The sequence below is a fragment of the Halichoeres trimaculatus genome, unplaced genomic scaffold, assembly GCF_033239565.1.
Source record: "Halichoeres trimaculatus isolate MK-OKI-2021-1 unplaced genomic scaffold, fHalTri1.1 fHalTri1_scaffold_10, whole genome shotgun sequence".
NCBI lineage: Eukaryota > Metazoa > Chordata > Actinopteri > Labriformes > Labridae > Halichoeres > Halichoeres trimaculatus.
The window spans coordinates 7,924,701-8,037,344 of NW_027437187.1; the positions used below are offsets into that span (position 1 = coordinate 7,924,701).

Consider the following 112,644-nt stretch of genomic DNA (forward strand, 5'->3'; position numbering starts at 1 on the left):
CACACAGTTGCTGCAGATTTGTCGGCTGAACATCCATGATGAGAATCTCCTGTTCCACCACATCCCAAAGGTGCTCTATTGGATTGAGATCTGGGGACTGTGGAGGACACTTGAGTACAGGGAACTCATTGTCATGTTGAAGAAACCAGTCTGAGATGATCCCAGCTTTATGACATGGAGCGTTATCCTGCTGGAAGTAGCCATCAGAAGATGGGTACACTGTGCTCATAAAGGGATGAACAAATCAACAATTCTTGATTATTTTTCCCACATTACACTTCTTTGCTGTTCTCTTGGAGATCAGGAAGGAAGCGAAAACCACAGGAGCTCAGTAGAGGGTGGCGAGTTGGTGTAACACACTCGTTAATTGGTATCTGGATGGTGCTACTGGCTCTGAGAGTCCAATACAGACAATAAGGATAATAAGGTAATCCAGTTTTGAGTCCACTTTTGAGAACAGTAAAATTTACCTCTAGCAAAAGCTGCAGCCGACCTCTGAGCCAACTATTAATTGTCTTTACAGCCTACCATCTGTTATTCATTCGTAACCCTAATGTTTTATGGTTTCAGGGTTGTTGTTTTTTTTAATTTTTATTATTTTTTTAAAATCATTTTCAATAACATGATACATCTTAAACGGCGCTGAAAGTGGGTGATCTCCCACAAACCAAAACATGTCCATCAGGTAGTTATCCTTCTAATTTGACCATAGGTGTGAGTGTGGACATGAAAGACTGTCCGTCTCTATGTGTCGCCCTGGGATTGACTGTCCACCAGTCTAGGGTGTACCCCGCCTCTTGCCCTGAAACAGATGAAATAGTCTCCAGCTACCTGTGACCCTGAACAGGATGAGCAGTATGGAAAATGAATGAATAAACTCTTGATGTGATAAGATTTAAAGTAGGCCTGGGAGGTCAAGACACTGAAATTTTTGAAAATGCGAAAGAAGACCATAATACAAATTTGACAGTAGAATTTGTGTGCCTCATATCATCTTTTTTAATGTTATACGGCCGATTTGATAAATGAAAAGTTTCAGATTTTGGTGCCTTGAACTGGGATTTAATCTCTATCTTCCTTTCGGTAATAACAGATGATTAAATCACTAGGAGCTGAGCTGAAGATGTGAATCATTTGCAAAGAGCACATGATCAAAAAAAATAAAAAATAAGTGTCCCCAAACCCACCATTTGCACATACATATTACTTGGTGGTCAAAGGAGCAGAAACCTTGAAAGTAAGCAGTTAAAGCACCAGTCTGTTCGGTCCCACTCTCCTTCATCCTGTCCGCTCACCATAGGTAAAATCTTTCCTGTGTGGTGTTCATGTCTGGTCTCAGCTCAGTTAGCCATGTCTGTGAATAGCTGATGCAGCTAGCATGATGCTACTCTGCCCTCTGGTATCCCAGCAGACAAGGTTAGCTCAGCTAGCTTGTCCATCTTATTGGAAATAGATCTTGGGATAGAAGGACAGGGCAACGTCATCTCCTCTTAGCTCACACCATAGCACCAGTGTGTCGACCTCGCCTCCTTCACTCAGTATATTGGAAAGTGTTGTCAAGGGAACTATGGTGGCAGATTATTAGTGAGGCTGTCTGCTGCTGGCCTTCTCTGACTGTAACCACTTACTTTCATGACCCCTGCATCACTTTGTATCTCAACCACTCATCTTCCTCGCCTCAAAGATCAGACAAAGAAAACCCCTGTGGTACACTTTTCCTGCAGCCTCACTGGTCATAAAGAAATGTCAGGAAACAAATCTCTTTGACCGTAAACTACTGTTTATATGACTGTGATCCAGAGCTCATTTACAGCTGCATATACTGGTCAAAGGATCCAGTTATGATCTACAGCATCTGGGTGCCTCTCAAGACACATTTTCACACTCAGACTTACAGGTAACACGTACTGACCAGCAAATAAAGCTAATTTACTTTCACATGGACTAATTTTAAGTAAACATGTGACTTTAAAACATAGAAAGACTGAAGCCTTCTAAGCCACCCAATCCAAGCTGTTTCCGTATAATGATGTGAGTCAGCAGCACAGAAGATAAGGTTTCTACATACACACAGCCATGTCAACATGTGGTTAAGGGGCCTTAGTTCATCTAAGTTTACCGTAAATGTTGTGAACGCGGTCCAAGCAGGAAATAACAGAGCATGATTGTACTCCATGTACTCCATGGTTAAGAGAGCTCTGGTGTGGAATGATTTAAAGCTCGTCTACCAGCCAAGTTCAGTTTTATATGCTTTAATGACGCTAAGAAACATTCCGGCTCGTTCTCACGTTTCCTCTGGTGTGTTATTCTTACTTTAATGGCATATAGAGATTTTTATGGACCACTGACAGATGTGTTGCTCATTGAATAACAAAATGACCTCTCTTTGATTCAACACCTCAGGTTAACGCAGTCATACAGTCTAGTTTTTCTGGAACAAAAGGAACACCAACTTAAAGGTTATTGGCCATTTAACTTCTCAGGGGCAATGGATCTTGAATGTTTCTTTTCATGACCACCCTTTGACAAAAAAAAAAAAAAAAAAATCAAAACAAAACATTTCAGATACATCAACATGTTTCCACAAATAAAAAGATGAGCAGGGTTTATTTCTGGGAAAGTTAATCGACTAACATGTCCCCACATGCTTGGAGGGGTTACTTCATCATCTTAGACTTCTATGCAAATATTAGGAAGGACAGCTGCAAATGTTATTTCACAACATCTAAATTAAATGGATTCAGGCAGGTAAAGAAATACTGATGTCTCAGTCATATCAGTCAAATTTTATTAAGGGTACTTACTGATGTTTCATCAAGTTTTCATTTGAGGCTGCTTCATAAAGCTTCATAAACAACCCTGTTAATACTTGGAAGTCACAGCCACCAGGGGCAGTTTGGGTCAGGTATGACGCCAAAAGACTCATAGGGACATGGACAGAGGGACCTGACATTGAACCCCTAGTGGACTGAATTGGTTGTAAAGTGTAAATCAGGGGACAAAGAATCAAATTTTGTAAAAGTTAAAGGAGCTGTGAGGAGTTTGAAAGTGATCTTGAAAAAGTCTCGCTTCTGGCCTGATCGTAATCAACACTGTAAAATAAGATTGTCTGTGCCAATGTTACAGGTTATATTCCAGTCATATTTCTTACCATCCCAAGCAGAAGTGGCCTGATTTACAGCACATCTCGATCTCTATGACAACACCATAATAGCTGACCGAGTTTAACAGTAAGAAGAGATAAAACATTGAGATCCGTGTTTTTCTCTGCTGAAAACGATTTCTGTGATTAATTTTGTAGTGATGGTGGACACTGGAGCCTAACTGTCAGACAGAAAAAGGACAAAAGAGCAGAAGAAAGATAAACAGGAGGGAGATACAGCCCGAGCTAAAAGCTAACACAGGGGCTAAACTGTTTGTGCTAATGTCCATTCCAACCCACAGTCAGCAGTTATTCTGCAGTGGTCTGTTCAAACTTGAGAGTCTATCAATAAAATGAAGAGTGAGGTTACGTTAGCTCTGATTGGTAGATGACTGGCAGGACATAACCAGGATTCACTAATGTTACACATTACAGCCACCTCTCAGAGTACTGAGTTGACAGTAGAGCCACATATGGATGGCTACTAAACTGCTGTATGAACTGATATTTTCCTTTTTTGTCACGCTAGCCTACAGATACATCGCAGCACCAGACTGCTGTTAGCGCTACATGTAGCTGGCTACTGACGTAAGGTACAATATTTGCTCGTTGTCATGTTTCAAACAACGTTGCTACATGACTGTAATAATACCTTACCTTGTCGGATTATATCCACTGACTGTAAAAAAAAAAAGAAAAGAAAAGAAAAGAAACAGACGTCATCTTGCTCGGCTCGAAGTGAGGTCGCCACAAAAACTGGTGGCTGGCTGCACTACAGGTCAAAAAACCTATCACCCCAGAAATTCCAGATGGGCTGTGGTCAAACTTAAAAAAACTTAATACACCTCATAGAAATGTTTCTCACATCCATTTTTTGTGGTGATTTGAAGATATCATTTGGCTGCCTTTACTCAAGTCCTTTTTTTCTGAAAAGTTTCGTTTTCATTTGTTATAAGAGGTTAAAAACAAGGTTTTATGTGAAGTTTAACGATGATTGACAGCTGCCGTTCTTGTGTATTTTTTTTAGGGGTTGTAAAATATGTCTGTAGGCAGAACCTTGAAGAAAAAACATTATTTTTGTCACCTGGTTCTGCTCAGACTCTCTCAGAGTCTCCCATAGCCTCTACCACGCAGACTCTGGCCCCACAATGGTGCCTCCAAAGTGGGTATTTTGGCATCAAAACCATACAACAGTAAAGGCTGGAGTCATGCTGGCCACTTTATATACAGTCAGTGATTGTATCAGGTAAAAAGTTGTCTTGATCAAAGAAAATTTATTCCAAAACAAACAAGCCTAGTTAAAAATCACATCTTTTCTTAAGTGTGAATGACACTCCTGGCCAAAAGGTGAAGAGGCAATGCCAATTAGAACAGATCCCCCTCACATCATTTTTAATTTGATATCCAATCCAGGTTTACAGTGCTATGGCTGTAACATGCTCTGGTGAGGTACAAAGTCATCAGCCCCACTCAACACCCACTGCATGGTGCTTGCTTCTGTCATCAGTCAACTTTACTTTTAATTAATATTTATACTTTTTTATATATAAAAAGTGATTATGTTTACCCATAGACTGTTAATTAATCCTAATTATTATGTTTACCATTATTCATGAACCACCATTCTTTGTGCAATGAAAAGGCATGCCCTAGGTCACGTGGTTACGTCAGTGAGGCGGAAATGAAAGTTCAGCAGCGCTAGCAGAAGAGCCCAGCTGAGGAAGGTACGGTAAAGATTACATTAAAACATACTGAGTGGGTTTTACAATGAATATGTTGTGTTTTGACATGTGCCATGTTTTCATCATTGGTACTGTACTTGTTGTCAGGTTATGAGAGTCGTTTCTATCGACATGTCCTTTTGTTAAATCTCCTTACGAAGCTTGCTGGCTAACGGTTAGCCTGTTTGGATCAAGCTAGTCAGAGTCACCGGATATCACACGACTGTCACTTAAAAATAAAATCACATAAACAGAAAGATGGCGACAATACACTCGATCTAGTGTGTGGCTTAAGTTCCTTTGTCAACGTTTGCTTTCAATTTGGCATTTTGGCCTTTGTGTCGTACGTTTCAGCCGTCGTTAAATCGCAGTAACTGCTTGAAGCAGTTGACGTATGAAAGTACAGATGACCGGAAGTTATGGTTTTGCTGTTCCCACTTAACAGCAATACAAAGAAATGTCTTGATCATCTTCCGTGTTTGTGTTTTGTGCGCAGTAGCCAAGGGTATTTAAACAAGAGGACAATTATAAATGGACAGCTGGGACGTATAAACCTTTATTAGTCTCTAAAAGTTTAGAGGGTTTACTGAGTAACTGATACAGACGTGGCTGCGTAGTCGGTCAAGGTTGATGACAGATGCTGTGAGCTATTGTTTTGATCCCTATGAGGTGCTTGTCTGCAGTCACGATGACAAGTCTTTTGTCAGGATTTCAACAGTAAAGAATTTTCTTTTGGTTTTGGTAAATTAACTCTAGCTGTTCATCACTGGGTTTGATCTGGTCTCAGGCTGAGAATCGAGCAGCAGTCACCTTGGTGCTACTTTTCGCTTCTCCTGACATCCTACTCATGTCAGTATGAGGCTGCTCTCCTGAAACCTCTGTAAGGTTAGGATATTTTCTGACATAATGTGAAGAACAGATGTTAAAATGCCCTTAGCAAGCATTATATTGCATTTATTATAGTGTACTGCATCTCTGACTTTGCTGAAGGTGATGTTAGTTTGAATAAATGAGAATCTTGGCACTCAGTCTGCTAGTAGGTTTTTAAAGATTCATTTGTTGCTCTATAAACCAGGGATGGGAGTTGCAAAGTTTCTCTTGTTATGATACAACACCCAATCCATTGGCCTTGATGAACAACATCCGACAAACAGCAATTCTGTTATCACTGATTAATCACAAGATAACCAGGTAAGCATACATATTGCATGTTAAAGGTAAAGTGGGGGGTGAATTGAACCACCTCCTGGAGTCATGACTGTGCGGGGAGTTAAAGAAGAAGACACATCTGCTCAGAGTGCTCTCAATTGACATATCCATCTTTTGTGTTAGTTATATCACAACCGCACCACACAAGGCAGTAGGAAGAGATATTTCCACATTGTTTTTTTTTTCCATTCCCTTGTCATGGTTGAACAGGCATCCTTACATATGCAGATAAAAGCTTGGTTTTACAGTGCACCGCTCTTTAAATGCCTTTTCCTGTGCTACCGCAGCTTCTTTTTTCACTGACTTTGCTCAAGGTGATGTTGTTTTGGTCAGATAGAAGTCCTGGTGACATCCCTCGGCCATCTTTTGCCTTGACTTTAATTGAGAATAATGTATCACTCTTATTTGAGGCCCCCTTTTTGGGACTTATTGCATTTATAGATGGAAAAGCTAGAGTGAGGACAAGAGTAAATGTGGGTGACTGGGGATGATCTGCTCTAAGTCAAGTCAGGACAGGGAATTAATTCCGCAACCCAAGCCTTTCTACACCCGCTCTACCTGCTGAGCTCAGCCAGCACCTGGCATTGTTTATCATCATGTGAATGTCTTGCAATTGATCAGTTCCTGCAAAACTGCTGTACAGGATATTACCATTATGTTGGGTGATGTATCAGGTGTAGCACTGAGTCATGGGTTACCCAGGGACTCTCACCTCTGGCTCTAAAGTTATGATGCAGCCGTATGCTGTAATTTGTTTGTGTGTCTGTGTGTTTGTGTTTTCAGAGCTGTGAGGTCATGGCAGCTGCCAGTGTGAACAGACCTGGCAGTGCCCAGACCACCGAGAAGTCTCAGCTGATCTTGAAAGGTAATTTGTCATCTCAACTTATTTACTGGCACATTTTGTTACAAAAAAATAAAAATGTGACATGTACTTTTTTTTTTAACTCTGTCATTCCAAAACTGTTTGAAATCTTTTCAGTCTTCTCTTAACTTCACTTTCTTCCTGTCAGAAAGTGATGGTTTAATAAGTTACCTAAAAGAATATATTCAGAAATGTGAAATCTGCATTTGTTATTGATGGTGATCACTACACAATGTTTAAAAAGTTGTTGTTCTGTATCTTAGTTTCATAGCTTTTTTGGCAGAGGAAGAGAAACTAAGATAGTATATAGTGATACTCCGGGATGGAACATGTCCTATCACAAGGTTTAGGGCAGAAATTACCCCTACAGCAGTGATTTTGTGCAGCAGAAGCCCAGAGCGCTCGCATCAAACACCCCCTCCCTGCTCGTCAGCCGGTTTCCTCTGCACTCAGACGGGGCCATATTTTACTTTACCCAAAATACAAATAAATGGACTTCCACCGAGAAAAATCTGATGTCAGTCTGCATTCACGCTTTATTCAGAGAATTTTCAGCGCGTTACTTTCACACAAAAACACCGCTAAATAAGGCTCTAGTTCTCATCGTGTAGTATTAGGCACTACTTCCGCAGCAGAGCCACAGCTGGCTACGAGGCACTCGCCGCTTAGTGTATCAGTCCGCGTGCACAGCGTGCTAGATATAAACAAACGCAGGTAGTCTGCCAGGACGAAGATACCACGCAGGGTGTGATGTGTTCTCTACGTCGTGTGCTGGTTAAAAGACAAGCAGCAGAATTTTGGACTAACTGTAAGCGTGCCAGGTTCGCTCGGCTAATACCCGTGTACAATGCATTACAGTAGTCAAGACGTGAAGAGATAAAAGCATGAGTCACTCGCTCCAAATCGTTAAAAGACTAAACTGGTTTTAAACGAGAAAAAAGCCAAAGATGATAAAAACTGGATTTCACCACGGCATTTATCTGCTTATCAAGTTTAAAATCTCCATCGACTATGACGCCAAGGCTGGTGGCTGTAGATTTATGAAACTCTTGAAGAGAACACAAATCAGGATTGAAAACAAAAGAAGAGATGGGTTTAAAAATGACAATTTCTGTCTTGGATTCATTTAATTTTTAAAAATTCATAGCCAACCAAACCTCGACGTCGTGCAAGCAGTTTAGTAGGGGTGCCAGGGAGCTGTTTTTCTTCAGCGGGGCATATTTTTGTGAGTCGTCTGCATAAAAATGGTACGACACACCAGGTTTTTAAAAATTTATCATACATGTTGTATCATGAAATATAACAGCTGTCAGTGTGTTTGTTAGCTTTGGATCACATGAGGACTTGGATGTGAAAGGGGTTGAATGTGGTGCTAAAAACACAAATGGATTTAGTGTTGTGTTCCCCATGCAGAACCTGTGCATGTATGACCATCATAAATATAGAGTGACCCAGCAAAATTCAGGATGAAATATTCCACCAAATTTTCTTCGTTCAAGGATAAATTTCATATGAGTACATTTCATTCATTTCCATACTTCGGTATTTCCTGATTGTAAGAAGTATCTAGGTAAGCTAAACTTGTAAAGGAGCTGCACATTTCAACCAGTAATCTCTGTTAGTTCCTGCTGGGTGGCAGACAGGAGTCTGACCTCTCTCAAATCAATGTCAAGACTCTGTGGATCTTCACTGACTTCAACAGAAAGAAGTTTGTAAACAAGAGGAGTTTGGGTCGCAAGAAGGGCTCAGGAGGGAAAAACAATATCTCAGGACAGAAAACCCTAGGGATAAAGAGATTGAGAAGTGTCTGTAGCCAGAGCTGGAGTTGGAAAAGAGACTGTCAGGAGAGTCATACACAAGGCCAGAGTCGAAGCTTGCCGTAGGAGGGAGGTGCAGTGGATGAAGGATCAGCACACGGTCAGGAGGGTGAGGTTTGACAGGTGGGCACTGCAGCAGTATGGCAAGGTTGTGAAGGAGAGGACACCCTGGGGAATCAACACTGATTTCTGTGCCATGTTTAAACAGTGTGGGACTCTCAACACACAGAATGATGTTGTCTGGACTGGGTCTCCAGAGGAGGCAGGGGAGCTGCTTGAGTTTAAGCAGGAGAAGTTTGATGAATCCTCATGATCCGGAGCGGGATGAGCTCATTCCAACAGATGCTCCAATCTTTCTATATCTGGTCTATTTTCAATTCATTTTCTTGTTTCTATGTAAATTTATCATGTAACAACCTGAATTTTGCTGGGTCACCTTTAGAAATGAGGGAACGATTGTCCTCCGAATTTATGATTTAACTTTTCAGTTTCAAAGCTATGATTTAATTTCTTGAATGTTTTCTTCAGCAAAAGTAGGCTTAGCCCCTGTAAGAAGTTTGGTTTGTAAATATCAGATCATCGTTTTGCTACCATCATGTATGTTAGCAAAACTTCTCTCAAAAACATCAGTAATTTGATCGTTGTGATGAAGCCACGGTATTTTATTTCACATAGCTCTGAATAGAGCTGGACAATTAATCGGATTTTAATCGTGATTTTAATTTTGCCATCTGACAATCATAAAAACAATATAATAAAAAAAACAATTAATATGCCGCACATAGAGCCTTGGGGAACTCCAGAAAATGTTATTTATGCCTAAACATCAAATACACTGCTAAAACTGATATCTAAACAAGTGTTTATGTCTTATTTTAAGGAAGAATTGTCTTATTAGACTTTTTTGAGCCACATAGACCAGAAAATGAAGCATTTCAAGATATTAAAAGACAAAATGCCACCCAAAAAGGCTTGTTAAGGCTTAAAAAAATGCTGCTTATTGGGTGAAAAACATAAAAACTTCAGAACTAGTAGTAGTAGAAGCTTTTTTTTAAAAGCACTTTATCAACTGTTGATTTATATAGCAGAAAAAATAGTGGACCCAACATAGAGCCTTGGGGGACCCCAGAAAATGCTTTTTTGTGCCCTAACATCATATACTCTGCAAAACATGAAATTTGACAAATAGATTTTAACATATTTGGGGTAAAAAATGTTTATTACACTTCATATGAGCCACATTCACCATAAAAAATGACGCCTGACTTTCTTTAGTTTTTTGTATTCAGACAATTTTTTATTTCATGAAACTTGACAAGCTTGAAGTTTTCCTCCATCATGTGAGGGTTAAAACTCACTCTAAAAACCTCTCTGCGTTTTTGTTTTCAGACCACAGGAGTCAGTATGCAAGTTCCTGTGCTTCATAGCTCTTCTGTGTTCCATGTGCAGCCACAGCGAGTGTGTGTGACTTATGTGTATCAATAATACTGTATGTGCCACTTGCTGGTTCTTTAAAGTTGTGTTTAAATCAGTACTGAAGTTTTTGAAAAAATGTTTATTAATCGTGATTTCAATATCACTTAAAATAATCAGGATTCTTATTTTTACCATAATCCCCCAGCCCTAGCTCTGAACCAGGGCCACATGGTTACAAAGAAAGGAAAATGACTCGGCTTAATGGCAGAGTTGTTTTTTCAACAACAGCTTGAGTTTCCCAGCCTGCAAAAAGACACTTCATTAAGAAACCAGTTTCTCAAAAAACCACACTTGTGTTGTTTGCATAACTCAGGAAGACTAAATATTACCTCAGCGTGATGTCTCTGTTTGTGTCTCTGTTTGTGTCTCTGTTGTGACCGACCATGAACACAGCTCATGGTTTGTCTTACACTACAACAGGTACACTGCCACATGCCCCAAGGCACTGCTGGGCCGTCTACCTGCTAGATTTTGTCTTCTTGAATGAAACATTAAGTTTATTTTGGTCAAAGATTCAGATAGAAGTGGAATTCATAGAAATTGACTTGGCTGACTCTAATCCAACCGTTCTTATTACACTCTGATTTCTGACCTTCAGCTTTATTCACTTACACCAGATTGAGACACACTCTCTGATCTGCCTCACCACTGATCTGCTCTCGACCTCTGTCTGCCCCCCCCCCCCCCCCCCCACACACACACACACACACACACACACACACACACACACACACACAACGCAGACTCATTTTATTTCTGCTGATCCTGACACTTCTCATCTCTCTGTGTCACTTCTCCTCTTCAGAGAGAGGCAGATGACTCACATTTTGAGCCAGATGTTCATGAGTTCAGAGATGGTCATCCTGACTCAGACGGCCCAGATCTGCGAATGTCTCGTCTGTGATAGCGAAGGCACTGACAGAGGCTTTTTCTTCTCTGTCATTATTCATTTATCCAGCTTCAAATTTGGATGAGATTCATGAGAAACACTGCTAGACTCAGTGCTGCTGTGGCCCGAGAGCTCAAGATACTGCAAACTAAGAAAACACTTTTAAGGAGCAGTGTTCGAAACAGTACTCAGTCTTATGTCTTGTCTCTTTGTCTCGATGTAGCCAATTTTACTGCTGTAACGACACTTAATATCCTTTGTTTGTTAATTTTTCTGCACCTTTGTTCCCTTTACAAAGACACACAAACCACTTATGTCTTCTTGTTTTCTGTACACTCTGTTCACTTTCTTTGTGACACACATCTTCTCACTTCAAAACTGAAATCTAATCAGGTGCTAATGTCTTATTTTATATTCAACATGTTAATTGTTTTTTTTTCTAACATGGAATCACAAAACAAATCCAGTTTCCCATATCTTACATAAAATCATCTTTTGAACATACATAGGGAGGGACCCAGACTTAAACAAAACATGGAAATAAAACAACACCACCAAGAAAAAATAAATAAAATAAAAGTATGCACACTGTTTCCCTTTGAAATGAGTAGATCTGTCCAGTATTAGGATAGATCAAATTACTAAATTGACCCCTGAAGTTACAGACCCTGAAGCCAAGTATCATTAAGCATAAAGGCTAATGATGTTGATGAATTGCACCATTTCTATTAGACTTTTAACAGGAATTGGTTATCCATACCCATCTCTACTAGAGGTCGACCGATATGGGTTTTTTGGGGGCCGATGCCGATGCTTTCCAAATTTGGGCAGCCGATGCCGATATGCGTCATTTTATACAACGGATCAAAAATCAGCTTTTTAAAAGAAAATACGGCTGATGGCCGATAGAGACAAATGTCCAAATATCGGCCAGATATATCGGCCGGCCGATATATCGGTCTAACTCTAATCTCTACTCACATGAAGTCAAACTGGACTATTTCAGAAGTTGAAATGAGAAATAAACACTTGATCAGAGTTTAGTTGTTGCAATGTAGCTTGGGTCCCTGTTAAACTGTGTAGAAGTTTTTGTTGGCTCATAACAACAAGTGAAACTAAAGGAGCTCATCCTTTCCTTCTCTTTCTCCTTGTCTCCCTCATTTTTTAGATCATATTTTTAAACTTTTCAACCGCAGCTCAACCAAGATTATAAAAGACTTAATTGAGCAGGGCTTTTTGTGCCTTCTTAATGCGCCCTAATAGACATTGCTCCTTATGGTTGTTTCTTTACAGAGAGTTTTACAGTCTCTGAAGAGTTTCAAACAGTCAAACTCTGTTATACCTTCTTAGTAAAATGAGATAATTCTCTTTGCACAAAATGTTGCACTGAATCAGGATAAGTAAACAGACATGTTTTCTATTTGAGTTTCTAGATGGGGCAACTCTACCATCAGGGCTTTGCTTGCTAAAAGAGCTGTGACTTAAAATCTCTGCTGGTGTTTGAATGCTTCATCATTCATAAGGGCTAAAGGGTTAATCCGTGTCATTGTTTTTTTTTTTTTTTCACTTTTTGGCTAATTGATGGTTAGAAATCAAACGTCTCCCTCAAACTTTGGCAAAAGTCACATCTTTATTTATATAGCACCAAATCACAACAAACCTCACCTGAAGACATTTTACAAAAACATTAACAGGTCTACACAACGGAGGGGTGTGTTAACACAAGTTAGTGATGGGAAATGCAGAACTCAATTCCTTCGAAGAGCACTACTGGTTTGGTCTCAAGGTAGAAACGTACAGCATGAAAGTCCCTCACAGAGCCTCAACAGACTCTGCATCTATCAAAACTCACCACTAATAAAACGAGTCCTCTGAAGTTTTCTTCGTCCTCAATCTAAAGGGATTCAGGACGAACGGATCGGCTCTCATATGACGGACTCATGCTGAAACAAGATTCTCAGCAGGCCTGCAAGAATTGAAAGCCACTAAGCTGTCTGAGCCAGCTGTAGACTTCAACCACAGGCAGGATTCAAAAGATTTTGGAAAATATTGTGAAATGTAAAGTCCTGATTCAAAGAGTTTCATAAAATCTCTGCAATGTAAAGAGTTTTATAAAGTCTGTGCAACAATTCAAGGAGGAAAGATTGACTAAACCCAGATTTAACCCAGAGTCTTAATGATTCTGAAGCTGAAAGACGTAACCATTATATCTGAGGCTGCAGATTGTATCTGGTTTACATATTGAAAGATCTGGAAAAGTCTTAGCAAGAAACAAAAAGTTCTGAAGTGTAAATGCTTCCCTCCAGCATGCCCGCACTCTTATTTTTCACACTGAGGCCTGGTTGGCCAGTTTCATGAGAATGAATGAAGATGAGGGTGCAGGCCTTTGGTATTTGTCTTCCACTAGAGGGCAATGTTTATGTTTGTTTGTTTGCTTGAACCATCAGCCAACACAGCTTGTGCCCAGCAAAGCAACATGCTGATCACATGCTGGTTTTAGGGAAATCATGCACTGGAAAGCATAAATGAAAACTTGTGACATTCAGCTCATATTGGTGCTGCTGACAAAAATATATACATAAATACAAAACATATTTTAGATGAAAATTCTCCATCCTGGTATTATTAAATGACTGTGGGATATTAAAGTTGTTTTCTATGTAGCTTAAAAAAATACTACTAACAACATGACACATTTCAAAACTGAATGAAAACCTTTGCCCTGTGATTGACCCGACACTCACGCAGCTCTAGCTCAAACAGTTTTGTCCGTACAAGAAGAGTATCTTCAAATTTCTGAGGTGCCCTGTAAAAAAAGTCTTTCTTTTTTGTGTGTCTTCATGTGTAGTGGTTTCAGCAAAGCCCCAGTCTCCCAAGCTGCCCAGCCGTCACTCCCGGCTCAGCTCCTTTGTGGAGGTGACGGCAGACGGCCTGACCAGTGAAACAAAAAAAACGGGCAAACGCAGCGGACACCTCGAGCTGCAGTGGAATGAAGATCTCACACTGTAAGAACACAAACAAACACATGCTGCAAGGAAAGTTTGTTCAACAAATCTGGTATTTTATTTATGCTTTGTTTTTGTTTTTATCTTTATTTTGATGCAACGAACACATTTAACGACCAGTTTGTGAAGAAATTAGTCATTTACAGGATAATACTTCAATAAACAAAGTATTTAGTGATGAAACTCAGAATTAATGTCCAAATGGAAAGTCAATTTTGCGTCTTCTTTTCCAGTAACGTTACGCCTCAGAGCCGCCTGGATCTAAAGCTGTGGAGCTGTCACACTCTGAGGAAGGAGCTTCTAGGCAGTGCCACCATAGACCTGCTGGACACACTGCGCAGCCATGATGGAAAGAGTAAGGGCGTGCTCTCACAGATAAATAAATTATAGAATTTCGTTTTAGTTTAAAGGTTAAACCTTTATGTTTAAGCACAGAGGTAATATCACATAATCCAAGTGCTTCCTCAAACTCAAACAGACTTCTTTTCCAAGTAAATCACCAGAAATGTGTTGGCAACACTTAACTTTACAGATTAATGCAGGGAACATGCACCCGATGACAGGGTCAGATGATAATTTCTGGCTTTGGTTAGAGAGGATCTTCCCTGAAACTGGATTAAATGGATTACAGGTTGCTGATTTCAGAGGGTACCAGGAAATTCTCGAAGTTAAGACAATAGAGAGCTGCTTTTCTCAACCACTTTTAACCTTTACGTCTGATGAGGCTGTTTGAAAAAGACCTTGTGAAGGGGGTGTTTCTTTTTAATATGTGTAAAGTCAAGCGGACAAACTCTGAAAGTGCCGTGTCATTAACTTTCACTTCCCTGGTCACACCCAGTGTTGCTTTTAAAAAGGTGAAAACGACTGAAGGAAGCAGTGTAAGTGACTTACTGGTAGCTTGTCTCATCCTGTGTGGAGATTGAGCCATATGTATTTCTCCTAGGGGGCTTTTGCCTAAACCTGCAGAGTTCTGATTTCAGGGTTCAGAGATTTTGATGTGCTTAATGCCTAAACACTGAAACTTTAGGGTTTTTTAAATAAATTACAATTACAGTATCCAACTTGCAGTTTAATCATAAGGTCAGTTAAATCTATCCAAACATTGAGTCTCCCTGTTATGGTTATAACAGTTTAGTCAGTAATGAATGGGATACTGGTCACATCTTTTTCTGTTAAAAGGTCATCATTTAGGAAAATAATTTTTGACTATTTAACATATTTTCAACTTACCCTGTTTATGCCCAAAATTTTTTCAGAAGCTTATAGTTTTATCAGCTGAGTCCCTCTCTAAACCATGTTTTGTAATTATTTGTTTTCCATTTTGAACTTGGTTTTGAGAAAAATAGGATTTCTATGGCTGGCAACAATTGTTGCTCTTCCTCTTTGCAGAATGATTTGCATGTCTTCCACCGTACACTGAAAAAAGAAAAGAGTTGGACTAACTTAAATTATTGCTTCAATTGGTCACACCTAAATAACTTAAGTTATTTGAAAGAAGTTAAGTTCAATCAACACAATTGAAGTAGTCAAATTAACTTTAAATTTGATTGTTCTCAAATCAAAATTTTGCATCAGTCCAACTTAAGGTTTTCAGTTGTTTCAACTCAATAATTTGCAAAATCTCATAGTAAAAGCTGACGAGGTTCTTTTAGACTTTACTGCACTGTAAAAAATGTGACAAGTTGAGCTTACGTAAAAGAATCTCGGAAAACAATTGCACTAAAAAGGTAAGTAAATATAACTAATAGTCTTAAGTTGAGTTTACTTCTAGAGTTTACTTTACAGCCTATTGAATTGACTCATTTCAAACCATGAGTGAGGAGGGAATGCAGTGGATATTAGACCCCGCTGTTCATTAAGTTGTTAACCTGCTAAGGACACAGGCTTTCTGTGCTCTACATGGCATGGACCTGCTGTCTGTGCCCTGTGGCATGGACCGTGTACCTTTAAGCGTGTTTAATGTTTTATATGTGAATAAATGAGATGTGTTGATGGGCTAAAATTATAATTTGAAATGACAGACTGGGTTTTGTCTTCAGTTACATTTAAATTACCATTACTGAGAGAGTATTTTAACTGAAGCCTATGCCATGGGGCACAGCCAGGCAGCCTTTGCCGTGGAGTACAGACAGCCAGTTAGCGCAGTGGACCACAGACAGTCAGCTGGTCTATGCCATGGAGCACAGACACACTGTCCCTGCGTGGTATCTTAATGTGCATCAGGGTCTCATATCCACAGCGTTCCCTCCTCACCCACTGTTTTTCCTTTTGGGTTTTGCAGATTATTGAGTTGAAACAACTGAAAACTTTAAAATGGATTGATGCAAAATGTTGATTTGAGAAGAATTAAAATATTTAGTTCATTTGACCTATTAAGTTGTGTTCATTGAACTTGTTAATTTCATTTCAAAGAACTTAATTTATTTAGGTGTGACCAATTGAAGCAATAATTTAAGTCGGTCCAGCTTCTTCTCCTTTCTTTTAGTTGTAGCAACACAGAATTTCAAGTTGATATGATCCACAAAAATACATTGGAAACCTTAACTTAAAAATATTGAGTCGGATTGATTAAAAAAATTACATCACTTCAACTGATTGAAGATTCCCTTTTTACAGTGGAAGCAGATAATGTCATGTGACAGGAACCACTCGGAAACTGTTTTTTATAAACCATTATCTTTGTCTAAGTTGTCTACTAGCGTATAGCGTAAAAAGTTGCATTAGTAACGCTGAGGGGTTTTTTTTATGAGTAGGAAATGACAGGGATACACCTTGGTAACAGTTGTTGCCAGAGGGGCAAAGTGGGTTGACTGTAACTATAAAGAATAAAGGAGAGGAAATAAGGATGAGGAAAAAACAGCCATGAATGGGGGTGAAAGATAAGTTCACATTGATTACTCAATAGTTAATTTCATAAAGATAAAGTTTTATATTTAGCATAATCAGTATATCCACTAACATTTTTGGTGAGCAGCTCTGGTATGAGCCACCCTTGTGACAAAAACTCATTTTTTAACACTGAAGTGCCCCCCCCCCCATCCTGCTGTCCTGTTTTAACCCATCCATCCACTTCTTCCTCTTTTCTGCTGACAAAGAGCAGGTGGCAGGCTGGTTTACTGCTCATGATCACTCTGTAAGATATAACACCGTGGGCTCACACGGTTTTCTTATTTTGGAGCATCAACAGAGGATGTCTGATTTCCTCACTGTGACTCAACCTTTCTCCCTCCTCCCCACCACCTTTCATCGTCTCCACTCTTCACCACTCATCCTCTCTGTCGTCCCTCCTCCCCCCTCTAGTGGAGAACGTCCAGATGAGTCTGGTGCTGCAGACGGAGAACAAAGGCTCGGTTGTAGCGGGAGGAGAGCTCAACGTCTGTCTGGACGGCATGGCTGTTGATTTGGGCTCACTGCCCAATGGCAGCACAGCAGCAGACAGTGAGTCCTACCTTAACACACACACATACACACACACACATGCACACACACACGCTTGAAGGTGGAGGTAGTTGCAGAGACTTTTACAACAAAGCAGCCACAGAGGCCGTTTGCACACCAGTGTACGTAAGTTTAATGCTTTACGTCTTGAACCAAGGAATAAAAGCTGAAGATCGTTCTTCTCAGAGAAAACAAAGATACAACCCAGAAAATAACATAAAGTAAAAAATACATGGAATAAGTTTAATAAGGAGTTATCAAACATTAAATAGCCACAAATCCAAAATGCTATACGACACCCTGACTTTTAGTAGCAGCTGCATTAAAAATGGGAGACACTGTCAAAGCTTCCAGTTCAGAATAAGAAGAAAATAAATTATCTTTTTTTTTTTTTTTTTTTTTTTTTGCAATTTTTGAAGAGCCTTGTATCAGAGTAAAAATCTACAGAAAACACAAAAAAACTCTTTGACCTCGGGTGTCATTGAAATTACTGCAACACCAAACTGGAAAACAAAGTGAAGAGTGATTTCTCAGTTTAGTCAAAGTCTGGGTACAACAAGGTTTTCACTCATCAGCATGGAAACATGAAAGTGGACATGCACGCACGGTTTTCCCACAGACATTCAGACAGCTTATTAGCACTGAACACACCACAATATTAAACCATCTCTCCTTCTTTCATTCTTTCCTTTCCTGTCCTAAATGTTCGCTAACATCGCCAACAACCACATAAACACACACACACACACACATACACACTCATATGCTTGCATCTGTTTATACAAATGGATGCTTGTGCACTGCAGTACTCTTGTTAGTGTGTTTTCCTCCTTTGGAAAAATCCAGAGTGTTGTGTTTTGCACATGGAAACTTTCAAAGCCACTTTTTACTCACATGGTTTACATTAAATAGCTCTTACATGTAGAATTATTGGTTGATTGTGAAGTGAAATGAGTAGTTTGTAGCTTTGTAGAAAAGTATAACGGAATATGGATTACACTGGAGTTTTGTTAAGTTGGATTTTTCAACAGTTTCTTTTGGTCACTGATTTTAATCTCACTTTAAAACATGTCTTATAAACAGGCATAAAGAAGTGAAACTTTTTCAAGAGAAGAATTCCTCACAGGGACTTTAAAAGGTGGATTGAAAGAATAAAACTTGCTCTTTTTACTCTCCCTCAGAGTTAATCTCCGTCCACTCTGCTATGCTTTAACATGAACGTCCCATGACTGTTCACGATGCCTTCCAATCAGCTTCCTTCTTTCTTGGGTTTATAAAGATTATGATATGGAAGTGACTCAGAACAATAGCTTTAAATAGTGAAAGCATGATCAAACTCAAAATGTATTTGAACAACAACGAGAAGCATAATCCCCTTCCACACATGACCTCCTGACATTTACTGGATGATTTCAGGACATCAGGCCCTGGTATTTTCAGGAACTTTCCATTCCCACAGGAAGTGGATTATACGAACCATCAATATTGCACCACATTATACCATTCAATTTAACAGAGTTTGTACTGAACATTAGGCAGAAACTGTTCTAGGTTTGTCATTAATGATAGAAAACCCTGAATGATAGTTGTAAAGAGTATCTGTTGGTGATTGTAATGATTCATACACACATTTATAGCAGGTATAGGAAAAGCACAGCACTCAGTGAAGTACATTTTAGTATGTTTATTGCCAGACTGTTCCGCTTTAAAGATTATCCTTTTATTTAAACAACCTGCTCATATCTACTGTTCAACAATTGATTGGAGAAAAGAAAAATATAATCAAATATAGTTTGTGACTGACAAATCCACCACTGTCTCATATTTATGACACTATGTTTAACACTATGCCAAGTTGGCTCAGTGTACAAACACACACACACAGCCGCAGTACACCAATTAACGTCAGCTAGCGCCCCGCAGGCTGAATCCTCTCTGTCATAGCTTGCCATCCCGCCCCCAGAATATTACTGAAAATGCCCTAGCAGTGAGAACAAATTTTGTTCCTTAATTCATTTATTTTTTAAATCAGCCTCTGAAGAGCAGCTTCTAGCCTGCCTCCTAGCCAAACTAACCACAAACTGGTTGCATGCAGACACATTTGTTGCCCTCTCTTGTTCAGCTGAAGTTGGGTTAATAACTCCTCTTTCATGGGAGTTTTGAGGTTTCAAAGTAAAAATGTTTCCCTGACTGAAGGGCCTCTTAATGGTCAGGATACGACTCCTTGAAGTTTGCATGCTCTGTGTTGTGGTGACGCCTCAGATTATATTTTTTGGCATTAGAGACAGTTTGGTTTTAAATGAGGCACACAGGTACAGCATTTCTGAAAGTCAGCATTATGAACACATACTTGTCAGTCCATTCCTCTGCTCATTAGAGCTTTTCTGCATCAGCTTCCTGCTTAAGGCTCTTCGAGAGTGACATTTTCTATGCTATGCTTTAATTATGCTTTATTTTCACAACCTATAACACTATGATAGTGATGAACCTCACAAATAATGGGCTAAAATTTAGCTACCCCCCCAGGTGGCTCACTGCAGGAGGAGGTAATATGAGACTGAGAATATGACACTGGACTAACAACACTATCAAATACTAAACAACATAAATCTAGAATGAAAATAAATATATTGAAATGATTTAATACCTATGATAAAATGTTGATTCTATTTCACAAGGCTCCTCACAGGGTCTAGTCTGGCAGGCTGTTATACTCAATGTTAGTTTCAAAGTACTGTTAACTCATCAACTGTTGGTTGAATTGGTCAAAGTTAATTGTTAGGCCTGGGACGATAGTCAATAAATCAATTAATCATGCAATAAATATAATGAACTCAACAATTTTGCTGGCCTCAGTATATCACCATGTGCATGCGTGTTTTTTCTCTTTGTCTCTCGCCTCCAAACAGGCTGGATAACATTCTTAATAATACATTTTGTTTCAAGGCGCTTTTCAAGACGCCCAAGGACGCCCTACAAAACATAGTTTAGAAACACTTTAACAAAAGTTAAAAAGAAAAAAACATATATATAAAGGCTGTCAAAATTAAAGCATTAATCAGAATAATTCCATCGGCATGATTTATCTGATTAAAAATTTTCACTCAATTTGCTCATCTGCTGAGCAGAATGACTCTCAGCACATGGGTGCGTTTGTTCTACTAATACTCATGAGAAATCAAATTTTATTGCATTCTAAAGGGTGTACTGCATTATTATGACATATTATTTTATATTAGTGGTTAATTTGGTCTCAAAATAATATTGAAAATAATATCATTTATCCTCAATAATTGTGGGACATTATATTGTCCAGCAAAATTTGTTATTGGCCCGGCGTTTCACGGTCCTGGCTTTGTCTGAACTGAGAAAGTGGAGGGCAGGAAGCTAACTCAGTTAGCTGGTTTGAAGCTGTCTGTGCTACAAGTCTGGAATCAGTCAGACAGGGATCATGTTTTTAAGAGCAGCTCAGTTTACATAGCTTAGACTTTGAAAGTTGTAGGCAAGATATTTAGTCTTTCTGCTTTTGCAAAGATAACATCCCCAGAATCAGGGGCTGGCACAGATCTCACACCACCTGAGTTAGAGCGTGGAGCGCTGAAATGGACGTGGGGAGTGCTCACATTGCTAAACAGCAGCCTGCAGTTTCTCAATATGTTATTTGTTAATCGGCCTCATGGTGCAGGCGTCTGCCGATCATTTCTCTTGTTCAAACTGGGTCTTAACTTTTCTGTTTTGCCAGAAATAACTCCTAAAGAATAGTGTTACTCTGAAACAAGAGCAAAAGAAACAGCAGCAGTCTTTTAACCACACCAGCCTCCAGCGTCTGGAGTTCACTGAACTTAAACACTGACAGAAAAGAACACTTGATCTCCGTGTGCATGTGTTACTGTTCCAAACCAGCATAAAATCATTTCAGAGGCCTTAGAGGAAGGATTTCAAACCCTCCACAGGTCTGTTGACTCTTGGTCAATAGTGTTCCCTGCTTCCAGGCACTGCACTAACATTTTACCTTCCTTTATGGTTTGGAATACTTGGTGTCTTCTAACGAACACACAGTCATTAAGTTTCTCTTTAAACCATAGCCACGCCTGTGCATCCATCTCATCTCTGTGTCACACACGTACACACATACACACATACACACAGACTGAAAACACATAGAAACACACATGCACACTTACAAAAAAAGCTTTTCATGGTGTGCCACACAGAGTCCACAGTGTCTTCTGCTGAATGGACACAGAGCCAGTAGTTAAGGCCAAGGCCTGCCTGCATGAGCTTTATAAATGTGTCTCTTTGTGACTCCATAACTGTGAAGAGAGGTTAAGAGGAGGTGTGTTATGGCTGTTTTTGTTTACGTGCCTTCTGTTGTACCACACATTTTAACAAGAGCAGCCAGATTAGGAGATCTTATTAAAAGGGGAGGGTCATGTCCACGCTCATAAAAGTCACTTGTTGTGAGGGATGCCGAGCGTTTAAAGCACTGGACTGACGGGCCATTGAGCCTCTTCATGTATGGGCCAAAGAATATTTCTAATGTCCCTTCACCTAATTTTAACTGTTTCACTTCCATAAAGTACACAGTTAAAGGATGAAAATATATGTTTTACAAAAAAAAATCCTTTTAAATCAAACACACAAGTTCTCTGTAGGCTCATGGCACAGTCTGTTTTATCTTGTTGATGCTTTGTGCCATTAATAAAGGATACCTTTGGATATAAAGGCATCAAAGAAGTTCAAACTGAGCATCAGAATGGAGACAAAAGGTGATTTAAGAGACTCTGAACGTGGCATGGTTGTTGGTCTGAGTGTTTTACAAAGTGCTGATCTACTGGGATTTTAACCCACAACCATCTCTAGGGTTTACAGAGAATGGTCCCAAAAAGAGAAAATATCCAGTGAGCAGCAGTTCTGTGGGACAAAATGCCAGAGGAGAATGGACAGACTGGATGGAGCTGATAAAAAGACAACAGTAACTCAAATAACCACTGGTTACAACCGAGGTCTGCACACTGCAAAAACTGAAATCTTATCAAGTGTTTTTGTCTTATTTTCAGTAGAAAATTCCTTTTTAGACTCAATATGAGCCAAATTCACATGACCAATCCAGAAAAATGTCTTGTTTAAAGTTATTTAAAGACAAAAATAAGGTCTGAATTGCTTGTACCCAGTAAAAAAATCTGCCAATGGAACACGAGAAAAGTTACTTGTATTAAGACATTATTGTAGTCTCAAGGAAATGTTCAAGCAATTTTTTCTTGTTCCATTGGCAGATTTTTTTACTGGTTACAAGCGATTCAAACCGCATTTTTGTACTCTGATAACTTGAAACAAGACATTTTTCTGGATTGATAAGTTGAAAGTGGCTCATATTGAGTATCATAAGACGATTTTTACTAAAAGACAAAAACACTTGATAAGATTTCAGTTTTTTGCAGTGCAGAAGAACATCTCTGAACACACAACACGTCCAACCTTGAGGCAGATGGGCTACAGCAGCAGAAGACCACACCGGGTGACCCTCCTGTCAGCTAAGAACAGGAAACTGAGGCTAAAATTCACACAGCAACACCAAAACTGGACAATAGAAGATTGGAAAAACGTTGCCTGGTCTGATGAGTCTGGATTTCTGCTGCTACATTCAGAGAGCAGGGATCCATCCTGCCCTGGATCAATGCTTTGGGATTATTTCTCTTCCAATTTCTTGGAAAAACATTTTTTATACTTTTATACACTCAGAGTACAAAACCCTTTAAAAGCCTTTACTGTGTCGCAGTTTTTCCTGCTTTGAGTGTTTTTAATAAACTTAAACAAAGTCCCACTGGTTCCAGCCTAAGGTGACAGTCACTTTGGACATAAAGGGGTCATTGTAGTGAACGACATGTCCATACAATGCACTTAAACAAAGCACGGTCTGTAATGCAGGCGTGTGTGTATGTCACAGGTGTCCATAAATGAATTAAGTGTACCTCATGTTTTCTTTGTATAGCCTTCTTGCAGTTTTCTTTAAACTCTGGGCACACACACACGCACACAAACACACACACACATAATCACTGACATCAGGAGTGCTTTCGTCTAATTTGTTTCGGAGAATTGCGTAATTGAGCCTCATTGCTTGCAGCTCAGCAGTACAATCGCCTCCTGTGATCCTGCAGCCATATGCATGGTAGTGGGGGGGTTTCCTCTCCTGGTTTACAAGGGCAGGAAAGACAGGTCATATGTGTGTGTGTGTGTGTTTGTGTGGGGAAGTAGGGGTTGATGAACAGAGGGCTGAAGTTTGCTCCAGAAACCAGGGTTTATGCAGGACTACCTCAGCTCTGTGTTTTTATGGTTGTGTGTGAATGGAGGCGTGTGTATTTAGTGCTGTGTGTATGAATGGTTGAACATGTACATGTGTTTTACAATCCGCTGTGTGTGTGTGTGTGTGTGTGTGTGTGTGTGTGTGTGTGTGTGTGTGTGTGTGTGTGTGTGTGTGTGTGTGTGTGTGTGTGTGTGTGTGTGTGTGTGTGTGTGTGTGTGTGTGTAAGCACAAGCATATGTGGGCTGCCTGAATATATAAAGTGTATAAAGGTGGAAGTGTGCTGCTTTCTGCTGGTGTCAAGGCGCTCGTGTTCTCGCTCTGAAGGCACCTCTGTTAGTTTTGGAGGTTTTACTCATTTCCCCTGGCGGCCTTCCTGACACATGCACACACGCACACACACACACACACACACTGGCATAAACACACCATAGACAAACGCTTGTATTGAAAGATGTAGAGGAACCCAGAGCAGAGAGATTTAAACTCAGGGAGTAATGATGCACTTTGTTTAGGATAGATGCTAAATACATGTTTCTCCATCCAGCAATGAAGAAACCTCATGTCTGCTGCATTAACCCTCAGACCACCAACATTCATCCTCCAGGACACATCATGCTAGAGTCTGATGTTAACTCACCACCTGTCCATGCATACAGATCCCTGGAATATTTAAAATGATATTTTTCTGAACATGTTGAGACTCTGAAGTGCCAATCAGCAGCTGGGCGCATGGGTGAAAATCCAAAGGCCTGAATTACAGTACTAATTTAAGACACTCTGCTGAGGACAGAAGTGTTTTTTTTAGTGCTGGGCAAGTTAACGCGTTATTTTCGCGTTAACCCGTCAATCTATTAACGCTGTTGAATATTTTATCGCACATTAGTGCATGTTGCTCACATGCTTTTATTTTGTAAATGTCTGTTGCTGACCGTGGTGGAACTGGAAGTGAAATTGGCGGAAAAACACGATGAGTAACCAAAACAAGCATGGAGAAGAGGGGCAACGCCACGGAACTTAAAGGCGCTCGCCGCTTAGTAAATGGTAAATGGACTTGAGCTTATATAGCGCTTTTCTAGTCATGAACTACTCAAAGCTGCTTTACACCACAGGTCACACTTACCCATCCACACCCATTCGCTCTCACATTCACTCACTGATGGATCCAATTTATACTACGTTAGCTATCCATCAGTATGTCTAACACAGTCACGCCCTTTCATGCCCATTCACACACCACTGACGCAGCAGTGGGAGCAACTTGGGGTTAAGTGTCTTGCCCAAGGACACATCGCCATGTGTATCAGTCCGCACGCACGGCGTGCCAGGTATAAACAAACGCAGGTAGTCTGCCAGGACGAAGAGACACGATGAGAACTAGAGCCTTATTTATCTGTGTTTTTGTGTGAAAGTAACGCGCTGAAAATTCTCTAAATAAAGCATGAATGCAGACTGATATCAGATTTTTTTGGTGGGAGTCCGTTTATTTGTGATTTTGGTCAAGTAAAATGCGGTCCCGTCTGAGTGCAGAGGAAACCGGCAGAGGAGCAGGGAGGGGGTGTTTGGTGCGAGCGCCCTGGGCTTCTGCTGCACAAAATCACTGCTGTAGGGGTCATTTCTGCCCTAAACCTTGTGATAGGACCCAACTTGTTCCATCACGGAGTATCACTTTAATGCCCTGACAGTGGCAATAAGCTTTAATTTTGTATTTACATTTTGTAAATTTGATTTGCACTAAATATGTGATTTAACTATTACTGTATAACAAGTACTGATTTAGTGTTTGCATGAAAGATGTTATGGCACTTTCACAATGCGGTTAATTATGATTAATCAGGGAAATCATGCGATAAGTTACAATTAAAAGTTTTAATCGTTGCCCAGCCCTAGTTTTTTTCATCAGACAAGAGTTGGAAGCTAGTTATCCTCCAACCTCAGTCAGTCACGTGACCTGAACTGTGCCTCTGATTGGACAATCAAACAAAGCTAATAACCTCTAAACTGCCAAATTAGAAAAAAAAATCACTCACCGTAAAGTGTGTGCTGATAGTGAAATCAGAGTTTTAGAACCAATCAGTTTTTTGAACCAGGCTGTAAATAATCTTTTTAATGCCGAAAAGTCAGTTTTATGGCAGGTGTGTCAGTGACTTTCGGTCTTTCTGCAGCCTCAAGAGGATTCTCAGTGAACAGCAACTTTAAGCACTTCCACATCAGCTTCATTTTTACTGACCTGATGTTGCCCCCTGGGTTCAACGTACCATGTTACTCTGCACTTCTCATTCAATCATCTGAAGATCTTTTCAACAGCAGCAGGACAACCAAGAAGTTAGGGTAGAAATTACTATGCACTTTCTAATCAAAGAAAGCATCTGATCCGCAAACAGATAGTGAGAGACAACGATGTTAAAGAGGAAATAGGAAATAGACTAAGACATTTAACTGAGTCTCAGCTTGGTTTTATCTTGAGTATAAACTCAAGATGGCTTGGTAAAAAGCAGAAAAATACAAGGTGAGCTGGACTAAAGACAGACGACCCCAGGGTGAGGCAGAGGGGTCTTCTTGTCAGGTACTTTCCTGGCTTGAAGCTAGAGATGTGAAAAATCATTTGGATATCCTCTTCAAACTTCCTGGTTATTTTAAAGGCTCTACTCTTTGGCTGCACATATCTGGGACTTCTGATAGCTTCACCAAGAATAGCAGGGTGTGAAGAAGAAGAAGAAACATTAAGTTTGCTTGTTCACATAGAGTTTTAAATATGACTTTAAATCAACAAACAGTCAAAGGTTGTTTTTCCTGCATTTTAATTTTGTTCTCTGACATTTTTATCAGCCTCTGCGACAGTGTGATATCTTATTTTAGATCATAATGGGACAGCTAAACACACACTCACACGCACACCGATGCACTGGAGCACTCAGACATACACACCAGACCTGTAATGAGACCTTTGGCATTAAGAGGGAGGGGTGGTGAACTCAGGGAGCAGGCTATGACACAATGGTTTCTCCTCAAGATCACTGTTTATTTTTCTGCACGTCGACTCACAAGAGGCTCTTTCATAGCTACAAAACAGCAGTGTGTGTGTGTGTGTGTGTGTGTGTGTGTGTGTGTGTGTGTGTGTGTGTGTGTGTGTGTGTGTGTGTGTGTGTGTGTGTGTGTGTGTGTGTGTGTGTGTGTGTGTGTGTGTGTGTGTGTGAGCTTGCAAGACAGAGAGGGAGAAAAAGAGAGGGGTAGAGAGATCACCTGTTTGCTTTCCTTTAGAAAGCAGGATGCAAACGTCTGCAAATATAGATACTGTTTGTGTTGAACATGCCTCCAGTGTGAGTGTTACACAGAGAAGAAGGTGCTGCTGTGTTTGAGTGTTTGAAGGAGAAAGTGAGTGTTAATGAAAAGCATGTTACAGGCCTGTGGTTTTCAGTCACAGTTGGGAACAAGCATAAAGTCACACATTCCCTCACACCACCACAACCACACACACACATGCTACACAGCACATACAGTATAGGAATAGATGGTCTCTGTTAAACCATCAGCTGGACTTTCTTGGTTTAATGTTTTAGGCCAGATGCAGCAGCATGTCTGGTCTATAACCAGCTCAAAACAGCACGTCTACTGCTGTTAATCTCTCTTCACTGGTTTCCAGTAGCAGCTCCAATCAAATTCAAAGCTCTCCTTGCCCACTACACTCTGCTTGAAGAGCATAGTGGACCAGAAGTCTAAAAGACGCCTGGTGCTCCCAGCCCAGCGTGGCTCTAAATCTCTAGCCAGACTCCTCAGTTGTTCCCACATGGTGGAATGAATTACCTGACTCCATATGATCAACAGAGTCCTTTTCTACTTTAAGAGATGTCTGAAGACTCATCTATTCAGGGAACACTTAAGCACTAAATCTGACCCTTCTCCTCTTCGTCCTCAGGGGTAGAATGAGTCAAAGGTCTCAGACCAGCTTTCAGTGAATTTTCAGCTTTAGTTACTGAATATCGATAAAGATTGAAGTATATTGTTGCAGCAGTTAATTGTGGTTAGTGATGGCTACATTATTCTACATGAAGGAAAAAAAAACTTCTTCCACTTAATGACAGCACCTGTAGCCAAATGACTTGTCGCACCAAGGTTTGTCCTTCTGTCTAAATTCTTGCTTGTGTTGTACGTTGCTTTGGACAAAAGCATCTACTAAATGAAACTATAGAATTGTAGTTATGTATGCCTAACTGGATTTGACTTTTCAGACATTTTTTTTTTTATTAACATCCATTTTCTTTCTCATTGAACATCACTTTTTCTCCAACTCTGAATGTAGTGGCAAATCCTGCCTTGTGTTTTAAGAGCCACCTGAATGATAGGAGCCAGCTGTTGTCCTGACGCGTGTCCACTGTTTAACTTTTCAAAAATAAGTCCAGGACTCACGAATCTGGTCCATGGTCCATTTATTTTACAGATGTAAGCTCAGTTTGTGTCATTCAGTTCTTAGGAAGCTCATCTCACCAAAATCCAACATAAAAGACTTTTTTCTATTTCCACACAGTCACAAAAACGTTCAGCATAAACTCCCCTCACTATGTGTGAAAACAAAAGACTGACCCCCACACCTGCACCAACTGCCCTAATAAACAAAACTCCACCCACAACCAAGCACTTCAAACTGCCGAAATAGATCTATAAATCAACGTAAACTACCCACTTAATGGTTTTAAAGTTAATAGATTGAAATGAATTTGATCCCTAGAACTTAAAACTAAAAACCCATATGATCTTAAAACTGTGATAAATATCTCTGCAAGAAAAAAATTAAAATGGCCTCTACACTGAGAACTTTTTAGAGTTGCTTTGCGTTGAATTTTCTGCCTTGAGCTGCAGAGCAAGCAGGAGAGGAAACAAGGTCTTAAAGTTGTCTCTCAGCGTTTCTGAGAGTAAATGAAGAGAGGGAAAAAATAACTTCTTCTGGGGGTTTAAACACACAGACAGCTCTGCACGCTGCAGGAACGTGCCAAGGAGTGCATACATTATCTCGTTTCATGTGACCTCACTTCTTTGTCTCACTCAACCCTGCGCTCGACAAAACAGGCATCAGCAGCTCTAACACAAAGCAGAGGGAAACATGTTGCTCACCCGTTTTATTCAAACTGGATACTGGGGTGAATTAATACACTCTGTTTCTGAAAATTAACATGCTCCTAGTCTGTTTTTTCCACTATTAGCTGCTGGCTACACACCTAATGTTTACACACAGAGACATCCAGCACTCAGCTAAAAGTTCAAACATCTGTCTGAGTGGGACTACTTTTGCATAAACCTCTGCATTGTTTTTACTCAATGTAAATGTCTAGTTGTGTTTTTTTGTTACTTTAACTTTTATCATAAATGTCTTTGTACATGTTCAGTGACTTGACGTGGTCATGGGTTGCTAGCTATTATTAGCAGAGTCTAAACAACCATCATGTAATGTGTCTTTTCAGAGATTCTGCAGTCAGACAGACCCAACCTGAGGAGGACACAGAGTGAGGAGACTCCCAGTACAGCTGGATCTCAAAGCAGGTCAGTACACACACACACACACACACACACACACACACACACACACACACACACACACACACACACACACACACACACACACACACACACACACACACACACACACACACACACACACACACACACACAGAAACACACACACACACACACATACTGTTTCCTTCATCCTGCAAAGATATAAAAGACATTGACAACAAATCAAAACTGGGTTTAACACTTTACAACAGCGCACACACCACGATAAACAAACTGACAGAGAAGTATATGTACATCAAAATATTCTGTGCAATTGTTTAAGAATTGAATGATCTCATATAACTAATATCAGGCATAAAGTTATGAACACCTGCCTAATGTTGAGTGGGACAGTGTTCCTCAACTGGTGGGCCTTGTCTTTTGGCTGAGAAAAAATAAGTTAAATTCTGTTAAATTCCTGTGCTTTTATTTTGAAAGCGATTCCTTTAGTGAGGAGCTGTGTATTCAGACTCCAGAGCAGTAGGTGTTAATAATGCCCTGTAAGGCTAAGTGAAGAAGACCGGAACAAAAAGTGTGTTTATTTTTGTAAAAAGCATTGTGAAACACAAGTATAACATTGACTACATTAAATGTGGATTTTGTAATATTGATAACAAAGGAGGACACAAGCCTCTGGGTGTCTTGTGCAGAGAGGTGTTGGCAAGTGAAATGAAGCCAACAAAAATAAAGCAGCATTTGGAAACAAACACTCCTCTCTCAGAGGTAAACCTGGAGATGACCTCAAGACCCGAGGACATCACAAAGTGTCGTGCTTGACGCAAGAACAAGCACTCTGTGCATCTCTGTGGCACATCGTTCTGACTGTCCTTTTTGTTAGATAAATTTAATAAGTTGAAAATTTCTCTAGATATGGGTCACAGCTTGTCATTGGTATATCCTAAAGCCTGGTTGAGAACCCCTGGTGTCAGGACCATGAGTCATTTGTCTCTCAGTCTGAAGGTCTGGGGTTCAATGCCAGCTTCTGGAGTCACATGCTGAAATGTCCTCAGACACGACACTGGCTGAATGAGACAGTGTCATGCGTTTGGGTGGTCAGAAAGACTAGAGAGGTGCTTTGCAAGTGCAAGTCCATCCATTTACCAAAACAGCTTTTCCAGGTGTGCTGTGGTGTCTGGTCCCCCAAGAAGGTAGCTGCAAATGCTTTAAGTTCTGGAGGCTGGGAGGTAGGGCCTCCATGGCTTGGAGTTGGGTGTTTACCACATCTCACAGATGCTGGATTGAGACCTTGGCCATTCTGAGTCCATCAACTGTCATAGCATTCCTTCAGACCACCTTCTATCATTTCTCTGATGCTCGAGTTCTCTTTTAGAGGGGCTGTCAGTCAGAGACAGGGATCAACATGGGAACCCTGTGGGCAAGTCTTCAGCTTTGCAGCCCCATACACAACAAACTGGGAGCGCTGTGTGTTCAGACACATTTTCTCTCAGAACCTGCATTAACTTCTTCAGCAGTTTGAGCTCTAGTACTTCCTCTCTTGATAACACAGGCTTCCACTCAACACTTGTATTATTGAGCCTTTCACATTTTTTCTTGTCAGAGTTACTTAAATCCCTATATCTGCCCATTTTTTCACACATACTATCAAAAACTGTGTTTCCATTACACCTAGAATTGCGCAAAACGTAAAAATTGCAATAAAAAATGGAAACGCCACATTTTTGAAAAACGTCTCAAATTTTGATAAAAAAAATTTACGCTCTCATGAGGTGGTTTTTCAGAAGTTTGGATGTTGAAGTTTCTCACAAAAGTGCAATGGAAACACCTTTTTCGCACAAATGTCACGTGATAACAACGCACCTCCCTTACCTCCTTGTACGTGTCCACTGCCACACAAATGGACTCTGGCAGGACGGCTGTGAGTGGGCCAGAGAGCAGCAGGAGAGAGGGGCGGAGGTCTGTGTGCGTGAGTGAGAGTATTTGAGCTGGAGATGATGATTTTCATTCAGTGTTTTATTCCTGCCTGTTTTGAGTTTTGATCACAGCCAACAGTTTGAGCAGAGAATACAAACACTAATGTTCAAGAATCAGCATCATCACAAGTGCAGCGTCAGGACAGACATTATGTTTTACTTTACTCAAGTTGTGCGCATTTCTGGTCGTAATGGAAACACCGGCAAGGCGAAATTGTTCTTCATCGAAACTTCAGAAATATCGCTTTTATTTTGAGAAAAGTGCAATGGAAACGCAGCTAATTATAAGTAAGAAGTGATGTTTTTTCAATGATGTTTTCTTTACCCGTCAGAAGTAATAATCATAAAAGATCAACTTAAAAGAGGAAGAGATGTTATTATTCAGTGCTGTGGCTAGTTTCTGTTTCAAATTTACGGTGGCCGGTGGGTGTCAGATGATTTGCAAAATCCACAACACAAATGCAAGAGCAAAAACATTATTGCAGAAGCTATAACACGAATGCAAATGCCACAACACAATGGAAGTACAGCAACAACAAAAGTTAAAAAGTTTAGTTCTTGCAACGGACACAGAAAAGCTTTGTGATATCCTTCATAGTACTTATATTTTTTTATTTAACGAAAAGATGTCATCTTATATTTAACTTTATGAATCATGACGTTAGGATCAAAGCTATATTCATCGTAGCTTTTATGTACAGCGCTATTATCTGCTCACACCACATCCAGAGGTCAGTGTTATTAGTTTGTTTTTGAGTTGTTTACTCTGATATAGAGGCTCGAGAAGCTTGGAGTCCTAATAATGCTACAAAATATACCCACACACGCTGAAGCCCTCATCTGAATCACACTTCAATCCACTGGTTTCATCTTTCTGCAGACTTTGTAGCACATAACGAAAAGAAGATCACAATATCAAAGTTGTGTAACTTCTTTTTAAAGCGCCGTCTGCCAAGCACTTTATGAGAATCCCAAAGAGAAAGCATAATCGTAATCAAAATAAATGGAAGAAAGAAAAGAAAAGGCCTGAATGATGGGAGCCTGTGCCAGTGTGGTCGACTGAAGCACTTCTGCAGAGTGCCAGCATGTTATTCCCCCTCCTCAGTGCGGTTTCAGACGCCGCTCCCCCAGCTAGAATGGCAGTGTGATAATAAATAGTGGAGCAGACTGCACTTATTTCAAAGCTCTGCGGAGGGGCTGTATGGGGTCAGATGGTATTTCCCTCTAAACATTGCAGGGGGGCATTTAACACAGTTCAGCCAAGAGTCCAGACCGCCTCTGTCATGGAACAGCAGTCAACATCTCCATCAGACGCCGCAGAGAGCGAGAGGAAGAGACGGTATTCTGCCGGTCTCCCATGACCAGGAGCTCAGCGCCCACACAAACACACAGAGAGCCATCCTGGACAATACACAGCCCCATGATGGATTCACCCAATAAAGATGATTAAAGTAGCATTTAATTCTACTGGATATGAAACAACTCAGCGGAAATAAGTCTGACAAAACCTCTGAGAAATGCAGCTTAAAGTTTGTACACTGAAAACTTATAGACTTTTTATACTTAGCGTTGTTTTTCACTTTATATTTTTTAATGGACGAAAGTTTTCAGTTATTTCTGAACAGAGAAGTCCTTTGTAGATGATCTAGCTCCTTAGCTCAAACTGAACCAACATCAATTACAACTCTTAGCCTCAACACCCCTCTTCTTTTTATCACTGTTTTACTGTTGGATCTGTGTTTTTTTAGCTGGCAATGAGGTTGCTAAAACACAAACACCAAATCCTCTACCGATGAAAACCATAGCAGTCATGACTTAAAGTTATCTGCTTTTTTAAGCTCACAAACTTGAAGTTATCTATTTGCTGCATGCTTTCTTTGCAGCTTCATGGCCTTAGATCTGCATATTAAAAAACAGCCACAGCCACGGATCATGTTTTGCTGTTTCAGCTCGGACACAGCAGTCCTTGATCCTGGCGAGAGCAGGCAAACGTTTTTTTATATCAGAGCTGTTGTCTAAAAAGTAAAGTCCTACTTTGTTTTGGAACTATCCAGGAAGCAGACACAGAGACCTTTGTATGTGTTTGTGTGTTGTTTACGCTGGTTTTACCCATGTACACTCTCATACGTGGTCCAGGTCTGATCCCCTGTGTCGGGTCCAACAATGGGTCTAATTATACATTGTCAAAACAAAGGAAGCAGGCATGAAAGACATTCAGAAACTGAGTGAGAGACAACAGTGGGACACGTCATTTCCCATACAGTGGGTGTTAATGTTGATGTTTCAGTGTCATCACTGCCTCATCTCTCTCCTCCCTCCCTCCTTCCTCCCTCCCTTTGCTTGGCTCTTCCCCTCATCTCCTTTTCTTTCATTTTCCCCCCTCATCTGCTCCGCGTCCCATTCTCCATCTCTCTGTACTTCTGTCTGCAGGAGTAACCGGCACTCCGTGGGGGGTTCACAGAGCGGTTCTCCAGGGTGCCCCAGAGGAGTTTCTTTGACTAATGGGGAGCTGAATGAGGAGCAGATCAGTGGACCGGGTTCATCCAGCCGCCTTCGGTCTTCCAAGAGTCACAGCAGCCCTGGGAGCACTGCAGGTAAAAGACGAGTCAGGCTTTTTCAGGACTGTGATGAGCTCACTCTGAGAAGACTTTGTTAATTTAATGCCTTTTATTTCATGTGAAAATATCAGAGGGGCTGGTGGGAACATAAACATATGCACATATTTTTCACTGAGAATGCTGAACTCTTTTAAGACTAATTCTGTCTGATTCGGGCCAAAACCTTGTCGATCAAAATTAGTAGCTGTTCTGTTTTTTTAACAACTTCAAGAAAATTGACCATTATTAGATGTTGCCTTCCTCTTTACCTTGTCTGCTCATTTCCTTTATCCTTTTTCATGTCAACATGGACAAAAACACACAACAAGACTTGTCAGACATCATCAAAGCCTGTTTGTGAAATGTTTTCCAGTCAAATCTAAATTTAAACTGTGTTTTTTTTATTGTTTTGTTTATTTTTTCCCTTTAAAATTTTTTCAAATTTTATAAAGAAAAAACACCCTCTTCCTTATCTCATGATAGCATGTTTGACTTTGGACATTTGCAAAGATATATTAATAAACTAAATAAAAAACATTTTATTAAATATTCAACAAATATTTTTTGATTAACCGTTTGATCAAAAAGTGACAGTTGGATGTTGAACTTAGAAGATAAAAAAAAATGTTTTTATTTTTGTCACTATACAGATAAATGTTTAACAGATCAGTCACACTCTAGTTCAAGTGATGGCTTTTCAGCTGATTCATGCTCTTCTTTCCCTCCGTGTCTTTTTTCAGACAAAGTTGAGTTGACTTCTAACGGGTTAGAGAATAGTCGTGGGGGCGTGGCCCGACAGACACCTCCTCCACCCTCACCATCAGGCCGATCCCCAGCAGCCAGCAGCAGCAGCAGCCCTTCTCCAGGTCAGGATGCCCTGGGTCTGGCTGGGCCTCCAGAATCTGGCTCGAATGCCACCTCGAACAGCGAACAGGCCAGCAACAGCACCACAGAGCCCACCACAGAATCACTCCCGGCGGGGTAAGATGACAGCCCAGATAAATACACATCCAATCATATTGAGACAGCACGCCAGTATCTTTGAAATCCTGCTGACTCTGGGTGCTCATGTCATGATGAGTTCAGCTGTTTTTACGAGCAGTTTGATAATCTCTGTTTGATTTTAAAGACAGGTCACACTGAATACAGCTAACTGGTCAATGACCTCGAGGTTAAGCTGGCCTTATGGATAATTCTGTTTGATTCAAAACAGACTAAGAAATACATTTTTGATAAACATAATGTAGAGAAAGGAACAATGACGGGATGTCATCATCTAATTTCTTATGGACATTTTTGCACTTTCTATACTCTTTCTTACTTTTGTTTTCTTAAATGCTGCGGTGACTCCTGAATTTCCCCTCGGGGATAAATAAAGTATTTTCTATTCTATTCTATTCTATTCTATATCCTAACACAGCCGAGCATTAGACCAGATATTTGGGGTGAACACAGGCAAAGGTAAAATTGGCAGGCAGTGATCGTAGCTGATAAACTGTTTTAAGGCCAGTGTTTCTCTGGGATCTTTTTACTGAGAGAATATTTTACTGTGTACCTACTTTTATATGTGATGTGTATAAAACAGTGAATTCATTACTTCCCTCTATCTTTCCTGTGTAGCTGGGAGCAGAGGGTGTTGCCTCACGGCAGAGTGTACTACGTTGACCACAACACCAAAACCACAACCTGGGAGAGACCACTGCCCCCGGGGTAAACTGTTTTTAATATTTTTCATGTAATTTTATAAGGGGACATGTTTATTATTTTGCTTTTAAAGAAGATATCAACCAGTCATGTCATCCACCTCTTATATAAAAGAAGTCACTGTTTGAGTGCAGATACAGAAAACAAAAAAAACTCTGGTCTACGTAATGACATAAGATCAGTGAATCACTAACACTACTATTGCAGGGCTTCTCAAAAGCTCTGATAAATTATATTCCTTCAAGTTTTGGGGCTAAGGTTTGTTTCATTCCTGGTATAGCAGAATAAAACTTACTATGTCTATTTGTTCACAGCTTCAATACACAGCAACAACTCCTCACTGCTTCCCTTTCCATTGGGGGGAATTTCCAGGTTGATACAAACAAAAATATAAACACAACACTTTGGTTTTTGCCCCCATTTTTCATGAGCTGAACTCAGAGATCTCAGACTTTTTCTTTGCACACTAAAGGACTATTTCTATGAAACATTGCTCACTAATTTGTCTAAGTCTGTGTTAGTGAGCAATTCCTCCTTTGCCGACATAATCCATCCTCCTCACAGGTGTAGCTTATCAAGATGCTGAATAGACAGCAGGATTATCGCACAGGTGTGCCTCAGGCTGGCCACAATAAAAAGGAGGGTAACGCTTTATTTTGATAGTCCGTCTGTTGACACTCAACAAGCTATCGGTAGATATTCATCATAAAGTTTTCAGCAGACAAGAAACATACATTCATCTAACTATTAGTAGACTATAAGATGTATTTCAAGGTTTTACAAAATTTTACAAAAACTGTCCCGCGACTTACTAATTTATTTTTTAACAGGCAATCAACTGACATTCAGCTATCTGTAGATTGTCAACTTCCTCTTGTAAGCTGACACTCTACTAGTCTGAATCATTTATTTGAATTACAAAGCATACTCAGTAGTCACACAAAATTACGGTAATATTTCAGTAAACTTATACTTATTTTTTCCCCAAAACAACTGTGCAATTGTTTTCTGAAAAGATTCCATGCGGGCAACCAGAGGCAGCTTGACTTTGTCTTATCTGTTGTAACAAGTTCATCTGACAGATCGATGAGTCTTGCTAAATAAAAACTGTTATCTGTTTATATGAAACTACATATCTATTAAAAATGTGCCTTATAATCTACCTATAGTTAGTTGAATGCATTTTACTTGTCTGTTGCCTAGTCTTGTTATATATCAACTGACACGTTTGATATGCAATTACTTATAGCTTGTTGATTGCCAACAGACGGACTATCAAAATAAAGTGTTACCAAAAGGAGATTTTAAAATGTGAATTATTATCACACAGCACCATGCAACAGATGTCACAAGGTTTGAGGGAGTCAGCAAATGGCATGATGACTGCAGGGATGTCCACCAGAGCTACAAAGGCATGTTGGAGACTTGTGCTGTACATCCAACTAGGGATGAATTATACCCAGTACCAATTCACATAAAATCAAACGGCACCATGTTTAGGTACTTAAACGCATCGTTATGACTGAGGGAGTGAAAGAGTAGGCGATTTTCCATGATGTACATGAATGCAGCATTGCAAGTGTACATAATGAGAATAAATATGTTAAATGGAAAAACTTTCAGATTTTATTTTAACATGAATTAATATTTTTTACCACATTAACACATAATAATACCAAAAATTGGTACTGTTGAGTACGGATACCGATTGCCAGGTACCAGGGATCGGTACCATATCGGCTCAAATGTGAAAGGTACCCATCCCTACATCCAACCAGCTTCACAACCGCAGACCACATGTGACCACAGCAGCTCAGGACCTCCACATCCAGCATGTTCACCTTCAAGATGGTCCGAGACCAGCCACCTAGACAACTGCTGCAGCAATCGGTTTGCATAACCAAAGAGTTTCTACACAAACTGTCAGAAACTTTCAGGGAAGCCCATCTGCATGCTCGGCGTCCTCATTGCCTCTGACCTCACTGCAGTCCATCATCAAAACTCACTAACACAGATTTAAACAATAAGTAAACAATGTTTGAGAGACATAGTCCTTTAGTGCACATGGAAAAAGTCGGAGGTCTTTGAGTTCAGCTCATAAAAATTGAAGCAAAAACAAAAGTGTTGTGTCAGTATATATTTTTTAGTGTGTTTTCTTGACCACCCTGGTTCAGAAGATGGAGAAGACTTTAGTTAAAAACATTACAATACACTGATGACCTGTGGATTTGATCTAAATATCTAAATGAGTTTTAAGAGGTAACAAAAGCATCGCTCTGATACAGGATGTGCCCTGTTTTCTGATATTGCAAAAGTGGAAAAAAGGCTGTTCTTGGATGTAGTTAAAGGACAAATCCTGATAAAATCGAACTCCCAGATTCCCAACAGCGATTCTGGATTCAAGGCTCATACTGCCTAAGGCACTTGTCTCATTATGTAGTGAACAACACAGATCAGTACCTGTACCAGGTATCAGTTTTTGTTTTTTTGTATTTTTAACAAATGCAAAGCAGTACTTTCAAACATTAAAAAGAAAACCAGTCACGGGAGAACTCATATGTTGATGTTCTCTAAAGCTGCTTGGTGCACAAATGTGTATATTTCCATCCATGGGTCTCTTCCTAAATGATTGCAAATTTAGAAGTAATGGCTGAAAATAACCTCAAAATACGCCACATTCCAAGTTTTTGTGACTGCACCCTGAGGTGATCTGAGTGGCAAGAAAATTATTCCTGTTCAGCTCCAGTTGTTTGAGCTAACAGACCAAACCTTGTTTTCCACCTTAGAGTTGAGCTTTTACAGTTTCATTCGATGTAATCTAGTCTGATTTGTGTTCATGTGCTCTGACGACCCACTGCAAACAGTTTCACTCTCTCTTTGTAAACAGCATCATAAGAGCAGAGAACCCTCGCCAAGGCCCAGCACTTTTTATGGCTTTCTTTTTTCACTCATACCTATTATTTATTGTTATTTAGAGTGTGTGTGACTAGAGTGACTGGGAGGGGGAAAAAAAGGCTGTTTTAGGAAAAGGTCACTGCCCCCCTTCCTCCGAGCCTCCACCCCCCATCTCAGTTTTTCCACATGAGGAACAAGAGCGTGGGGCCCGGAGAACAAAAGTCCTTTCTTAGCCCCACATGTACTTCCATCCACCAGTGTGTCGACCGCTGGCTGCCGTGGCCCTTCAGAGGATCAATTAGCAAACTAATGCCAGGCTAGTGCTCCAGATGTACACACCAGGAACTGTTTAGACGTTTGGGGGCAGGGTGGAGGGACAGGCCAAAGAAACTTAAAAGCTGAAGTAATGAAAGCTAAACGGGGGGTAGCTTCTTCGACATGGCTCTTTATCAGAAACATCGCAGACTTTATAATGAGTTAGTTGTCAGAAAATCCTTTTAAATAAGCAGTGGTAATCAGGCCTCTCAGGTTACTGATGTTTAGTGCTTTATAAGACCCCACTTCCTCTCCAGACAGTGTGTGTTCACATGGCTCCACTTCAGATAAACGCTCTTTCTGTGTTCGAAAAGTTTGTCAGTGTTAACATCATGATGCTCATTGGTTGATAGACTGTTTTGTTGAAGTCTCAACTTTCTTTGTTTTAATTCAGTCAGCACAGGTCAGACTGGGTCTAAATGGAGTATGTCAGAGAGAGAAGAGGATTTCACAGTGATAGGAATAAAAAATCTATCTGATGCCCCTCAGGATTTTTCTACTGCATGGCAGGCAGACAGAAAAACACATGGATAGTCATCAGGACAACTGTGAGGAAGAGTCAAAGTCAGATAAGAGGACCAAGAGGCTCTGATGCACGCCATTGTGGGCTTCGGTCTTTTCCCCAGCTCCAGTAAATAACAAGCTCAAGCTACTATCAGAGCGTAACTGTTTTTTCCTGTCGTTTGAAGGAAGCTAAGAGGCATAGTGGTCACAGGGACGATCCCTCAGTCTAATAACTCCCTGTGTTTTCTATCCTCCACGCTCCTTAAAGTCCCACAGCAACGCACTGAGACCTACCAGCTCCTGGGCTTCTGTTGTGGATCAGAGCTGGACTTCTGACCACAAGAGAGCAGAGTTTTTCCATTCAGGAAGCAACAAAGTATCATGAGCTAATCTAGTTTACTGTTTTTCTGAACTCAAACCTTCAGGGTGCTGGTGTTTACCATTGTGGGCACAGGTCTCCATGGAGACAGCAGTGCTAAATAAGTCTGCACATTGCAAAAAAGTAAAACAAAACCCTCAAATGAATAGAGAAATTATTTCATTAAGAATATAATTAGCTGCATATTTATAGAATTTTGCTCAAATTTCCAGGGCATCTGACACAAGTTTGGCCCCTGTAGGAAGCTGATTGGAGAACAAGAAAAGGATTTCTCAGATGAATTTTGTGGTAACAGAGGACACTCGAAGTCCAAAAGGAGTTCAGGGCAGAAGAAATCTAAACGAGAGAGTGATAGAGCACGGGCTAAAACACGGGTTAATCTGTTAGTGATGATTTTCATTCCAACCCACAGTTATTCTGCAGTGGTCTGTTCAAACTTGAGAGTCTGTCAATAAAATGAAGAGTGAGGTTACGTTAGCTCTGCTTGGTGAGGTTGAAGTTGGTAGATGAACTCTGGTTGGGCATAACCAGGTTTCACTAACGTTACACATTACGGACTCAGAGCACCGGGCTGTGAGGAACACTGGATACTGAACTACAAACTGATTTTACAAAGTTTGAGTCATGTTTCAAACAATAGCTCCACAAACAAATGTGTCACCTTCTAGCTTTCATCCTAGGAAATTTGTCTGGAACACATAAGAATAGAGCTAAAGATCGACTGTAACTCTGTGCCTCAATGCGTGTCTTGGCAAGAGTCACATCTTTACAACAGTAGGAGGTGGTGCTCATGGGAAACAGAGTCTTTTACCTGGTAAAAACACTAATGGGACCAGCCACAGCTCTTAAACCATACAATGGATTGAAAATGGTGCAAAAACAACTTCAGATATCAAAATTGAAAAGTGTTATTTGAAAAAAAAATTCTACATTCATTTCAAGTTTGATGATAGCAAAGTACTAAGAAAAGAGTTCAAAGGTTTCCATATATTGCTGCTAATGATACATTCATAAAGAAATGGGGGTGAGTTGGCTGGATGCTCCTGTTAAATGCTAGATACCTGTGATTTTTTATTCCTACCGTTGGTGCAACAAATGATGACCTGGACCACTGAGTAGGCTTAAGTGTAGGGTTTCTGTCAAATATTTGAAAGAAGTTCAGTGTAACTTCTCTCCAGCCATAACAGCAGATGGTGTTTTTCATCATGATAACAACAGAAACCAGACTGTCCGACCACATTAAAAACACTGAGCAGAACAGTCAGAAACCAGTGAGAAGGGTTAAAAACTGTCTTGAGGTTTAACAATCCTGGCTTCACTGCTCTCTGCTCAAACCTGCAGGCCTGTGGGGATCTGCACCGTGTGTTTTTGTTAGCAGACAGAAGTGGATGCTGTTCTCCTCTCTAAATTCTGCCGTGCTTAAGTCACAGATATGAGAATAGCAGCAGAGCTGCTGTGACTCCTGCTGAGCTCCAGGGACTGGTCTTTGTGCGAGGACCATCTATCTCAGTCCATGTCCAGACCCCGCGTCTCATGGGAGCGACAGGATATACATAGACCTCTGAGTAATGCCAGTGGCAGGCGCTGACACACAGCACAGCACACGGTCATTCATAGTTAGAGGCCGGCTGCTTTCTGAAGTATGAGGGTTTGTCAGAGTTCAGGGGTCAGGAAACCTTTTGCTTCATGTTGATGAGAACGTTTAACTTCCTGATGCAGCTCCTGAAAAGTTGACTTTCTGGAGATTTCAGAGTCTTCTCACTGTGGCACGCTGGTCGTGTTTTGTGCGTGTATGGGAAAAGTTGTTCTTCATGCACAGGTTTTTCCCCTCTTTCCTCTTTTCCTCTCCCTCCCGCCCACTCTCTGTCTGCCTCTCTTTTCTGTTTTCTTTCCTTTTCTTGTCTTTGTTTCGTTTTCCTTGCCACTATAAATTTACTATTTGCACCGCTCTTTTTTTAATGCCACCACCCACATGCCTAATGAAGATGTTGTTGAAAGCCAGAGCTCCTCTCACTCCCCCTTTCTACCCTCTGCCTTCCTCTAGCTGGGAAAAACGAGTGGACCAGCGGGGCAGGTTTTACTATGTGGATCACAACACCAGGACCACCACATGGCAGAGGCCCACAGCCGAGTCTGTGCGAAACTACCAACAGTGGCAGAGCCAGCGCAGCCAGCTGCAAGGCGCCATGCACCAGTTCAGCCAGCGCTTCCTCTACCAGGTACTTCATGTCCAGGCTGTTACACATAGAGGATGAGACTCCCTGCTGGCAAAGGTTTTACAAAAGTAGTTCTCTTCTCCAGCCACATACACTGTGGAAATGCCACCAAAGAAAGGTCACACATTCTATTATTTGGTTGGACCGCCTTTAGCTTTGATTACAGCATGTATTCACTGTGGCATTGTTTCGATTAGCTTCTGCAATGTCACATGATTTATTCCATCCAGTGTTGCATTAATTTTTCACCAAGATCTTCACTGATGATGGTGGAGTCTGATCGCTGTCAGTCAGCAATCAGTGAGGCTAACCAGAAAAAAGGCTTCAGTTTGTTAGGGAGCATAAAGATTGGACTCTGGAGCAATGAAAGAAGGTCATGTGGTCTGATGAGTCCAGACTGACCCTGTTCCAGAGTGATGGGCCATCAGGGTAAGAAGAGAGGCAGATGAAGTGATCTCCCACCATGCCTAGCGCCTACTGTCCAAGCCTGTGGGGCAGTGCTATGATCTGGGGTTGCTGCAGTTGGTCAGGTCTAGGTCCAGCAACAGTCTGTGCTCAAAGGATGAGGTCAGCTGACTACCTGAATATACTGAATGACCAGGTTAGTCCATCAGTGGACTTTTTCTTCCCTGATGGCACGGCCATATTCCAAGATGACAATGATCAGGATTCATCAGGCTCAGATTGTTAAAGAGTGGTTCAGGAAGCATGAGACATCATTTCACACATGGATTGGCCTGAGAGTCTGAGATTGGCCTCCACAGAGTCCAGACCTTAACCTAATTGAGGATCTTTGGGACGTGCTGGAGAAGGCTTTGCTCAGTGGTCAGACTCTACCATCATCAATGAAGACCTTGGTGAAAAATTAATGCAACACTGGATGGAAATAAATCTTGTGGCATTGTAGAAGCTTATCCAAGCAATGCCACAGTGAATCAAAGCTAAAGGTGGTCCAACAAAATATTAGAGTGTGTGACCTTTTTTTTTTGCTGGCGACTTTTATTTTGGACAGCTAGTAAATAATCCAAAAACAAAAGGGAACAGACTTTTGTGTTTTCCAGTTGTAGCTGTGATATTTTATACATGAAGGACAGAACTTTCTACAAGTAGCTCTGTGTCAGCACAACAAACGAAACTCCAACAATCAGAGCATCACCTGACAGTAAAGCCTCATCTGGTCGATAGAGATTTGAGCTTCAGGAAACTTTCCTGAAATTTTCTTAAAACCTTCCACCCTTTTTCAACTCTACTTCAGGCTGAATAAAGTCAAACATATTGTTCTTTACAAAGAAAGACAAAACACTTAAGGAAAATGTTAATCTGTATGTCAAATTGCACGCCATCCTCTTAAATTCACCAAGCTGTGAGGAGACAGCATCTACTGAAGACATTAAAGAAGGTATTTAAGACTTGAATTTTACAGTTAGTGAAGGTTTTGCTGTGTGTGTGTGTGTGTGTGTGTGTGTGTGTGTGTGTGTGTGTGTGTGTGTGTGTGTGTGTGTGTGTGTGTGTGTGTGTGTGTGTGTGTGTGTGTGTGTGTGTGTGTGTGACAGCCGCTGTCCTCTCAGCGGAGCAGCCAAGGTCAGACTGCTGCCAGGCAGTAAAGAGTAACAGGGCTGAAACAACAAAGCTTTTTCAGTGGACCATGGGTAAAACCAGCCTCAAAACCCGTATAGGTCTCTATTAAAACACCCAGCCATGCTCTTTTCACTGTGTGTGATTATGTGTGTTTGTGCCTCCACCAGTGTTTCTGCTCTTTTGGGGATTTCAGTTTAGAGTTTTTCTCCTTCCACAGTCCTGTTTGTCATCTCTTTCACTGAATCTCACAGTTTTCTTGTCACGTCGGTTTCATTCTTGAGATAAACCACACCTGTTTCTGTTTTTATTCAAGCACAAGTATCCCAGACTAACAAAGGAAAAACTGCAGCTCCTCAAACTGCTTCTTTAATTCTTCTCCCAAAGTGAGCTGGCCCTCATTCGGCCCTCAGTTGTACTCCTCAGAGCTGAGGATGTTTACAGTGTGGTACTACTGAGGTTTCAGCTTTTTCTGGTTTCATGGCGTCTTTATGGGGTTGTATTTTTATCTTACTCACCTGTTTAAATAACATGAAGACACAAGAATGTTTGGTATTCATTATAGCTTCTTTGTTCCCTTGACCAAAATGTAATTATGCTGCTAGCTGTCAACTAATAAAAACATTAGGTTAGTTAGTCACACTGCTTAACCTTAAAGTGATACTCCAGGATGGAACACACCACACACCCCCTCCCTGCTCCTCTGCTGGTTTCCTCTGCACTCGGACGGGGCCATAGTTTACTTGACCAAAATCACAAACGGACTCCCACCGAAAAAGTCTGATATCAGTCTGCATTCACACTTTATTTAGAGAATTTTCAGTGCGTTACTTTCACACAAAAACACCGCTAAATAAGGCTCTAGTTCTCATCGTGTCTCTTCGTCCTGGCAGACTACCTGCGTTTGTTTATATCTGGCACGCCACGCGCACGGACTGATACACTAAGCGGTGAGCGCCTCGTAGCCAGCTGTGGCTCTGCAGCGGAGGTAGCGCCGTTTTACGACACGATTCTCTGAATGAAGCGTGAATGCAGACCGATATCAGATTTTTTTGGTGGGAGTCCGTTTATTTGTGTTTTTGGTCAAGTAAAATATTGCCCCGTCTGAGTGCAGAGGAAACCCGCAGAGGAGCAGGGAGGGGGTGTTTGGTGCGAGTGCCCTGGGCTTCTGCTGCACAAAAACACTGCTGTAGGGGTAATTTCTGCCCTAAACCTTGTGATAGGACCCAACTTGTTCCACCCCAGAAAATCACTTAAATTTATCATTATGTATGGGCCGGTTCTGGCTTATCTCATTTAGCGTTTGGTGTACAGTACATTTTGTCACGCCGCCTAACACGAGAGGTCACAGTTTGCTGTGGAAACGTAAACAGGATCAGGCTTAACTGTACCAAACCGTACCAAACAGTGCTAAACCATACTAAACTGCTTGGTGGAAGTGTGGCTAATGTTTTGGTTGTTTGATAGCTCAAAAAAAAAATCACGTTAATTGTAATATTTCAAAAGATATATTCTATCTACAGACTTTATCAAGCCCAAGGGAAATGTGGGATTAATCATGATTAATCGAAGAATAAACATGTGATTAGTTTAATTAATTTTTTTAATTACTTGACAGCACTAATTAAAACATAAACATCTAACGCTGCATCCATCCCCGCCATTGCTATTGCTTCCTCTTGAACCATGACTAGCTGTAAATGCACACAGCTTAGCGCCGCCTATTGATATGAACTGAGATGTTCTCAGCCTCTTTTTTTCTGTGTGTATACGCGGACTCAGACTAGATCCACAATCGAGCTATGACCTTCGTCAGACTGCTGCATGCATTTTAACGTACTAACATCTCTAGTCATGAAATTTGTGCTCTCAAGAAGATTTGATGCAATAAATTCGTCCTCTGTGCCACTGTGGTTGACAAAGATAAAAACAGAGCCCTTCTTGGTTTTGATTGGTGAGTGATTAAAACTTGTCATTCAGGAGCCTCAGATCTCTGAACTCAGAGCACACCAACAAACAACAGCTGAACTTTTTGCTCTAAGGATGCTGAGCTTCCTGAAAAACACCCAGTTGTATTGTCTCTGTATGATCATTGCTTCCAGCCCAGAAAATGCTGTTGGTGGTTACAGGTAGAGATCGACCGATATGGGTTTTTTGGGGGCCGATGCCGATGCTTTCCAAATTTGGGCAGCCGATGCCGATATGCAAAGACAATTTTTCCAATTTGATATTCAGGCTGATTGTTAAATAAATATATATTTATCACATTTTTGTGAAACGCAGCAATTTCTGAGCAACTAAAAGAAATCTATTACAACAAGTCGTGTCCAGTCCTCTGAACAGTTATTCAGCTTTCAAAACAATGAAATATTTTGTCTCAGTAAACACACAATGTAACAAGCAGTAGTAAACATTCACACTCTTCTTAAAATGTCAAAAAAGAAATTTAAACTTATTAATATAATTTGTTAAAAAGTATGTAATGTATCCAAGTGGTTCCACAAGTTTGAGGTGCTCATCTTTTTTGTGCCTGATCAAAAATTGCGTCATTTTATACAACGGATCAAAAATTGGCTTTTTAAAAGAAAATACGGCTGATGGCCGATAGAGACAAATGTCCAAATATCGGCCCGATATATCGGCCGGCCGATATATCGGTCTACCTCTAGTTACAGGCCCTTATCTGTTGATGCTCAATAGAACAGCATGTGACTGCAAAAACAACCCCACACAGAAGCTAAAAACGTCTTAAAAATCAGCAATAAGACAATCAGGATGATGATTTTGTGTTTGCATATCATCAGGGATAAAATCTCACACTCGTTCAGTCACATTCTGTTTTGACGAAGGGAGAAATCTCTCCTCTCCCATGGTTCCTTCTTCCCTCCTCCCTCTATCCATTGCTTTCGATCAGTGTGTGTGAGAAAAGCCAATAGGCAGGTCTGCCCTCCATGTTGATAGTACGCTGGTCCGTCTTGGAATGCCCCTACGGTCAGATAGCAGCGACTATTTATGGCTCCAGTGTGTGTGAACAAGGAAACACACACAAAAGAGTTCATACTTTAACCAGGAGCACAGCCACATGCTCTGCATCCTAACTTGACACACTCACCATGTGTGTGGAAAAGCCACCAAAAACTTTGTGCTTAAGTCGGGCAGTTTCCTCCACACTGACTGTTTCAGAGCTGCCACGGTCAGAGTCTCTTACATCACCTTTCTCCTCCATTCTGATGCTCAGTTCGAACTTCAGCGGCTCCTCTTCATCATGTCTACATGAATGAGTGTACTGAGTTGCTCTCATTTGATTGGCTGATTAGATATTTAATTTAACAAGCAGCTCAACAGGTAAATCTAGAGGTTTGCCTCATCCAACAAACCTGATTTAGTCACAGAGATAGGTTACCCAGAATGCAATATTTTCAAAGTGTAAGGCTCTGTCTTTATGCAAAGCAGACTGATAAACAACAGAGAAAGTGCAGCTTCTGGATGGAGTTTATTTGTTTATATCCTCAGTGTACAACCAAATCAAAACAAACCTCAACAGACTGAGACCTCGCCATTTATGGTAGACTATTATGAGGCCTGCTTAGACCGGCTGTGCATATGTTTAACTGTGAAAGCTGATTGGCTTCTACTGTATATCATACGCCCCTACCCCACCATGCCTGTATATGTTTGTTTGGTGTGCTGTGTGTTTGGGTAAACGTGTTCACAAGGCTGTAATGTTGAGTCCAGGTGCCACATTTCTTCACTGTGGCACATGACGACCATGAGGGACAGGAAGCTGGTCATGGTATTTAAACACTGAGAAGTTTGTGTTTATGCAAACTCAAATATAAGCCTGAAAGCGTGCAGCATTGAGAGTTTTACACTCTGTGTGTGTGCGTGTGTGTGTGTTTGCAGAGTAATTGCAGCTTGTTAGGAACCCCGGAGAGAGCAGCCTCACAGTCATTAACTGCAGTTTCCGGCATCCCCCTTTCCCCCCATGGCTTCACCTCTACCAGTCTTCTTCTCTTTAACCTCAGTGCTTTATTTTAACCACACCTCCACATCTTTCCAACACCTCTCTTTAATCCCCCTGAGCCTACGCTCTCTCTCAGAATCTGTAGCATTGCAGTAAAACATCTTCTTTACCTTTTCCCCGTTTCTACTTCTCTTCGTCCTCTGCCCTCAGATCAGACCCGCTCTCAATTGCCTCCTTCTTTCTCCCTCCTCTCTCCATCTCTGTCCATTTAGCTGCAACAAGGACCCTTAACAGCAGCACCTGAATCAGCCCTGTGTTTTATCACTCGCGCTTGCTGAACAGAAAACACACACACGTCCACACGGCTGAATGTCACGTTCAGCCGTGTTTACACACAGTCTGTCGGTGATCAGATTTCCTAAAAGCACTTTTTGTTAGGGTTGTGTGCCATGAAAGGACAATGAACATAAGGTTTTTCTGTGTAAACCCAGAGGAGCTGTTTGTTATTTTGGTCAGAATAAATTCAGTTTATCAGTTGGAAGAGAGCGTTAACACGAACAAAGTGGGAAATTAAAGGTTATTCTGTAATTATTTCACAGCTGTTACGTTATAAAACACAAATTAACACAAACCTACAAGAAGACAGCAGATGCTCTCTGTGTTATCAGTGACAGGTTGAGATGTTACCTGGTAGCATTGTGTTATGATTCCGTACATTGTGCCGATATTGGCGTAGAGTTTTTGCAACACTGCCCAAAGGTTGATGCCCAGGAACTAAAAACCAGCAGGCAAGGGGAAAGAGGGACGATATGTGTTTATTCAGTATACCTTTAGCCATTACTGGACGTCATTTTAAACATCCTTTCCAAAATCTTCTGCTGCCTCAGTTTTCTTCCTTGTCCTTGATACTTGAACTGGGTGGATGAGCTCCTTGTTGTTTTAACTTTGATCAACAGCTTAAATCTTTCTGTGACTGAGCTCATAACTCAAATCACTCATATGTCAAACCAATTTTCCCCAATGAAATGAATTGAAATACCAATAATTCATTCAGGAACCCCAAAAACGCCACATTTATTTTTGTTACGTTTTGATAAAAAAAATACTTAAAAAATAATTACTGTATAAACACTTAACTTGTTGGATAAATCAAAATGTTCAGCATTTACCTTTGAGATCAGACGACTTGAAGATGTTGACAGAGGTGGTGGAGGAGAAAGGCTGAACTAAATTTATCTTACTGGCAGGTTTTTGTCCTTTTCACCAATCTTCCTCGCTTTTAGTAAAAACCTGTCCTGTCTTTTGTTTAAAATCTGAATGTTTTTTAAAAATAAGTCGAAGAATAAATGTGAAGAAAACACTGATGCTTTCACTGTGAGCTAAGAGCTTAAAGTAAACAAGTGAGACACGGGATGCTGGCCCAGTGGTGTGTTCACTGTGGTGTTTGCTGTGCCAGTGTTGGGGTATCTAAAGCTGGCTCGTAATCCCAATTTTAGCGAAAACTGTCCGAGAGACAGCTTGTATGTCAAAAAACTCTTAGTTGTACCACTCGTAAGTCAAGGTAGCACTGTATTTTGTTGCCTTATCTGCATCCTGTATCCTGAACAAAAATGAGAAAATGTTCAGTGACTGTTTTTTGAAGTACATCTGTAAAAACTGAGGGTAACAGGGAGTCTTTTTTTTCTGTTGGTTTGATTTATACGTTAGTCTTCATGTGCATTTTGCTTTGATTTGTGAGTTTGGCTGCAGGTTTTGTACACAGGGCGAATATCTGGATGAATGGACAGGGGAGAGTGTCGGGACCTCTGAAAGCCTTATGAAAGGAGCAGTATCAGCCAAAATCTGAAAAAAAAGATCATGATTCAGGTTAAGGAGGTTGAGTCATCTAACCAATTCAGTTTAGTTTAAGTTTGAAGTGCCGATTTTTGCCGAAGTTTTTTTCCTCCTCTTGTCTAAACTATTTGCCTCTGAAGTCAAGTTGAAACAGAAAGAAAAAGAGAATACATCTTGTCTTCCTCTTTAGATGGACTTTATAGGTTTTAATATCTCAACAGTTAGAAAAGGGCATTTGGAAATGATAATAAACTTTGTTTATATAGCATTTTTCAAAAGAAGTGTCATAAAGTGCTGTACAAAATGAAACGAACAATGAACAAATAAAGAAATAGAGAAGAAGAAATGAAAGATGAGTCAAAGAGAAATGTGAGGGACTAAAGAAATATCGTTTTATATATACATATCCTCCTGACTACCAGTAGTTCAAATTTGTCCTCTGTGGAGAACATTTGTAAACCTAAATATCTTCCACTTACTTTACACTACTGAATAAACTCCTCATGCCATCTACAGAGGACATTTAGGGCTTTTTAATGATACCAAATGTGAAGGGGTGGGGCTTTGGTACTTTTCTCTTTTTCATTAAGGAAAATGGCATCCATCAGTGGATGTGCAATGTATGGGAAGAGGAAAAGTAAGTGTATAAAACTTTTTAATAAGCAAATTTTCGCTTGAAATTTTGGTGGCATATTTTATATGAGACTCATAACAACACATTTGAACATTGTCTCAATAATTTTTTACTGTATTTAACACGGTAATATACTAGTAATATACATAATATCTGAAATATAAAAACCTTTTTTTTCCCAAAAAAATGTGTTCAGTATTCTAATAACCTCACAAAGATTGGGGAATCTTAAAATCTTTGTGACTGGACAACATTTTTTTTCCTGGTAGTCAGGAGGATATATATATATATATGTTTATATATATGTATGTTTATATATGTGTGTGTGTGTGTGTGTGTGTGTGTGTGTGTGTGTGTGTGTGTGTGTGTGTGTGTGTGTGTGTGTGTGTGTGTGTGTGTGTGTGTGTTTGTGTGTTTGTGTGTGTGTGTGTGTGTGTGTGTGTGTGTGTGTGTGTGGCTAAAAACCACCACCAAATAAAGGAAAGGCAGACTTCTGAAAAATTAATAACTAAAAAAAAAAAAAGCCATAAAAACACTAAAACAGATTAAAACTACAAAAGATAAGAATTTAAGATCCTGCCCATGTACTGTGAAAGAAAAAAGTTAAAGGTAAAATGAGATAAAATAAAAGAAGCATTTTAATGGTTGAAACATGTTTAGCTAGAATTTCCAGTAAAAGCACATTGATAAAAATCTTTCTAAAAGTCTTTAAAAGAGATATAAAAGAGGACAAAGACTCAGCCATTCTGACATAGTAGTAATCTTTTAAGTTTCTAGAAGATAATATATATATATATTTTTTGGATGCTGCTTGGCTAAATCTAACTTAACACACATGAGCTGGCATGTTTCAACGTGCTCGAATGAACTCCCTGAACTCAAACACTCACAGATTAATCTCTCTGCAGATGTGGAGAACAAGCAGCCCTTACAACAGAAAAGCACTGACGCTGTGTAACTGGTGTATACGAACAGTTTTGCTGGATTAAAAACAGGTTTGAAGCAGTGATGAAGTCTTTTTACATTTTGAAAAGCAGCCACCTGAGAAGCCAGCTGTTACCTGTGGAGCCTGGCTCTATCATTTGTTTAGTTTCATCATAATCCATCCAGATCCATAACTCCACAGCATTATTTCACTCACTCCTGCCAACACGCTGCTTCCCCCTCTCTTCCTCTCCCTGCCTTGTTTTCTCAGCCTGTCTTTCTTTCTCTCTTTCTTCGCCTGTGCTCTTTCTGTCTGGAAGCTGCTGAGGAGCTGAATGGTCAGAGCCAGGATGAAGTCATCATGTCTTTATATCATTATATTCTCCTTTTACCTTTTTTAGTCACAGAAAACCCATAAGGGTGGGGCAGCGGGGCATAGATTGGCTGTCGATGGGAGCGACACACACACAGAAACACACACACACACACACACAGACACACACCCTTTAACCCCGTTTTGTGCCCACTCTCACTCCACCAGCAGGCCCAATCCTTTCCATCTACACTCCCTCACAGTTTCCATGACAGAGCTCTTTTAAACGGGCACAGTCACATTTCTTTTTGGGAAAACGCTGTGTAAAGTGACAGTGACGTCCAGTGGATAATGCTCCGCTTTATTACTTCTCAGAAAGTAATCACTGCTTTGTGGCGTGTCTTAAAAAAACACCTCTAAACATCAGTCAGATTGGAAACTTTTTGTTCTTGTTTTCAACCTATCACCTTGCTTTAAGTGATGAAGGACAAAAAGGGGAAACCTGATCTGCCAAGCTTGTGTTGCGCTCATCTCTAGTAGTGTATTCTCTGAATCAGAGCTCTTATTTTCCTCATATTCTGGACGACGTAACGTTTAACTGTCCAAACGGTGTGCTCAGGCTGCGAACAGAAGCCCAGCCCGTTTTATGGGAGCTCAGCGTGTTTCTAAATCAGGATTCCTTCAGTGTTTATTGTTCACAAGGTTTTTATCAGGAGCCGGATTAACCGCAGAGGTCTCCTCCTCTCCAACACAAACAGACCCAGCAGCGTAACCAGTCAAACACCAAATACAGCAGTTTCTGATAAGGATCTGAGGTTTTTTTAGGCTCTTCACGGGACATAGAGTGGACAGTCTCTGGTCCGCTTGCTGAGCTGAATTTCCGTCCGTGTAAATGATTTAATGTCACTGACCTTTTCATCCATCCTCTGATCTGACTGATCGGGGCGGCTGACGTTACGACTGCTTCGTTTCTCAGGAAGTTTCCACTCCACACTCACAGCAGAGTGAGTGTCCTGAGTTTACGATCAAACCAGGATAAAACTTTCCTGCTCATCTTGTTCAAGTATTGGTGGCTCAGATGTCTGTAACAGCTCAGGTGTTGTAGTGAGATGGGTTTGGTGGCAGGGTTAATGATTTAGAAGTTGTTTTCGACACACACACACACACACACACACACACACACTATCCTGTTTGATGAACATCCATCACCAGCCACTAATCCCTAACAAGCGTCTTTTCATCTACTTTTCCACTCAGGCTAATGTGTGTGTGAGTGAGTGTGTGTGTGTGTGTTTTCCAGCATAAGAACGTACACATAGACTATTTGCCGTAGACAAACTTTCCACACAGCAGCACGCACGTGCACACACACACACACACACAGAGGAGAGAGCATGTGTGTGTAGAGGCTGAGTAAACCTCACAGTGGTTTCCAGGCCCAGGGTGAATAAAGGTGCCTTTTGTCAGGCCTTGGGTGGGTTGGGGCGGCAGGAGTGGGTGGGGCGGGGGTGTCCAGTCTGGAACAAGCATGAATGTTCCCTCAGTTCCCTCAGACATCGCACTTCCCTGCCTACTTTCACAGCAGAGCTAGAAGAGAGCAAGAGAAAGGAGGAGGAGGAGGAGGACCTCAGGGTGGGGTAGGGAGGGGTGCCAGGGTGGAGGTGGTTGAGGAGGAGGGGTGTATCCGAGGAGGTGAGCGGGAAGCGGGGGGGTGGGGCTTGTGTCCAGCCAGTGAGCTCATTGGAACAGCGTTGTTGTTTTATCCTCCTACTGAGCGTGTAGTTTTTGGAAGGCATACGAGCCACCAGCCGACCAGCTCCCTCAGTCGCCCCTCACCACCGCTGCCGTGAGGAGCCAGCCCCCCCAGCCCACTCCTGCCCTACACACACACACACACACACCAACACACACGCTGCAGCCAGCCTGCATCTCACACAGGTTGTTTCAGCGAGATAACCAGCTAAGACCTGCTCGTCCCAGGTCGCGACACCTTGAGCTAGCTCAGTCTTTTCACCTCTTGTTGAGTTTGGGGATTTTTGTGCCCAGTGTTTTTTTCTTCTCCTCATCTTCTTCATCTGACGGTGAGAAAAAGGAGCGGACAGGGTCCAGTGTCCTGCACTTCAACAAGGACAAAACACTCAGAGCTGTGCAGAGGAGACAGACCAAAAGGTGTCCTAACTGGATCTCTTTTTTTATTTTGTCTTTCTCTGTTCGCCCGCAGCCATCCGGTGCTCCTGTGGAAAATGATCCTTTGGGCCCGCTGCCTCCTGGATGGGGTAAGTTTGCCGAACACACTCCTCAACACACACCTTGGACAAAGACACAGTGCAAAAAACTGAAAGTGTTTTTGTCTTATTTTCAATTGATAATGACTTTTTAGACTTAATATGAGCCACATTCACCTGATCACTCCAGAAAATGTTTGGTTTCAGGTTATTTGCAGACAAAAATGAGGCATGAATTGCTTGTAACTAGTAAAAGAAATCTGCCAATGGAACAAGAGAAAAGTTACTTGTGTTAAAAATTATTCCAGTTTTAAACAAATTTTCAAGTAACTTTTCTCTTGTTCCATTGGCTGATTTTTTTTTACCAGTTACAAGCAATTCAGACCTCATTTTTTGTCTAGAAACAAGACATTTTTCTGGACTTATCCATTGAATGTGGCTCAAATCAAGTGTAACGAGTCAATTTTAACTTAAAATAAGACAAAAACACTTGATAAGATTTTAGTTTTTTACAGTGCACACAGTGATTTTAAGCTTTGGCCTCTTTTAGCCTGTTAGCGTGTTGACTGTGAGTGATGCCTCTACCTGCTGGAGTGGATCAGATCAGTAACTAATTCTTGGGTCAAAACTCCAAACCTGTGTCCATTTGAACAGGGGTACTTGATTCAGTCAGTTCCCCTCAAAACGTGCCTCTGATTTCTGAAGCAGTGTTGTCTCTCCTCACAGAGATCTGTGCACACTTTGTCCAGCGCTCAGCAGCACCACAGAAATCTTTCTTCTGTCTTTTTTGTTATTTGCTGAAATCTCCTCCTGCCTTCCCAGAGCCACTCAGAATCTAATTGATTGATTTATGTCTCCATCTGAAAGTCTTTGTACAAAGTCTCCTGGTTTTAATCTGCTCGTTACACCAATTCATCACTGTACGAGCTCCTTTTACTCCAAAGTCCGCAAATTACAGAGGCCACATTTTTATTGATGGGACTCTTCATCATCCAACATTTTCTCAACTGAGTAATGTAATCGGATCTACACAGAATCATGTCGTAGACGTTTGTTCATTCATTCATAAGGAACGCTGCTGGCACGATCTGTCTCTCCAACATTTTCTCAGACTTCATCACCCAGCCTCCAAAAACCCCGCTCCCTCTGCCCATGATGCCTTTTCAACATGCTGCGGTGCCTCGAGACCAAAAAACCTCAATTATATCACTGGCTCAGATTCGCTTCTCTGGCGCTCTTTTTTTTTCATCTGCGGTCACTTCCTTCGCTGTTTCTTTTTTCTTTTTTCTTTTCAACGGAGAGTCCAAAAAGAGAAAGCTGGGAGGGGAGAGGGGAAGATGCAGGAGGAGGAAAAGAGATGGTGGCAGAAGATAGAAAAAACGGACGAGGTGGGGGGGTTTAGCTGGATGTTATAGAAGGGGAGGGGGGCGGTGAGAGCTGCAATGTGAGCACTACTGTTTCTGGGCCCTCCACACACTCCTGTTAATGAGAAAAAGATGTCTGAGCCACGGGAGAGGAGGAGGATGGGGCACCAGCTCCTCCAGCATGAGACCAGTGACCCTCCAACACACACACTCATACACACACACACACTATACACATTTTCAAACTCTTGGATAAGGTTTGAGATGCTACGAAGGAGATTATGGTTGTTATCGTCTTTGATGTGAGTGTAAAATATGGGCTGAGTTGATAAAAATATTTTGTTCCCAACTGTTTCTTGATTTTCTAACACTCCCACACACTCAGGTTTACCCTGGTGAGGTATTCAGATCAGGCCACAGTGAAATATCACACACTCTTACTGGGTTTCTGTCATGGTGGTGAGATATTTTTTGTGCTCAGGCCCAGAGAAAAAAAAAAACAGGGACAGAGTCTCCAAGTCCCCCGATCCTCTGAGCTAATGATCGGAGCGTACCATACCTGAAATCAGGGGGTCGTTTTATAAACTTCATGACTTGATTGTTTTTTTTGCTTCTACAGTAAATGTACAGGTTATATTTTAGAACTAGTGTCATCACAGATTTTCCCTGCCCCATAGTTCACAAAATCTTTCCCCAGTTGGTTTAGAAGAGCATCACGTAACGATGCTAAATTGTTGATGTTGTAAACCACAGATTCAGTTAAAAAACTTCACACCATCTGCTCTTTCTGTGTGCGCAGAGAAGCGTCAGGACAATGGCAGAGTCTACTTTGTCAACCACAACACACGGACGACGCAGTGGGACGATCCTCGGACCCAAGGGTGAGATTCTGAATCAGTGAAAGTACTAACCTGTGCGTGCGTTGGTGTGTAAGTGTGTGTGTGTTTGCATGGCGCTTTGGGTGTTTGCTTGTAGTCATTAATCATTCAGTACAATCAAAGAGCCCCACGGATCAGGGATGTCCCGGAAAATCATTGAAATCAGAAAAAAATCTAAATTTTTAAAACATGTAGAAAATCTTGTAAACCAAAGCAGCAAAATGAAACAGATCAGACTTCATCAGATTTTGTGAAACAGCCTTAAATCTCCTCCTCTAGCTGATTAATGGTTAATTCAGAAACCTCCTCCCTGCTCTGAGTTTGATTATTTTCCTGGAATCACTCTTTGTTTTTTTGACAATGAACCCCCTCTCTAATTTATTTTTTCCTCTCACCTCATCCATCCTGATTGAACCCTTTGACCTCTGAGCGTCTCACACCTCACAGAGTTCAGATCAGACCGTCTTCTGTGCTCCGACTGATGAACTTTCCCCGTCTGCTCCATTAGATCGAGATGGAGATGTTAGTTGTTTATATCAGCCTTTGACAGAGCCACAGAGCTATTTTTTAAAACACTTTCTGTTGCCCAGACAAATTTCCAGAGTCCTCAGATCTTTCTTAAACATCTGAAACTTTAAATACCTGTCGCATACTTTTCTGCCTTCTTTACAAACAAAGATAGCAGATGAAGGACTTTAACGACACAAACTTAAATGTATAATTATTCCCCTCTGTTAGAAATCATACCCCCTCCTTTCTTTGGGAATGAAATCAGTCAGGACTTGCATCAGTTTAAGTTGGTTGAAAAGCAGTTGGAGAAACGTGTCTTTTTTTTTTTTTCAGCGAGCAGCAGAGAGAGTTGTTTTATTTTCTAGTTTGCGGTGTCTGAGAGGTTTGGACGTCTCCTCTGAACAGCAGAAACAGCAGCGCTGTTGTTAATGAACTTCACAGTTTGTCCGGGATCATGTCTGAGTTATTTTCCAGACAAACGTTTGCTCTTTAATTCCTGATGAGAAAACATGAGAAGAACAAACTGCAGCTGGGGTGGAACGAGGCCACATGAGAGAGCCCCCTCTGAGTCAGTGATTTTTCAAAGGCTTCTCCTGCTGCAGTGAAAGCCTCTAAGGTTTTACTCTTTAGTGGTGCGAAGTTGAACACCACAGCTGTGAGTTTTTCTGGTGCAGGGCTTTAGAGCCAGAGATGGGCAGGGAGGTGTGTTAGCTTCGTCCCCAGGATGGGGCTGCTCCGGCTGGGACCGTGCTCACTGCCCTCTCCCTGTTGCAGGATGATCAAGGAGCACCCCCTGCCCCCAGGCTGGGAGATGAAGTACACCGCCGAGGGAGTCAGATATTTTGTGGACCACAACTCGCGCACCACCACCTTTAAAGACCCCCGACCCGGGTTTGAGTCAGGGTAAATATCCTCTCAGCTCAGATCATCAAATAGGTCGAAGCTGTTTCTTGATTTCTCATCTTTTTTCTTTTTTGATGCATCTTTTCTGAGTTCATGTTCCAAACATTGCTTTCATCTCTTTTCCTGTTTTGTAGCTTTTTAGGCCACACAGGATCAACTTAGGCTTCACAAACAGCCTGCAACCAGCAGTTATTATCACTTATGATCATTATTCAGCTAAAAACGATGCCCTCACTTTTCTTTTGTCATCCACAACCCAATGAGATTTTTATTCTAAAAAAACTACAAAAAAAAAGCTCAAAACTGTGAATCCATGCGCCAGTCTGTAAGCTGTTAGCTCAATATCTGAGAGTTTTGAGTAACGTTAATGCCAACACACACATTAGCACACACACACACACACACACACACACACACACACACACACACACACACACACACACACACACACACACCTCCCCCTCCAGCCTGTGGATGTTTGCCTTGCCTTGAAGCAGTCTCAGATCTCACCACAAAAGTCAGGAGAATGTGCAGATGCGCAGCAGCAAATCCTCTGCAGACTGCACAGGCTTGTGTGTGTGTGTGTGTGTGTGTGTGTGTGTGTGTGTGTGTGTGTGTGTGTGTGTGTGTGTGTGTGTGTGTGTGTGTGTGTGTGTGTGTGTTCATGCCTCTATGTGTCTGTATCCTGCATGTTCTGCAGTGTGTGCTTGCTTATATATGCTTAACGTCGGGGTGCATCTGCAGGCTGCTCGTCACGCTGATATTTGAACATTTCTTCAGGGCATCAGGACTCTTCACTGCTTTTACACTAAATCCTGCAAGAGTGTATATGTGTGTGTGTATGTGTGTGTCCGTGGCCAGCTCTCTGCTGCTGTGGTCTCCATTTCCTAACCCCAACCGAGATGTGCCTGGCAGCTCAGCGAGCACAAACTCGACACATTACAGGCCTCCTTTTTCTCCTCTTTTTCCCTCCTCTCCTCCATTATCTGTCTTTCTTTCTCTCTGTGTATTAGCCTCTCCAGTGCTGACCAAGCACATATCCTGTGTGTGTGTGTGTGTTGGTCTGTCTCTGTGTGCGTGTGTGTGTGTGTGTGTGTTAGTAGAGCTTATACTAACACAGCTGCAGGCTGGGTCTCACCTCAGTCTCAGAGATGCAGACACTCTCAGTTTGTGCTGTGAACGGAGCGACTTGTGATTTTATAACTCACTCTAAGAATCTGAAAAGTTAGTTCCTGTAAAACAAGATTCACTTGATTGTTTGTTGACTCTCTTTGGTCTTTATTTCACTTTTCTCTCTCCTCTTTCCTGTGCAGGTCACGGCAGGGCGGTTCACCCGGAGCGTATGACCGTAGTTTCAGGTGGAAATACCACCAGTTCCGCTTCCTGTGCCATGTAAGTGTAAACTGGAGTCAGGAACTCCTTCATCCGTCTTTCACAGCGTGTTATTGTTGTGTAACAGCTAAAAACATGTAGCGTTTGATCTTCTTAATCCTGAGTTTGGTCACCTTTGTGTTTGAGTAAGTTTCAGGCTGGAGTTTTGCTTTTCAGCTGAAGTGTGTGAGGGAATTCATCACACTTTCATCTCACAGACATGAACAGATTCATAAAGGCAAACATACAAGAATCATACTCACCTGAACAACAGAGTAAAAAAGAGCCTTTGTTTCAGTTTCTCTCCTTGTCTCTTTGTGTTGGACGCATTAAATCAGTGTCTCTTTTAGTTAACCACACAACACATTCATAAAAAGTGTCAGACGAGATGAGCAGAAACAGAAACTTCCAGCAACTTTTTACAGACTTACACCAGTGCAACTTTTTTATGTCACCTCTTTTTTTCTGTATGTTATGAATGATTTTTTTTCACGGTGCTGCTGAAAAGGCAGAAATGTTTGAGGCAAACTTCCAAAGTTAAAGGAAGAAAAAACTGAAAAACACTGGTGAAGCTGTCTTTCCAGTCAGATAATGTCCAGTAAGATTCATAACTTCACATCTCAACTGTTAAAGTTTTGAAGATGATTTTATTCTTACTTTCAGTTACAAGTGTGTCTTTTCAATTATAACAAAAAGCAATTCACTCATACAGACTGAAATAGTGTTAAACCTCTCGATACCCATCACAATACTTGGGTCATGTTATGATAATATTGCAATATGTCACAACATTACAATAATGTGATTTATTGCGATATTCTACACAGTAAAGTGAGAAATAAATGGAGATGATGTAAATGTGAATCAAAATATTACTCTTAATTAAAAAGACCAAGGGGAAAACATTGATATGTATGGCATACTGACTTGCTCAGTTCAACAAAAACCCAGATTATCAAGTTTAAAATTTAAATTTTTTAGATATACTTTGAGATGATATTTATTGAACAATCTACTGTCAACATACAGGGTAGTAGCTCTTCGGTGCCACCTACCACAGTGGAAGTAGGGAAGTCGTATTTTACTTCCAACTTACCTTAAATATGAATTTTATATTTACAAAAATACTGATATGAAGAGTTGAAATATCGATATTCTTTAAGAGATTAATCTATCACGGTATACTGCCGTATCAGTGTCTTTTTCACACCTCTAGTGTGATGTCAGCAGACTCTCTGTGCTCTGCATGGTCTTTTAAAGCCGTTGTATTCAAAGCTATCACCCTTCACACTCAGTTAATTCAACCCCTTTTTTGTTCCTCCCAGTCCAACGCCTTGCCGAGCCACGTCAAGATCTCTGTGTCCAGGCAGACGCTGTTTGAAGACTCATTCCAACAGGTCAGGGATCCACCAAACACACACCTGAGTGTAAACATCATCTGTGCTCCAGTCTCTATTATACCATATCATAAATGTGTATTAAGTGTGTGTTTGTTCTTCAGATCATGAATGTGAAGCCATACGACCTCCGCCGCAGACTCTACATCATCATGAGAGGAGAGGAGGGATTGGACTACGGCGGGATCGCCAGGTGAGAGCCACAGATCGACCTTCCTCCCTCTGTGTGTGATGTTACCGCTTGTTGTTGAGTCTCTCTTTTGACCTGATCATTTAGTTTCTGTGTTTAGTGTTGGTGGTGGTGGTGGTGGTGTTTTTATGAATCCTGATTGTTGGTGAATTTGTTGGTGTGTGTGTGTGTTCTTACTGTGAATCCTTAAATGTACCTTTACATGTTTCTCCCTGGGATCACCTGCCCTCTTCCTGTCCTCTCTACCTGAGTTTACCATCCATCACACACACCCTTACGTCCGCCGTCCTCTCTGTATTTGTGGTTATTTTTCTGTTGCCGGCGTTCCATTTTTCTGTTGGTTTTGCATTTTGTCTCTGTCTCCGGTGTCACGTCAGTGGTTTTACCCTATGGTAGGTGACATCATGCTGTTCTACCACAGGGTAGAACCACGGACGGGATGTTGGGAGGTGTCTGCGTCAGTCCGTCCGTCACTCAGTCCATTCAGCCCTCTCCCATAACCCCTGAGGGGGGAGGCCGGGGGCCTTGGCAGCTTGGTTCTGGTTCTGCAGCTGGTGGTGGGCCCTCATTCTGTCTAACATACATCCTCCCACAGTCTGTGTCTGGTTTTACCCTCCCTGGTGGATTTATCCCTCATGTTATCTGTTCTGTCTTCATGTTAACCATGTGTTCAATTTGGGTTTGTGTGCTCCTCCTCTTTAAGATCTGTTTAAAAATCTGTTTTAATCAAAGCTGATCAACACAGGAAAAAAAAGCTGAAGATGCAGGGCAGACATAATGAAAATATCTGGTTAGTTTTACAAAACTTTGATTGATTGGACAAGTTGCAAAAAGTACAGTCACACCAAGCTGATGAGGGAGGAAAAGTGGCATCACCCATGTGTTTATTTTCCTCGCAAACGTGTGCTGCAAGTATTCTCAGCTGAAGAAAATAAGTCCTTTTGTTTGAGCTCAGTTAATCTAACCACCTGAAAAGATGGTGCAGAGAAACATAAAGTAGCAGCTCATTACAAAAAACTGAAATCCAAGCAGGTGTTTTTAAATTATTCTTATTCCAAATTTTCTCATTAGACTTAATTTGAGCCACATTTGCCTGAAAAGTTCAGAGAAATGTCTGCTTTTAAAATTTAAGAAGACAAAAATGACAGCTGAATTATTCAAAACAATCCACCAAATACTTTTGTGATTTTAAGAAAATAAACTAGACAATTTTTCTTACCCTGTTTACATTTTTTATCTGTTACAAGCAGTTCAGCCATCATATCTTTTATAATATGTTAAAATAAGACATTCTCCTGGACCTGTCAGGGGAACTTGGCTCATATCAAGTCTTACAGACAGTTTATACTAAAAAACAGAGCATAAATACTCGTTTTGATTCAGGTTTTGCAGTGCTGCTGCTGTCAGACGTCATGTCACAACATGAGCAGGTTATTATCAGATGTTAGACTGAGCTTTCCTGAGGATGCCTGGAGGTAACAGTTTGGTTGTTTTCTGTCCTGTTATTTATTTATTTATTTATCAGGAAAAAAAAAGAGATTTCTGACACCATAGGAAATCATGAAAAGTAGTTTGTTAGAAGTTAATTTTGAGGAGGTCTTGAACCGCTTTCAAGAAAGAAACACATCTTTCTCTGAGTGTTCCTTAGGGACGAATAGTCCAAAAAGTCACAAGGACAGATTCCCAGAGTCAGGATAAGGTATTATTTAAGGAACATGTGAATACAGTATTAAAGAAGGAAGGTCTTTATGTCTTTGGAGGAAAAAACATACTCCTTTCTTATATGAGGAGTACATCAAAACATTACTCTCTGAGTCAAGGTGGTTTAGCTAAAGAAGTTAGCATCAGTAATCTACTCACAGTAACTCCAAAAGCCCACTAAACAAAACATTATTCTAACATGTAATCATTGTGTAATGTAGAATACTTTCTTTGACTGTTTATAAGCTTTCTGTGCTTGATGATCATGTTCTGTGGCTGACTAAAATGTGATTATTGTTTTGTCTGTTTTTCATGTTTGAAGAGTTCATGATATTGTTCTTGTTTCTTGACTTTAAAATGTGTTTGTTTGCCCATCTTGTCACTAAGTCTCTGCTCATAGTAACTCAGCTTCCTCTTGTGACCTGTGCCCTATTAAATGACTGTTCAAGCATCAGACTCTTCTTTTGAAAAGCTAAAAGTTTAAATGCTTGAATGAAACCCTGGTAGCAGCCCACCCTTGTCTCTGTCTCCTGTAATAACGTGGTCTGTGGTCCTCCTGCAGGGAGTGGTTCTTCCTGCTGTCCCACGAGGTGTTGAACCCCATGTACTGTCTGTTCGAGTACGCCGGCAAAAACAACTACTGTCTGCAGATCAACCCCGCCTCCTCCATCAACCCAGACCACCTCACGTACTTCCGCTTCATCGGACGCTTCATCGCCATGGTGAGATCTGCTCAGAGACAGCTGAAGTCATAACATGTATCTAATTCACTCTGAAGACTAAACTGTAACAGAGAACACACAGGATTCAAGTTCCCCCTTTTCTCCTCAGCCTGAAACAGAAAAAAAAGACGTTTGAATCCAGAGTTTGATTTAAAACCTCACTTCCTTTAAGAAAGTGTGAAACTTTGCTTAACAGGCTGCCAGCTGTAACACCATCAGTCAGAGCAGCTGTTAACCGTCCACCTCCAGGCCTCTTATCCCCTTCAGGCTACATTTAATGTGATGAAGGCTGTTGTCAAGTGCTGTGGAGCCAATTCAAACTGTGCGTGCTTTCAGTCCAATCAAAAACCATTTGCTCGTTGTTAAAAAGTGTTTCCACCTCTTTAGCCACAACTTTAAATCTCTTTGTTTTATCCAGCCAGTGCTACCAGAGGTTTGACAGAACCAGCAGTGATCACTTCACAGAGTCTTACTGTTGGAAATGTGATGAAATGTGCCCTTTATCGTTTACAAATCTGATGATCAGATCAAAGTTTCTTTGCTGTGATATCAGAATCCACAGATTTATGCAATTTTTTTCCTCAACTTTGTTAGCCAGTTTAGTGGTTCCTAAAGTAAGGGGCAGGGGAAACATGTGAGCACAGAATTTATCTGTTTGCAGATCAGCTAAACCAGGTAACTTAGGGGCTTTTTCTATCTATTTTGTGAATGACTTCTTGGGGCCATCAATCGTTAGCACAGCTTTTCTGATGGTCAGGGGCTAAAAGAGTTTGTGAACCCCTGAGTTAGCTAGCTCAAAGCTTCATTGACCACCTTGTTCCCACCAAGTGGGTCAGTACAGTTTGGTACGTGTCGGATCAGTAAAGCCCGATCCTTTTTGCGTTTCAACTGCCAACTGATTTTGTCCCTTTTAAAAAAAAAAAAAAAATTCATGTTCATCTTGAATCCAAAACTCCTATTTTAAAAAGCAGCGAAAAACACAAAATGAATTGATGAATAAATATGACCATAAAACCATTAAAATCAGGATTTGGCGTTTTTTATAAATAGAAATGTAACTTTATAGGTCATGCAAAACAATCATTGAATTTTCTTGTCATGATGCGCAGAATGGTGTTGAATGTCAGCAAGGTCCAGACTATTTTTCCTCAAAGAATCAGCAACAGAAAATGTGATTGTGTGTGTGTGTGTGTGTTGACATATTTATGAGGTGTTTTTTTAATGTGTGTTTTGTGAAGCCAAACTGTTTTAACTCCACTTTCATGTGTTTTGTGGTTACTGATTGGACTGAGCTTGGCATGAGCTGAAAAGTGACAGTAGAGACGTGACAGCCTCACAGTGAGCTGTGCCTGATGATACGTCTGAACCCTCAGGGTCTGAACCCTCAGGGTCTGAACCCTCAGGGTCTGAACCCTCATGGTCTGAACCCTCATGGTCTGAACCCTCAGGGTCTGAACCCTCAGGGTCTGAACCCTCGCTGTGTACGGTGCATACATGATTTACAGTAACTACTGTAATCTCTCTTTCTGGGATCACCTCCAGGAAGCTGTGGGCCCCAAAAACCGACACCCTCCACCCCTCCTTCTGTCTGCCACCCCACCCCTCACCCACACCATGACCTCACTGCCGCACCCAGCCCACACCCGCCAGCAGCCTCCTATATTTAGTCATGAAATGCACTTTGCTGACTGGCCTTGGAGAGATGCTTGTCTCTACCAACTCTCAAACCTCTCTGTGCCTCCATTTCTTCCTCTTTTCTTCACCAATCTCCATTTTCAGTCTTTAGCCCTCATTTTCCACTGACATCCTCTTCCTCATACATAAATCTCCTTGTGTGTGTGTGTGTGTGTGTGTGTGTGTCTGTCCTGGCTGTGAGACAGACACATGGTGGGTCAGGATACAGTAGTACAGAACAGCCTGTGACTGAGTCTGTCAGTGGGCGTCTGTGTTGTTCTTGGCTCATCACTGCTCTGAGCCCTCTGAGGTTTTTTAACATTAAACAGCACCATCTGGCTGAGACAGCTCACTCTACCTCTGTGTGAACACACACACACACACACACACACACACACACACACACACACACACACACACACACACCGTGGAGACATTATGACTTGGTTTGATGTGAAGTGCTCACACTGGCCTCAGTTAGCCAAGTGTTTTGTCTCGGTGAATCATCTAATGTGACTTCTTGTGTTTTTTACTGTAAGGATTAAAGATCCTGCATAATTCATCACTGTCACATTTAAGCCTGTTTTACACACAGAAGCAGACGCAGTGTGTGCACAGTGTAAACCCAGAAGTGTAAACTGAAAACTGTGACGTCTGTAATGTATCGTTTGGGCTAGAAGTATCCACATAGAGACAGGAAGGTGTGGCAGTAGAGGAGTGATTAATGAGCAGACATCATGTTCACAGATGAGGACAGGGCTTACTTAGTTCATAGTGAATGTGGTTGTAATTAGGATGTACAGGGGACAATAAAGGCAGAAACAGTCGAACATGTTCATAGTGGGAAACAGTTTTTCTTGCAATATTTATATTTCAAGGTCATGGGATATATATAAAAAAAGTGGCAAAATAGTCAAGCCAACAAAAAAGGCAAAACACGAGGGGAGGACTAATTTGAGTCCTAGTCCTGGTTTTCCATTTGCACAGGTTTACCCACTGGCTGACCCTGATTTTTAAGGCACTTCTTGGCTTGGTTCCAGTTAATTTATGTACTTTTCTTCAGAGAACTAAAAGCCACTATAACTTACGGTCCTGTGACATCCTCCATTTCTCTGTTCTTGCGTCAGATCTGAATCAGGGAGGAGAGTGTTCAGTTTTGCTGCTCCCACAGCTGGGGACTCTTCACACACTGACTGAAGCTCTCAGAGCTGAATCCACTTGGAGCCATTTGGTCCATGCTGATGGATAAACAGCGTGAGACCACTAAACAGTGCCTGTGTCTCTAAATTGTTTTTATGCACTTCATTGCAAAACAAAGCACCTTGTACTCCCTAATTATGCATATCCTAAATTATTGTATACCACCACCACTCAATTTGTTTTAATGACGAGTTGCTGACCTCTTGGCCAAGTCGCCCTTGTAAAAGAGATCTTGATCTCAATAGATGTTTTATCTGGTTAAATAAAGTCATGAAGGGAAACTTGTGCAGGAGCACAGTATTAAAAGTCTGACCTAACGTGAGAACAGTCACTTGCAGGAAATATTGTAGACTATAAACAGAAAACGGAAACCAGCATGATCAAAACTCTTTGCTAACATAATCAGTGTTCAAAGAGGCAGAGAGAATTTCAGGGAATTTTATTTCAGGAAGAGTCAGGTTGAATTTAGCTGAACACAATGAAGAAGTAAGCTTTAGAAAATATTGCAATGTATATTGAAGGTAACTTAAGTATCACGATATCATTTTTCCCAGTATCGTGCAGCCCTAATCGTGTTCCTCAAAATAGAGACAGACAGCTGGTTTTGTTCCTCTTAATGCTCGGCACTTAAAGACATGCATCCTGAACACCTCATGATGTACGAAAGTTAGCACATTTAAAATAATAACTGTTCTTTCAATATGTGTAATCATTTCATAGTAATAAAATGTTGAACAGTTCTTGCGGCCATTGTCTCGTTTCAGAAATGCTTTCAACTGTTTTTAGAGTCCCTGGTTGTAATATGATAAAACCACCAGATGGAAGTATATGAGCGTCTGAAAGAGTTTTTCTTTTTGCAAATATTTAACAAAAAAAATCCATTACAACATAAAATCTGCTCAAAAGAACTAGAATATATTTAAAGGGGCTGTGAGGAGTTTGAGAGTGATCTTGGAAAAGTCTCCCTTCTAGATATATGTCTGATCGTAATCCACACTTTAAGATGACATTATCAGCATCAATAAAGGTTATTTATGAATACTTGGTAGCTCATACTTTGTAGCTTCTCAGTCTAAATTGATTTATGGCCCGTCTAGGTCTCCATGACAACATCACGCCAGCTGACGAAGTTTAGGGGTTGGGAACTTTACGACTAATAGGATATATGGAGTGTATTCGATATATCCCCCACCTCTAAATGTACAGTTAATGTTACACCTCCTGTACACTATTTAAAAACAGTCTGCTCTGGTTTTCGTTCCCTCTTATTAAATCACACCCTCACACCAATAATGCAAAGCGAGTTGATTCAAATCGAGATGCAGTGAAATGTATGTAGGTCACTTTTTGTAGCTGCGGCTCTGAAAATTGTACACATGAAGTGCTCACGACACAGAAAGAACATTATAGTTTTGTCCTTATAACTTCCTGTGTGTAAAAGCAGGTGTGGTTCTGCTGCGAGTCCAGGAATAAAAAGCTCATTCATGCTTCCTGTAAAGGTTACTGGCTGCTAAAGCATTTCCAACACCTGAATGGGCATGAAACAATCCCCAGTGAATCATCAGCGCTAACGCTGAGCCACTGAGAGGAATGTATGTGCAGTTTGTCTCCAGTTAATTTGAACCACATGTCACTGAAGGCCATACAATAACACTATAGTCCAGCAGAATTACAGCAGGGGAAAAACTCCCCCCACTGCTCCGTTTCCTTAAACCCAGGGACTCCGAGCTGCCGTATCATCATGTTTAGTGACCTGACGCTGTGTTTTTCTGTGGATCTTTCTGGATTTAAGCAGTGAAGACGAGGAGAGCAGGTTTCTTACTGTGGTTTCCTCCCTGCAGGCGCTGTACCACGGAAAGTTCATCGACACCGGCTTCACGCTGCCGTTCTACAAGCGTATGCTGGACAAGAAGCCCACGCTGAAAGACCTGGAGTCTATAGACCCTGAGTTTTATAACTCCATCATGTGGGTCAAGTAAGTAGCTCGCTAAAGTTTCCTCTAAATCTGAATGACAACATGGCAGACATTTAACAGAAATGATTTCTCACGCAGGGTTTCTGTAAAAAAAATCTGGTTATTAGAGCATTAATATTTCTTAAATCACAAACAGAAAATCACATGCTGAAATCAGGATCTACTGCCTGAGGTAGAGCAGCACGGGTTGCCCTGAGAGTTAAATTATCAGCAACTGCAAAACCAAAGACATTTTACAATTTGAAGGAAAGACTGGTTCTGTTTAAGCTTCAACTAAAACTGATTTTTGTTACGAGTAAAAAAGAGGAAAGGATCCTCTGAACATCAAATGCTTCTCTCTGTAATATGTCTTTTTCCGTGCGTTCAGGGAGAACAACCTGGAGGAGTGTGGCGTGGAGCTGTATTTTGCACAGGACATGGAGATCCTCGGGAAAGTTTCCACCCACCAGCTGAAAGACGACGGGGAGAACGAACTGGTGACCGAGGAGAACAAGGAGGAGTACATCAGGTGTGTTCACGCGAAGAGAACAAAAAATGTTTAAAAATTGAAGTCAGTGATGGAGACCAAACTGTAGAAAACCGAACCCCTCTTCCTCTTCCTCTCCGCAGCCTGCTGACGGACTGGAGGTTTACCCGCGGGGTGGAGGAGCAGACCAAAGCTTTCCTGGACGGCTTCAATGAAGTGGTTCCTCTGGAGTGGCTCCGCTACTTTGACGAAAAAGAGCTGGAGGTAAGAAGAGAGGAGCAGCTGAAATTTACCCATTTTCATCTGTTTTATCCCTGTTTCTGTTTTCTTCTTCACACCAGATTTTACTCATATTAAACCAAACAGCAGTGATTGCATTTTAAATGATATTCCTTAAAAAAAGTACTATCATTGTTCGGATGCATGAGTAAATAATTCTGTTCATTTTACTTGATTTGATCAAACTTTGATCCAGATGGCTTCAAAAATGCTACACCCGGCTTTGCTAATGGAAAACAACATCGCTTCTTATTTTAGACAAGATGCTTTTCTCTTTCTTTAAGAGAAGGAAAACCAGCACTCCGACAATCGTAGGAAGAAAAATAGGGTTGCTGGTTTGGCTTAGCATGCCCCCATACACACAGCGATTGCTGGTTGAGCTCTTTGCTGAACGTCTTCCCTATCTACTCCATGTATCACCTGTCTCTCTGTAGCTTTCCTGTCCTATAAAGACCAAAACATACCTCAAAATACACAAATAAAACTAATCAAAACACTCTCTTAACTTTCAAAGTAACTTTGAAAAGAGGAGCTTTGTTTTCCAGTCAGGCTCCTGACAGAAGTGGAGGCTTGTTGGCGTCGTGGCAGAAAGAGTAAAAAAAAATCCTGTCGTCTGTTTTAGCTTCAGTCAGCTGCAGTTTTCTCTTTGCGCTGATGTATTAAATAACGCAGTTTGAGTTTCTGTCGATGATGAAGTGAGAAAGCTGAACAGGACTTCAGGTTTTTCTTACTTATGAGTTTTTAAGTCTGTTGACATTTGGTTTCCCAGAACCAGCGTCAAACCCTGCCACAGTGCGTACCAGCTCCTGTTAAGTGACATCCTCCCAGTTTATCCACCTCTCTGTCGTCTCTCTTTCTGTTTTTATCCTCTCTATCCTTCTCTTCCCTGCTGGTCTTTATCTGATTGATAACTTCTTTCATCAAAATAAAGCTAATTGAAGTGTCCCAAGTCTTTCTTGACAAGGTCAGAGCTGTGTCTCTGTCAACAGTTTGTTATTTAAAAATCCCAGAGAAACTGAAAAAGAAAAAGAGACAGAAGCTGAAAGTGAAAAACTGATCACATTCTCCTGTTGACATTTCTATAAATAGTTGATAAGAGGACAACCCTGAGCTCCCCTGGCTTAAAATGTGACCCTGTGTGTTTTAGCTGATGCTGTGTGGGATGCAGGAGATCGACATGGCCGACTGGCAGAAGAACACCATCTACAGACATTACACCAAGAACAGCAAACAGATCCACTGGTTCTGGCAGGTACGGACACACTCTGAACACATACACTCTGAACACACACTCTGAACATACACCTGCTTGGTTTCCTGAGTGTGCGTGCTGCAGTCATGTGACGGTGGGCAGAGAGTGATGGGGTCGTGTTCCTGCAGGTGGTGAAAGAGATGGACAATGAGAAGAGGATCCGTCTGCTTCAGTTTGTGACGGGAACGTGTCGGCTGCCTGTCGGAGGCTTCGCCGAGCTCATAGGTAACAGCACTGATTCACATCCACACATCCATCACTGTCAGGATTCACTGGACACCACAGCATGAATGCATGATAAAACGTAAACATTAGAGGTTAAATGACAGCTATATGTTTGTCAGTGACAATGAAAGTCCTTCAAGCTGATAATTGGTGAACTTAGATATTTTCTCTTCCCTACAGGAAGTAACGGTCCCCAGAAGTTCTGCATAGACAAGGTGGGGAAGGAGACTTGGCTTCCAAGAAGCCACACATGGTAAGCTGCTGCTTCAGGTGTGGATACAGTCAGCTCGGTGCTGTAGGAGCTCAAAGGTCGACTGATCTGCTTCTGTAAAAGGAGTCATAAGAGCACGGTCACACTGGTCATTTTCAACCCTGCTCTACCTCTCTGCTTTGGCTTCGAGGGATGGGCTTCAGTGTGGTGCACTTTATACACATGGGGACAGCATCATGACGTAAGGTCACTGTGACTGCTCCTCTCAGCTCGCACTTCATGACGTAGGCAGGCCATGCATGTACCTTAAGTCTGGTTCACATTAGCTGCGTTTCCACCAAGCAGTCCGGGTCGGTTCAGTACGGTATGGGACGGTTTGGGACAGTTAAGTCTCATCCCGTTTGCGTTTCCACAGCAAACTGTGCCCTCTCGTGGTGGGCGGCGTGTAAGCCGCATGCCGGAAGCCGCAGCTGGTAAACAATAGCGCGACGCCGTAGCAGCTTACCCCGCGATTGAATCCAACAAAGAAGAAAACGCGACACAGTAAACAAAGAGCACGGATGGAAGACATGCAGCATTTCGTCCTCTCTGTGATTTTCATGAAACTCTCTGTTACAAAGTGCAATCAAGTTTTGTTTCAGAGAAGTCTGTGTGCCACCAGGAGAAATGCAGCTGCTGTCGGGGTGAGTGACGATTCTTTTGACCAATCAACCGTCTGCAGTGTGTTGCTCCACCTCCCGAGAGCGGATCGGTTCAGTCTGGCACCCATACGAAAGGGTCCCAAAAAAGTGGGACGGCTCGTCTAGGTTTTTAGGGATCCGTCCCGGGATGAGTCTGTGGAAACGCCGCTAAAAGCCCACCGTACCGAGACGAACCAACCCGGACTGCTTGGTGGAAACACGGCTAGTTAGTGAGTGTGACCGTTGGCCGTACTGTCCAGCAGGGGAATGGCTCAGCGGGGGGAAACCGTGCTTGGTCAGTGTGACTGTGCCCAAAAAGGAGCATGCATAACTGCTGTTTTAAGGACAGGGATGTGAAGTAAAGTGTAGAAATGAGGTGATGAATAAAAGTCCAGTCAACAAATTACGATACACTTATACAAACTTGTCCCCATGGATACTTTTCTATCTCAATTTTTAAGCTCAGAACAGATCAAACCTGTTGTTTTATCCATACTGTTTGGGGTTTACAGTTTTATATGGGAGGATAGGACAGTGGATGGGGCAGGAAATTGTTACAGAGAGGAGGCTTTAGGTGGTTGCAAACCTGGGTCATGCAGCCAAACCGGAGCCCCAGAACCACATTCAAGAACATGTTTCTTGTTTTTTTACAGACAGACCTGACAGAGCAAGCAACGGAAAGCATTTAAATAGCTGAAGTGACACTACACTTCTATCAACAGGTTGCTGAGAAAAAATCACCTCACAATGATGACAGACTTTCTGCCTCACAAATTCACATTTAAACAATTTGAACAGTCAGGACTGTTGTATCCTTAAAGTATTCAAAGGAGCTCAGAAAATGTCAAAAGAAACAAAGCCTCATGCAGATGTGCCAGACATCAACGGTGTTCTCACTCAGCTCAGGGACCTGTTGTTTCTCTCATTGTGAATTCACAGAACGATGACTAATGGCAGCCTGTGTGTATGTGTATGTGTGTGTGTGTGTGTGTGTGTGTGTCTCTCCAGCTTCAATCGCCTGGATCTGCCGCCCTACAGAAGCCTGGAACAGCTCCGAGAGAAGCTCCTGTTCGCCATAGAGGAGACGGAGGGATTTGGACAGGAGTGACAGAAAAAAAGGAAGAGAATCAGTTAACAGGATAGTTTTTCTTAATATGATTTTTTGCATTTGTTTATCACAGGGCTCATCACCCACAGCCCCTCACCTGGGGAAGGATTGTGTCTGTGAACAGAAACATGTGATTAAGGAGGAGGAGGAGGAGCATGTGCTTATCAGTGTGTCTGAGTGTGTGGTTGTGTACATCACCACCGTTGTGTATATGCATAAAAATGATGTGAGTGTGTGAGTGTGAAAGGACGGCACATAGAGTTATATTTGACGCAAGGCTCACCCCACAAACACACACGTCTTCTCACCGCTTAAGGACGCACCAAAACCAGACGACAGGATCCACCACAGCACAGCTTCCCTGCAAATGCAGTATAACATATCTACCAGAGTAATTCATTTAAAACATTTAAAAGTGACTGAGAGAGGCAGAGAAAAGAGAGGGGACGCGTGAATCTGAGTGTGTGTGTGTGTTTCTGTGTGTGTGTGATTACAAGAGGCAGAGAATTGTTATCATGAAGCGGTGCACCTCTGTGACAGAGGCCAGAGAGATCAGATGTGATTTTATTTTTCATTTTTCATGTTACTTGTGAAATTTAGCTTTTTTTTCCTCCTGTACAGAACTCAAATAAATGAGATTTCAATCTGGAGCTGGGCTCTTACTGCTTTTTGATCGACACAGATTTATGAGACACAAGAGGCAGCAATTCTTTATGTTTCTTGAGCACCATCATAACTCACTGAAGTTCTGTTGTGACACAAAAAATAATCATCACGCCTTTATTAACTTCGTTATTAATTATTGTCAGATCAGCTGAAAGGTGAGGATTCAAAGAGTAAAGTTGTTATGTCTGTGGTGTTAACACCTAGTTCTGACACATCACACTTATCAGGGATGGACCCCACAGAGTAGCTGCTCAGATACGTCTAGAGACACACCACGGGGCACACGCAGGAGTGTTTGAGTCCCATGTGTGTTTGGACGCACTGGTTCACACTAAAAAAGGACGGGTTAAGACATTCAGAGAGAGTCTCTTCACACAGGGACCCAAGGTCACACTGAAACCAAGGAATCCCTGGGGGATGAAACAGTCTCTGCACCCAGTTTCATAATCCATAAGTCAAATAAGATCAGTAGAATCAAGAGGATGTGGTGCAGTGCTGCTCTCATTCACAGCTGCTTCACAGTGTAAATAAGTTCACCGGTGAGTCCATGGCATGAGCAACATCTTGAAGAAATATCCTCATCAACTTTCCTCTTAGGTTCAACCCCAGGATGGAAGAGAGAGCCTGGACATGATGGAGAACATGCTTCCTCAGAGTTACAGATGGACTTGTAGTCACCCTTCATATTGGTGGACCAAGATGCGTTGTCCTGTACATGATGGGAAGTGATTTCTGACACAAAAACCAATCATACTGCTTTGTTTTGAGAGTAATGTGTCATTTATTGAGATTTTTGCTGCTGAAAATGCAAGCAAAGCTGTTTCTCCAGCATGCTTCAGTCCATTTTGCTGATAAAATACCTGAATAATGGATACTCTCAATATTTTTAGTAGTTAGAATATAGGAGTTCAGATGGCCTTGTGGGCAAGGTTGCACCCCATTTGAATTAAATTTGGGGTTTGAATCCAGCCTGCGTCTTGTCTCCTGCATGTGAATCTGAAGCAGGGCTTTGCCACCAGTGGCTCTGGAGCCTCGTGCAGCTCTTTGACTCTTTGGCAATGGCTCCCAGTAGCTTTGAATGAAAATTGTTGATACATTTTTTTTTCACACTTTTGACACTAAAGAAACTCATGATAACCCTTAGACCAGTACTTCTCAAAGCGGGGTCCCAGGACCTCTAGGGATCCATAAACCATAGCTAGTGGATCTGCGTAATAATTTAAAAACAGTTGTAAAAATGTGCTGTATCATTTAAAAAAAACATATCTGGGATCTCCTCCACTTATAAAATCAGCTGTTTTTCCCCCAACTCTCTCACCCAGTTTAGTTTTGTGCCATAAGATCAATTCTCTTATGATCATGTCGTGTCCATCACTTCATCACGTGTACCAACAGATAAAAAACCCACCTTGGTGCAGTGGCATGCACAGACTTTTTTCAAGGGCAGGGGCAAAAAGAGGGAAAAAAACAGGCATATTTAGTGTTTGTTTTAGCTCCCTGGAAATAACCTTCTTCATGTATATCGCAGTTTAATCAAAATTTAAAAGAATTATGGCACAAAAATCACTTGCAACACAGTTGACAACACACGGTAACAGGGTCGACGGGACAAACCTGTCTCTACTGCATTACATTTTGTGATGGGTAACACAGTCGACATTTTCCTCATTTTTTGGCTCTTGTGCTAACAGCAGACCTTGAACATGGCACCAACTAACCTCAATCACCTCATATTTCTGCACATTTTCTTCGGTTTGGTCTTTATAACATCTATAGTAAGAACACCACAAAATGTTGATAAGACAGTTGACAAACAAAGTGTACAGACACTCATTTTGATGAGGAGTTGAAACATGCCACACTTTCTTCATGGTTCCCACCAAAAAGGCTGTGACTTCACTTGATTTGAGCCATGTGACTATGGAGCAAGCCATTGCTGATTTATGGGCCTTTTTCCAATGGGTGACACAGTTAACACAGATTTCCCGGACGCACACAAAGTGAACTATTTTGTCCATAAACATTATTAAAACAGTTTGAATCACTTCATGTTTTAATGAGTATTCTAAACAAACAATGAAAATAATATTAACAAACAAGTATTCTAGTGTTAATTTTGAAGAGCAAACTTGACATTTGAGAAATCAGGCAGCACAAAAACTGCAAGGTTTGCATTTTTAGCCAAATAAATTATGATACTTGTTCACTTTCTGTATTAAATGAAGATAAAATGAAGATTAAATATCACCAACAATACCCACTGTAAAATTGGTCGCTGCTTAAAATTAGTATTTAGTAATAATTGATAGGTATATCCCATAGACGTGAAATGTAACCCTAATAAAATTAGTATATATATATATATATATATATATATATATATATATATATATATATATATATATATATATATATATATATATATATATATATATATAATCAGTCACATATAATTATTTTCAGTGCTTTTATTATGAAAGTAACACCGTTAGTTATTTGAACCGGAAGTGATTCTCGGTCGTCTCGGAGCAGTATAGTGGGAAAGTTAAATGAAGTTTAAGTTTCCCCTGGCATGAATATACACTGATACCCTGTTCTTGTAGCCCGGTAGCCTCCCGGACCGGTTTTCAAACATAAAAACATGGTGGACGCGGATGAAGTCGCGAAACTGTGCTTCGACCGTTTCCAGCAGCTTCCTAAGAGAGGGAAGCCTGAGCTGGGCAGAGAGTGGACCCTGCTGGCTGCTGTGCTCAAAATCAGCCGGACTGCGCACTCTGCCACAGGTTAGACTTTTATCTTTATATCCTTTATTTTTATAAGAATGTCTCTATTCATTTAAAATCCGTATTTTTAGGGGCAAAACTTCACAACATACCACACACGTTGTAGCCTGTTATGAAGTCTGTGTTAGAAGCAGCGACGTTTCCTGAGGGTGCCAAGAACTCAGGGTTGCCAGGTCCGTGTGACCATAATTCAAGGCTGTACATCCTCTGTCACGCTGTTTGCTTTCAAGTATAATGCTTTTTATATCAGGCAATTAATATTTATTTTGATATCATCACATTTTCTGAAACCATGTTTTAGTTACAGAGAGGGATGGACAGTTTGAACACTTGCATTGCAGTGATGTTGTTGATGATGATGATGATGGTGATGGTGATGGTGATGATGGTAGGACTATGGGTGCTTCCCAATGTGCCAAAATGCAGTCTCCTATCTCCTCTCTCCTCCGCGACACCGGAAGTACTTTGTGAGCAGCCATATTGGAGGACATTCCAAAGCGCCAAATGTGCTCGGAGGAGAGAGGAGAGAGGAGAGAGGAGACTGAGCTGGAGGAGGCATAATCGAGGAAACACAAATGCAGGCTTCGCGGAAGTCTTTTCACTGACAGACACGCCCCCTTGTGACGTATCAGAGCCGGCCACAAAGCGTCAGCTGTCCACATGTGTGAAACGTGAGCACCATGGAGCAAGATACGCTGTTTAAGTGTAAAGCCGGGCTCGCACTTCAGCATTCTCACCCGATTTAACCCAGATTCGGTCCTCCCCACAATCAGGGAAGAAATCTGGTCGGAGACTAAAATCAGCCCCGACGTTCGGCGAAGATTATCTTCTAGTGTGAGCTGTTGACAGATGAATCTTTAGCCCCACGATCGTCTCACAGACTCGTCGGAGCCGCCCCGATAATTTTCAAACATGTTTGATATTTACCTGGATGATTACAACATTCATTCTCACTGAGGATGACAACAGACAGTTAGAAAGAGCCACAGAGACCGGACAACAGACAACACACGCAGGCTTATAGTGAAACTGAAAGGCTTCGGGTCAGCTGACTGCGCGCTCCACTGGCCCACTCCAGCCAGTTCAATAACGCCTTTAAAAATAACACATAACCACGCAATTGTCATACAGTAGCAAACTGTTGTTTTATCAGTGATCGGTGTGAGATCATGCAATTTTTGGCTGATACAGCAACAGTTTCACCTCTGTCCCTCTGCGTGCGCGTAATGGATGAAAGGCACCGCTGCAGACAGCTCCTCTTCTCTCTCCTCCTGTCCCACCAGTGCGCTAAGCAGTGCTTATAGCAGAATAAATACATTATTTATGAACACAAAGTGGCCCCAACATAAGAATTAAAAACTATCACTCTGGGCCTGGGAAAACGTGACATTTTTCTTTTTCATTCATGAACATATTCATGTTAAACTGATCTAAAAGTGAATATGAATTTTCCGTGGTCGAGCGCCCTGTTGTTTACATTATTTTCCTTAATTTAGTTTCTCCCTGCGTTCAGACCGGTTTATCAAGCTGTGACGCCGCCATCACACCAAGACTGACGTCATGTGACGCTCCGGAGGAGAGGACATCTCAATGCTCATAAAATGAACCTCCTCGTCTCCTCTCTCCTCTCTTCGTTTCCTCGTGTCTCTGGCATGCATCTCTGGTGGGCGGGACTAAGACGCAAGTGGAGGAGGCGAGTGGAGGAGGCGTGGATGGAACTTTGGAGCTTTGAGAAGCACCCTATTAATAGTCGTATCAGCTGGAGTCTGTCAGGTCCACAGCAGCCAGCCGTCTACAGCAAAAATCCAAAGGAACCTATGAGACAAGAGAGCTCAGAGACTCCTAGAAAGATCTGTGGTGAGTGGCTTAATGTGGCATTAAGATTTGAAGTTAGTGACAGACAGAGGAGAGGGGCACACAGGAGCTTAGTGGGTCAGTTTAACCTATAGAAGTGTAACTAAGGTCCAGACCTGATCCTTCTCTATCAGCTTTATCAAAAAGGAAAGTTTGAAGTCTGCTTTGACAGTAGGGCGAGAATCACTTCCTGACTCTACCTCCCGACATATTTTACAATCCCCGAAAAAAATACACAAGAACGGCAGCTGTCAATCATCGTCAAAGGTTACATAAAGTCTCGTTTTTAACCTCGTATGACTAATGAAAACTAAACTTTTCAGAAAAAAGAGGACTTGAATACAAGACAGCCAAATGATATCTTCAAATCACCACAACAATCAGACATGAGAAACATTTTTACGAGGTGTATTCATTTTTTAAAGTTTGACCACAGCCCATCTGGAATGACTGGAAAGATGGATTTTTAAACCTATACTGCAGCCAGTCACCAGGGGGAGCAGTTTTTGTGGAGACCTCACTCCGAGCCGAGCAAGTGAGCGTCCATTTTTTTTCAGTCTCTGGTTCAGACTGAGAGAGCAGAGTTCTGGAATGTTTTGATTTAAATGTCGGCCAAGACTGACTGTGACATCATCACCTGATGGAATGCCCTTCATCTGTGATGAGATGAAGGAGTTATCAGAGCATAGTAGCAGAGACACAGACAGACTTGATCATTTTGAAATCTGCAGCAAAACGAGACAAACCGTGCGTAAAGAGCAAAAAAATATTTTCCACTATGAACACAAACACAAAACAGACATCCACTGGGACTGAGCCCACAATGGACGAAGCTGGATGTTCACAGGGACTAGAACAGACAGTAAACAGAGCGCTCGCTTCTGTCCGTCCACTTATTGAGACCTTTTTTGGAAACATGACCCCTGAAGAGTGGGACATGATAAAGAGAGGTCAGCCTACTGAAGCCACCAAACTTCAGTTAGCTCAGCTGATTCTTGAAATCATTGTTTTACTCACCAACAACATGCTGGAGTGTCTGCAGAGTACAGAAGGCGCCTCACTGGATCAGAAAATCAGGACAATCATCGGTGACATAATTCCCGAAAGTTTTGCTCAGGTTCTGAACTTTAGTGACAAAGTTAGATGTGCGAGCGCCAAGAGCCTGACAGATTTAATTGTTGAGGAGGTTTCTGAAGGTGTCAGGGCTTCTTTTTCATCAAGATCAGATCCTCAAATGCAGAAGATCGTACACCCTCAGATCCTTCAGAAGATGATAAAGCTGACTTGCAATATGTTGCAAAAAATGACAGGGCCGATGAAAAACGTGTGCAGATCTCTAGGCACAGCGCGAAAATGGAGAAAAAAGGCCACTAATGTCACAAAGGTGGAGTCGGACCATCGGGAGAGTGCAGAACATTTCATCCTGGTTGACAGTGACGATGATGAGGAGTCACAGACAGAGGAACCAATACCTCATTGTTCCTCAGGATCAACAGAGGACAGCCTCAAAACAGCCACATCCAGAGTCGTTCAGGAAATAGTAATGAAAGAATTTAAAGCAATGAGCAATCCTCTCATGGACGACATGGAGAACCCTGAACTACTGGAGGACTACTCTTCTTTTGAGATCAAAGTTGTTGCTGAGGACATCGCTCAGTCCGTCATCGAGGAGGTTAGAAATCAAGAAGACAGAGATGCTGGAAGCCGAACATCTGAAAAGGAGAAGAAAGAAGGGTTCATGAAAAAATTCCTCCACAAAGTGCACACCTTCTTTACAAAAAGCTTTGCCAAACTGTCCATCCAGCGCATCGGAGCAACGCTAAGGAGGAAATCCTCTAGAGACTCTAAGGCCAGGAGCAGCAAGACCAACGAGTCTTTGCATGAAAGCATTGACTCTCTGATCTCTGAAGTTCATATGGAGAACCTAGAAGACATCTCAAAGGCTTATTCATTTCCCACCATGAAGGACTGGACGCTAGCCACCTTCCATTTTACCAATGAGCTCAGTGCACTTTTACACGCACACGCCGCAGCTGGGATGATACCCGAGTTGATCCCAGAGCCACCATACTGCAGGGAGGTCCACCCCAATCTTGTGGGAGACATACAGGCCAGTGTGTGGTGTTTCCTGGGCCTGATGAGGTGGTGGCTCGCCTTTCAGGCCAGGACCCACACTGACAGGGTCGTAAAGGCTTTGTCAGAGCACATGGCAAGTCTGACCACCAAGAGTTTTAGTGTGACCAATCTTACTCTGGATGACCAAGCCAAGGAACATTTCAAAGTAACAGCTGTCAAAGTGCTGGTAGAGATGCTGGTCTCAAAGATCTTTAACAACCCAGGGATAACCTACACCTCAGAGAAAACAGACACCATCATCCAGTATTTGTTTGAAAAGATTTGGGCTGAAGTTAAGGATGCAGACCTTAAAGTTACACCTCAAAACTTCAGCAAAATTGAGAAAGCCATTTTTAAGGACCTGAACAAGAAGCTCAAAATAGGAGCCATAGGAGTGGTTCTTCTACAAATGAAGAACAAAGAGTTTGAGGACTACATCGTCTCCGTTTTCAAGACCAGCATGACACCAAAAAGGCCCAGCGCTTTCAGCAGATTCTTCAAGTCCATCTGCAGGGCCTTCTCAAGAAGGAGAGCTACATGCTAAATGTGTTAGCTGCCTTTTGCACTCCTCAACACAGAGGATGTTAACATCTTGAATTAAATCAACCATCTCGCTGCCTTCAGGGTTTTCTCCGGGCTTGCTCCGGTTTTTCCCAAAGCATCCTTTAGGATTCACTTTAAAAAAAAAAAGAGGGTCAGCTGATGTTCAAGTGTCAACATTCCTCTCGTTTTCTAGTCTTAATTCAATACAAAGGGTTCCAGAGCAACGTGATTACATTTCAGTTACATCCCATCCAAGGACATACAGTGACAGACGGGGGCAAGAACAGGAGAACTGGGGGACAGCAGCATGCGCAGTGCCCCCACTCAGGTGAAAAGAGGGAATACAAGAGGAGAGAAGAGGAGAAAAAAAAGGGCTAACTCCAGACTATGCTTTCTAAGAGGAGGGCAAAGTTTGAGATTAAGAAAAAACACCTTGACATATAAGCACATGAGCAACAAACAAAAAAACTGAGGGACTTGCACAAATGTCATTGCACAGACACCAAGGGGCGCCTCACTTGGGCGCGTGCGCACCAACCCTCAGCAACTGAAGTGTAACGAGCCAAAAAAGGCATTAAGTCTGAGGTTGTGTTTGTGTCACGTGACTCCATGTGTGTGTATGTGTAAGCCCTTGGACTTCGTCCCCACCCAGACCCAACGATGTCTCTGCCGTCTGATGATGACAAGGCCATGGCTGTTGCCGTGGAGATGACCTCAAAGAGTTCTGGTCCAGAGACAAGTTCACAGGTGGAAGGTGTGGGATGGGAGGGGGTGGAGCATCTGTCTGCATACCATCCAGGAGAGTAGAGCGTTGGCCTACCAAGGCCGACACGGAGGAGCTGAAAGAGAGATGAAGATTGTTTGGGTCAGACTGACACACTGAAAATCATTCATCTGCCTTAGAGCTTTTCTGGTCATCTCTGTGGTGGTGATCCAAATGACCTAGTTTTGTGGCCCATTACATAAGAGTTCTGAGATTTTTGTCAGAATTGTGATTTCAGAATCTAAAAATGGGGAAAAAAAAGTTGGGGATTGTTTATTCTTGTATGCCGTCACCACCCAATTGTTTCAGAGATGGAAGTTTTTCTGAAACCCCTAGTCTCTGAGTTTTGGGAAAGTCAGTCTGTTGAGTCTGTAGTAGGGCTCGGCAATATGGAGAATAAACAATATCTCAGTTTTTTTTATTTTCACAATAACGATCGTCTTCCTTAAAATGTGACTTCCCCCCCCAAAAAAACTGCTGTAAATTCCTGTTTACACAACAGCTCTTTTTTATTTTTAAAGTGCTTTATATAAAACATTCACATTGCACACAAACAAGTCATGGCCTTCTGTAAAACACTGCCCAACAACATTTGATGAACAACTAATCACAGGAGGATATGCCATAAGGTCTGCTCCATCCATTTATCTTACGTAAGCTTTTGAAAAAAAAACAAAACCAAAACAATAAATTAAGATTTCTAACAAATAACAAATTAAAATACCATTAAAATGTAAACCAAAACGCTTAATCAAACAGAAAAACAATAACCAAGTATTGTCACTACAGCAGCACTGTCATACAAATTAGGCTCAAACTGTGCAGAAAAAAATTAAAGCCAACTGTTCATGATGCTTTAGCTTTACTTCAAGTTTGTAGCCAAAAACAGGAGTCTGTCCACAGCATCAGGCTTCAGTGAAGCCCTGTGACAGGTTACAACATTCCCTTCTGTCTGAATGCCCTCTCTGAAGCACTGCTTGAAGCAGGTATGCAGAGATATTTTCTGGCCAGTTTTGCCAGCCTGGGGAAATTCGCCTCTTGTGATTCCCACCACTGAAGAGGACTGACATCACTGTCCACCTCAGGGATCATCAGGTAGCTCTTGAGCTCATTTTCAATTGAAGTGGCAGGTGACTCCCCTTCTCTCGTGTGATTTTTTGGCCTTTTTGGGTGGCTCCGTGGTGTTCATCTCCTGCTGCACCTTTTGCTGTGGTGACCTGAGCTGTTGTGGTAGATGGGCCTGAGGAAATGTGGCCTTGCTCTGTTTCCGTGGTCAGCAGCTCAGTGGTGATGGCTGATGAAACTGCTTCAACCTGGTCTTCATCGTTGTAGCGGTTTTTAAAGTGGGGGTCAAGTGTGGATGCCAAACTCAAGAGGTCAATGTCGTCTTTGTATTTTGTGTTCAGGTAGTCTAGAAAGGTTTCTTTGATTGTTTTGGTTAGGTCTGTGTCATCAGTCTTATCTGCCAGGACCTCAGTGTTGAACAATGACAGGACCGGTTTGAGGTAGGACACTGTGACAACTTTCTCACCTGAAAGCACACCTGTAAACTCTAACAGAGGACCAAGGGCTTTGCTTACTGATTCTAGCACCTCAAGATCTTGTTGGAATGAGATGACGGCGCCTTCTGTCTTCACCCAGCACATGACGGATGGCCTTCTTTTGTTCAACAAATCGCTCAATCATGCGCTGTCTGGAGCCCCATCTTGTGGGTGATTCAGTGATTAGTTTGTGGTCAGGAAGCTTCGGTTGTTCTTGAGCATCACTGAGGGCTTTCTTCAATTTCCAGCTGCTGGAAAAAGCCCCCACCACCTTCTTACAAACTCCAATGGCACGGTCCACTCTTGGATCACACATGCTCCTCTCTGGAAAACATTTCATCAAAGCAAAACATTTGTGAACCAATTAAACATTTTGTGACCTGACATTCCCAGGCATGTGGACATATTACTATTACTTTTTTTTTTTATCATAAAGGAATATTTGTGCTATTTGTGGTAGTAGTATTAGGCTAGTACTAGCAGCAGCAGTTAAAAAGTAGCAGGCCACGACATTATAACTGCATTATAATGCAGTTGTTTGTGGAAGGATTATGATTGTTTATTGTGTCAAAAAACGTCTATCATATTTATTCTACAATTTACAATTTCATTTGGCAGACGCTTTTGTTCACAGTATTTATGTGCACAGGAGAAATTTTAAATGTGTGTATGTTATTGTGCAATTTTTTTTTTTACAGAGGATGGATTAGTACCACTTTATTTGAAGTTTTATTATAAAGCTGACATAATGCCATCATAATCATGACATAACACCTGTTATTAACATGAATAGGGCTTCATTAAATTTGCCATTAAGTGTCATTAACTTAATTATGACATCTGTTCCGCAAATTAGAAATTTTTCAGAAGGCAAGGCATACACAGGATAACTTGACATTTGCTGTAAAGAAATTATAATTTAGCAAATAATAATAATAATAATAATAAATTTTATTTGTAGAGCACTTTTCATCAAAGCGATCTCAAAGTGCGACAATAAAACAAGGTTAAAAACAACAAGATTACAAAGAGGTTAAATGCCTTCAGTGAAAGCTTTTTTAAAAAGAAAGGTTTTTAGGCCCTTCTTAAAAGAGTCTGTTGTTTGTGGAGCCCTCAGGTGTTCAGGGAGGGCATTCCACAAGCAAGGAGCGGCTGAGCTAAATGCCCGATCACCCATTGTACACAGTTTAGTCCTGGGGGGCAGAAGGAGGTAGTTGTTACCAGAGCGGAGGCGTGATGAAGTTTGTGGTTTGAGAAGTTCTTTTAGGTATGGGGGGGCGTTTCCATGGATGCAGTGGTGGGTTAGGAGGGAGAGTTTGTATTGAATCCTAAATGAGACCGGAAGACAGTGGAGAGAGTGAAGGATGGGTGTTATATGGTCGTACTTCCGCACCCTCATCAGGATCCTAGCGGCGCTGTTTTGGATGTACTGGAGTTTTTGTAGGCCCTTGCTAGGAGTCCCGATGAGGAGTGCGTTGCAGTAGTCAAGCCTTGAGGAGACAAAGGCGTGGACCAGTTTTTCCGCATCTGAAAGACTGAGTAGAGGACGGAGTTTTGCAATGTTTCTGAGGAAGTGAAAGGAGGTCTTATGGATGTGTTTTATATGAGTGTGGAAGGTAAGGTGGCTGTCGAACCTTACACCCAGGTTGGTGACTGTTGATGAAAGAGGAATGTGCTGACCAGAGAAGTTAATGTGGGTAATGCTGGATGACTGGACCTGGTGCGGTGTGCCAACTAAAATGGCTTCAGTTTTGGAGCTGTTTAACTGCAGGAAGTTGTTTGACATCCACGCCTTTATCTCCTCAAGGCAGGTGCTCAGAGCCAATGATGATGATGAAGATGATGATGATGATAGTGGGGCTGCAGATGAAAAAGGGTCTGTCTTAATGTAGAGCTGTGTATCATCAGCATAGCAGTGGAATGATACTCCATGGCGGCTGATGATACTTCCAAGTGGAAGGGTGTATAGGATGAAAAGGGTGGGGCCAAGAATTGACCCTTGAGGGACACCACAGGTGACGGTGTGTGTCTCAGATTTTGCATCCCCCAGAGAAACATACTCTTTTCTTCCAGACAGGTAAGATTTGAACCAGCTCAGGGCAGAGTCAGAGAGTCCTACGGTGTGGTGGAGGCGCTGAAGGAGGATGTTGTGGTCGACCGTGTCAAAAGCGGCGGAGAGATCCAGGAGGATGAGGAGTGATGGTGTGCCGGCATCTGCTGCCATCAGTAGGTCATTTGTGACTCTGACCAGAGCTGTTTCAGTGCTGTGGGAAGAACGGAAACCGGACTGGAATTTTTCAAAGATGGAGTTTGAGTTTAGATGGTCCTGGAGATGGGCAGCAACTACTTTTTCCAGTACTTTGGACAGGAACGGGAGGTTGGAGATGGGCCTGTAGTTTGAGAGGATTTCTGGGTCTAATGTGGGTTTTTTTAAAAGGGGTCTGATCACAGCAGTTTTAAGAGCAGATGGAACATGACCAGCCTGGAGTGAGTGGTTGATGACTTGGGTGATCAAGGGGCTGAGAGCATGGATATTTGATTTGACCAGTACTGTCGGAAGAGGGTCCAAGGCACAAGTGGAAGGTCTCATCCTGCGGATGATGTCCTCAACCTCTTGTTCAGAGGTATCTGTAAAGGAGGAAAGTGGCTGGAGAGTTCTAATCTGTGGGTCAGCAGTAGGAGAAATTATAGGAGGGGAGCTGGAGAGAAGGGAGCGGATGGTATCAGTTTTCGTTCTGAAGAAAGAAATGAAACTGTTGCACTGCTCTTTTGTGGTGTTGATGTTTGGGAGAGTCTGTGGCTTGAGGAGATGGTTTATGGTGGAGAAAAGCTGCTTTGAGTTACCAGGATTTTTACTGATGATATTGGAGTAGAATTGTGACCGTGCTAGTTTCAGTGACTTTGAATAGGCTTTTTGGTGTTGTCGATAGGCTTGTCTATGAACAGTGAGTCCAGAATGTGCAGCTCGCCGCTCCAGTACACGCCCGGCTGCTTTCATGGTCCGAAGCTCTGAAGTGAACCAGGGGGCAGAGCGTGAGAAGGTGACTGTTCGTGATTTGATGGGGGCATGGAGGTCCAGGATTCTGCTCAGGGTGTTATTGTAGAAGTCAACTGCGTCAGTAGTGGATGTGAAATTTACAGGGGGGATTTGCAGGAGGTCAGAAGTCATGGTGTCTGGGTTGATGTTTTTTATGTTTCTGAAGTGAATTTGGCGTTTTGGCTTGGTGTGTTGGGACAATTTCAACTCCAGTGAGATTATTCTGTGATCTGACACTCCTATATCATATGCCAACAGATTTATGATGGGGGCAAAGTTGGTGATTATAAGGTCAAGCGTGTGACCTCTGTTGTGTGTGGGAACATCAACATGTTGTTTGAGATGAAGACAGTCCAGTAATTGAAGGAATTCAGCTGCAAGGTGACAGGAGGGGGTGTCCACATGAATATTCAGATCTCCAAGTATAATGATATTTGCACATGTGGCACAGAGAGAGGTGAGAAGCTCATTTATTTCAGAGAAAAATGCTGGGTTGGGTTTGGGTGGCCGGTAAATTAGAAGAGCAGTCACAGGAAAAGGGGGGTTGCATTTGAAGGCAAGGCATTCGAAGGTAGATAATTCAGGCAGAGACAGGGGGGTCAATTTCAGGTTACTGCAGTGTATTACAGCTAGGCCGCCGCCACGACCAGTGCTGCGGGCTCTTTCTAGGTAGCTGTAACCGGGAGGACAGGCTTCATTTAAAACAGAGTAGGTTTCTGGCTGATGCCAGGTTTCAGTCAGACACATTACATCAATGTTTTTTTCTAAGATGTGGTCATGTATAAGACAGGATTTATTTGTGAGAGATTGGGTGTTAAACAGTTCTATTTTGAGGTTTGGTGGGTGTGTGGACTGCAGAGGCCGGAGTACACTAAAGTCGACTCCACGTTTAGCTCGTTTTCCTTGCTGGAAAGGTCTTATAATGTTTTCCTCTGAGATGACGGGAATGGGATGAGAAAATAATGACATTAGTTGTAATGACATAGGAGGCCGGAGGGGGGAGCTCTCGCGAAGAGCAGTGCTTGGTGGTGGTGATAGCGGAGTAGAAGAAGGGGGCGGGGGAGGGGCGTGTGGGGGGAACGTAAACAGTCACGCAGGTGCAATCGAGTGAACAGCATGTTGCATATTAGCAGTGAAAATGCGGGTGCCCAGTATGGAATGGTGGATGCCATCTGAACTGAAGAGTGTGTGCCGGTTCCAGAAAAGACTAAAGTTATCAATAAAGGCTATTTGGTGGGAAATGCAGGTAGATTGGAGCCAGGTGTGAAGACTGAGGAGTCTGCTGAAGCGCTGTGATCCGCGACCGAGTGTGGGGGTGGGACCGCTAATGAAGACGCGCAAGCCGCAGCTTTTTAAAGCGCTAAAAAGTCTTTCAAAGTCCATCTTTGTCAACTCTGAGTGGCTTAGCGCCGTGTCGTTTGTTCCAATGTGAACTATAATTGTGAGGACAGAAGATGGGACAGACTTCAACAGAGCTGGGAGCCGGGAGAGGATGTCAGGGACCGTGGCTCTGGGGACACAGTGTGTGACGGCGTTGAAAAAGCGTACGCGTCTGATAATGGAGTCGCCCACTATGAGAGTGGTAGGAGGAAAAAGCGGTTGGGGAGATGACCGACGGCTTTCAGGCCTGGACGGAGGGGCGGAGGACGGTGAGGAGGAGGTTGCAACAGGCAGCGGAATGGACGGGGGAGAGGCTGTCCGAGGCGGCGCGGGTGTGAACTGCAGTGTGGAGCGGCGTCTTCTGGGACGGGTGGAGTGAACAGGGACGGCCGTCGAAAGGATCCCAGATGATGGTGGGGTCATTCGGGAGACAGTGGGGAGAGGAGGGAAGTCGTTAAGGGCGAGGATGTCGTATTTATTTTCCAATGTGATGCCAAAGTGAGAGGAGTTGCGGGAGCACCGCGCCCCGTTCCCGCTGTCAGCAGCGGGCGAAGAATGGAGTCCGTGCTGGGATGGAGTGGAGCTGACGAGGTACTTAGGCTTAGCCCCGAGCCGTGTCCAGGATTCGGGCTGAAAGGAGGGCGAAGAAGAGGCAGTAGCAGCTGGACGGTCCGGTGGGGAAGCGGGGGTCTCGATGTGAGGTGGATTAAAGGTGATTGTGTCCATGAGACGTTCGGCTTCCTGGATTTTGTAGAGTGTGGAGATCCGTCCTTCGAGTTCCAGGATTTTGCCGGCCAGGCGGGAGCAGGAGTCACAGGATGGGGAGGTAAGTGGAGCCATGGGTTTGGAGTCTTCGGAGCTCCGTCTGATGTCTTTGTTGGGCTTGCGGCCAAATGTAGCACCTGGGAGCAGAGTAAAAAGAGGGCCAGTACGGAGCAGATAGTGCACAGTGCAAGGTATAGTAACGGCGATGAGGATAGCGGTAGCAGGCAGAGGGTGGGCTGGCGAAGGCACTTACGCGCAGGGGCTCCAACACGGAGCCCGCAGCGGTGAGGTGGCTCAGCGTTAGCAGTGAGAAACACCAGCAGGAGAAAACAGAGCGGCTTTGCGAGACTTACCGGCGGGGGCCCCAGTAACAGGGCCCGCTGCTGATAGTCGATGTCCTGGATGTTTGGGGCCTGGGGGTATCAAGGTACTCCAGTCGATCTTCCAGGGCTGTGTAACGACTAGCCTTAACAGCTAGGAGCCAGCGTGTGGTTAGCCGGCGAGTAGGTGTCTAGATTTGAGCCCGGCTCGATGAATGAATGAAAGCAATCGTGGACACAACTAGCCTTAGCTTGCTGAAAAACAAGCTGGCAGGCGGTGATTAGATGTCTAGGATTAGATGTATAGATGTCAAGTAGATAATGAATGAAAAGCAATCGTGGACAGTGCTCTGTAGCTCTGCTCTGTAGCTCTGCTCTGTAGCTCTGCTCTGTCAAATGACACATAATGATAATAATAATAATAAATGACACATAATGATAATAATAAAAACAAATTTATATAGCGCCTTCATAAAGCCCTATTCATGTTAATAGCAGGTGTCATGTCATGAATATGATGGAATTATGTCAGTCTTTAAATAAAACTTCAAAATAGTGTTACTGATGGATCTATTAAGATGACTCACTGTTCGCAATATGAAGCCGGTGTCCAAAACATGGCAGCTTGGTCCAGCTGTTCGTCCGTAGTGCACTGAACCGCCGTCGGTTGTCATGCATGCCATACATTTTTCTTTAAGTGACTACGCAGTAAGGGTTTCTCTCAAACCAAGTGCAAAGGCGTCACTTGTGTGGTCCTGTGGAAAGTAGAGGTGTCCCAGTCCGATATTGATATTGGATATCGGTCCTCTATCAGCAAAAAAAGAAACATCGGTAAAGTATCGGAATGCATCTAAAATCTCAGCTATAAGCACTCTGATATAAGCAGTTTCTGTTACCTATTGGTTAATAATAAAAGGGTCAGTTTATCCTCATACCTACTGTTGCTGACTACTGTTCTTTGTTTGAATAATATCACTTAATCAAGCCTTTTCTAACATGACAGACATACTACCAAATAAGTAATAAAAGTATGCATGTTTAAGGCTGATATCGTATCGGATTAATATCTGTATTGGCCAATACTCAATGCTACAGTATCTGTATCGTATCGGAAGTGAAAATGTAATATCGGGACATCCGTAGTGGAAAGTATCAATCAATCAATCAATCAAATTTTATTTATAAAGCGCTTTATAAAGCGCTTTTCATACAATGAATGTAACTCAAAGTAAGACGTCTGCAAGCAGCAGCTCCACAGCAGCTCCACAGCAGCCAGGATTTATTGATAAAGTGCACAATCAAGAAGAGGTAAGGCTCGGTGGTTCGGCTCGACCACAAATCGGTGGTCATCAAAAAGTGCTTGACATTCTGCAGTTTCTCCGTCAGTGTTTTGTGAGTTGAGTTGTGATGGCGTTGGTAATGTCTTGCCACCGTTTACTTGCTTTGTCATGTGATACATGTTTGCTGCAGGACTGGGTGAGGCTTTGCTGCTGTGTTGATTGACTCACTCTTTGAGTCGAGCTTGTGGATGTTTTGGAGTCACGTACTTTTAAAAATTCCTCGTGCTCTCTGCAAAAGATTAGTCGTAGGAATGTTTTTCACAGTGGCCTTCTTACGACATATCTTGCGTATCAGGTTGTTTTGACTGGCGTCTGTCTTTGGAAATCCAAACCATTTCCACGCTATGGATGTGGACCCACGTCTTGGTACTAGGTCATTCCCCTTCGCTGCAGAGTCGGGAGATTCCTCCATTTCCTCCATGTGAGCGTAAAAGTCTGTTGTTGTTCTTAAGGCTGCCGCCGAGTCACCGCATGACTAAACCATGTCCGCTGATTGGCTTTAGAGGGATTTGCTTCCGCTTTACTGCCGTCGTAGCATTTTCTGCTTGTTTTCACTTTGAGATGGTAGTTATACTCAATACTGAAAAACTGCACATATCACTGACGATATATAAAACAAGTCAAAAGAGGCTCAGTAGACTGTGTGGCCTTCACGTGCCTGTATGACCTCCCTACAACGCCTGGGCATGCTCCTGATGAGGTGGTGGATGGTCCCCTGAGGGATCTCCTCCCAGACCTGGACTAAAGCAGCTGCCAACTCCTGGACAGTCTGTGGTGCAGCGTGGCATTGGTTGATGGAGCGAGACATGATGTCCCAGATGTGCTCAGTTGGATTCAGGACTGGGGAACGGGCGGGCCAGTCCATAGCATCAATGCCTTCGTCTCGCAGGAACTGCTGACACACTCCAGCCACATGAACTCTAGCATTGTCTTACATTAGGAGGAACCCAGGGCCAACCGCACCAGCATGTGGTCTCACAAGGGGTCTGAGGATCTCATCTCAGTATCTAATGGCAGTCAGACTACCTCTGGAGAGCACGTAGAGGGCTGTGTGTCCCTCCAAAGAAACACCACCCCACACCATTACTAACCCACTGTCAAAGCGGTCATGCTGGAGGATGTTGCAGGCAGCAGAACGTTCTCCACGGCGTCTCCAGACTCTGTCACGTCTGTCACATGTGCTCAGTGTGAACCTGCTTTCATCTGTGAAGAGCACAGGGCGCCAGTGGAGAATTCTTGGTGTTCTCTGGCAAATGCCAAACGTCCTGCACGGTGCTGGACTGTAAGCACAACCTCCACCTGTGGACATTGGGCCCTCACACCACCCTCATGGAGTCTGTTTCTGACCCTTTGAGCTGACACATGCACATATGTGGTCTGCTGGAGATCATTTTGCAGGGCTCTGGCAGTGATCCTACTGTTCCTCCTTGCACAAAGGAGGAGGTAGTGGTCCTACTGATGGGTCGATGCCCTCCTACGGCCTCCTCCACGTCTCCTGATGTACTGGGCTGTCTCCTGGTAGCTCCTCCATGCTCTGGACACTACACCTACAGACACAGCTAACCTTCTTGCCACAGCTCACATTGATGTGCTGTCCTGGATGAGCTGCTCTACCTGAGCCACTTGTGTGGGTTGTAGACTCCGTCTCATGCTACCACTAGAGTGAAAGCACCGCCAGCATTCAAAAGTGACCAAAACATCAGGCAGAAAGCTCAGGAACTGAATAGTGGTCTGTGGTCACCACCTGCAGAACCACTCCTTTATTGAGGGTGTTTTGCTGAATGCCTATAATTTTCACCTGTTATCTATTCCATTTGCACAACAACATGTGGAACTGATTGTCACTCAGTGTTGTTTCCTGAGTGGACAGTTTGATTTCACAGGAGTGTGATTGACTCAGAGTTACACTGTGTTGTTGAGGTGTTCCCGTAATTTTTTTGACAGTGTATGTTATCATGGTTGGACTAGCGTCCTTGTTTTTGACTTGAGCTCAGAAGATGTTGACTTGCCAATCCAATGATAAACATCAATGATGTTTATCATTGGATTGGATCATTGGACTGGCCATCTGGAAGTTCTGGAGAAGTCCAGAACGGCCGGTGCTGCCGGTCTGCTGACGGCCGGTTCGACTGGTGACAGCACCCCCCACGATAGCAGCGGCCGTCGTCAGGCAGAACCGGCCGTTCATACACTAGGCTTGTAGTTCTCGAGACCGGTCTTGGTCTCGAGACAACTTTTTCGTGGTCTCGGTTTGGTCACGGCCTCGACAGTCTTTGGTCTCGGTCTTGTCTCGGTCTTGGGGTCTCCCGTTCTCGATGGGTCTCGGACTGACATGTCGGTTTTGGAGGGATTAGAAGCCAACGATATGTCCAGGCACACTGCTGGCTTTGTAGAGCACAACTTCTATTATGGCTTTTATTATTTTTACGCGCCCTCCAAGTATTTTGTGACAAATGTCTGCAATCATCCTGTTTGTGACTGTGGAGAGGCAGACGGGACGCAGATGGGCGATCCACATCAATTTAACTGGAGAGAGAGAGACAGAGACGCGTTGCATGCTTGGGGAGTTGTTTGACTATTACCTGGGGAAAGTAAATTTTGCGTTGTAACTCCCTCTAATCCACGAGTTGAACCCTCTGTTCAGCATAAATCTATCTTTTGATGAGCGAAGCAACATAACGTACCTGCAGATTTGCAGATTTGCAGATTTGGGCTGACGTGCAGGGGTGTGTCCAGATATTTTAGAATGGGGTGCCCCGACCAGGCACTCGCCATGTATGTATTAAAAATACAGGATTGAAAGGATACAGCTTTAACTAATTACATAGATAAATAATTAAATAAATAAATGACAATAATAATAATAATAATAATAATAATAGTAATAACAATAAACACAACAATAATAATAATAATAACTATCATTGAAACGAAAGAAAAAAAATTAAAGGGACTGTGAGGACTGTTCTATGCCTGATTGTAATACACAACTTAAAATGAGACTATCAGCATCAACATAGCTTATTTCCAAATGCTATTTCTCAGCTCCCCCATTTGGTCGGACAGGACTGGATTGATTTACAGAATGACAAAGTCTTTATGACAACACCACGCCAGCTGACGGAGTTCAGTAGAAAGAAAAGAGATCTGTTTTTTTCTTCTGCTCAAGACAATTTCTGTGATTTATTTTGTAGTGATGGTGGACATATTGTATTTGATTGTTGTATTGTTGTTTATCTGTGTGTCTTGTCTGGACTACTGAGTTCCTGCCTGCAAACCAAATTTACCGCAAGGTATAAATAAAGAAACCTTTGACTTTTGACCTTTGACACTGGAGCCTAACTATCAGACAGAAAAAGGACAGAAAAGCAGAAGAAAGAGAAACAAGAGAGAGAAAGAGTGTCAGCTCAAACACTGGCTAAACTTTGTGCTAATGTTTCCTCCAACCCACAGTCAGCAGTTATTCTGCAGTGGTCTGTTCAAATTTGAGAGTCTATCAATAAAATGAAGAGTGAGGTTACGCTAGCTCTGCTTGGTGAGGCTGGAGTTGGTAGATGAGCTCTGGTAGGACAGAACCAGGATTCACTAACGTTACATGTTACAGACACGTCTCAGAGCAACGGGCTGTGAGTAGAGAGAAATATAGCAGCTGCTAAACTATGTGACAAACTGACAAAGTTAGCTTGCTGTCACGTTTCAAACTGTAGCTCTACCTAACTGTTGATAAATATCTTTACCTTGTTAAATATGTAGGATATGATTATTTTAAAAAGACACTGGGCATTTTTGGGTGGTGTCAATGCACAACTTCCTGTCTCACTCTATCTGCTTTTTGTTAAATTGACACGTCACTGCTCCAGCATCTGGCAAATATAGAATTGTTGAGTGTATGCCTCCTGCCTGAACTGGGACGCAGCCATACCACGATGGACACATTAATTCACAGTTCACACACAAAACATGCACTGTCTCTGTACTGAAATAATACAATTTCATATTTATACCATGAAGCTGAACCCCAGGTTGGTGCTTTTGCTCTTCAACTCATGCAGATTATGGTGTAATATTAACTCCACCTCTAGACCTTTTTCTTCTTTTTTTATGGTCTTGGTCTTGGCCTTGGTCTCGGTTTGACTAAGTCTTGGTCTTGGCTTGTTCTGTCTCGTTATCTTCTGGTCTTGGTAGTGTCTTGGTCTCGGCTGAGGTGGTCTTGACTACAAGTGTATCATACAGCTCCCCCCACCGCCGACAGTAGGCCGGTTCTGTTCGACGGGGGGTGGGCGTGTCAGTGTATGAATGGCCGGTGAGGACGCGTTAAAGTCCAGGGCTGTTTTTCAGTCCCAGTCCGCCACTGAACATCATCAAATATCATCAGATGTTGAAATATTAGTTGACTGAAAGAAGACAAACTATGTTATAACAAAGTGTTTTTCTTTCTTTCACAGTTGAAAAGGAGGTTGTGTCTCTGGGAACTGGAACCAAATGTATTGGACAGACAGCCATGAGTCCCAGCGGTGTGTGTGGATTCTATTTCATTACTGTAATCTGTGTTTCTGTCTTAATGCAGTCAATTCCCAGCTGCTTCATATGTTTCAGGGCTCATACTAACTCTTTTTGATGTTGGAATATCATTTAGTGCATCCTAACTCCTTTAGCTCACACGCTGCAGTTTGCTAAACGTGCTGGGATGCTTGTTCTTACCCACAGTCCTCTGCTCAAGAGTAAAGACACAATCAATCAGACTTTATTTACACAGAGGGCAAAGATTCATGTTAATGAAATGAAATATACAGCTAGCAAATAAAAAATGTATAGGGACCCATAACCACCCCAGAATGTGAATAAAGTGCAAGAAAACTTTTAAAATAAAAGACTCAGTTAAAAAAATGTCCAAGCAGAGGAAAGCAAAATTTAAATCTCCATGAAGAACTCCGGAGGTAAAATAAATTGTCATAGATTATTGAGTTGATTAGACAAATAAAGTGGAGGTGATAAAAAGATGGAAACTAAAAGATTATCCATTAAACCCAACGAGCACAATGTAGAGCTCAAATAAGAAATTCACTTCAAAATAGAAACATATTAAAAACCCCATATAGTAAATTAAAACGTATGTGGTTGGGCCGATAACAATTTTTGCTCGACAATGTATTATCCCACAATTATTGAAGATAAAGGATATTATTGACAATATTGTTTTGAGACCAAATTAAGGAAAGGAAAGGAAAGGAAGGAAAACAAACACCCATGCACATGGAGACATTATCGAGATCATTTCATTTATCACACAGTAAATTGATTTGTTGACTATCGTCCCAGGCCTTCACAGCAGTACAGACATAAAGCACATGGGTTTAAAGTGTTAGAGCAGCTCTAGTCAATTAGCGACCCACGGGCCACATGCGTCCTGAAAGCAGCTGCCAAGTGAGTGGGATTTGGTCCAATGAGAAAAATATATTTTACTAAGCCTGACAACTTCTTACAAAAATCCTCACTCTATAACAAATATTGACAGCGGCACCTATAGTAACCTAGCAACTAACACAATGCATTGTGTCATTGAGCAGGTGTGTTTGAAAAGTTAACATTAGCAGTCCCTCACAGGTGAAAGTAACACGTCTCTTTCTGCCCCAAAACAAAAAAGCAACAAGGAAAATCATCAGTTTCATCCTGCCATGACTGGAAAGTATTTATCTATTTTACCACAAAGTCCAAAATCCAGACCAATGTGTCTCTCTGCAACACCTGTGTTACAGAGCTGATAGATTATAATGCCTGAAGACATCACACTGAAAAATCCAGCCTGACTGAATTTTTAATTGAATAGCCCTAAGTTAGGGTGTTTGAAATGATTTAAAAGGCCAATCCCAATTGTCCATCTTAACCATAGACTGCTCGGCTCGAAGTGAGGTCTCCACAAAAACTGCTCCCCCTGGTGGCTGGCTGCAGTATGGGTTAAAAAATACAGCTTTCCAGCCATTCCAGATGGGCTGTGATCAAACTTTAATAAATTAATACACCTCATAGAAATGTATCTCATGTCTGATTGTTGTGGTGATTTGAAGATATAATTTGGCTGTCTTGTATGCAAGTCCTCTTTTTAATGAAAAGTTTTGTTTTCATTCGTTATACGTGTTAAAAAAAACGAGGTTTTATGTAATGTTTAATGATGATTGACAGCTGCCGTTCTCGTGTATTTTTTGTGTGGGATTGTAAAATATGTCAGGAGGTAGAGTCAGGAAGTAATAAGACTCTGAAAAAGAAAAAAATATATTTTTTTTTGTCACCAGCTCCACTCAGATTCTCCCAGAATCTCTCATCATCTCTACTGAGCAGACTCTGGGTGCACAACTGCTCAATGGCTGCGCCTGTGACGAAGGAATTTTGGCTTCAAAACTGTACAATGGTGAATGGCGGAGCCACGCTCTCCGCTCTAAGTACAGTCTATGATCTTCACACTTCCCCTTTGGTTCTTTTTTAAGGGCCAAGGGCAGAGGCGGAGTGGGACTCATTTTCAGCCCCGGAATTTCATACCTCAGACCGGCCGACTTTATATCATGATCTATTGTATTAAAATAATGTAATTATAACTTTATATGTTAAGAGCGCTGATTAGAAAAAAAAATGTGAATCCTGTGGCAAAGGGGGAGCAAAGTAGTCACAACTATCAACAGACTCATCTTCATCTATCTGATCCCTAACTTGTGGTTCAGGGTTCTGCTGCTGCTGCTGAGCTGCTGTCTCTGAAATCAGTCTCAGAGTAGACTCTGCTCTCCCTTTCACACTTCCTCCAGGTTCCATAAACTCACCTAAACCTGTGCAATAAGAATCAATGATAATAAACAATATTATTTTGTTCAGTGGCAAAATATGCAGGTCTGTTGCATCTAACATTCATCTTATTCATTTTCAATTGTGTGCTTTGTTTACCATCTTACTTTAGATGATAAAAAGGGCCACTACTAATATTTGGGCACAAACAGTGATTATATTAGAAACTGATGCTTGCTTGTTGACACACTCTGTTACAACAGCTCACCTGTTTCTTCAAAACTGACAGCAGCAATCCCTTCCTCCTCACTGTCCCCTGTGTCTTCCTCTGACATTAAATCACATATATATTTTTTAAAAAAGTCAATAGTCAGTCTTCTAGGATGCATCTGAGAAGAAAAAAAAAAAAGCTGCCGATGGAGACGGCCCACAGGGACAGCGGTAGTAGCATTTAGGTAACACTCATTCAGGGCCACAAATGAACACCAAACCAAAAAATTATAAAAATATTAAAAAATGTTTATTTCTACCAGCCCTCGCAGCCCAAACTTCAGGCCGGCCTACCAGGAATTGTCCGGGTCCTCCCGATTAGCCACTTTGGGTATGGCCAAGGAGAAGGGGGAAAAACATCTCTTGAAAACAAGATGCCTCTCGATCCCTGCTACATCATCACCCATAGACGCTCGCTTGCTGTCGTATGCAGAGCGACTCTTCATTTTTTTTTACATAGTGGTGATAAACTGATGTCAGGTTAGGGTGACAGCAGCAAACAGACACCACTACAATGCAACGCATCATATGCGTAATGAGACAGCTAAGCCATAAAAAGCAAACGTTAAGCCAACATAAAGGTATCCACAAGCTATATTATGTAGCTTCCAAATACTGTAACGTTCCCCTTTCATAGCTTATGTAGCTGAAGCAGCTTCTGAATGCAGTTAATCTGTCCAGTCACTGGTTTAAACTCAGTCCACGGCAGTGAAGTCTGTCTGCTGTGAACCTGTAACCCCGGTGTTTAAGTTCTGTTCATTCAGATCATAGACTCTACCTCCTGACATATTTTACAATCCCCCCAAAAAATACACGAGAGCGGCAGCTGTCAACCATCGTTAAAAGTTACATAAAGCCTCGTTTTTAACCTTGTATAACTAATGAAAACGAAACTTTTCATTAAAAAGAGGACTTGAATACAAGACAGCCAAATGATATCTTCAAATCACCACAACAATCAGACATGAGATACATTTTTACGAGGTGTATTAATTTTTTAAAGTTTGACCACAGCCCATGTGGAATGACTGGAAAGACAGATTTTTAAACATATACTGCAGCCAGTCACCAGGGGGAGCAGTTTTTGTGGAGACCTCACTCCGAGCCGAGCAAGTGAGCGTCCATTTTTTTTCAGTCTCTGGTTCAGACTGAGAGAGCAGAGTTCTGGAATGTTTTGATTTAAATGTCGGCCAAGACTGACTGTGACATCATCACCTGATGGAATGCCCTTCATCTGTGATGAGATGAAGGAGTTATCAGAGCATAGTAGCAGAGACACAGACAGACTTGATCATTTTGAAATCTGCAGCAAAACGAGACACACCGTGCGTCAAGAGCAAAAAAATATTTTCCACTATGAACACAAACACAACACAGACATCCACTGGGACTGAGCCCACAATGGACGAAGCTGGATGTTCACAGGGACTAGAACAGACAGTAAACAGAGCGCTCGCTTCTGTCCGTCCACTTATTGAGACCTTTTTTGGAAACATGACCCCTGAAGAGTGGGACATGATAAAGAGAGGTCAGCCTACTGAAGCCACCAAACTTCAGTTAGCTCAGCTGATTCTTGAAATCATTGTTTTACTCACCAACAACATGCTGGAGTGTCTGCAGAGTACAGAAGGCGCCTCACTGGATCAGAAAATCAGGACAATCATCGGTGACATAATTCCCGAAAGTTTTGCTCAGGTTCTGAACTTTAGTGACAAAGTTACATGTGCGAGTGCCAAGAGCCTGACAGATTTAATTGTTGATGAGGTTTCTGAAGGTGTCAGGTCTTCTTTTTCATCAAGATCAGATCCTCAAATGCAGAAGATCGTACACCCTCAGATCCTTCAGAAGATGATAAAGCTGACTTGCAATATGTTGCAAAAAATGACAGGGCCGATGAAAAACGTGTGCAGATCTCTAGGCACAGCACGAAAATGGAGAAAAAAGGCCACTAATGTCACAAAGGTGGAGTCGGACCATCGAGAGAGTGCAGAACATTTCATCCTGGTTGACAGTGACGATGATGAGGAGTCACAGACAGAGGAACCAATACCTCATTGTTCCTCAGGATCAACAGAGGACAGCCTCAAAACAGCCACATCCAGAGTCATTCAGGAAATAGTAATGAAAGAATTTAAAGCAATGAGCAATCCTCTCATGGACGACATGGAGAACCCTGAACTACTGGAGGACTACTCTTCTTTTGAGATCAAAGTTGTTGCTGAGGACATCGCTCAGTCCGTCATCGAGGAGGTTAGAAATCAAGAAGACAGAGATGCTGGAAGCCGAACATCTGAAAAGGAGAAGAAAGAAGGGTTCATGAAAAAATTCCTCCACAAAGTGCACACCTTCTTTACAAAAAGCTTTGCCAAACTGTCCATCCAGCGCATCGGAGCAACGCTAAGGAGGAAATCCTCTAGAGACTCTAAGGCCAGGAGCAGCAAGACCAACGAGTCTTTGCATGAAAGCATTGACTCTCTGATCTCTGAAGTTCATATGGAGAACCTAGAAGACATCTCAAAGGCTTATTCATTTCCCACCATGAAGGACTGGACGCTAGCCACCTTCCATTTTACCAATGAGCTCAGTGCACTTTTACACGCACACGCCGCAGCTGGGATGATACCCGAGTTGATCCCAGAGCCACCATACTGCAGAGAGGTCCACCCCAATCTTGTGGGAGACATACAGGCCAGTGTGTGGTGTTTCCTGGGCCTGATGAGGTGGTGGCTCGCCTTTCAGGCCAGGACCCACACTGACAGGGTCGTAAAGGCTTTGTCAGAGCACATGGCAAGTCTGACCACCAAGAGTTTTAGTGTGACCAATCTAACTCTGGATGACCAAGCCAAGGAACATTTCAAAGTAACAGCTGTCAAAGTGCTGGTAGAGATGCTGGTCTCAAAGATCTTTAACAACCCAGGGATAACCTACACCTCAGAGAAAACAGACACCATCATCCAGTATTTGTTTGAAAAGATTTGGGCTGAAGTTAAGGATGCAGACCTTAAAGTTACACCTCAAAACTTCAGCAAAATTGAGAAAGCCATTTTTAAGGACCTGAACAAGAAGCTCAAAATAGGAGCCATAGGAGTGGTTCTTCTACAAATGAAGAACAAAGAGTTTGAGGACTACATCGTCTCCCTTTTCAAGACCAGCATGACACCAAAAAGGCCCAGCGCTTTCAGCAGATTCTTCAAGTCCATCTGCAGGGCCTTCTCAAGAAGCACAGCTACATGCTAAATGTGTTAGCTGCCTTTTGCACTCCTCAAAACAGAGGATGTTAACATCTTGAATTAAATCAACCATCTCGCTGCCTTCAGGGTTTTCTCCGGGCTTGCTCCGGTTTTTCCCAAAGCATCCTTTAGGATTCACTTTAAAAAAAAAAAGAGGGTCAGCTGATGTTCAAGTGTCAACATTCCTCTGGTTTTCTAGTCTTAATTCAATACAAAGGGTTCCAGAGCAACGAGATTACATTTCAGTTACATCCCGTCTAAGGACATACAGTGACAGACGGGGGCAAGAACAGGAGAACTGGGGGACAGCAGCATGCGCAGCGCCCCCACTCAGGTGAAAAGAGGGAATACAAGAGGAGAGAAGAGGAGAAAAAAAAGGGCTAACTCCAGACTATGCTTTCTAAGAGGAGGGCAAAGTTTGAGATTAGGAAAAAACACCTCGACATATAAGCACATGAGCAACAAACAAAAAAAAAACTGAGGGACTTGCACAAATGTCATTGCACAGACACCAAGGGGCGCCTCACTTGGGCGCGTGCGCACCAACCCTCAGCAACTGAACTGTAACGAGCCAAAAAAGGCATTAAGTCTGAGGTTGTGTTTGTGTCACGTGACTCCATGTGTGTGTATGTGTAAGCCCTTGGACTTCATCCCCACCCAGACCCAACGATGTCTCTGCCGTCTGATGATGGCAAGGCCATGGCTGTTGCCGTGGAGATGACCTCAAAGAGTTCTGGTCCAGAGACAAGTTCACAGGTGGAGGTGTGGGATGGGAGGGGGTGGAGCATCTGTCTGCATACCATCCAGGAGAGTAGAGCGTTATCAGCCTACCAAGGCCGACACGGAGGAGCTGAAAGAGAGATGAAGATTGTTTGGGTCAGACTGACACACTGAAAATCTTTCATCTACCTTAGAGCTTTACTGATCATCTCTGTGGTGGTGATCCAAATGACCTGATTTGTGGCCCATTACAGATGAGCCGAGCTGACAACTACTCCAAGTTGTTGTTGCTTGAGTCTGAGTGTTGACAGCCCTGCACAATCCCTCCATGAGGTGCTGCTTGTCAATTGCTCAAAGTGTTGTCTGCACCTTCTGAAGTTTGCCATAAATCAGGAAACCACCACCCCCAAACAGCAGAAAGCCTGTTATCATAGTTCCAGCTTGTCAGCTGAATTCTGTGCAGCTGAAACTTAAGATCAGAATTCTTTTTTAGGCTTAGGCTATTTACATAAGAGTTCTGAGATTTTTGTCAGAATTTTGATTTTGAATCTAAAAATGGGGGGAAAAAAGTTGGTGATAATTTTTTCTTATATGCCGTCACCTCCTGATCGTTTCAGAGTTGGAATTTTTCCTGAAACCCCTTGTCTCTGAGTTTTGGAAAAGTCAGTAAGTTGAGTCTGCAGATATGCAAACTCCTGTTCAGTTCGTTGTTCTGGTGAAATAGTTTATACCAACTATGTTTATCAGGGATGTAAAATCTCTACTTTAAAAGTGCAAAGAGTGTTTTATAGTCTTCAGAGATATGTCTTACTGTCAACAGTCTCCTGGACTGAAGCTTGATTCATGTTAAGTGTCATTTTAAGACATCTTTTAGTTGGTAACAAATTCAGCCTGTGGGGAACACTGACATCCACAACGGCTCATAAAGCACTGGTTGAGAATATATACTGATATATTCTCAACCAGAGCTTTAGCAATGTTTGAAACTGTATGCTTCTGTTTGTTCTGTTTTTCTGAAATCTCTCATTTCGCCTCTTTAGGTGATGTTCTGAATGACAGCCATGCTGAAGTCATTGCCAGGAGAGGGTGTATCAGGTGTGTGTTCAGAGCTTGCTGGTTCTAGTGCTTCAAACGCTCAGTGTGACTTCAGGCTCTCTGTATCTGTAGGTATCTGATGACCGAGCTGCGCAGAGCTGTGAGCGGTGAGGGCAGCTCTGTCTTCTGTCAGGCAGACCAGCGAGGGAAGTGGAGGCTCCAGCCAGGAGTTTCCTTCCTCTTCTTCACCAGCCACACTCCCTGTGAGTCCATAGTTTACTGAACATGACCAGAGAAACCAATTTAAAACACATCTACATTAATAAATAAATCAAGTTCCGTGGTCAAATTGTTGAAGATGTTTTCTTAATTTGCTTGTGTTTTGTCTTTTTGCATGTGCTTTCCTAAGTTGCAGCGCTGTGAGCTTTGAGGGCCACTGTAACCTTTTCATCAAAAGATCTCAAAGTGCTACAGCTTCAGAAAACAGAAAATAAGAAATTAGAGAGACATAAGGGGTGATATAACAATTTAAAACAATTTAACAACAGTTTAATGCAGTGGTTCCCAACCTTTTTTGGGCTGTGACCCCATTTTTTACATCACAAGTTTCTGGCGACCCCAGACACCTAAAACAAACAATTTTTTTGCTCATATAATAGTTTTCGATATATATATATATGTATATATACACACATATAATAATAATAATAAAACTTATTATTATTATTATTTTTTATAAACCTTAATTTTAACCAACACTAAGGCTATATAATGGATACTATTATGGATGAGGCAGGAAAGTTAGGTTGAGAATTTTAATGTTCCTAGTCAGGATACATTCAGTGGAGCTTGTAATTACAAGGCTGCAAATTAATACTGAACAAATAACTCAAACAATTAATTATGAAAGAGCTGCAGCATCTTAAGCCAGCAACAATGAACATTTTAAAGATAAACCACAGTGCTTCAGTTTCAGCTTCAGAGTTTTTTGTGTCTTTTATGTATTGTGACTGTCTCTATCAACTCACCATATTTAAAGTGAGACTCCGGGATGGAACAAGTTGGGTGCTATCACAAGGTTTAGGGCAGAAATTACCCCTACAGCAGTGTTTTTGTGCAGCAGAAGCCCAGGGCGCACGCACCAAACACCCCCTCCCTGCTCCTCTGCTGGTTTCCTCTGCACTCAGATGGGGCCAATTTTACTTGACCAAAAACACAAATAAACGGACTCCCACCAAAAAAATCACATATTGGTCTGCATTCACGCTTTATTTAGAGAATTTTCAGCGTGTTACTTTCACACAAAAACACTGCTTCGTCCTGGCAGTCTACCTGCGTTTGTTTATACCTGGCACGCCGCGGGCGGACTGACACACTAAGCGGCGAGCGCCTCGTAACCAGCTATGGCTCTGCATAATGCATGTTTAATTAACATAATAATTATTATAAAGGAAAATGTGTGGTGTTTTAATTTAAACGACATATATGGGCCTATTCAATCATTTAAAAATATATCAGTATTTTTACATGTTTTTTTTTTTTTTAATCAATTGCTGGAAATTCCAGGCGACCCCATTTGAATTCCAGTCGACCCCACGTGGGGTTGCGACCCCAAGGTTGAAAAAGACTGGTTTAATGTGACAGACAATCTTAAAAGCATTAGGGGTGGCTAAAAGCTTTGCTAAAAAGAAATGTCTTTAAGCATTAAAACAGTCAGTGGATTGTGTTGCTCTTAAGGTGTTGTGGGGGGAGTGAGGGGTAAGGAAAGGAAAGGAAAGGAAAGCAACAGAGGGAAATGATAAAGTCCAGACAGAGAATAGAAGACACAATGAAAGACACAAAAAGGTTAGAGAAAAATAAAGACACAAATGTCATGAGTAATGAATAGTGACGTCGCCGCTTGAATTAAAGTAGTAGTCTTTATTGCAAACATAAATAATGTTTTGAGAATTTTTAACTTTCTCTACCTCCTGCTGATTACTTCAGTCTGTTCCTTTGACTTTCATTTTTGAGGTATCTTCGGTCCAGGTTTATGAACCTTCATTAAACTGTGACTGGATCTTACTTTGAACCTTTTTGCTCCTCATCAGGTGGGGATGCCTCCATTGTCCCCATGGCTGAAAGCCCGTCTCAGCCCTGCCCTCCTGTCACATGTGCAAAGGTTTCCAAAGAGACGGATGGGGATGGAAATCTGAAAAGGAAAGCTGAGGAACCAAGCGAAGAGAAGACAAAAGTTCCTCGTCTAGAGGAACAGGAACCTGCAGAGAGACAGAAAAGTGTCGATCTATCACAGAGTCACTCGAAAACACCACTGGAAACTTTTTCCCATGATTCAACAGGGCAGGAGAGAAAAACCAGAGAACTCTCTGACAGTCCTGGACTGAATCCACCGGTCCCAGACATTCACAGGACTGGGGCTAAGTGTGTCCCAGGAGGCCCAGCGGATCCTCTGCACCCTGGGTTGGGATACCACAGCACAGGGGTGTTACGTGTGAAGCCTGGGCGAGGTGAGCCTACTCTGTCCCTCTCCTGCAGTGACAAACTGGCCCGCTGGGGGGTGCTGGGCTTTCAGGGCGCACTGCTCTCCCACTACCTGCAGGAGGCGCTGTATTTCAGCGCGGTGGTGGTGGGGAAGTGTCCGTACAGCCATGAAGTGATGCAGAGAGCTCTGGTCACCAGGTGAGGAGGAACAATAAGCTGTTTAATGAGTAACATGGAAAGTTTGAGAGTTTCACAATGTTTGTCAGATGAGACAGTTATAACTTGGCTCCAGGCTCAGGGAAATGTTTCTTCTGTCATTAGTCATGAATCACACATCCTCTAACCTATCCTGTTAGTATGTAGACTCAGCATTACACTGAAATATGCCCAGGGGTTTGGGACCATTAGGGTTTGTAATGTTTCTCAGGAAAGCAGAAATTATTCACTGCTCTCAAGATGTGGAACAAGTTCACAATCAAAACAAAAACAAATATTACAAAACAGTAATATAATAATGCAGGAACAGCAACAGAAGCCGATATGCAGATACTCAGTACTGGAAAACACCTTGTGGTGCATACTGGACACAGTGATGTAACCGGGGGTAACAGGGTGTTTTGGGTCTTACATCAGACACCCTCACTTAAGCCGCGTTTCCACCAAGCAGACCTACGGTTCGTGTAGGTACAGTGCGCTTTTTGAGGCGTTTCCACTGACTTATCCCGGGACAGATCCCCAAAAACCGAGACGAGCCGACCTACTTTTTTGGGACCCTTCCGTATGGGTGCCAGACTGAACCGATCCGCTCTCGGAAGGTGGAGCAACACACTGCAGACAGTTGATTGGTCAAAAGAATCATCACTTACCCCGACAGCGGCTGAATTTCTCCTGGTGGCACACAGACTTCTCTGAAACAAAGTTTGATTGTTCTTTGTATCAGAGAGCTACATGCCGATCACAGAGAGGACGAAATGCTGCATGTCTTCCATCCGTGCTCTTTGTTTACTGTGTCGTGTTTTCTTCTTTATTGGATTTAATAGCAGGGTAAACTGCTACGGCGTCGCGATATTGTTTAACAGCTATGGCCTGCGGTATCCAGCTTACACGCCGCCTACCTCGAGAGGGCACAGTTTGCTGTGGAAACACAAACGGGATCAGGCTTAACTGTACCAAACAGTCCCAAAACGTACTGAACCGACCCGGACTGCTTGGTGGAAACGCAGCTTTTGGTAACTCAGCCGGTGGTGATCAGGCCTTGGCTTGTGTCCAGGTAGCGCACTACACCACTCATCTCCCCTCCTGGAAGCCTTTACAGCAGCTTTCATGATTTTCTTCTGCCTGTGCAGCCCACAGACCCAGAAAAGTCCCAACAGCTGATGTAGAGACTGGCCTGTCAATCCTTACAACCCACATCAGTGGGCTCGCAGCGAGACTTCCACCCATTCCTCTGACCCATAGCCGCCAGGTCAGCTTACTTGGCCTTCCTGACCATGTCTGGCTGCAATGATGTCTGGGAATCTCAACTGTCTTCCAAGGTCAACAGTAGTTGCCAGTCCCTTGCTGTTGCAAGCAGCCTCCCCTGTCTTCTACTACCTGCAGGACCTGGTCATGGTGCCGATGATACCAAACATCCCTTAGGCCTTTCAGGCAGCAGCCGAGGATGTGCTCCAAAGATCCCTTTACTGGCTGAGTTGGTAAGTTGGTGAGTCCAGCAGGCCCCAGGTGAACAGGTTGTCAGGGCTCAGGAGGACATCATACACTGACCGGGCTAGGAACTGGAAATAGTGTGGCTTCACCTTCCACATTCCTGCCCAGGTGACCTTATGGCCAGCTGCCAATGCTCCCAGGAAGTCCAGGACCCCTGTTTGGACATGCCCACCATTCTTCTGAGACGAGTATCTTCCACCTCTATGTGTACCTCCTCCTGGATCAGCTGACACGTCTACTTTCTGCTGGCTTTACTGTAGCTAGGGTTTGGGTTGCGACCAAGTAGCCACTGTGCCAACCAGGATGTTGAGTTGCAGCCTTGTCTCTGCCCGCTCCACCACATCCTGGGAACACCACGTCCATCCTGCTCTGATCTCTGTACCTGCTGAGGTGACTTTGATGAGGGCCAGATCTTTGTAAAGCAGGACTTTGTTGGCTTGGGAAACCTTGAACTCTTCTCTGTGAGCTGCTTTCATTCTCATGTTTGACAGTCGGACTGCCCTGGTCCCTCGGGTCTGCTGATGAGCTTTAAGTCTTTTAGAAACTGAGCCGTAATGACTGGACCACTGTTGAGTTATAACCAGCTTCAGCCACCACTTTACCATCAAGTTTATTCTTTTAATACATCATCGAAGGTATTTCATAACTTCACTTAATAATAGATGACATCTGAGATGAACTAGAGAGGTTTGCTGTGTTTGAGTCTCACAGTGAGGCACTGTTAGTACACTGGTCATATCTGTTGTGGTTTTGGGTTTCGAGGGGTTTGTCTTGAGGGTGAGTGACCCAGCAGACTGACTCCAGTGTAATCCTCTCCAGGTGTGGCCATGTGTCGGACCTCCCCACAGGTTTCTGTGTGTGTTCACCTGAGCTGCTCCAATCCAGCCTGGAGTTCCCGTTCAGCCAGGCCCAGACCGAGCTGCAGCACCAGGCTGCACAGGGGCGGATCTCTGCCTGTGGAGCAGGTACAGCAGCATGGTCACACACACACACACACACACACACACACACACACACACACACACACACACACACACACACACCATTTTTGTCTTTTAATATCTTGAAATACGACATTTTTCTGGACTTGTGAATTTGGCTCATAATAAGTCTTATTAGAGCTTATTTCCCTGAAAAATAGGATATACACAAAAATATACACACTTGCTTAAATTTCTGATTCTGCATGGAGCAAAAGATGCGAAAAGATTACAACTTTAACTTTAAAACATTCCCAGAAGAAGCAGATGAGTTCGTCCTGTGTTGAATTTAGAGAATAACTAAATCCACACTGACTTTGCTCACATCATGTTCTTCACATGTTGGTCTGACAGATTTTAAATTAGTTCAGTATTTCACTGGGTTCATAAAACACTCCATCAGATGACTCATTTTTTTTTCCTGTCAAACCAGAGAGGAGAAATTAGAAAATTAGTCCATGTCAGATTAGGTCCATGTGAGTAAAAGTATAATCACCGTCAGTTTCATTAACCATTTAGTGAATTGTGCAACTCTAATTTTCTTCTCGTACTGAGAAAAGATATGTTGGTTTGTCGAACATCTTTGATTAATGTCATATATGTCATAAAGTTTGTTCAGCTCTGAGATTAATTTACTCACTTTAGATTGACAGTCTCATTTGAAGTTTAAAAAAAATCTGGTATAAATACCCCTATACACAGTTTAAGCACATATTTGTGTGTATATACTGTTAGTGAATGAGGCCCATTGTGCTTTTTGGAAATTAACACATTTTTGTGGGCTGATACTGATAGCTCTTAGTTCATGAAACTGGTCATCAGTTTTCTGTATTGTATATTTGGTGTCACCCTGAATGTATGGTGATTACAAACAGAATATGAATAGTGGAATACAAAAAACTCTATCCTATTCTATTCTATTCTACTCAGGTCTAATCTATTCTGGTCTATTCTGGTCTAGTCCAATCTATTATAGTCTAGTCTATTCTATTCTATTCTGTTCTAGTCTAGTCTAAACTATTCTGGTCTGGCCTATTCTAGTCTAGTCTAATCTATTCTGGTCTAGTCCAGTCTATTCTATTCTTTTCTGTTCTATTCTATTTTATTTTAGTCTAGTCTAGTCTAGTCTAGTCTAGTCTAGTCTAGTCCAGTCCAGTGTATTCTAGTCCAATCTAGTCTAGTCTAGTCTATTCTGGTCTAATCTAGTCTAGTCAAGTCTATTCTGTTCTAGTCTAGTCTATTCTGGTCCAGTCTAGTCTAGTATAGTCTTGTCAGTTGGAACCATCTACATTGGGTAAAACATAAAATCTCTTTGAGGAAATAAAGAATTAGAAATTTTACAAACACCAAACAATTGTTGTTAAATGTCTTTAGTCAATATCAAAGTCTTACATAAGAATAACAGTTTACCAAGGAGTGTTACACCTCACCATCAGACAGTGCTGCAGACAAACATTAGATGAAAGAGTGGTGATTGAATACACACCCAGAGGAACAGGCACACTATCAGCAGAGACAAAACAGCTCAGTTAATTCATATATTTTACAATATAAATGAAACACTGGTTCAGATTATCAGCAGAATTCAAAATATTTTACCTTTATTACAGTGAAATGTTTCTCAGATACTGAGATGAGCTACTAACGAGCACAACTTGAAAGGCTGGATTAAATTGATTCCAGCAAGAAAACATTTCAAAGCTTTGGGGATTTGCTCAGTGGATAGGTGATAAAAAGATCAGCTAATGCCTTTAACACTCATACACATGTCACACAGACCGTCTAAATCAATGTGACTGCTCATGAAAACAACATGTAGTGTTGGATCACACAGAGTGAGAGCTGTGTGATCAGCAGATTAACATTGTTAAAGCTGTCTGTATTGAAAACATGTGTCATTACTTCTCTGCTGATCAGAGAAACGCTCAGTTTCTGAACTCTACAGAGTCCCAAACAGCTGCTCATTGTTTTCAACACCAGCTCTGGTTGCAGTTTCCAATCCACATTAATCTCATTCCTCAGTTTAACACACTTCATCACATCAGAAGTAAACATCCCTTCTGTGTGATCACATGTTCCCCAGATGGATTCAATTGCACAAATTTAACCTCAAATCACTTCAGTTTTCACATCAGAAAATAAATTTTGAAACTTTATTTTAGATATTTTACATTCTCAGTGACCCGATGAAAAATGTCCCCCACAGAAACATCTCTGGTTTATTAGACAAAGCTGCAAAAACTGCAGACTCTGTGTGATGTGAAACTTTGTGTCTTGGACCAGGGATGTTTCTGAGAGTTAAATCTGGCCTGACTTCCTGAGTCACACTTTCATGAGATTTAAGAAAGAAAAAAACATTTTTTGACTCACTTAAAAGGTTCTTGCTGTGTTTCAGCCATAAGCTGGTGTAATGTGCGCGAGCAGCCACTAGATGTCACTGCAAACGGCTACAAACATGGAGTCACCAAGAAAGCCCTGGGCACAGCCAAAGCCAGGTAGAGCTAACCACTGATCAAAACACCATGAACAACATCTCTGTTTACTGATTCATCTCTATTCACAACAGGTTTAAGTTTGATATGACGGTGTTTGTGCTCCTCCAGGTCTGTGCTGTGTAAACTGGAGCTTTTCCATTCCTTCCTGTCTCTGGTATCATCGACTGACCCCGCAGAGCTGCCTGACTCCCTCAGGTGAGAAACAAAAGGTCCTTTTAGGATCTCCCTTTGGTTAAAACAACATCAAACTAATAGTGCTCATACAAAAAGCAACAGTGGATCTGTAACTTTTTTCTTTTTTAATGTCGTATTATCCTTTTTACTCAATTCAATTACAAGTACAGATCTAGTCTCAGTCTGACAGTGACAGAAACAGACACTCTGCAGCAGACTGACTTTGATTAGAGATCATTCTGCCACTGTCACAGCCTGTGTTTTGGTCATGGACCAGAGCATTGTAACTTTGTGGGACCCTGACCCCCTAAGAAAAACTAGGGTCCTCATTTAAACATTCAAACCTGAATTACACTTTTACAGGAACGGATGTTTGTGTTTCCAGGAGGTGACATCTCCCTCAGGTAGATACTCCTGATCTTAAGGCTTTCAAGGAGCTGGTGAGGTGATTGGTCATTAACATTAAACACATCCCTGAAGCCGTAGTGTAACTGCTGTTAGTGTCCCCAACCCTGTGAGACCAGATTTTTGTTTTTAAATTCTGTTTTTGTCTTTTGTCAGTGATAAACAGACAAGGAGTCTCAAAGGAGAGTCAAGTTTCCAGAAGCTGAGCTTGTCAAGATTATTTAACAAATTGTGTGTGTGTGTGTGTGTGTGTGTGTGTGTGTGTGTGTGTGTGTGTGTGTGTGTGTGTGTGTGTGTGTGTGTGTGTGTGTGTGTGTGTGTGTGTGTGTATGATGAGTGAAAATGGTCCCAAAAGGCAGAACAGTGGTCTCTTTGTTAATTAGCGTTTTAGCAGATAACCTGATCCCAGCAGAAGACACACACACACACACACACACACACACACACACACACACACACACACATTCTCCTCGCCTCTGCATACAAAGATTACATTATTATTGACCTGCAGTGAAAAAGTTTGTCTGTTGAGGAGAAGCAACAAGAAGCTATCAGTGAGTCTCAGTTTTGTCCTCATTGTTTTGAGTAAAATAGTGTAAGTTTGGATTCAGCAGCAGGTCAGTTGACTCTCGCACAGGGATTCGGTGGTAACCTGATGCTAACCTGCTAATCCAGAAAATTTGACTCACAGTGTTTTCATCAATGATGGCTCTGTTCTATTTCAGTGTCCCAGTGAGGGCCCTGAGACTGAAAGAGCAAACGCAGTCTTCTTTTTCATCCCTTTTCTCAAAATGACATCCATATAGAAGTTTACATCAGAGATGATATACTCATTGTGACCATAAAACTTCTCTAGTTTACCTGAGAATGTGCCAGTTCAATATTTTCAACTTGAGCGTAGAGGCGTCTGACGCCCAAAACGCGCTGCACAAACTTGTCCAACGCACCGTCCGGGGCGAATCCACGTCTAAACTTGTCTTTGCATTGACTTTGTATGTAATCTCGACACGAACTCGCATCCGGTGTGGCTGTACCATAATGGTGTGGGGGATATTTTCTTGGCTCATTTTGGGCCCTTTAGTACCAGCTGAGCATGGTTTAAAGTCCACAGCCTACCTGAGTATTGTTGCTGACCATGTCCATCCCTTTATGAGCACAGTGTACCCATCTTCTGATGGCTACTTCCAGCAGGATAACGCTCCATGTCATAAAGCTGGAATCATCTCAGACTGCTTTCTTCAACATGACATTGAGTTCACTGTACTCAAATGTCCTCCGCAGCAGGAGATTTTCACTGGCAGCTTATTGAATCCAACAGCTCTGAAGGCAAAAAAGGTCCAACACAGTACTAGCAGGATAGACCTGATGAAGTAGCCGCTGAGCCAGAGATCAGAGTGTTAAGTCTTGTAAGATGGTGAGATTCTGTGATTGGAAAGAACCAAACACTGACACAACTTTGTTTGAGGTCTTTATCAACGTTTGACATCCGTTAATTTTATAAGAGATTGCAGCAGTTTTGTCTACTGCAGGTAAACAAACCTGTTTTGAAGACCTTAAGGCAACATTTGAAGAATGAACATGAGTCATTTGTAGGACAGGAGGGCAGGTTCAGGTTCAGGCAGATCTGACTCAATTAGGGATGCACGATATTATCGGCACAATATTGGTATCGGCTGATAAAAGCTTAAAAACATGTTTATCGGTACTTATCAGCTGTGCCTATCGGCAGAAATTTTCATATCTGCTGATATGCACAGCCGATAAGGTGCTATTCAGTTAGGATTATTATTATTTTCCATCTGAAAAATAAGCTCCTTAAATAAAATGTAGCACTTCATTAATTTGCACTGCAGAGCTCTGTGTCTGTCACCAGGTTGTTACAGTAGCTCTAAAATAATCAAATGCAACTTGGTTATGTTTAAAAATGCATTGTACATTTAAAGTTCATGTGATCTAAAGGAATTATTTTTCTGTATTTCAATACTGAATGTCTTGAGTTTGAAAAAACAATACATTTCTTATTTATGGTAAAATCAAATGTTTTTGTCTTGTTTTATGTGTGTTTCTTAAACAAATAAGACCGTCACAATAAGAGTAACATATAAATTCCAGTACAGGATAGACTTAGCTTTCTTTACAGTGAAAAAAACAAACAAAGTTGTGATTATCGGTGTCGGTATCGGTTTCGGCCAAAAGGGGTTTCGATATATCGGCATATCGGATATCGGCAAAAATCCAATATCATGTATCCCTAGACTCAATCATAGCATCTTAATCAGAGAGAAAACTATACCTGAAGAAACAAACAAATACATACAAATAATATGTATTTGTAATAATACATTTTTATTTGTATATGTAATAATACATTTCTTATTTATGGTAAAATCAAATGTTTTTTGTCTTGTTTTATGTGTGTTTCTTAAACAAATAAGACCGTCACAATAAGAGTAACCTATAGATTCCAGTACAGGATAGACTTAGCTTTCTTTACAGTGAAAGAAACAAAGAAAGTTGTGATTATCGGTGTCGGTATCGGTTTGGCCAAAAGGGGTTTCGATATAGCAGCATATTGGATACCGGCAAAAATCCAATATCATGCATCCCTAGACTCAATGATAGCCTCTTAATCAGAGTGAAAACTATACCTGAAGTCTTCCCTCATGCTCTTTTTTTCTGTGTTTTTGTCAGGAGAGCAGATCTGCAGACTTACCTGGACTACAAGCAGGCAGCTCAGCCGTACCAGCAGGCCTGGCTGCAGCTGCGCCATCAGGCCTTCCCTCTGTGGCCACGCAGCAGCAGAGATCTTCTGCTCTTCCACTGAACGCTGAGAGCCTCTCTGCAGCTGAAGCGTCCTCCTCACAGTCCATGAAAGAGTGCCTGTGTTTGTAGCAGGAACTCAGAGGTCAAAGGTTAAAATCTCTGCTGGTCTGAGTGGATTGTTTTCTTCAGGTTGATCCTGGGCCTGGGAAACCCACCTCAAACAACAGACTGTCAGAAAAAAGAAGCCAGTACTTGATTATAGATCATGTTTAACATCTTTAACAGGGTTCATCTCTGAACACGTGCAGGGTCAGCTGGTCTGACCGGATGAGTATTGTTTGGCTATTTTGGACTCTGTGAACAGCAGGACACTGTCTCTGTCCTGCTGTTCACAGAGGTTGATGACCGCTTCTCTGTGTCCTCACATGAGGGGTGTATTTTTATCATGAGTGTTAAATGATATGGCTGCACACTCTTTAAATGCTGCTGGATGTACCTTTCTGCAGGTGGCTAATAAAAGTAATAAAAATCTAATGAAAGTCAATTTTTTCTGCTGTAGAGCTTCCATCTGAGCCTTTTTAGTCTGTGGTTGTTAAAGTTTAGACCAAGCATTTCTTAAGGAAGTAGTTAATATGCACATAACAAGTTAGTAGTTACATGATGACATCCCTTAGTTCTTAATTTTTTGGCCTCTACCAGAACTGAGCTACATATAGTTAACATATTTCAGGTAGTTTACCACCATAATACACTTCACATTTAGAAATGAGTTTAAAACCCGGACGGTGCTTGCTAAGCCTTGCCAGCTCTTGTGATGTTAACAGAAGTTTAAAACCATTTTAAGACAAACATATTTTATTTTATTTATTTATCATTGCTCTTGTAATAAAAAGAAACTTTAAAGGCCTGCACACTTCATGCTTTAATAAAGATAATTATCACTGTTCATTACCTAATGATTGGTAAATAAGGGTTCCC

General features: G+C 42.0%; 2 protein-coding genes across 6 annotated transcripts; both read left to right on the forward strand.

The window, feature by feature from the left end:
* Positions 1-4,790: 4,790 nt before the first annotated feature.
* On the forward strand, positions 4,791-72,159 carry wwp2 (WW domain containing E3 ubiquitin protein ligase 2). Of its 4 annotated transcripts, none has more exons than XM_074676910.1 (24): positions 4,791-4,866; positions 6,856-6,937; positions 13,965-14,121; positions 14,355-14,476; positions 17,422-17,559; positions 29,320-29,398; positions 33,775-33,938; positions 34,682-34,922; positions 35,562-35,651; positions 41,783-41,957; positions 53,419-53,473; positions 55,586-55,667; positions 56,949-57,077; positions 58,391-58,469; positions 59,774-59,845; positions 59,950-60,038; positions 62,299-62,458; positions 67,174-67,307; positions 67,675-67,815; positions 67,917-68,037; positions 69,200-69,304; positions 69,433-69,529; positions 69,710-69,782; positions 71,429-72,159. In XM_074676910.1, the coding sequence occupies exons 2-24, from the start codon at positions 6,868-6,870 to the stop codon at positions 71,526-71,528; spliced, it is 2,673 nt and encodes an 890-aa protein (XP_074533011.1). In that variant the 5' UTR covers positions 4,791-4,866; positions 6,856-6,867; the 3' UTR covers positions 71,529-72,159. The 4 variants fall into 4 exon arrangements, with proteins under 4 accessions (XP_074533011.1, XP_074533014.1, XP_074533013.1 ...); XM_074676912.1 differs by lacking the exon at positions 4,791-4,866 and adding an exon at positions 5,634-5,748; XM_074676911.1 differs by lacking the exon at positions 4,791-4,866 and adding an exon at positions 5,988-6,054.
* A 2,543-nt stretch (positions 72,160-74,702) lies between these two features.
* On the forward strand, positions 74,703-112,370 carry adat1 (adenosine deaminase tRNA specific 1). Of its 2 annotated transcripts, XM_074676921.1 has the most exons (9): positions 74,703-74,977; positions 93,081-93,149; positions 100,667-100,721; positions 100,794-100,924; positions 102,752-103,340; positions 105,669-105,814; positions 108,225-108,324; positions 108,433-108,519; positions 111,595-112,365. In XM_074676921.1, the coding sequence occupies exons 1-9, from the start codon at positions 74,836-74,838 to the stop codon at positions 111,725-111,727; spliced, it is 1,452 nt and encodes a 483-aa protein (XP_074533022.1). In that variant the 5' UTR covers positions 74,703-74,835; the 3' UTR covers positions 111,728-112,365. The 2 variants fall into 2 exon arrangements, with proteins under 2 accessions (XP_074533022.1, XP_074533023.1); XM_074676922.1 differs by lacking the exon at positions 93,081-93,149 and having other exon boundaries at positions 111,595-112,370.
* The last annotated feature ends 274 nt before the right edge of the window (positions 112,371-112,644 follow it).

Bases quoted from the DNA above. Each gene is read 5' to 3' on its own strand.
- wwp2 (XM_074676910.1), top strand. From the start codon at position 6,868: ATGGCAGCTGCCAGTGTGAACAGACCTGGCAGTGCCCAGACCACCGAG. The intron at 17,560-29,319 runs GTGAGTCCTACC...GTGTCTTTTCAG, and splicing joins TGGCAGCACAGCAGCAGACA to AGATTCTGCAGTCAGACAGA. The intron at 67,308-67,674 runs GTAAGTAGCTCG...CCGTGCGTTCAG, and splicing joins AACTCCATCATGTGGGTCAA to GGAGAACAACCTGGAGGAGT.
- adat1 (XM_074676921.1), top strand. From the start codon at position 74,836: ATGGTGGACGCGGATGAAGTCGCGAAACTGTGCTTCGACCGTTTCCAG. The intron at 93,150-100,666 runs GTGTGTGTGGAT...TCGCCTCTTTAG, and splicing joins GACAGCCATGAGTCCCAGCG to GTGATGTTCTGAATGACAGC. The intron at 103,341-105,668 runs GTGAGGAGGAAC...AATCCTCTCCAG, and splicing joins CAGAGAGCTCTGGTCACCAG to GTGTGGCCATGTGTCGGACC.